This window comes from Sorex araneus, chromosome 10, assembly GCF_027595985.1.
Source record: "Sorex araneus isolate mSorAra2 chromosome 10, mSorAra2.pri, whole genome shotgun sequence".
NCBI lineage: Eukaryota > Metazoa > Chordata > Mammalia > Eulipotyphla > Soricidae > Sorex > Sorex araneus.
This window is the reverse complement of record NC_073311.1, coordinates 49,289,341-49,433,519: the sequence shown is the minus strand read 5'-3', so window position 1 is coordinate 49,433,519 and position 144,179 is coordinate 49,289,341. Positions and strand designations below refer to the sequence as shown.

The 144,179-nt window shown below is 38.1% G+C and overlaps 2 protein-coding genes across 2 annotated transcripts; both read left to right on the top strand.

The window, feature by feature from the left end:
- Positions 1–30,969: 30,969 nt before the first annotated feature.
- On the top strand, positions 30,970–88,345 carry LOC101550374 (pregnancy zone protein-like). The gene is made up of 36 exons (XM_055118438.1): positions 30,970–31,052; positions 34,547–34,730; positions 35,890–36,043; positions 36,200–36,252; positions 36,526–36,546; positions 37,033–37,201; positions 38,141–38,225; positions 41,406–41,532; positions 43,079–43,193; positions 44,711–44,820; positions 45,402–45,563; positions 49,261–49,488; positions 51,110–51,173; positions 54,814–54,956; positions 58,891–59,040; positions 61,969–62,133; positions 65,491–65,692; positions 71,395–71,521; positions 72,106–72,334; positions 72,875–73,001; positions 73,528–73,649; positions 73,865–73,916; positions 76,591–76,674; positions 77,197–77,373; positions 77,649–77,736; positions 79,632–79,788; positions 80,432–80,506; positions 81,691–81,868; positions 82,306–82,529; positions 83,245–83,463; positions 83,632–83,762; positions 84,542–84,632; positions 84,786–84,854; positions 85,226–85,328; positions 87,030–87,071; positions 87,572–88,345. Exons 1-36 carry the CDS (start codon positions 30,970–30,972, stop codon positions 87,592–87,594), a joined length of 4,533 nt encoding a protein of 1,510 aa, XP_054974413.1. The 3' UTR covers positions 87,595–88,345.
- A 6,550-nt stretch (positions 88,346–94,895) lies between these two features.
- LOC101550113 (PZP alpha-2-macroglobulin like) lies at positions 94,896–136,433 on the top strand. The gene is given in 36 exon segments (XM_055118237.1): positions 94,896–95,013; positions 97,592–97,778; positions 100,287–100,446; positions 100,606–100,658; positions 102,017–102,037; positions 102,299–102,467; positions 103,231–103,315; positions 104,958–105,072; positions 105,395–105,509; positions 105,652–105,761; positions 105,987–106,163; positions 108,644–108,853; positions 109,094–109,157; positions 111,409–111,551; positions 112,313–112,462; positions 115,203–115,367; positions 116,061–116,169; positions 117,600–117,747; positions 118,808–119,036; positions 120,064–120,190; positions 120,665–120,786; positions 121,245–121,296; positions 123,063–123,146; positions 123,366–123,542; positions 123,826–123,913; positions 126,396–126,552; positions 126,741–126,815; positions 127,230–127,410; positions 128,799–129,022; positions 130,292–130,510; positions 130,657–130,784; positions 132,291–132,381; positions 133,579–133,647; positions 134,800–134,902; positions 135,768–135,809; positions 136,318–136,433. Coding segments are annotated over 36 exon segments (4,458 nt in total). The 5' UTR covers positions 94,896–94,927; the 3' UTR covers positions 136,341–136,433.
- The last annotated feature ends 7,746 nt before the right edge of the window (positions 136,434–144,179 follow it).

The window sequence follows — 144,179 nt, the reverse complement described above, 5'->3', positions numbered from 1 at the left end:
ATATTAGGAACTGAATAGCTTTATTTATTTAAAAATATATCTAGCTGCCTATAATTTAAAGGTATTTGGCCTCTAAAATATTATTTTATAACTGAGCCTCTTCTTTGTGGTATTAGCTAAAATATTTTTATAAAAATTAACTAGAAGTAAAAAAATTAAATAAAAGTTCAAAATATTCTCAGAAACCCTGAAATATATCCTATATTTCTGACACTGAAAAGTGGAAAAAATGGACTTTTGGGGTTAATTATGCAGATGGAAAAGTTAAGAAGAGATTTTCTTGTGGCTTAAAGGATTTGTAAAAATATAATGTCAAAACAATATTTCAAGGTAATGACTCAGACTCATTTCTGCTGTTTCAGAGAAATGAACTAATATTGCTTCAGACCTGATGAATATTAATAAACTGAAATAGAGTTGATAGGCCCTCAAGAGTCTTTCTATTACCATTGATAGTTTCTTCCTCACTGTCTTAATAATAACACAATCTTAGCAAAATCCATGAGATTAAATACCTCCTACATGGTGTTAAGATTTCCAAAACTATATCCACATCTCCAACTTTTTTCAGAGTGCCGTGTTTATTATTAGATCCTGTGTTGACAGACCCAGGGCAGCAAAGAGAAGGATCCGAGGAGACATCATGTAACAAGGCAAGGATGACTTTACCATGATTTCAGAGAAAAGATGAAATTCTACAGATACATTGATCAATAAACCCACTCCTGAATGTATAAAGAAGACTATATACTTATAGGTCATAAAGGGAAAAGAAGTGATAACTTCTTTGATTATGAAAAGGGCAAAAGAATGAATAAAGGGTGGTAGAAAATGTACACTGCTGGGAGGGGTGGGTGTTTGATCATTATATGACTGAAACTCAAACATTAAAGCGTTGTAACTGTATCTCACAGTGAGTCAATTTTTTAAAAAAAAGAATGAACTTAGGGCAGGGAAAGAGTCACTCCTCCACTTCTCTGGCCATTGCTGCTCTGACTTAAAACAATCTGCATCCCTAAGTCCCAGTCATGATCTTCCTAGGCCTTCATTGACCTTGGTTCCCATATAAAGGTGATACATACTGGAAGAGACCTATATTGGGCATTTTGAGAACCTAATTAAGACTAATCATGTAACATGAATCCAAGACATTTTTCATTGTAAGATATGGGTGTATTCTTTGACCTATAATTTGACTTTTTAATTGTTTTTTATTTTTTGGCTTTTGGACCACACCCAGCGTGATCAAGAGTTACTCCTGGCTCTGCACTCAGGAATTATTCCTGGTGGGCTTTAGGGACCATAGGGGATGCTGGGGATTGAATCCAGGTTGGCCGTATGCAAGGCAAACACCCACCCCATGTAATTAGACTATTAGAATCTGAACACAATGGCCACTCAATACCCCTATTGCAAACCACAACACCCAATTGAAGAGAGAGATCAAAAGGGAATATCCTGCCACAGAGGCAGGGTCGGGGGGGATGGGATTGGGGGGTGGGAGGGATACTGGGTTTATTGGTGGTAGAAAATGGGCACTGGTGGAGGGATGGGTTTGCAAACACTGTAAGAGGGAAAAACAAGCTTGAAAATGTGTAAATCTGTATCTGTACCCTCTGGTGACTCACTAATTAAAGAATTAAAAAAAAAAAGATTCTTCCCAACTATATGCTGCACTGGTGATCTATATGTCAGAAAATAACATATAGTATATCTGAAATGAACAAATATAAAATAAATTAATGGTAGGGGCAATACAGTAGGGAGGGTACTTGCCTTGCATGTAGTCAACCCAGGTTCAATTGCCAGCATTTTATATGGTCCTCAGTCCCCACTTGGAGAAGTGCAGATCCACCTAAGCACCACACAGGTGCATTCCCCAAACAAAACAAAATTTTAAGTTATATTTTTTCTGAAGATTATATGAAGTACTGTTGAAATCAGTACTGAACACACTGCCTGTTTTCAAAGTTTCTCCCTTCCTAAGTCCCCTTCCCACTTTTCCTCGCTTTCTTTTCATTTTCTTCTTCCTCTCTCCGACCTTCCTTTCCTTTGTTCCATTTTTCACTGAAGAAACTTTAGAGAACTGTGTCTTACCCATATTATTTTTAAATCTCTAGAACCTAGAATTATTATAATATATAGCAAATATTTATTCTACATTATTGGACTCTAGCTGGATTTTCTGAAATAAGAATTAAATAAAATGAAGTGATGTAAGTTTAATAAAATTATTAGGGGATATGCTTAATATATAAATCATATGAGAGAAAACAGATTACAAAAACATGCTAGTTTCTATGAAGATTCCAAGAAATGGCGCACATATTTTTGTTAATAATAAATTGCCCTGATTTAAATTAAGATAGAAGAGATTGGTATAAAAATTTTGCACTCACTCTCGTCCCATTGTTCATAGATTTGCTCAAAAAGGCACCAGTAACGTCTCCATTGTGAGACTTATTACTATTTTTGGCATATTGAGTATTCCACGGGTAGCTTGCCAGGCTGTGCCATGGGGGTGGGATACTCCCAGTAGCTTGCCAGGCTCTCCAAGAGGGGTGGAGGAATTGAACCCGGTCGGCCACGTGCAAGGCAAACACCCTCCCCGCTGTGCTATTGTTCCACTCCCCGGTGACAACATGCTCAACATTAAGTTTCTTTATAGACTAGGCAGCTTACTATTAAATTACCCAATTATTCAATCACTTTGTAAAACTAGAATCTGATTCTTATAGAAAAAAAGTTACAGAAGCACAGTTTTCTCTCCACCTTCATTTTAAATTTGCCAGATGGCTTAACAAACCTGGTTCATTCTTTTGCACAAACACAGCAAAATTGGAGACCTCTCATTTGGGGTACCCCATTACTGAGAAGGCCTAGGGATTGGCTAAGACAGGAGACACACCAATAATGGTAGTGATCATATCTGGCACAGCAGAGTTACCCAGGCCTGGTCATAAGGTGTCCCACGATGAACTAGAGGTGCCTCAAGCCTTCAGGTTAAACTGGACGTGACCTTGGGCCTCATTTTCCACAGAAATGACCTGGCAGAAAGTACTCTATAAAATTTTTACATTTGTAAAAACTGAAAATTATTAAGATGCTTGCATTACTTTATAGTTTTCAGACTTAGCAATTAGGAATTGATTGCTTCGATGTATAAACCATGGCCTGTAGTGCTTATGAGTGAAAGCTTTTGTGTGAGAGGTTTTGAGAGCTGGTGATTCGCCTTCTGAATATGGAGAGTGAAAGATAGAGGCGGTTCAAATAAAGGGCCTTCAGGGTTATTAGTGTGGAGCTTTAGTCAAAAACAGAGAGTCACAGTTTGGGATTGCAGTGGCCAGAAATTAAATCTTAAAATTGGCAGGGCAGGTCAAAATTGAGGATTAACTGTGTAATAGATTTTAAGAGAGTTGGCTCCTTGATAGTTTAACAGACCAAAGCCAGTTCCTGTCTCATGACTCAATAAAAACGTTCAAGCCAGATACATTCACTCTACTAAAGCTTAAGATATGAATAATTATGAAAAAAAGAAGACAAAGAGTGTAATGAAGCACTGGAGAAGGGTTCTGTTTGGAGAGTCTTTGACAAAGCTAACTTTCTTTGTGTTTTATCATCAAAATAATGGTATAACTTCTTTTTGTCCTTCCCTAAGAGGCCACACTAGAAGATATATCTATCTATATATATCACAAATATTATAGATATTATATATAAAATCACAAGTATGCTTTTGAGCTTTTTTAATCTCTATTTTATTAAGGATTTAATATATTTCTTATAACTATATTGATATAATCAGCATCCAAAGATACTGATCACTGGAAAGAGAACTTCATGTAGAAAATCTTGGTAAATGTGGAATGCAGGGTTGTGTTAGAGAGCGCAGACTTTTGGGTGTTTTCTGGCAGGTCCTGATCCTGGTTCCCTTACATTGAATCATTGGCAGATTATCACTGGGAGCGGCCCCTGTACTTACACATTACTTTTATAAGAACTCTCAGAAAATAGTTAAAGTAGTCTCCTTCTATCAGTCAAATCTCCAGTGTAGAGTTGTGTGGCTTTCAAACCTTTTTGCTATCTTATACCATATGTATACCAATTCCAGCATGTGCATTTTCTTTTGTTCTTTTTGTTCTTTTAGTAGCTTTTCTTTAAATATATGCATGCCTAGCTTTGTATATAACAGGTATGATTCACTATCACTATCACTATCATCCCGTTGCTCATCAACTTGCTTGAACGGCACCAGTAATGTCACCATTTGTGCCTGTTGCATGCTAGTATAGCCCAGTGAGATCTGCTCTCTCCAGGAACACGAAGAGCATGAAGCTGTTCATTCAGGGTCTTGATGAAGAAGTTTGACCATTTCATAGGTGGACGGTCAGGTGTTCTTTTGACATCCCATGGTCTCATCTCAGTCGGTCCAATGATGTTTTACTTGATCTTCTGAACTTGCATCATCAGGTGCTCAATAGATGCTTCCGATTCCAGTGTACTTATGTTGAAAGTACAGATAGTCATTTTAGTCCTTCTTTGTTTTGGCAGTCTAGCTCAGCTCTGAGATTTTAGCAGCCTCTCCTTAATCATCCTTCCCAACGCTGCCATATTGGAGGCTCTTTCAGGGTCAGGGGAATGAGGCCCGTTACTGTTTTTGGCATATCAAATACTTACGGGTAGCTTGCCAGGCTCTGCCATGTGGAAAGACTGCATTGCTCTCTTCTGGGAGATTTGTTTTACAGTCTCTGGATCTTCGCCATTGATGGGATTACATGGCACTGGGGGCAGTTTGTGGGTGTGACTGCCACACTACCGGAAAACTGAGGATCTGGGTGGAGGAGGCCCAGTCCCAATCTGAGCAGGCTTGGAGATAAATCTGAGCAGGCTTGGAGATCTTAGCCATGAGTCCCACAAACCTGGATTCCTCTACTGGTTCCCTCATGCGTGAGGCTTCCAAGCATGTGGAGAGTGGCCTTGAGCATAGCTGTGGCTGGGTTCTAGAGGTTTTCGGCTTCTGGGGCTCTGCTTGGGGTGGGGAGGGAAACTCAACCTGCCCCCCCCCACCTCCAAGGGGGCCCCGGTGAAGACAACCTGGCATGGGGCGGGGGCAGGATATTCTGGTGTGATTATTAATTAATTAATCTTGAAAATGCACACACAGATCTTTAGGTCCATCTTTAGTGATTATGTGTATACTTAAAATACAAGTGAAGTGTTTTGACTTTTCTATATGAGTGATGAATAGTTCATTTTAAGTAGCATAAATTTCAGGTCAGCAATTTTTATGTTTTCTACATTATTAGTATTGGTAAGTAGAAGCACCACAACTACCTAATTCGCTAGTGTTGTGAGTCATTGAAAGCAACAGGAAGATCCAATAAAATTAACTTGAGGCAGATTTATTATTTAGACAAACCAGTAGGTCTGCATGTTGGCACATCTGAAGACAGCAGCAACATAATGTTGACCACCTGACCCTGATGTGGTTGCTTTCAGACAACTGCTCTGCCATCTTCAATGTGCGATTTCATTTTCAGAGGTCATTGAAGATTATTTACTTTAGAAAAATATTCTCTACCCAGTGACTTCCACATGCCTTGAATTGGTCAACACCCAGTCACATCAGAAATTCTTCTTGATGAGAGGTTTGGAAGATTAATTTAATTTTCTAGACTTTATTATACAGGAAAGCAAATAAAAGAAAGTGAAAAGGAAATAATATTCTTGTTTTTGTGTGAAAATATTTTTATTAGGTTTCTTTACTGCTGGATGATACTAATAAACTCAGGTCTGTGTAAGCTAAAATGTTTTAAAAGTAAAGTAATTCGAAAGGTGGCATGATTAACCCCTTACTGTAGCACTTATATATATATATATAAATACATATATACCCACATATATATATACCTACATAAAATTTGTGTCCAACTAGATACTGAATGAATAAAACCACTGGCATTTTTTTCTGTGTATTGGTTGGGATAAGCATTATCCTGTGCCTCCGTTTGTGGGGTACTTCTGCTTTGGCAAGAGCATCATTCTTGGGTGAGGACATTAAAAATTAAAATTTAGAGATCAAAATCGAGAGCATTAGTTATATATGTTTTTTCTGATTCTCTTTGGTCTTAAGAATCTTATAGTATGTAAGACTGAATTCAATACTTTGAAGAATTTGTGTTGCTTTTGCAACTTGAGTGAGATATTAAAATGGTATTGTTTCACTTCCCATTAGCATCTAAAGTAACCAATACAAGATATAAAGGATAATATTGTTACAGCTCTGTTTTTATTTTTATTTATTTTTCTAAGATACTCAGAACTAAGACTTTTGAATGGCAAAATGTGACCTTTTTTCAAAATATTATTACCTAATTCTCATTTCAACTGATTTTGGAACCAGTGTTTAGAGATTACTTCATTGCCGGGAAAAGAAAATCAGGAAAACCTTGGCACACCAATTTTCTGTCAAAAGATATGGTAACCAGCTGTTACTTATGGTTCTCTTAGATCAATAAATTCAAAAGCTTGAGCAATTTTTTTTCCATAGAGTTAAGCAAAGTGAGTGAAGTTTGATTTGGTTTTTGCCATCCTCTTTAAATGGCCTTTTGGACTCTGGACTATGCCCTTTTCCTGTTTCCCATTCTTTTTTTTTTTTATTGTAGGAATACTGCTTTTTATTCAGCCATTGATTCAGCTGATTGAATTGGGTATGAACTCCACATTAATTTTTTTTATTTGAATCACCATGAGATACAGTTACAAAGCTTTCATGTTCCACATTTATCCATACAATTATCCAACACCCATCCCTCCACCAGTGCACACTTTCTACCACCTGTGTCCCCAGTATAACCTCCTCCCCCATCCCAGTCCTCACTCTGCCTCCATGGCAGGCAATTTCCCCAGTACTCTCTCTCTCAACTTTTGGGCCTTATGTTTTGCTTGAATTTTCCCACCACCATTCAAGCCTGCCTGCCAGGGGCAGATGCTAGATCACTTATCATCCATTGTTCATTTTAAATATCTTGGGTGCTGCAACCACACACTTCTGGAATCCTAGATTGTAAATGGTTCGGTTCCAGAGACATTTCTGTAGGGCTCTAATCCTTACTAGGATTCAATTGGATGTCTCTGTTGGAGCACTAAGATAGTGCCTAGAGGCACATTGTGGGTGTGACATCCAGGCCAAAGAGCAGGCAGAGAGTCAGAGAGGGACATCCCACCGCCTCTGCTGCCATGCGGCATGGAGATTTAATCCTGGAACCCACATACCTGGGCCTTGCTTGTAGAAGCTTTTGTTTGCCAGAATTCCATCTGGAGTAGTGGGGAGACTGCACCTGCTCTATCTAAGGATGCCCCAGTGAAATTGACTTTGTATGGGGCCTGGAGAGATCTTCAGCTCTGTAGTGTCTTCAGGGACTTGTTGTTGTTTCTCTGGCTTTTGACCTCTTTTGAGATTTATTTGTGGGTCTCTGAAGCAAGGCCAGTAATAGAGTTTAAAGGGTGGCACTGGAGTTGGTTAGTAGGGGTGGCTGCCAGTGTTCCCATGAGTATTGGGAAGTGGGGGGAGGTAGCCCACCACAACTCCGTGAAAGTCTGAGAATTTCATTCACAAAACCAGCATACCAGGATTTTCAGCAGATTGTATCTTGGTGATATAATGATATAATTTTCAGCAGATTATATCTTGGTGAGGTCTCTCCTGAGACGGTGGAGTCAGGCTGAGGGTATGGCGGCGATTTTTGGATTGTGGAAGCAAGTGGCTCCTGGGGGCTCTGCTTGGGCAGGCACAGGCCAACCTGTCCCCTCTGATTTACCCAGTCTGTTCAACCATGCGTGGGTCCAAAATTAACTGTGACTTTTGGTCTCTTTTGAGATTTATCTACGGATTCCTGAAATAAGGCCAATAATTGAGTTTGTATAGCTGAGCTGGAGGTGGTTTGTGGGCATGGCTCCCACATACCTAATTTTTAGTCATTTAATTTCTTGGTAAACTTGGTCCCAAGTTGTTGGGACACAGCAGCAGCCAAAGACACAGCAGCAACTTTGGGGTGTCAGGAAGCCTGAAGGCACCATCAGGCTGCTGATGCTCTCGCCCATAGGTACAGGTTGACCTGTTGGCGGCATCGTACCCACCTTTTCCCATTCTTATCCTCTATCTTTTTTCTGACATTTACCTTTATTACTCAGGAAATATTTCATTTTCTGGAATTCAAAGACTTTTCTATGAAGGATCTAAGGAATTACATGAACAAGAAATGAAACTCTGAGAATAGTAAAGATATGAGTGTAATTAATGTTTAATGGTAAACTGCAATGGATTTAGTGTCACACAGAATGTGGGAGCAATTGAAATGGGGTCCTATCTAGATACATATGTAAGAAAACATCTTTCATGGAAACATCTAATTATATAATTGCTATTAGTTTTGCTCACTCATGATGGGAGTGAAGAATTTTTTTTTAGTTTTGCCCAAATTAGAAGCTATGGTCAAGGCACTACAGATAACTCACTTTGAAGATGAATTTCAAGTTGATGCATGTGTTATGTAAATATTTCTTCAAATTTGGTCCTAGATAACAATCCAAGAATTAGAGAATAATAAATAAGATCAATTATGAAACTTGAATTACTATATGCTTATTATAAAATTATTAGACAAGTAATGAATTCTCATTGTATAAGATTTTTAAATACAAGCACACATTAGATAACAGAAAATCAAGTCTTCTAACTACTGTTAACTTGATATACTTTCCTCTAATCTTTTTTGACTATTTTATACAACTGTAATAATAAATTATTATTTTATTCACTATAATCATAACGACATGTTTTATTATTACATTTTAATTAATTAAAATTTTTTGCTGCATAAACATCTCAATGTGGTTATTAAATTTATTCTACTGATATTTTATTATATAATATGTGGATGAACCATTTTTTTCCTGAATGTTAGATAATGATATCATATCTTTGGGTACAAATATATCAGAAGCAGTATTTGGCTTAAAATATTTCCAGGATTAGAATTACCAATAAGGAATGTGTATCATTCTTCTCATCTTTTGATTGCTATATTACTCACTAAACATGTACCAATATGTAGTTGTAGCAGCTAGTTCAAAAAAAGTATCAGCTTCCTTGAGTATTCACCTTTATTACCCAAAAATAAAATTAGCATTTTAAATTATCATAGTGAACAGAAGGCATTTTATCAATTTACATTATGATTTGAGAACGAAATTGGTAAGTAGCTTCTGTTCTTGTTAGTTGGTGCTTTCTCTCTAATTTTCATAATAATAACCAAAGTAACAAATATTTATTTTTGTCAGTGGCTCAGCATTTTGTATGTTAAACCTCCACTAGGAGATAAGCTCCATTTAAAGAATTTTAATCAAAAATTCCATTTTAGAATCCAACAAAGATTCTAAAGCTGATAATTGCAATAACATCACTAACGAAGAGCTCTTGATGTTATAATGGGGATTCAGACATAGGCTGGTGTCATTACTGTCACTGTCATCCGTTGCTCATCGATTTGTTCGAGCGGACACCAGTAACGTCTCTCATTGAGAGACTTATTGTTACTGTTTTTGGCATATCCAATACGCCCGGGTAGCTTGCCAGGCTCTGTCTCTCGGGCTCGGTAGCTTGCCGGGCTCTCCAAGAGGGGCAGAGGAATCGATCGAACACAGGTCAGCTGCGTGAAAGGCGGATGCCCAACCCTGTGCTATCGCCCCAGCTGATATAACAATGATCCCTACTTTGCATTATATAAATTATTTAAAAGATTCATATGTGCCATATGGGCTAAACTTTTTATAATCTGGTGACACATAAACTTCATCTCTTTTAATATTTTTAGCCATAGCTCAACGTTGGATCTGTAAAAGACTATTTGATCAGCTCAGGTTGTAGTTTCCAGGAATATCTCATAGAATCTTAGACATGAATTTTTTTTTTCTGTAAAATAATTTTATTCGTTTATCTTATTTGAGGTACAATGATTTTCAATACTGGTTTTATTGGTGGGGGAGGGGCATACTCAGAGATGCGCAGGGCTTACTCCTGGCTCTGTGTTCAGGAATTACTCCTGAGGATGCCTGGGGTTTGGGAGGGGAATCCTGGTTGGTCAACCTGTGCAGGGCCAGTGAGTGTGCGACCCACTGTACTATCACTCCGGCCCCTACAATACTGTTAATGATCAGGTTTCATGCATACTACTTTCCAGAATCTTCCCCCTTTACCCGTGTCTGCTTCCCTTTTATTGTCTCTGTGTCACCCAGCCTCACTCCTACACCCTTACACATAGCCACTCCCCCTCCCTCACCCACCCCACAGTAGGGTGAGCTCAGTTCTGTAAACCAGTTCTCATGTTCTTTGGCTTTTGCTCATGTGTTTTCCTCTTACTTTGAGAAACTGGGTTTTAGCCCTTTTCTTTGGGAGGGGGAAGTGGAGGAGTTATATTTAAAATCTATCCTGAACTCTGGGAAAATAGTCATAATATTTTTTCTGAATTTCAGTACAGACTATTAAATATTTGCCATAATTTTATGTATGTAATATATGAGAGGTTTTAGATTATCTGTGTTAAAAAGAATGGCATAATTAATACAAATTTGTGAAAATACAGAAACTTAAACTAGCAGAACTCTCTATGAGATTAATTTCAACAATTTGTTGGTCTGCCCAATGATATGCTGAAAAAGTACAACTCACAGATTTAGAGAGCCAACCCTTTATTAAGTAGGGTATTACTAAACTAAGAACTGATGTGGAATTGATTTTTCTCATTATTGGTGGCTTATAATCTATATTTTAACAAACTGAAACTTATTAAAGCTGCATTCACATATATTTGACATGAAATACTAAGTTACTATTAGTAACAACAGCATCCCGAAGCTTGGCTAGTAGTTGAAACCAAAATTCTTGTACAAGGTAGTTTCTGAGAAGGCTGTGAGGACATGATGAATGGGATCTGTATGCCTACAAATTTACACCAGTGAACCATTTTCCCAACGTCAAGCTGTATAATGCAGTGCCTGTGCATTGTTTCTTTAGTATTCCCTGGGATTTAGCTTGGAACAGCTCGAGAAAATAACAAACATCAAATTACACTGTGGAAGCAAACAACCTCGAAGATGAATTAAGCGTTTGAAAAAGAAGAAAATTTGCCTCCAGGCAAAGTTTTTCGCAAACTGCCTCAGTATCCACCAAAAACCTTTTCAAATTACAAAGAGAAAACATTTATTCTGGGTGAAGTGTTTTCCTTTATTTACTTATTTTAACCACACCCCATTCAATGCTCAGGGTCGCTCCCAGAGCAGCAGCTGGGTGGGGAGGAGAAAGTGTGGCCCCTGGAATCCCTAGGGTTGAACCCAGAGCCACGTGTACATCCTAAGCCACTGAGCCTGTGTATGATCTCATACACGCTGACTGTGTATGAGAAATACCGAACCTATTTATTTCTTGGACATGCATGAATCTATGGATCATACTATGGTAAGAATATTATTTTTAAAATAAAGAAAAAGAAAGTGCATTCTGGTGTCACTTTTGTGGCATGATCTTCATTTTGCCCTTGATTTACATGTCATTGGCATTTCAAGCCGACAGGTCCTTCCAGTAATGAATTGGAAGTAAAATTCTCGAAGCATTAAGAAATTTTAGAGAAACAAACAAAAAGAATAAAACCCAAGTTTATGGAGTGGTTAAGAGCATGGGTTGTGAAGTGACGTAGATTTAAGTTCTTATTAATTATGACATGGAGAAGTGAGTTAATTAATTTGATTTACTTTAAGTGGAATAAGATACCTACAAGTATAAACAAGGGCCAGGAGGAAAGGGCCATGGTCAGAAGTTTGCCACAGGTGGTGGTGGGTAGGGGAGGGCGGTTAGGATTAAGACAAATATAGTTGGAAATGGTCACTCTTGACAAGAACTGCATACTGAAAGGAGGTACAGGGGAAAACATGATAGCCTTTCAGTATCTGTATTGCAAACCATTGCCCAAGAGGAAAAAGAGAGTTTGAGAGAGAGACAAACAGACACAGACAGAAGCAGAGAGAAGAAGAAAACTTCCTGCCATAGAAGTAGGCTAGGGAAGCAGGGTGGATGGAAAACTTGGATATTAGTGGTGGGATATGTACACTGGTGAAAAGGTGGATGATGGAAAATTGTAGGACAGAAAACTAGTCATGAACAACTTTGTAACTGTTTAACTCACAGTGATTCAATTAAATATATATATACATATATATATATATATATATATATATATATCAGGGTAACTGAGGAACAGTAAAGGAGATTATATACATAAACTTCATGTGTGTATAATTGCCCAAGATCTAGGAAGAAGACATTATAGGAGCCAGAAAAATAATACAGGAGACCAGATACTTACCTTGTGTGTGTGACTCCGGTTCAAATCTACATCACCTATGGGCATGCAGTACTAGCAAGGGTCACTCTTAAGCACAGAGCCAGGCATTGCTACTGAGCACTGCTACGTGTGGCCCAACCCACCTCCTCAAAAACAGAAAAGGATTATAATGGAATCGCTTCTTTGTATCTAACTTTACTACATACTGGCTTCATATTTATTGTCTATGTTTCTAAATCTTTTATTTATCTTTTGCAATTTTTATATATTTTATTTTCATAACGAAGTTCACAATAGTTCATTACAGATAATATTCAAACACCAATCCCACCACCGAGCACCTTCCCCCCACAATAAGAGGGAAGTGTGTGAAGGTTGTATTTCATTCTGGAGCCATTTAAACCTGTATATAAGAGAATATAAACAAGTATGTTAAAACCAAACAAATGTGTGCTACTTATGGTAAGTAATTGGGCTAGAGAATTAGAGGTTGCGCGGCCGCATTCTGTGTCACTCTCTTTCAGGAACTTTAGTTTAAAGTCTCTGGATCCTGGCTGTTGATGAAATTACATGGCACCGGGGGCAGTTTGTGGGTGTGACTGCCAAGCTATTATAAAACTGAGGAGCCGGGGGGAGGAAGCTTCGTCCCCATCCAAGTGGGCTTGGAGATCTCAATCATGGGTTCCCGCATACCTGGGTTTTTCTGCCAGTTACTCCTTGGGTAAGGCTCGACCAAGCATGTGGAGAGTGGCCTTGAGCATGGAGACAGTTGGGATCTGGAGGTTTTCGGCTGCCAGGGTTCTGTTTGGGGTGGAGTGGGAAACTCAGTCTGCCCGCCTTTGTGGTGCCCCAGTGAAGACAGCCTGGTGCAGCAATGTTTCTAAATATTAAAAGGGAAAAAAAATCCAGGAACAACAAAAAAACTCCTATCAAGTGTATTTACCCATGACTGCATTCTTAAAATAGATGCGCTATAGTTTTTGGTATGTTTTAGGAGAAATGAGTTTTGTTTTGTTTTTTGCTTTTGGGGTCACACCCGGTGATGCACAGGGGTTACTCCTGTATCTGCACTCAAGAATTACTCCTGGCAGTGCTTTGGGGACCATATGGGATGCTGGGAATCGAACCCAGGCCCACTGCGTAGGATAAGGCAAATGCCCTACCTACTGTGCTATCATTCCAGCCCTGAGAATGAGATATTTGACCTCACCCTGTGTTAGATATTTCTGATGAGAACAGGTATTCAGAACTGAGTTACTATGGGGGGAGTTGGGGAGTTAGGGAAAGGGGGAGACTTTGAGATAATTGTGGAGAGAAGCAGAGATGGAGAGTGGAATGATGTTGGAACACTGAATGCATGAAACCCTATCATCAATTTTCTGTTTTATAAAAAGAGAAAGATCTGGTCAAAGTGTATCTAATGTATGTCCTTTCCCATATCTTCAATTTGAGTGGCAAAATGTAAATTGTTTCTAATATTGATTTTTTCAGTTCTTCAAGATTCAGGCTCGACAGATTTTTACTTTTGATGCATACATATTGTTTAGTGAAGAAAGAAAAAGGTGCTACATTCAATTTTTTTTGCATTTCTCTCAGGCTAAAACATAATTGTAAAAGGCCTATTTGGGTTCAATCTCTGGTACCCCAGATGGTCCCTGACGACTACCAGGAGTGATCTCTGAGTTTAGAGCCATGAGTAAGCCCTGAGCACAACCCAAACTATGTGTGTGTGTGTGTGTGTGTGTGTGTGTGTGTGTGTGTGTGTGCGTGTTTGTGTGTGTGTGTCTATGTGTGTGGTGAGATAGCTCAAAGAGCTAATACACATTTCATGGTCCCCTAAGTACTAGAAGGTCTGACCCAGAAGAGTAACAACAAATATATATTTACATATAAATATATGCACAGATGTATATTTATGTTAACGGTTAATTTTAATAGTAAGCCCATTTAGTTTCTTTTCATAGTTTAACAATTTATGATGCAGAGCATTTTTTCTTTACACTAGTATCTAATTTTCTTTAATTTATTCTATATTCTCTTTGACTCTAAATTTCTTTGTAACTGCACTATAATTAGAGCAAGTAAAAATGTTTTGCTGCTGGTATTACATACAAATGAGGTTTCAGAGGAGCATGTATTTCTGGAATCAAAATACCTGGTTAGCTCTTACACTTCCTAGTCATGATTTGGGCTGCTTAGATAACCCACTTGTGTTTCAGTTTATTCATCCAGGAAGTGGAGATCACTGTAGCACTGTCTTCCCGTTGCTCATCTATTTGCTCGAGACAGCACCAGTAACATCTCCATTGTGAGACTTGTTGTTACTGTTTTTGGTGTATTGAATACACCACGGGGAGCTTGCCAGGCTCTGCCGTGTGGGCGAGATACTCTTGGTAGCTTGCTAGGCTCTCCAAGAGGGACAGAGGAATCAGACTCGTGTTGGCCTACCGGCAAACAAGGCCTTGCCCACTGTGCTATCGCTCCAGCCCAGAAATGGAGAAAATAGTCCCTAATTAACTGGTAGTTTTGAGGATCAAATTGCTATGTACCTTAAATAGTTTAAATTTGGAATTATTGGATACTTTTATTTTAAAATACAAGAAGCGTATTTTTCTAATTATTGATGTCACTTATAAAATACAATATGTAGACTTAAGCCCCTATTTTAAGAGATGGGCTATGGTGTGTTTGGAATTGAACACAAGGCAAGAGCCCAGCCCACTCTTCTCTCTGTCCCCACATCAGGATTAAAGATAACTGGTTCTTCTGTCCCAATAACCTTTATTTCTCACTATTCACTGTTATTTTTTTATGCCTTGACTACCTTACTAGATAATCTCCAGGTTAAGATGCATCATTTTGCTATTTTCTATTTCATATACCATGAACATGGTCTGCTCGCCAAGTAGATGTACAATTCTTGTATAGTTTGGCTTGAATTACACAGCGGCTGGTTTGAGTTATCCTTTCTACATGTACATAGTTAGTGTTCACACAAAGGCTCACATCACCACGCTGCATTCACTAGATTCCTTGTACCTCAATATGAACAATGGAGCATAATATTTCACACATTGTAATGTTCTATGTTTGATATTTGTTTTGGTTTGGGGCTGGAGCAATAGCACAGCAGTTGGGCTTTCTCCTTTCATGCGGCCGACCCGTGTTCGATTCCTCCGCCCCTCTCGGAGAGCCCAGCAAGCTACTGAGAGTATGGAGCCCTCACGGCAGAGCCTGGCAAGCTACCCGTGCGTATTGGATAGGCCAAAAACAGTAACAATAAGTCTCCCAATGAGAGACATTACTGGTGCCTACTCGAACAAATCAATGAACAATGGGATGACAGTGACAGTGACAGTTTTGGTTTGGGGCCACACCTGGCAGTGCTCAGGGCCTACTCCTGCACCCACAGATTACTCTTGGCAGTGATCCAGGAACCATATGGGATGCCAGCGATTGAAACTGGGTCAGCTGTGTTCAAGGCCAGTGACCTCTGGAACTCAGACACAGCCATGCTCAAGGCCCCTCTCCACATGTTCAGACGAGCCTCACACATGAAGGAACCGACAGAGGAACCCAGGTGTGTGACACCCGGGGCTGAGATCTCCAAGCCTGGTCCGATAGGGACTGGGACTCTTCTGCCCAGGAGTGATCACAGAGCCCTGAGTGCCACCAGGTATAAGCATATACATATATATATATATATATATATATATATATATATATATATGTACATGTAGTGGGATTGCTTGGAGCACATAGACTAGAGACTAGAGACCAGCGTGGGACAATGAACTTTGTATGACCTGCACTGGGGGCTTGGGAGAGTCCTGTGCAGAGGGCCTCTTGAAAGAGGGGCCTTGAAGGTAAAACCTACCAGCAAGATAAGCAGGACACATCCTGCACGTACATACTTCTCGTGCTCTAAGTAACCTTGGGAATAATTTGACTTGGTATTTTTAATGAGAACATCTTGAGACAAACACAAAATATGTCTAACTCATGAGAACATCTTTTGACTTGGCTACGTGCCTGGGACAAGGTATGTAAATAATATAAAACTGCTTGCTGGAGAATAAACGGGGCCTTCAGCCTCGATAGCTGCTGGTCAATGCATCATCTCTGAGTCGGTGGTCTTCATTCCGGAGCTGGACTCCGGCATGTACATACATATGTATGCATATAGTATGTATGCATATATACACACATATGTATGTATATATGTATGTGTGTGTGGAAGGGGGGCTGGAGCAACAGTGCAGCGGGTAGGGCATTAACCTTTCATTCGGCCAACCAGGGTTCGATTCCTCCGCTCCTCTCGGAGAGCCTGGAAAGCTACCGAGAGTATCGTGCCCGCACAGCAGAGCCTGGCAAGCTCCCCGTGGCATATTCGATATGCCAAAGACAGTAACAACAAGTCTCACAATGGAAACGTTACTGGTTCCCGCTTGAGCAAATCAATGAGCAACGGGATGACAGTGACAGTGTGTGTGTGTGTGTATGTGTGTGTGTGTGCATGCACGCACTTATATTCTTCTCACTTATTACTGAAATGGCAATTTTCTATGTTGTTTCCATGCTTTTTTAAAAACACCACTGTTATTACAATGAATACTAGGAGTATAGAGGTAAAAAAAATTATGAAATTGGGCAGGAAAATTATTTCTCCACTGGCTTTAATAAATGCTTTGAATTCTAAATAAAACATGTCTGTAAATAAACTCTTCAGTTGTGCATTTTTAAAAAGAAAACAGAGTATCCTGGATTCTATCAGTATTCAACCAATTCAACATGTAATATTTCAGGAGAAGATGGTTAGATTTGTTTATTCTTGGAGTCTCCCTGCCAAAGTATACTGTTAGGAATGACTAAATTATAGCTGTGCCTTTAATAACATTTGCTATTGCACCATCAAAGACTGTGGGCACAGGTCCCATCAGTGATTAGAAATGTCTACTTTACTGTGTTAAGATTTCTACTCTACCTTCTTGTTTTTTCTGTTTTCTAATTTGGCACATGGCCTATATAAAAAGACATCTGTATCCATATTTTTAAATGTGCCCAGGCATTAAATATATCAAGGATTCTATTTGATTGACTCTGTTTGTTCATCTTGTAGCAAAATTTTCAGAAAAATGAGGGGAATTCTTTTTTTTGTGTGTGGGGGGGGTAAATCATAAATCATGACTTGTTATTGCAACTTTTTTTTTAAACCCTCAAGCAAATAATCGATCCCAGACCTTGTTTTGTTTGGCAAGTATTCAAGTGTTACTCTGCTTATATAACAGAATTAGTCCTCAAATTATAGCTAGGCAAGGAGGACACGGTGAAGCCAGTTATTAGCTGTACCTCAAGGTACAGAGGACAGCTGGGATTTTTGTGTTTATTTCACAAAAATTCTTGGTGTCACTATGAGTGTAGGAAGGAGCAGAGAATGAGGATCAAAATATCTTTTTAAGGGCAAGAAGTTTCCAGATGAACACTGCAACTCTGTTGCTTGCCCTTTTCATTGAACTCTCTCTGGTTTACTTTGGACACAAAACTGAAGTTTTGACAGCTCTTAATTGTAATGTAAAATGAGGCCTAAGGACATTACAGGTCTTTAGTGTTGATAAAAATCACCACGTTTTAATGTGATTATGTGTGAGCATGTCTGTATGTGTCTATTTAAGAAGTGTGTAGTAAGAATGGATTGGCATTTCTCAAAAAAAGCCCCTATGACCCCTAAGGGTTCCCAGAATATTCCAAGGTGGGAAATAGTGAATATTATGTAAATGAGTCACCAAATGAGTCATGGGGTAAGGGGTAAAACAATAAGACAGGAGGGTCACTGGAAGGTCACAGGTCAAAAAAGGGGTTAGAATTGGGAAAAGGTTGAGAAACACCTTACTGAATCGCCATCTATAGTTAAAAATGGAATGAAACTTGTGTCACCAAAGCATCATGTAGTACTTAGTCCTCTCCGTGTCCCCTGCATACGGTAGGTAGTAGGAATCATCCATTCCATTTATCTGATTCCTGCAGAGTAAACAAAAGTTGTTTCATATTTTTAAATGGATTAGATGTTTATACATGCATTTCCCGCCCCTTTTTCCATTAGTCATTGTGAAATTACAAAGTTTTTCATAATTGGGTTTCAGGCATACGTTGTTTCAACACCAGTCTCTTCATCAGTGCCCACTTTCCTCTACCAATCCCCCCACTTCCACCTCTCCCTTTGCCTTCCACCCACCAGTCTGCCTCCAGAAGGGTATTTTGAAAAGATATCTAAGTTTTTACATTGTGTTTTACTATACTGATGCCAATAAGGTTTCATACATGACCACCTCTCAGCCTCACTTTCTCTTCCGTTAGATCTTCCCTCCACTGTAGACATTGCCCCCTCTCTGTCCCATCTCCCAGCCTCCTCAGGTGGTATGTTTCCTACTGATTACCAGTTCTTATGTCTTTGCTTCTATTGTCTTTGGGCATCCATTACTCCACCATTATGCTTCCTTATTCTCCACATTTGAGAGATTACTCTGTGCAGGTCTCTCTCCTTCTGCCCAACTTCACTCAGCATGATACTTGGCAGGTGTCTCCATGTAGCAACAAACTGCATTACTTTATTTTTTTTCTTGTGGCCAAGTAATATTTCACTGTGGACATGCACCAAGTTTCTTTATCCAGTCATTTGTTCTTGGACACTTCGATTGTTTACAGATTTTGACTATTGTGGTTAATGCTGCAAGAAACATAGGGGTGAAAATGCCTTCTCTATTTTGGTTTTGGGCCCTTGGAGTACATTCCGAGAAGTGGAGTTACTGAGTTAAATCAATTCCTAGATTTATTTAGGAATGCCCATACTGTTTTCCATAAAGACTGGACTAGTCGATGTTTCCACCAGCAGTGAATGAGTAGCTCTTTCTCCCAGCATCCACACCAGCACTGGTTGTTTTTGTTCTTTTTGATGTTTGCCAATCTCTGTGCTGTGAGATGATATCTCATTGTGGTTTTGATTTGCATCTCCCTGATTACTAATGATGCACAGCATTTACTTATGTGCTTTTGGCCATTTGTATTTCTTCTTTGAGGAGCATATATGCATTCTTAGTGCCAGGAAATACATTTCAAATGTACTGTGAAAGGTTTCACAGTAACATCCCTTTGTTTCTCTTCCAATCAACTCATCTTTCTTTGACTGCCTGTTCATTCCACATTTACTTTTCTTCTCTTTTCTTTAGTCACAGATTCTCGTTTTAGGGATTTTTTTCTCTGAAGCAGTGTCCAGGGTCCTCCAAGGACCAGTTTCAGTGACTCTGGTTCACTCAGGCTGGTTGATTCATGCTAAGTCTGTGTGATAGCCTGACAATTCTGGAGCCACTAGTGCAACGCTGGCATTACTTGGGGACCAACAGGACCACGTTTAATGATAATTAGATAGACCAAGGACTGAATTAAGTTGCCTGTGCAAGCAAGGCTTGGGTCACTGACCACTCACCTACCCACTAACCCCTCAGCTTCTTTTTCTTCCATCATCACTTAAATGTTTTGTTTTAGCCCATAATATGGACATTTTTCTTATTACTCTCTGGAGACTTAATATTTTTGAGAACTTCACTTTCTTTATCCTAACATTAAATAATATTGTTCTTCATTATTCTAGCAATACCTCTTACCATTGCACATACTACAACTTGCATGATTCAAATTGTCTTCTATATTTTTATTATTTCTCAACATATTCCTATGTTTAAACAGTAAGCCCATAGGGGCTGGAGTAATAGCACAGCAGGTAGGGCGTTTGCCTTGCACACGGCCGACCCGGGTTCGATTCCCAGCATCCCATATGGTCTCCTGAGTATGGCCAGGGGTAATTTCTAAGTGCAGAACCAGGAGTGACCCTGAGCATCACTGGGTGTGATCCAAAAAGCAAAAAAAAAAAAAAAAAAAAAAAAAACCAGTAAGCTCATAAATCCTACTGTATCATATACTTCTTTAAATATCCTACAGATATTTCATTAAGATATATCACCTATAAGCCTTCTTTTCTAACTGGGATACCTGCTTCAGTGAATAATAAGACCATTACCAGTAAACTCTCAATCTCACTCTGCCTTTTAAATTCTATTCATTATTATTGATCATTGCTTTCCTACCTCTTGAACAATGCATCAATCTACTTGCTTTACCTGCCATTGCCATTCCGCTTTAGTTCAAGCCACAAGTCTTGAGTGCCAAGTACTTCTAGATGCTGGGTGTATATCAATAAATGAAACCAATATTTAAATATTGCTGCCAGGTGGTTTTTCATAACAGACAATACAAAATATATTATTTTGGTTGTGCTTTGGGACAGGGCTTGGGGCTTGGAATGGAAAAACATCCCAAATTTGGTGGTGGGAAGGTGTAACAATGGTGGGAGTGGTGTTTGAATATTAAATGTAATCAAATATTTTGAACTACCTTTTAAGATAAAAAAATTAAAAATAAGTAAATAAAAATTGGCTGCCAGTTTGGAGTTTATATTCTAATTCAGGGACTAATAATAAATATAATGCAATCAATAAATATTTAAGAAAATAAAATCAACATAAAAGATAAGAAAGATGCAGATGACATTGTATAGACTATAAAAGTCTCTTATATGTGGGACTTAAAGATAAAAAGAGAGAGAGCAACATAGACCAAAAGGCAACATAATGGGGGAACTGGCCCACACAATTGAGCTGATGTGGGGGAGAATGAGAGAAAGGGATTAAAGCCCTTGTGGGGAGGAATATGGATATATTTGTGACAGGTGTGGTGTTGGAATTATGTCTAAAAGAAACCCACTATTAATAATATCAAATTTTATTTTAAAAGAAAAGAAAAAAGCTACTCTATAAAGGTAAGCTATTTTTAAAAAATGTATAAGACTTAAAAAGCAAAACTATGAAAACCACATCTCTAAGATAAAAATGTAGCAATATGAGTGAGAGGATCTGGAATGCAGAGAGAGATATAAAGAAGAGAGAGTGAAAGACCAAATAGAAGGCCCGTGGTGAGCCACATTGAAGCTTAGGTATTTGAGAAGGTTTGAAGGAGGTGAGAAGTTCAGTCATACACTGAGGCAATACACAGAATTCAGGAGAATTTGACAAGACAGTGGGAGCAGCTATGGAGTTTGTGGAAGAGACATAGGTAGAAGGTGTCCTGTATTCATAGGGAACAGCAATGTCAGTGAGACCAAAACAGAGCAAAGAGGAACATGTAAGTAAGGAGATGGAAATCACAAAAGAGAGCCACAGTAGGTAGAGAATTGGTGGCTATAATGAATGGTGATTAGCTATAAACATCATTAATTATAACCATTAATTTCACTTTCATGCCGAGTAAAGCTGGAAAGCAATATAAGGTTTGGGGGAGTCATCTGATCTGGCTGCTTCTAAAATGACCATTTATGGCTGCTGTTTTGAGAACAGATGGGAGGAAATGCAAAAGTATAGCAAGGAAACCTGGAACAAGCAGTGATAGCAATAGAAGTTTTAAAAAATGATGGGGATTTTAGAAATAGTACGGAGTTAAGGAGCTTGCTTTGCATGAGGCCAAGCTGATTAGATTCTGGAATTGTATATGGTTCCCTAAGCCTGCCAAGAAAAGCCGCTGAGTACCACCGTATATGACCAACATGCTCAGCACCCCTACCACAACCACTCCCCTCCCCAAAAGGAAAACAGAAAGAAAAAAACAATGGTGGCTTGCACTGGGGTTGTAACAGAGAAGAGAGTAAGAAGAGATCAGATTCCAGGTATTTTTTAAATATAAAACTATAGGATTTCCTATAGAATGTAAGAAATTTTAAGTATAGACTCTAAGAATTTTTTTAATTCTATTTTTTATTTTCATTTTATTTTTTTAATTGCACTATAAGAAATTTTAAGAGGTATCAGAGATTATTCCATGCTTTGAGTCTGAGCTCCAGAGGAGAAGGCTACTATCCCTTGATGTGGTTATGGTTGAGCTAAGTTTGGTGTAGGCAAAAAGGGATTATCTTTGAACATAATTAGAGTGTGTGATTTTATATATGCCAATGGAAATACCAAGTTAGAAATTGAAAAATCAATTGAGAAGTTTGTGAAAGTTACCATGGAATAGGAAGAAATCACGCAGGCAGTGAGTTAGGAAAGAGACTCAGGAGTTTGCTGGGCCACACTCAACCATTAGAGATAGGATAGGCTCAGGTAAAAGAGAAATAGACATCAGTAAACAAATTAGTACAGTAAATACCACAAGCAGTGGGGGATGGAGGCCATGTGCATAAACTTATCAAAGGAAAAAGAAGCACCAGTAGTGCCAAGAATTGACCGACAGCAGCTCAATGTCACTCTAAATGAAAATCAATTCAGATTGATCATATAGTTACGTGAAAAAAAGTTATCCACAAAGGGAAATAATATACCAATATAAATTAAATTAATTTATAATTAACCTTTCAGACAAGTGTATCAGAAGATCCATGTTTTCTTGAGTTGAGTACCAGTCAATAGAGTTCAAAAATACTTTGTTCTGCCTTATTGAATTGCTTTATTTGAATATGCATCAAAATAATAGTCATTAATGCTAGAACTGGAATGTCCCAAACTCCACCTCATGATGAAAATTCCCAGTGTTCAACAAACTTTCACATGATAGCATTTTACTCTGCTATATCAGGAACTCTCAGGAGTAGCAGAGAGGGAGACAATCTGTCACTGAATACTCAGAAATAGCTTGGCATTCTCCCTGAGAAAAATAACCTCCAATGGCCTGGAAGGAACAAGTGCTACTAGATAGAGTAGAGAAACTAACACCTTAGGAATTCATAAATAGTTTTGAAGTCGACACCAAATGACTCTCTTATAGAAGCATAATGCAAGATTTTTTTCTCAAGTCTAAATTCTCAAGTGACAAAATATATGATGTAGACTAACTGCTCCATATCTATCTATCTATCTATCTATCTATCTATCTATCTATCTATCTATCTATCTATCTATCTACAATGCATAAGATCTGCAAACCCTACCTGATTGCAAGCTTCTAATGACAAGTTACAAAAGGATAAAAGGCTAAAATAATGTCTGGAAAAATATAAATGGTCAAAACATATTAACTAAATCTCTATCTTTACCAACAATTTTCCAAATTAGCATGTAATTCCTAGGCACTCCCCAGTATTCACTCTTTCACTGGCTGAAATAGATAAAGTTATTTTGCAATGTTGGTGTCCTGGGGTGACATTAAATACTATGAGGGGGATCCAAGTACCAAGAAAAACTTAAATGCAGGAATTTATGAACCCATTCAAGTCCCTTTGCCTCCTTAATTTGGTCAGACATTTGGCATAAAAATGAGGTTGACTCAATCAACAAAGTGCTGGGTCTGTAATTTAAAAAATATTAATATTTCCTTTAAAATGATTCTGAATTTTTTTTCTACCTATTCAGTCAAAATACATATTAATAAGGTAAAAATTTGTGAAGTTGGAAAAACTGCACAGGATTTAAGTTCCTTGTCTTACATGCAGCTTATCCTGGTTAGACACCTAGCATAGTATATGTTCCTCTGAGCACTACCAGGAGTGAATTTTGATCACTGAGCAATAGTAAGACCTAAGCACCATTAGTTATGGTCCAAAATAAAAGATTACTGGTAAAGATGAGAAATCATAACAAGCATAGTCTCTAAGGCAATTTTTAAGAATGGTTTAGGAAGTCTTACTTTAGATGTATTTCTTTCTATTTTAATCTCCTTAGAACTTATTGTAACTGGTGTTTCAAATTGCATTTATTACTTTGTTTTTATTATGGTTTTATCCGGAAGAGCCTGCAAGCATATTCGATATGCCAAATATAGTAACAATAACAGGTCTCACTACCCTGGCCCTGAAAAGAGCCTGCAATCATTGGGAAAAAATGAGTAAGGAGAGGCTGCTAAAACCTGAGGGCTGGGATGAATGGATTCGTTACTGGTGCCTGCTTGAGTAAATGGATGAACAACGGGATGACAGTGACAGTAACAGTAATGATTTTATCAACACAATCAAAATATAGCAATTTGATATGTCTATTTTTGGACTTATATCTTCATGCAAGTTTATAAAAAGACAACACAGGATTTTCATGAGGATGAAAGTAATCTATACTTTATAGTACTCATGTCAGTATCCTGGTTGTGATATAATACTGTAATTTGCAAGACTTTGCAGTTGGAGGAATCTGAGTCAAGAGTAAATAAGATACCTCCATATTATTTTGTAAAAATATGAATGACTTTACATCTCAAAATAGTTTAATTTGAAGAAATAAACTAAGAAATTTCTGTATAATTTACTTATTAAATCTTTTTTTATAAAAACATCTTTCTCTCAAGTCTTAAATTTATGGTCACTTTTTTGTTGTTCAGGATTTTAAAAATAGTTCTATTTCTTAAATATTTCTATTCAGCTGCAAATGAACAGTAGTCTTGCCAGAGATACTTGCAAAGCAAATATAGATTTCCATGGCTTTGTTCACTTGATAACTAAAAAGTAACTAACATAACATTATCTTAGGAATTTTTGGTTGGTTGGTTGATTTGGTGGGCCACACCTTGTAGTACTCAGGGGCTACTCCTGACTCTTCTCAGAAGTGATCCTTGTTGGAGTACTATACATAGTGTGGGGATTTGAACTGGAGTCAACCACATGCAAGGTAAGTGGTTTATATAGAGTGGTTAATTTTTATTCTATTTCTCTAATCCCATCTTACGTAAATCTTAACTCATTTTATTAGACACGTTATTGTTCTACAATAAATCACTGTCACTGTCACTGTCACTGTCATCCCGTTGCTCATCCATTTGCTGGAGCGGGCACCAGTAACATCTTCATCTTGAGACTTATTGTTACTCTTTTTGGCATATTGAATACGCCATGGGTAGCTTGCCAGGCTCTGCCGTGCGGGCGAGATACTCTCGGTAGTTTGCCGGGCTCTCCGAGAGGGGTGGAGGAATTGAACCTGGGTCGGCCACATGCAAGGCAAACATCCTACCACTGTGCTATTGCTCCAGCCCGTACAATAAATATAAGCATATAATTTAATTACTTATTATAAATATAATTCATAAGAACATTACAAGTGTTTTGTCTGATGGGCACATGATTGTACATTTATTCAAGAAATAATCATGAATGATTACTATGATTGGATATTCTCACTAACAAAAGAATAATAATCAATGCTGTCTTACCTGTGAAAGAAGATAGGCAATAGAAAGTCAAGTAATACGTAAGAATATTACCAAATATGCCAGAAAAGTCACAAGTGCTATATTTTAAAAGGCAGAAAAAATAGAAGTAGACTTAGTCAATATTTAAAGACTGTGGGTAGTACAGCACTTGTCATTTTTTGACATAGTATGGAATGCACTAACTTATTTTACTTATTGCCAAGTTTCTGTCACTGGAAAGTAAGACAGAGATTTGGCCGCTGTCTCTTGTAATCCAAAACTATATTTAGTAATTGAAATATTCTATCATTATTTTTTGAGTAAATGAAGAATCATGTGCCCATAAGGCATGACTCTTGCTTCTTATTAAGAAGATGATGGATGTGGGGTCAGGAGTTGGAACAAAGGACCAAACACATGTTTTAAATGGATTTAATCACCAGCATCACATGGTTCCCCTAAGCACTACCAGGAGTCATCTCCCAAGTAATACCAGATTTGCCTCCTCCAATGAAGTTTATATATGAAAACACAGTTTAAAGTGAAAATAGTAGGTGCATGAATATCTGGAAGAGTTACAGAGAAGTGATTGAAGAGTAAAATCTTTAAGAATGGAAAGTTTGAAGGTAATAGAGAAAATCAAGAAGTTCAGAAAGACTGAAATGAATAAGTAGAAGAATGAGGGGGCTAAGGATACCGGGACTGGGGTCTCACAGGCTGAGGGTGTGTGTGTGTGTGTGTGTGTGGAAAACAGCATTCTCTTAGACCATCTTCTGTTGATGACTTAGGTAGAGGAAAAAGATTAAAGTGAGTAAAACAGGATTTGGGCCATGAAGGTGATTTTAAATGATGTATATGAACATAATATTATAATGACAGACTCTAGTAAAGCAAAAGGAACAGTTGACAGTTTATCTGATGAGTCTACTGGGCTGAGTTCTAAATCAATATGATAGGAATAAATGTGAGGTTTTCTATTAAATCAAAAATAGTTTATCTTTTATGTCTCCATATCATTTGTATAATCTCTAAGATCTGTGCTGAGAAATCCTAGAAGCATGTAAATATATCCTTAAGCTCACAGCATGTTTCGTCTGTTCTTTACCAAGACAAATATACACAGAGAAAAAATATTCAAAAATCGGCAAGTTGCCATGGAGGACAATGGATTACAACAAGGATTCTACTTCTTTTCTTTATTGAAAATGCTGCTTGGACATGCGTCATATGTCTTAATAAGAGTTTCAGTTTCATTCTACATTTGCCAAAGAATCTTACTCTATCTTCTCCAATGTCAATTCCAATGACAAATATTTTTATTTTCACTCACTCACAGTTGCTCAATGCTCTGTAAACATAATTTTTTGGGGAAAATGTTGATTTTGAATTATGTCCAAAAGTAATGATGTGGTTCATAGGATTCTTTAATAATAACTTTATTTTGAGAATCTAAAAATTCTAATACAAAGTTAACTCTTTCCACATTTACTTAGTCTTCGTTAATTCTTGTTTATGCAAAAACTTAATGCTATTTTATTATTACATGCATAGAAACTTTTGTTCTTTATTTTTCATTATTTCATTTATAAATAATATAGGTCTTTTTTCTCCCCATGGCGTATTCATATCCCAAATACAGTAAAATATATATACATACCTCTCGGTGAGCCCAGCAAGCTACCGAGAGTAATCCGCCCGCATAGCAGAGCCTGGCAAGCTACCCGTGGCGTATTGGATATGCCAAAAACAGTAATGATAGGTCTCATTCCCCTGACCCTGAAAGAGCCTCCAATCGTTGAGAAAGACGAGTAAGGAGAGGCTGCTAAAATCTCAGGGCTGAGTGTAATAGAGACGTTACTGGTGCCTGCTTGAGTAAATTGACAAACAACGGGATGACAGTGATACAGTGATAGGTCTTTTAGGTGTGATCAAGTCTTCACATTTATCATGTTTAGTAGATGTGTACTTTTATGCCAAGGCAGTATATAGCATGTTTCTTCATTACTGTTAAAGATTTCAATTTATTGAATGTTGGGTTAATATTAATGCTTGCTTGAGTGTATTGCACATTTTTATTCCTAGTGCAGCAATGTTCTTAATTAAATAATTCACACTTAATACTCAAATTTTACATATCTAGTATGCATAGCAATTGAAAAGTTGCTAAAGTAAGTGCTATATTTGGCTATACTGTATCACTGTCATCCCATTGATCATCAATTTGCTCAAACAGGCACCAGTAACGTCTTCATTCATCCTAGCCCTGATATTTTAGCAGCTTCTATTTACTCATTCTTCCCAGAGATGCCACATTAGAGACTCGTTCAGGGTCAGGGGAATGAGGTTCATCATTGTTACTGTATTTGGCATATTGAATACGCCACAGAGAGCTTGCCAGGCTCTGCCGTGCAGGCAGGATACCTTGCCAGGTTCTCTGAGATGGAGATCTAGGCTATAAGAGGTTGCACGGCTGCATTTTGCGCTTCTGGGAGTGCTGTTTTATAGTCTCTGGATCTTGGCCATTGATGGGATTACACGGCAGACGGGCAGGGAGGGATTTGTGGGTGTGGCTCCCAAGCTACTGGAAAATGGGGGATCTGGGTAGAGGAGACCCAGTCCCAATCTGAGGAGGCTTGGGGATCTCAGCCCCGGGTCCCGCTCACCTGGATTCCTCTGCCAGTTCCTTCATGCGTGAGGCTCGTCTCAATGTATGAAAAGGGGCCTTGAGCATGGATGTGGCTGGGTTCAGGAGGACTTCGGCTGCAAGGGCTCTGCTTGGGGCTGGGAGGGAAACTCAACCTGCCTTGTTCTGAGGGGCCCTGGTGAAGATAGCCCGGCCTGGGGGTAAGAAACCCTTCCGGGAGCTTTGTTTTGTAGTCTCTGGATCTTGGCCGTTGATGGGATTACACAGTGCTGGGGACAGTTTCTGGGTGTGGCTGCCAAGGTACTGGAAAATGGGGGATCTGGGCGGTAGACAAACTATAAATTTAGAAATCAAAATCTCAACTACTATAGACCAAACATGATGGTCACTCAATACCTCTATTGAAAACTACAACATCCAACAGGAGAGAGAACAAAGGGGAATGCCCTGCCACAGAGGCAGGGTGGGGTGGTGGGGGTTGGGGTTGGGGTGGTGGGAGGGATACTGGGAACATTAGTGAAGGAGAATGGGCACTGGTGGAGGGATGTAAACCAAATACACACATGAAATTTCATAAGTTTGTAAAAATAAATAAATAAAAATAAATAAAGACAAATGACCCTAAAAAAATAAAGATAAAAAAAGCAAAAAAAAAAAAAACTCAACTACTTAGAATAATACATTAAAGGAATGAATTAAAATGGCTTCATAAATAAAATAGCTACAGAAATAAAATAAAATGTAAAATGTATATAAAATGGCCTCTCTTAAAATTTGCTGGGACAGAAGAGATCATGTTTCTCTTTCAAAACATATAGTCCCTTCTGTACCCATTAGCAGGATACAAACACACTCACAAATGTGTTACAAATGTGTATAGCTAAATGTGTTAGCTATACATATTGACTATATTTGGAAAATAACTGGAGAAAATGGTGGCTTTTAAGAGAGCATAGTTCCCAGAGCAGAAGGAACCCAAAATGCAGTAGAAGAGTTTTCTATCTATTCAGCAAGCTTCATTGACCTCTAACGTCTAGTAGAGCATGGTTTTAGTTCATCTCATTTAACTTGGTGCTATATAACCAGTGATTTACTAACTGGAATTGTATTGCATTACGTATGTGTAGCTTGTAGTTCATCAAGAGTTGTCATTGTCATACACTTTCTTTGATTTTCACATTCAGATCATTTGCCAAAAAATGTATGTGAGGAAAAAAAATACTTTATTCACCCGTGTTTGATTCCTCTGCCCCTCTCGAGAGCCCAGCAAGCTACCAAGAGTTTAACACCCGCCCGGCAGAGCCTAGCAAGCTACCCCTGGCATATTGGCTATGCCAAAAACACTAACAATAAGTCTCTTAATAAGAGACGTTACTGGTGCCCGCTCAAACAAATCGATGAGCAGCGGGATGACAGTGACAGTGACAGTGACTCACCTTATGAAATGTTTATTTTTCCTCCTATATTATTATCATACCAGTTTTCTACACAAAACATACACACGTCTCTTTTTGTGGGTACCAGTTACATTATGGAGAATTGAAAATGTTTCTTTTTGTTTTGCTTTTGTTTGGGGGCCACACCAATGGTGCTCTTTTTGTGGTGATTGTTTTGCTTATTTGTTTGGGGGGTCACACCTGGTGGTGCTCAGGATTACTCCTGGCTCTACACTCAGGGACCACTTTTGGCAGTGTCAGGGGTTCAAGAACGGAACCTGGGTTTGCCACATGCAAGACAAGTGCTCTATTCAATTAATTATGTCTATGGCCCCATTGTGGACTTTTTTCTTATTTTCAGAATTCCATAAAATAGATCCCAACATCCCAGTCTCTCTTGAAAAACATATGGGATGACAAACCACTATTGAAAAAAATATTTTTGTATTTACCAAGGTAAACTTGAATAAAAATACTCATTGAATAAATATGACTGCTTTTAAAATTAAATGCCTTTATGTCCTAGATTTTAAATGAACAAAAAAAACAGTTAATTAGGATAAATATGCATTACATTATCTAAATGATACCATTTTCTGTATAAGTGGACAAACATTAAAAAAACTATCCAAAAAAACTAAGTTATGCCAATATAGATATTGTCTTTAAACTCATTTTGCTTCTAGATTTTTGACGTTTTATTTTTTCTTTCACCTATGAAAGGTATGAAATCATGCTTCAGGGATTTCTACTGAGATATTTAGGATATCACTTCCACAAGTTCTTCTTTGATAAAAATTATTGATTTTTATTGTCATGAATTTTTTTTCTTCCACTGTAGATTAATAGCTAGTTAACAAGCTTCAAAGTACTATTTACCAATTAGAAAATAGGGCCAGAATGATGTCACAGTGGATAAGACACTTGCCTTGCACATGGCCTACTGGGATTTGATCCCTAACATCACGTATAGTTTCCCCTGCCCCACCAGAAATTTTCCCTGAATACAGAGCCAAAGCGAGGAGTAAACCATGAGCACCACAGAGTGTGATACAAAAGAAACAAACAAAAACAATAGATGTAAGAAGATGGATGTTCATGGAAACTAAATCTGGTATTGATGTTTTGGAATGGGAAGTAGTTAATATGTTACAAAAATAAATGGTTACAGCTTACTGGAACTGCCAGCCAGATAAAATAAACAACAGTGACTCTGTAATAAAAGCAGGAGTTCAAAGAATGAAAGGCTCAGATGATCATTAATTCCAATTCCTTTCTAGCCATGAGGGAGAGCCAGGGGCAGAAGCCCCTCCTGGTTCTACTCTTTCTGCTCCTTTCCAGAGATGCTTCAGCTGCTCCAGAACCGTAAGTAACAGATGCAGGAAAGTTTATTGTTTTCCTTACCCACATCCTGTTAGCTGCTTTAAAATATGTCTCCTTTACAATTTCTTTTCCTTCACGATTCTCTATGAAATGATCTGTTGTCAACAGTGTTTGGAAAAATTAGTTGTTATTATGTGGAAGAGGCGGACTCCAATTCTAGAGAATTCAGAGACATAGGACATAGAAACACTGCTCAATATAAGGAAACAGAATTCCACAACATTGACCCAGGACAAATATAGGGCTGGAGGAGTAGTTCAGTGGTAGAAAGTATGTTTTACCTTTGAAAGACCCTAGGCTTGATCTCCAGCACCACAAAATAAAAATGACTTTTAAAAAATAGTGTCTTGACCACTGAAATAACTGTCTGTTTTCTCTAACTCAGGGAGAGTCAAAATAGGTGCACCATTTACAGAGAAGCCAGGGTTGGTTTGTTCACTCACACAATCTGTTGGTAAGCTTCTAAAAAGTGTCCCCTTAGGTCTTGGGAACATACAGATGAACAAATTGTAGAAACTACCCTCAATGCCTTACAGAATAGAGAAAGAATGAAATGATGTGCAGTGAATGAATTATGGTAACAAATGCCAGGAAGCAAAACTTTGCAGGATTCTGGGAGAATACTCACAAGGAGAACCCAAGTGCTTATGGGATCTAAGAAAAGGACATTCTCTAAGCATGTATCAGGTTGCTTTTGAGAAAAGCTTAATGAAACTAATGAAAGATTTCCAGCTTGACAAATGACCTGACATAAAGAAAGAAGCCAGGAGACAGCTCCAAAGGTTGGAGCGTTCTGTTCCTACCACTGCTGGGTCTCCGGGGAAGAAAGAGCGAAGGGCACACGTAAACAGAGCATCACACAGTACAGGGTAGTTCAGTGCCTGTACATGATGTGACAGTGACGGAGAGAGGTACTTTCTTCTGGTGCATTCCTATTGTTTGGTCACTAGCCTAGCTTGACTCAGCAGATAGTGAAAGCAATAACGGAGCTGAAATTGCTTTAGCAAGAATACTGCAGAGCAGTTCAGATCCTTTCTATGTATTAAGTGCTTTCTCTTCAGAATTTCAAGGAACAAATATGTTCCTGATAGCATCCACAAGAAATTCAAGACCATATGCAAACAAATTCTTACTGTTTTCATCAGTGATTAATTCATTCATCACAGTTTGTTGTTGTTGATTTAAATGCATTTTTCATGACCAGAGCAATAATGAAATGGAGAGCCTACTTCGCATGTTGACTGTCCAGGTTCTATTTCCAATAGCACATGATTCCCCAAAAGCTGAGACAGGAGTAAGTCCTGAACACCGCTAGGTATGGCCTTTCAAAAAATGTACTTTTTAAAATAAACTCTTGACATACTACTGGCAACTAAATTTATAAAACTTTTAAGGTATAAGGGGCCAGAGAACAGTATAACAGGCAAGGCACTTGACTTACATATGACCAACCCAGGTTATTTTTAAATTTTATTTTATTTTTATAATGTTATTCACAATAGCTCATTACATTTAATATCTAAACATCAATCCCACCATCGTGCACCTTCCCATCACAATAAGAGGAAAGTGTGTGATGATTGCTGTATTTTGTCCTGGAGCCATTTAGGCCCTTGTATAAGAGATTGCAAGCATGCTTGTGCTACTTTTGGTACATCAGTGGGCTAGAGTAAAAGAGGTCATGTGGCCACAAATGTGGCCACATGCTCCAGGACATTCTGTGTCTCTCTCTTCCGGGAGCTTTATTTCAGAGTTTCTGGATCTTGGCTGTTGATGAGATTATATGGTAATTTGTGGATGTGACTGCCAAGCTTCTGGAAAACTGGGGAGCTGGCGGGTGAAGGCCCAGTCTCGTTCTGCACAAACTTGGAGTTCTCAGTCATGGGTCCCTCATACATGGGTTTTTCTTCAGTTTCCTTTATAGGTGAGGCTCATCTGAGCCTGTGGAGAATGGCTGTGCTATTGGGTTCTGGTGGTTTTCAGCTGCAACCAACCCAAGATTGATTAGCCAGGAGTGATCCCTGAGTGCAGAAATAGAATAAGCTCTGAGCACTGCTGAGTGTGACCCCCAGACAAACAAAAATAGATATTTATAGTATGTAAGGCAATGATTTGATACATTGTGAAGGAATTCATGTTTTGTGTGTGAGCCTTTAATTCTCCCTTAGCAAATTTCAGTTATGCATGACTTTATACAAAACATAACTAATTTTTTTTGACTTTTTATTTTAAACTCTTCCTAATTCTCTTGGTCAGTTCTCAGCAATCAATTTTCTACTTTATTTCTATGAGCTCGACTTTTAGTTTTTTTTAATTTTATTTTTAGGTGGAATCATGCTATAGCAAATTTTTTCTCTGACATTTCACCTGGCTTAATGCTTTCATGATCCACACATGTTACAGATTCCAAATGTTTTTTTAAAAAAACAGTATAATGTTTTATTAAAGATGATCACATATTCTTCAACATTTTTAAATTAGAAAATTATTTCCGTCTAAAAAGTTATGAAGTCTTTGCTTATCTCTAGTTTATGAACAGATTAAAATATTCTGAGGGGCTTAAGCTACGGTCCAGCAGCTAAGGCACAGGTCATGCACAAATTAAGCCAGATTGCCTTCCTGGCTGGAATGATAGCACAGCAGGCAGGGCATTTACCTTGCATGCGGCCAACTCGGGTTCAATTCCTCCAACCCTCTTGGAGAGTCTGGCAAGCTACCAAGAGTACCCCGCCCGCACGCAGAGCCTGGCAAGCTACCCATGGCATATCTGATATGCCAAAAACAGTAACAACAAGTCTCACAATGGAGACATTACTGGTACCCACTCGAGCAAATCAATGAACAATGGGATGACAGTGCTACAATGCCTTCCTGGCACCACAAGTCCCCTAAGCACCACCAGCTTGATCCTGATAGTCCCCAGCATCACAGGACCAAAGGAATCACTGCACGCTAGAACACGAGCATTTAACTATAGACCAAATTTGCCAGGAATAACTGGGATTGGCCCTTGGCATCCTCAGAACACTGCGTGGGATGCTCCCCTAGAAAAAAATAAAGAGGGAGAGAGAGGATGAAAATTTCCATAGCACAAGACAAGTATATAATGCTCTCTTGTTGGTACTTTCTGACTTTCTCAGCTGTTTTGGCTTGCTTTGTTTTGGGCCACACCAGGTGAGACTCAAGGTCTACTCTCAGCTCAGGGCTGAGGGCTCACCACCTGGGGTGCTCAGGAGACCATTTTATGCTGGGCAAAGAGCCCAGGTATCCCACATGCAATACATGCCCTGGGATTTACTGATTCTCTCAGACCCTCTAAGGCCTCTGGGATTGACCTTTGTGGGATGTATTCCTCAGTCCTGCTGAAATATAGGATTCAGTCCTATGACTGAGACATCCTGAAGACTATCCAACAGATGGCCGCCATGAATGTCTTTTGAACCTCCACAGTTGACCCAGACCTCTCTTCTCCACAGGCAGTACCTGGTGCTGGTTCCTTCACAACTTTATACTGGAGTTGCCGAGAAGGCCTGTGTCATGCTCAGTCACATGAATGAGACAGTGACACTGAATGTGGTTCTGGAGTATGGATTACAGAGTGGAAACCTTCTCACAGACCTGGTGACAAAGAAGAACTCTTTCTACTGCACCCCTTTCATTGTCAGTATCTCCCTTGGACTTAGAGAAAAAACATATTCATTGGTGCTATTGTTCTGATGTCTCAACAATGGTAAAGCCAAATGAATAGGACAGATTTCAAATTAGAGTCTAAAATAATACAAATGAATACAAATAAATAATACAAATGGATATTCTGCAACTGGTCAAAGGTTATAATAGTAATAAGAAGTATTCCATTTGTTCTTAAACTTCTGAGGCAAGTAAAGTTTGACAGATATAAACACTGGGATTCATATATTGAAATAATGTCTAAGATACAGCTAATAGTTGATGGTTAATATGTTGTCCTTACACTGTGTATTATCAAAGATATTAAATAGGGGCAGACTACTGAGAGTTTCCTTCCCGCATGGGAAAGCCTGGCAAGCTCCTCGTAGTGTATGCATATGCCCAAACCACTAACAATGCTGGGTCTCATTCCCCTGACCCTGAAAGAGCCTCCAATGCAACATTGTTGTGAAGCACGAGTAATGAGAGGCTTCTAAAAATCTCAGGGCTAGGACGAATAGAGACGTTACTGAGACCTCTCGAGAAATTCGACGACCAACAGGATGATAATAATTAAATATTTAGTATGTGGCTTACTACAAATAATAACAGAACATGATGATGTTGGACATTGGAAAATATTATCTAGTAATTATTTTAATAATATTAGCATTATGAATATATAATTATGAATAAGTTAATAGTAATGCTACCACCACCACATTGTGTGATACTGTGGACCTGTTACTTCCTTCACTGATGTGATTGAAGTAAATCATTTATTGCAATGGCATTTTCTCTGTCATTAAATCAAGAAATTATTATCCTCTTATACAGTGTAAAAATGTATACCATAAGGATCCTGCTTCCTTCTTTATTCTCAGAGACTTCAGCACAGAAATGGGGCCTGGAGAGACAGTGCAGCGGGAAGGGCACTCATTGGCCTTGCACATGCCCGAGCGCTTGATCCCTGGCAGCCCATGTGGTTTCCCGAGTGCCAGGAGTAATTCCTGAGCACAGAGCCAGTAGTAAGCCCTGAGCACTGACAGCTGTGCTCTTGCCCACTTCCAAAAAGTAAAGAAATTATCACATTTTAAAAGGACTCAGAAGTGAATCTGGGCAGATTCTGCAGCTTGGTTCCATTTTACAGATTCCAGACATGGCAATTTCCTCGGCAATAATTTCTGTGCATGTGAGAGGTGCAACCCAGAACTTTGTTGAAAAGAACCCAATGAAGATAACAAAAGCAGAGAGCCTAGACTTTGTCCAGACAGACAAACCCATTTATAAACCAGGACAAACAGGTAATGAGTAACCAAATAAACAATATCAACCTTAGAGGTGGAAACATGACCCTTTATTAATTCATTCATTCAGTTCCAGAAATTCTGGCTTGTCATCTGCATCATAGTCCTGAACTTTCAATGGAAGATTTCATGAGTAAATCTCTTCTATTTCAGTGAAATTTCGCATTGTTTCTGTGGATTTCAATTTTCGACCTCTGATGGAAACGGTGAGTCACATTAATGTGAGTAAGCAGGAGAAACAGGAAAAATTAATATTCATCCTCTCAAGAGCCAGGTGCAAGACATTATAGGTTTAGACCTGAACACCAGGTCCCAGTTCAATGCCTGGTACCACATATAAAATCCACAGATGAAATTTAAACTAAAAATATTTGTGTCCTGGAGATATAGAAAGTGTTACAGAGATAAATATAGTCAACAAGATGTCTTATTTTTTCTTTATAAGTTCTTTTGCATTAATACTATTTATTTCTTTTCAGTTTCTGGTGGTTTACATTGAGGTAGGTAATATATATTTCAATAAATTCAGTTGGCATAAGGATTTACCACAAGGTGCATGAAATTGCTTCTCTCACCTATTCCCTCCTTACAACTACACCAATACTAACCAAATACTGTTTTCCTGTCTATCTTAAGTGATTTGAAGAGTTAATAAGATGTAAATGAACAATTGTATATGTGTCCAAATGACAAATTTCCTTGAGATGATGCTATTTAGTTGCTCTGTTATTATTCTTGTCAAAAATGAAAATGCATAGTCTGAAAAAGAGGTGCTGTAATTGCCAATATCCCAAGGTGATAAAACCACTGCCCCTTTGAATAAAAACTCTTATTTAAAAAAAAAGAAGAAGAAAGAAAAGTTACTAACATTTTTGGTACCAATTTATCAAACATCTGTTGTCCAATCCCCAATGTTATCCTCTCCTAAAATCTGTGGCATTACTGAAAAACATTTATTTCCGTTTTTTTTATGTCCTTACCTCTAGGATCCCAAGAAAAACCGAATTTTCCAAAGGCAAAACCTTACATTGCAACGTGGCCTCATGCAGCTCTCTTTTCCCCTCTCAGAGGAGCCCATTTTGGGTTCCTACAAGGTCATTCTGCAAAAGGCATCAGGGAAGAAAACTGAGCACTCTTTTGAGGTGGATGAATATGGTATGAATTTTGCATGTGTGAGAGACACTTATATATGGAGTATTTAAGACTGGATTGTTTTAAATACTACCCAGTTAAACAAAAATCTGACATATCATAGCTGAAAATTAGCATAATTTAAAAAATTTACTTTACTAAGTACTTTTTATGCACTATCTCATTTAATTCTCACACTAAACCTCTGAGACATATACTACCTACTATCCCTTTGTCATAAGTAAGTATATTAGTGCTATAAAAAAATAGCAACTTACCAGATTTGTAGAAACAATAAATGGAGAGCCCATTGCATAATCCCATTTGAGCCTATAAAGCATAATTGCTAACCAAAACATTACGATATCTAAACATGAAAAGGAAAACTACACAGGGGTTGATCTATCTGTTGATCTCTACCTTGAAACTGGACATATTTCCTAGGTTATCTCCTCACTACCTACCACCTATAATATACTACTTTAATCAGAGTAATCAAACCTGACATTAAAGTCCTCACAGAGACTGTGGATTTTCCTATATAATTAAATGTTATACCTAAAAGGAAGATCGCTCTCACAAAAATGATTTTGGAAACTCACCAGAATGTCCATGAGAATTATAGAACACATATTTATTATAAGAATAACACCCCATGAAACTATAGGAGGCACAGGGAAATGGTCAAAGAGTAGGAGCCGGTGAATAAGAGAAAATCACTAACCAGTTCTAAAGTATTGGTGGGATGGATAGAGAATATGCGAGGATCTCGTACCAGCTTAGCTATGAACAGGATACACCTTTCCATGGTAACAACAGCATCTTCATTGTCAGTAACAACTCTGCCATGGTGTAATAATCCCACACAACGCTATCTGAGATTGTTATTTTTAATACAATGATTACTAAAACTTAGAATATTTCCTGCCAATCTCACCTCTTTTTCTATTTTCTTGTTAACAGTTCTACCCAAATTTGAGGTCCAAGTGAAAATGCCCAAGATTATTGGCTTTCTAGATGAGGAATTTAACATTACAGTCTGTGGTCTGTGAGTTATATTTTTCACTTTGATTTTCTTTTCTTGCTCTATTTATATTTCAAATGTTATTGTTACTGGATATGTGTATTTTAATTAGATGAAGAATAAACCTCTTTTCAAGAGACCTAAGCCATGAGTAGAGAGTAGGAACAGTAACAGATGATATTTTTACAACTAGAATCATTTACTTAATGCCTAAAATAAGCCAAGAAATGTATTGAGTCTTGTGTTTAATAGCATTTTTATTCTTACCCTGATTCAATAAAATAGGAATAATTATCTTCAATTAATGAATAAGGAATCTATAACACAGAGGGGATTGAATAAACTTGTTCAAGGTCCTGCAGATACAGACTGAAATCTAAATCCATTAGTCTAACTCTAGAGTCTGAATTATTCAGCTCAATGCTCTAGTGCCTTTGCTTTTGCAATTAAAAAAAAATCTAGTTTATAAGCATTTCTATATCCCAGCTACTGTGTTAAACCGAACCAACTATCCAATTCTGGAATCATGATTTCTATATTATTTTCTGTCCTATTATCCCCATTTTAAAAATTTCTCTCAGCTTTTCAAACTCTGAAAAGTTAGTATCAAGCTAATAGATAGTTAATCTGGCTTAAATATCAGTTCTGGAATGGAGCAATAGCATAGCGGGTAGGGCGTTTGCCTTGCATGCGGCCAACCCAGGTTTGATTCCTCCATCCCTCTTGGAGAGCCCCGGCAAGCTACTGAGAGTATCCCACCCGCATGACAGAGCCCGGCAAGCTACCCGTGTTGTATCCGATATGCCAAAACAGTAACAAAAGTCTCACAATGGAGACGTTAATGGTGCCCAGGCGAACAAATAGATGAACAACAGGATCACAGTGACAGTGACAGTGATCATGAAGAATTCAAAATTCCTTAACTATTAACTTTTTGCCTGATTGATTTTTAGTGTAGGAGTACATTATTCACATGTACCAAGGAAATTCTACTCCTTTTGTTTTTGCAAAAATTATGAGAAATGTGTTTTTAATCTTCTTAACCAGTTTTGGTGCTTTACGTTTTTCTATCAGCAGTTAAGATTTCTGATTCAGAATGGAAGATAGAAATTAAAAAGTGGTTGAGTTTTAGTAAATAACTTACTACTTTGGCACTCATGAAAATTGTGAAGATAACTATAAAAAGAGGAAGCTGAAAATCACTGAAGCCAAACTTCACAGTTTGGCTAATACAACATGTTGAAAACTTGAATATGTAGCACAATCTATGGAGTTGCTTAATTAGAATATAAATTCCTGGGGCCAGATGATAGTACAGAGGTTGATGTGATTGCCTTGTGTATAGTTGACCCCAGGTCAATACATAGTACTATATAGTTCCCAGCACTACCAGAGTGGCCCAGACTATCCCTAGCACTGCATCTAGAGCATCACTGGGCCCTTGCACTGAATTACAGGCTGATATTGGTCAAGAATCCCTGGGCCTTCCCACAGTTTCCTGCTTAGAAGACCTCAACTAAAAATAGACAAATCAATTCATCGATACTGCTTAAATTTTCAAGATTCTGAATCTCTCTCTTTCTCTCTCTCTTTTCAATTACTCAATTGGAATTGAGTAATTCCAATCAATGTGTATAGTTCATAATGCATATTTTAAGAAAATAAGAATTGGCGATGAGAGATACAGTGGATAAGGTACTTACTTGCCTTGCATGATGTTGTTCCAGATTCCATCCCCATAATTCCATATGGTCCCCTGAGCAGCGATAGAAGGGAGTTCTGAGTGCAGAGCCAAGAAAGAGAGAAAGAAAGGAAGGGAGAAAGAAAGAGAGAAAGAAGGAAAGAGAGAGAGAAAGAAGGAAAGAAAAAGAAAGAAAGAAAGAAAGAAAGAAAGAAAGAAAGAAAGAAAGAAAGAAAGAAAGAAAGAAAGAAAGAAAGAAAGAAAGAAAGAAAGAAAGAAAGAAAGAAAGAAAGAAAGAAAGAAAGGAAGGAAGGAAGGAAGAAAGAAAGGAAGGAAGAAAGAAAGAGAGAGAAAGAGAGAGAGAAAGAGAGAGAAAGAGAGAGAAAGGGAGGGAGGGAGGGAGGAAGGAAGGAAGGAAGGAAGGAAGGAAGGAAGGAAGGAAGGAAGGAAGGAAGGAAGGAAGGAAGGAAGGAAGGAAGGAAGGAAGGAAGGAAGGAAGGAAGGAAGGAAGAGAAAGAGAGAGGGGGGAGGAGGGAGGGAGGGAGGAAGGGGTGGAGGAATATGTAGAAAACTATAGAGTCAGTTTGACATTATGTTTTAGACCATTCAGGTTTGTCATAAAAATACCACAGACTGAGTCTATTATAAATAACAGAAATAATTTGTTGATTACAACTATGGAGTCTGGGAAATCAAAAAATAAGGTGCCATCCTGACCTAATTTTGGTGGTGGTTCTCTTTCCGGTCCATAGCTTGTTTTATTGTGTCTTTAAATGGTGCTTCTTACTGGTCCTCACATGATGAAATGGCAAAGGAGCTCTTTGGAACCTCTTGTACAGTGATTTAAATCCCATTCATAATTCCAGAGCTGAAAGATTTAGCCAACTCCCAATGGTTGTCCTTCTTATTACTATCATCTTTGTATTTTAAGACCTCAACATAAGAATTTAAAGGGGTTGCAAGTATTCCGTAGATTACATATTACATTCTTCCATCCTTTGCAGCAGAATCATATTGTCATTATGGTACTGTTCATACATAACTGCTTTCTATAATACAGTTATATGATAGCATATTTCCATTTATCTTCCTATTTATTACCTTAAAATACACATGAATGAGGGGACACTCATCAACACATTCTCTAGATAGCCTTAATTTCCCCCCTAAAATATCATAGGAGGTGTTGTCAGAGTTAGAATCATAATCTAGATAAACTGACAGAAGCGACAATAAATAAGACAATCTTAGATTAATGAACACTTCAGTCTTAAAGAAGCGAGCTGAGGAAATCTGCATTGTCAGTTTTCCATATGGAGGTATTTTATACAGATCCGGTGAGTATTTTTCTTAAAATTGAAGATATATTTTCATTTAGATCATTAAGATGTAAGTTCATAAAATGTGCTTCTAAAGTACAAAAGAAATATAATTTCTTTAGATGAATAGGAAGTTCAAACAGAACAAAATTGAAATATAATCATTTATAGTAAATATCTCTGTATGATGCATCATTTTTATAGATACACATATGGAAAACCTGTCTCTGGTCTGGTCACAATTAAGGCATGCCGAAAATATCAACGATTTTATTATTCCCCTTGCCAGAATAAACATCCAACAGCTATCTGTGAAGAATTCACTGAACAGGTATATGGAAACTAGTTTTCTCAGAACACAAATGGTAGAGATCTTGCTGTATTGTAGGTTATAGTAACAGCTAAAACACAACAAATAATGGTGTTTGAAATCATCATCTTAGAAAGGAAGGAAAAATGTCAAGATTGCCTGGAAATTTTATGTCCACTTAGGACTGATGTAACAGATTTTATAGTGGTGTTTCTTTTTCCAATTTGGCAGTATCCTTCTAACAAAAATTCATGCCCAATTTAAGGACATAAAGAGATATGGCAGTATTTTACTTTGACTTTTATCAAACATGATAGAAAAATGTGGTCGATGTTAAGAATTTGGTTAATAGGGAATCAAATACAAGGTGGTGAAGTCTATCTAAACTAAAGGTGAAGAATTTAATACTAGATCAGGTGGGGAGAGAAGAGGGAGACCGAAAAATCAAAGGGCTGTCAGCCTTTATTATAGCAAAGTATATACATTATAATGGGAAAATAGTAGAAAGCAGAAAACAAGTTGTATTAAAAATTAAATGCAGATATTTCTGGTTTGAGAAGAAATAAACAAATTTGTAGGGTGTGGAAGAGTGAGCAAGCACTGTAAGGATTTAGAAAATAGTGATCAAAACTACAGAAAGCAAATAAATGAGAAACTAGGGCATGAGTATGACCAGGAATGTCAAGATAAACATGACAAGCAAGTAAACATGCAAAGAATCTGGAGCTAAAACATGTAATATACCCAAGAGGCTAGGATACATTTTTAATTTCAAATTGAAGTATGGTATCTATTGTAAGTAAATAATATAAATAAAACTTTATCATGTAATAATATTTTCACGTATATAAGTTCAAAATTAAAATAGATCTTCATTAAAACATGCACTCCGATATTTAGTTTGGGGATCCAATGTTTTTATAGTAGCTATTCAATGAACTTTCCACATTTCTATAAATGTCCTCATTGTAGAGAAAATACTGTTAAATTCAATCATGGGACCAGGAATATATCTCAACTGTGTTACATGAGGGAGTTCTAGATTTAATACCTAATACCCCTGGTCATCCAAGCCCCATGCTTAGAGCAGTACTTGAGTACTTCTTGGTGTGGCAAAAAACAAAAAATAAATAAATAAATCATTAAAAATAGAATTCTTGGCTCCTGTGTACACGGAGATCATTCAGAGATTTCTTCGAAGATGCTAAATATGGGTTAAGTTTTGGAGAGTAGTAAATGCTAAGTTAAATGAGGAAGAAAGAATGGTATGATTTGAACAACATCATGTACAAATAATATTATAAGTAGTGTGGCATATTTAAAGTGTCTAGGAAATTTAATATGGTACAAATGGGAAAAGTTTTAGAAGAGGGGAAATGACGAAGGTTAGGTAGGAGAAAAAAATTGCTATTTTTGTACTTAAATGGAAATAAGCACCTAAAAGATGATTAAGATAGTCATAATGCACCTTTATACGGGCAATAAAAATTGGCATTGTTTCATTAATGACTTTTTTTAATAGCAAAGAAAATCATGTGACCTAGGAATTATCTTTCTTTCTCTTCAGGCAGACAATAAAGGCTGCTTCACACAACTCATAAGGTCTCAACAACTTCAGCTGGGACATAAAGGTTATGAAATGGCAATAGAAGTGGAGGGCAGGGTCAGAGAGGAGGGAACAGGTGTGTATTGTTTTTAATATTTATTGATTCATTCATTTCTTAGTGCTGTCACAAAAAAGCACAGGGACAACTGGACGGAATGAGAAGTTTTGTTGACAGGATAACTATTGGGAAAGATGTTCCCCAGTATGGCTAGAGCATGGCTTCTGGAGAGGAAGTTGGGGAGGAGGGTCTGCTTTGATTCCCAGCAGAGATATCCTTGACCTACCAGCTTCCAAATATTTCAGTCATTTTTCAGGAAACTTAGATATATTTATGAGGAAGAATGATGAGTATGCATAATCAAGGAACATATAATGAACTCTTATGTGCTGAAAGTGGTCCATGTTTTAGTTTTTTCAGGAAACATGCATATTTATAAGGAGAATACCGAGTATAGAGAAAGAATCATGAGTATACACCACTGAGGAACATACAAAGAACATATCTCATATGTGTATAAAATGGTGGAGAAACATCAAAAGATATGTTTTTAGGATGCTAAGGAATTGGGAGTGAGTAGAGGTTGTCTGCTCTGTGTGGTCTCCATGGATCAGTATCTTCTGTCCAGCAGCCTGGCGGCCTTATTAGTACAAAAGTGTTTTTAAGGTGTCTGTCTTAGTTCAATCAGAGCCAAACGGATGAGTAATGAGGTGACTTCTACCAAGGAGAGGTTGCCAGACCCTCCAAATTGCAGAACTCAGGCCAATATGTACGTTTTAGCTTTCCTGAGCCCAGAATTATAAGTTTTCAGGGGGAAAAGAGAAGGACCAAAGTTGCAAAGAGCTTTGACATTAGACTCTTCAATCTTCCCATCCATGTTAAATACTTGATACTTTGTCAGGACTTTGAAAGTAATATGATCCCAGAGCCAAAGAAGTTAGAAATGACAACAACAAAAATATATGTGTGTATACATACATACGTACTTAATAAAATTCTACAATAAATGCAATAAATAAGGGATAAATTACTGTGAAGGGATGCCATTAACTAAAGCTCTAGACAAAGGTTTATAAAGTAATCTTTGAACTAATGAGTATAGAATAGTTGGTATTTTGAAAGATAGTGAGGGACTGAAGATACATCATCAGAATAGGGAAAAAAAGTGTCCATTCTCAGAAAAGTTAAAATAGAGGAAATATAAAAATGCAAAGTCACATACAAAGATATTAGACTGTAAAAGCAGTTGTGATAGAAATTTAAACACATTTTAGGACAATATAAAAACCAAATTGTACACCAAAAGTTGTGGTATGACAGAGATGTGAGGAAAAAATAAATAAATAAAAGATAGAGCAAGTTCACAAAGGTAAGAGAAAAATAAAGCAAGAACATAGTGGTTACACAGAATATTTGTGAACCCAGAACAATAGGACACCAAGCATTTTTAAATGAAGTAAAAACAATGTGAGTTGCATTTTCCAAGTCTGAGAAATACTGGAAATAAGAAAACGGGATATAGATAGTATTGTTATGATGGGGCGAAGTTGAAGTTAAGGTTGAAGTAAGTTGAACCTTATTTTTTCCATTTTCAGAATTGGAACTAACTGGGTTTGGATCCTCTGAAGTCACAAATACCTTAAGCAAATTGAAATTTACTAAAGTTGACTCACATTATAGACGTGGGCTTCCTTTCTTTGGGCAGGTAAAATATCTTTTAAATATATAATTATATATACTTGGGAATAAACTTGAGAAAATGAAATTTAATATCACAAAATCAAGATTTGTTTTAAGAATGCATATGTTTAGAGTAAGAAATTATAGAAAATTGCAAATTTTAAAAAGTTAATGCAATTACTAAAATTTAGAAAAGCCAAAGCTTTTGTTAACTTTGTAGCAAATCTCTATACTGCTTTCTCATGTGTGACTTGGTTTAACCAACTGGCAAAATATAGGCAATGGAATAGATTTTTGAAAAATGAAAACAGGTCTTCAGAGTCCTGCAGAAGTTACTGAATAGTCACCCTAACCTGAGAGATAGAGATAACTTTGTATTATCAAAAATTGAGAAGTCATGATTCAACTTTTGTAGTTCTTCAATTGAATTCTTGTGAGATCATTAGAAGGAATGTCGAAAAAGAATTCTAGATTAGAACCTAACAAATCTCTTATTTTCATATTCTCAAATCTTCAGTAGTCAAGAGATTAAATGCAAACAGGAGGGGCAAATGTTGTTGCTACATGACATTTACTTACACCCAGCAATCACTTTCCTACTTTTAGGTTCTTCTGGTTGATGAGAAGGACCAGCCAATCCCCAATAAAACTGTGCAGGTAACTGTGGATTATAGACCAAGTCCCCACCACTATACTACCAATGAGCACGGCCTGGTGGACATTCACATGGATACCACCAACTTCACATCTTCTTCAGTACTTATCACAGTAAGTTATAACAGTACCTGGGGAAAAAAGACTATATCATTGAAGGACATATGGAAAGCTGATGAATTCTAAGGATAAAAGAGGCAGAGTAAACTGTAAATTAAGTAAATATGGCAACCTAAATGGATTCTCTACCAGAAAGCTTCCACTTATATAGGTACTTGATATAGGTACATGAAAAAGTTCCAGGAGGCTGAGTAAATCATCTTAAAAATTTTATTTAAAAAGTAGATTTGGATCCTTACACACTCAAATATATGATCAATTAGTCTTTGATAAGGGAGCAGGAAATATGAAGTGGAATAAGGAAAGTCTCTTTAACAAGTAGTGCTGGCAAACTGGACAGCTACATGCAAAAAAAGGGGGGGAGGGGACTCAGACCTCTACCGAACACCATGCATAAAAGACAGATCAAAATGCATTTAAGATTTAAACATCAGACCAGAATCCACATGTACATTGAAGAAAAGGTGGGCAAAACACTCCAAGATATTGAAGCTAACGGTGTCTTCAAAGATGAAATGCCACTGACCAAGCAAGTGGAAGCAAAAATAAACAAATGGGACCATCTTAAACTAAGAAGCTTCTGCACCTCAAAAAATATTTTAAAAATGAACAGGATAAAAAGACAGCCTATGGAATTGGAAAGGATATTCACCCAATACCCTTTTGATAATGAGACCTAAAGAGCCTCCATGAGTAAGGATGAGTAAGGAGAGGCTGCTAAAATCTCAGGGCTGGAAGGAATAGAGATGTTATTGGTGCCCACTCGAGTAAATCAATGAACAGTGGGATGACAGTGATACAGTGATACCCTTTTGATAAGGGATTAACGTCAAAGATCTATAAGGCACTGGTTGAATTCTATAATAAAAAAACAAAATGTCCAATCTCATAAGAAAATGGGGCAATGAAATGAAGAAACATTCTCAAAGAAGAAATTCAAATAGTCAAAAGTTACATGAAAAAATGCTCTACATTGCTAATCATCAGGAAGATGCAGACAAAACAATAGTGAGACATCATCTCACACCTCAGAGACTTGCAAACGTCCAAAGAACAAAAGCAAACAGTGTTGGCATGGATGTGGGGAGAAAGAGACTCTCCTTTATTGTTAGTGGAAATACTGACTGGTCCAGCCATTTTGGAAAACAATATGGACATTTCTCAAAAAACTAGAAATTGAGCTCCCCTTTGACCCAGAAATACACTTCTGAGAATATACTCTGGGGCCCAAATACACACAACAGAAATATCACCTATACTCCTATGTTCATTGCAGCACTATTCACCATAGCCAGAATCTGGAAACAACCTGAGTGCCCAAGAACAGACGAATGGATAAAGAAACTATGGCATATCTACACAATGGAATACTATGCAGCTGTTAGGAAAAATGAAGTCATGAAATTTGCCTATACAGGGATGGACATGGAGAGTATTTTGCTGAGTGAAATGAGTCAGAAGGAGAAGGACAAATATAGAATGACTGCATTCATTTGTGGTATATAGATATATATATATATTATATCATATATATTATATTTTAGAAGACTAATATCCATGGCCAGGAAAAACAGGGATTAGGAGGACTGGTTAATCATTAATGGTTGGATCTAACCACACGTGTGTGTGGAGTGGCGGGTAGGTAAGATAGAGAAGAGACCAGTATGACAATAATAGCTGGGAATGATCATGCTGAACAAGAACTGAGTGTTAAAAGTAGGTAAAGGGATATTCTTGATAATCTTTCAGAATCAATATTGCAAACCATAATGCCCAAAAGGAGAGAGAGCAAGAGACAAATAGAGAGAAAGAGAGAGAGAGCACAAAAATGCCTGCCATAGAGGCAGGCAGGGAGCGGGAGGTGATAGGAGGGAGCCTGGAAACACTGGTACTAGGAAATGTACACTGGTGGAGGGATGGGTGTTGGAACACTGCAGGACTGAAATCCAATCATGAATAGCTTTAAAAGGGTCTATCTCACAGTGATTCAATAAAATAGTTAAAAAATAATTTTTTTAAATTTTTAAAATTTTATTGAATCACCGTAAGATAGTTACAAGCTTTCATGTTTGGGTTACAATCTCACAATGATTTAACACCCATCCCTCCACCAGTGCACATTCCCCACCACCAATATCCCGGGTATACCCCCCTTTCCCCACCCTCCCCCTACCTCTAAGGCAGACAATATTCCCCATGCTCTCTCTCTCTACTTTTGGGCATTATAGCTTGCAACACAGACACTGAGAGATCATCATGTTTGGTCCATTATCTACTTTCAGCATGCATCTCCCCATCACAACTGGTTCTTCTAGCCATCATTTTCTTAGTGATCCCTTCTCTATTCCATCTGCTTTCTCCCATATGCTCATCAAGCAGTCTTCCAGCTATGGGGCAGTCCCCCTGGCCCTTGTATCTACAGTCCTTGGGTGTCAGTCTCATGTGATGCTACCCTACATTCCACAGATGAGTGAAGTCCCTCTATGTCTGTCCCTCTCTTTCCGACTCATTTCACTTAGCATGATATTCTCCATGTTTATAAGCAAATTTCATGACTTCATCTCTCCTAACAGCTTCATAGTAATCCATTGTGTAGATGTACCAAAGTTTCTTTAACAAGTCATCTGTTTTAGGGCACTCGGGTTGTTTCCATATTTTGGCTATTGTGAACAGTGCTGCAATGAATATATATGTACAGATATCAATTCTACTGTGCTCTTTTGCATCCTCGGCGGGATATATTCCCAGAAGTGGTATTACGGGGTCATATGGAAGCTCAATTTCTAGGTTTTGATGGACTGTCCATATTGTTTTCCAGAAAGGCTGGACCAGTCGGCATTCCCACCAACAGTGAAGGAGCGTCCCTTTTTCCCCACATCCACGCCAGCACTGGTTGCTTTTGTTCTTTTGAATGTGTGCCAGTCTCTGTGGTGTGAGATGATATCTCATTGTTGTTTTGATTTGCATCTCCCTGATGACTAGTGAGGTGGAGCATTTTTTCATGTGCCTTTGGGCCATTTGTATTTCTTTTTTGAGGAAACTTCTGTTCATTTCTTCTCCCCAATTTTTGATGGGGTTGGAGGTATTTTTCTTATACAATTCTACAAGTATCTTGTATATCCTGTATATTAATCCCTTATCAGATGGGTATTGGGTAAATATTCCTTCCCATTCTGTGGGCTCTTTCTGTATTTTGGTCACTGTTTCTTTTGAAGTGCAGAAGCTTCTTAGTTTGATGTAGTCCCATTTGTTTATGTTTGCTTCCACTTGCATGGTCAGTGCTGTTTTGTCCTTAAAGATGCAAAAAATATTTTTTTTAAAAAAGGAGATTTGGCTTTGTTACTTTAGCATGCCATTATTTTTCATTTTGTGTTGAATATGTTGCTCTTTTACAATTTGTAGCCATAAGGGCATTAGAAAAATTTTGATCTTTTAATATATTCAGTATAAGATTATGAATAAAGTATGGACAAAATAAGCTTATTATAAATTTGTATAAAAATATGGGAAGCCATTTTTAGATTTCAGTTTCAATTCATTTGAGAAAGCAGACCAAATAAGAATAACATTATTATTATTAATAACATAGTAATTTATGCTAACCAAATAACTCATATAAAATCTTTAGTAAATGGTAGGTCTATAGATGAATACCAAGTAGCCTACTAAAGGCCTTTGTTCCTTCCATCAGGTCACTTACAAGCCTTTAGACAACTGTATGGAGATGCTGTGGCTTGAGGAGAATCATATACCAGCCCAGCACACGGCAAGGCGTGTTTTCTCCCCAAGCAATAGTTTTGTTCACCTTGAAACTATTGCTGATCCTCTCACCTGTGGACAAGCCCAGGAAATCCGGACACACTACATCCTAAATGAACAGACTCTGAAGGATGAAAAAGAGTTAACCTTCTACTATTTGGTAAAAATAAAAGTCACCATAGTTCTTTGTAATTGTATGGATTCCCAAAAGAATGAGTTGCTAAGTAATGATTTTTATAAGATAATGATACAAATCCTGTTGTTCATAGAATTGCTTGAGCAGGCATCAGTAACATCTCCATTGTAAGACTCATACACACACACACACACACACACACATATATACATACATATGCATGTATAATTTTAATGCCTGAAGTTGCTCCTTAACAAATCATTACTGCTTTAATTTTTCACTTATTCTATGGTCTCCTCTGAAATTTTTATGCTTCTTCTGAGGACCAAGGGAAAACCGTGAGAAAAGAAAAAAGGCTTAACAATGCTTTTTTGAGAGTGCTTTTCATGTAACTGACTAGTTATATAAGGATAAGACTGGAACTCTAAGAACAATGAACTGAGGCTGTAAAGAAACTGGAATGTTGTTGATAGTGGTGGTAGTGGTTCCAAACAATATTATGGAAACTACTGTAAACCACATTATCTGAATGAAAATTGAGGGTGGGAGAATCAGAAACTTATTCAATAGGATATAAAGTTATACATAGTCTTCTAGAACAATTCCATTTTGATAATTAGAAAAGAAAAAATTGCAATAAAGAAGTAATATTTTGTACCAAGTAATTTACAAAGCTCATGGTTGCTATTATTTTAGAGGAAAATACATTTACAAGTATATTTTAAACTGGTATATTTTTGAGGTCTATATATATATACTATTATGCAATAAAATTTAAAATAGTCAAAGTTGGTTACTTACTCAAGCAAACCATTTGAAGAAAAAAATTGTATTTGTAAGATATTCTGTAAAGAATTAGTTGCAAGTAGTATTTTTATATTCTATAAAAATTAACAGTAGGATTATTGCCTTCTAGTTATATCTAGTTGTTGATTTCTACATAATGTAACTCTTATTTTATCTGTTAAAAAACTATCATATAACCTGAATATTGGAGATATTATTTATACCTACTTCACAGAATTATCAAGTTGATTAAATAAAATCTCAAAGCTAAATTATTTATTTTGGGCCTGGTAATAGAAAACAGAAATAAATTAGATGAAATATTTAAACTAGAAGCAATAAGAGAGAATACTCACATATAGTTTATATTTTCACCTTGGTTATACAATACTTTGCCTAAGATAGAAGCTTAAAGTAATTTGTTGAAATAAATGCAAAAATCAATTCTTTTTATTCAAGATAAGTAGCAAATATTGGAGTAGTAAAGCACCACAAAATTATGTGATTGCTATTTAAACTATGTAAAAAGCCAGCCATACAGGAAAATTTTAGAAGAGATATTTAATGATCGAAAGCACTGCAGAGTTATAGTGGTAAGAATACTTACATATTTTAAAAATAAGTTAATATTGGGCTGGAGCAATAGCACAGCGGGTAGGGCGTTTGCCTTGCACGCGGCCGACCCAGGTTCGATTCCCAGCATCCCATATGGTCCCCTGAGCACCGCCAGGAGTAATTCCTGAGTGCATAAGCCAGGAGTAACCCCTGTGCATCGCTGGGTGTGACCAAAAAGCAAAAAAAAAAATAAATAAGTTAATACCTGACATTGTAAACGGTGATGCATGTGTCTTCTTTTCAGATCAAAGCTAAAGGAATCATCTCCCAATCCGGAACACACGTGCTGCCCATCACACAAGGAAACAGTAAGTGCTCTCGGTACTTTCTATTTGTTCTCTCATAGTATCAAATCCTGAACGTTTTAACAATTTGAGTTATTCTTACAATAGAGGCAACGGTCACCAACCTTCTGTCAACCAAAGATGACAAAGCTGGTAATGACACACTAGGTTATAATCAAGTGGATTTTTTTCCTTTTTACCAGCTCTATATTTGTTTTATTCTAAAATAAGATGTGCTTATTTCATATTAAGCATTTTTAAAAGCAGGTGAAAAATTGAATAGCACAGAAAATCACCATAGAAAGAATTTCTGATTCTTATGTATTAGCTACATATAATTTCCTACTGGATGATTAGCAAATGTTTTCTGACTTTAAGTTACATAGATTTATTATACATGTATGTAGGTTACAAGTCTCACTGAGTTAATATCAAAGTGTCAGTGGGACTCCATTCTTTATGGAGCTCTGTGTCTTTGCTTTTCCACTTCCCAGGGACATTCTGCATTCTTTGGTTCTCGAACTCCTCCAAATCTCTCTCTCTTATAGCCCTGAACCTAGGGCTTCACACATGCAAGGCAAGTGCTCTACCGACCTGACCTACATCCCTAGTCCAAAGCCCTCATCTTTTAAAGATAATTGTGGAGGCTGGGAAGATAACAAAGAATAGTACCTGACCTGGTCCATCCTCAGCGCTCCATGGCACCCTGAGAATATCTGGGCGTAGCCTTGGAGACCCTAGAGCATCACTGAGTGATGCTACAGACCCCGGGCACTGCAGGGTCTTCCTGGTGGTCCCTGGCACTGCAGAGTCTTAATAACTTCCTGATCTTAGGCCACCCCAATGAACTGCAGGTTAGGTTAACCAGATATCACAGGGAGGGGGCCATGGACCCTAGGCACGACTTGGGAGGCCCAAGCAACAAACAAAATTAAAGATAATTGGGATTTTATTGGACCCACTTTGAAAACCCAAAATTTACGTCTCAAAATTATTAATTAGACCCCTTTTGCTTTATGGAGCTATAAATTCACAAGATTTTGAGATTCATATAAATATCTTTGTGGCATCATGATCCTTCCTATTATAGACTGCTCAAAGATTCATATTCATTCCACATACAAAATGCGTTCACACTATTCAACAATCTGGAAATTCTCAATAGAAATTTATCTCAATAGAAATTTATCTGAGCAATTTATCTCATTGCTCATCAATTTGCTCAAGTGGGCACCAGTAACGTATCCATTGTGAGACTTGTTACTGTTTTTGGCATATCGAATATGCCAGGGGGAGCTTGCCAGACTCTGCCATGTGGAAGAGATACTCTTAGTAGCTTGCCGGGCTCTCTGAGAGGGGTGGAGGAATCAAACCCTGGCTGACCGTGTGCAAGGCAAACACCCTACCTGCTCCAACCCAGAACTATAGCTTTGACTCAAATCCAAATTTTGATGTTTCATCAGTTAAAAATTCCAAATATCGTCAGTGAATTCATTTAAAGTGGGTGTTTGTGAGGCCTAAAGTACAATTAAGTCTAAGACCAAAATAGTCATCAGTCATGAGAAATATTAAAATTCAAATGAGCAGACATTAGATTTCAATGAATTGATGAACTGATTAGTTACTTTCCTTATAATCCCCCCTCCCCAAATTCTATAATAGTACCTGTTGCTCTCTCAACTCTAGTCTCCACTAGGAGAATCATTCTTTCTTTTTTTCATTAAGAAAGTATGTGTTTGCAGTTGACTTGTTTTATCATTATGTTTCCTGCCTGTAGAACTTGGCAAACCAACATTTTTCTTCATTTTATGTTATCTCTTTCCTTTTAGCCAATACAGTTTCTTCTCATGTAAATTCCTTAGAAACTATTTGGATCTGCTGTGTGTTACAGTGATTTACTCCATTCAATAAGAATCTTATCCATAGATTCTCCTGAATAATTAGTTCTGTGTTTAGAACTGTTGTTGGTATAATTTAGGGTCACATATAAGCTCTTCAAATCCTCAATTGTGATTGAATACTCTGATATTTTAATGTTCTCAAAATATTAGCAAATGGTTGTTCATTTATACTGGCTTTTCACAAACACAATTTTCTAAGAATCAAAGTCAACATTTTTGTCCTTTGTAATATGAATAAATTTAAAATTTTTACAAATGACCAAGTATTAGTTCCTTTTAGGTTAGCAATTCTAGTTTCTCTCTTATTTCTAACATTTTACATAGTAATAAAAAAAGCTAAGCTTTAATACATTTCTTAACACTGTGACACCAGCATATACTATTGAGTGGCTCATGCTTGGAAGAGATGAATACAAATTAAGTGCCAGTAACAACATACTAAATAATCTCTTGGCTAATATCCAAGTTCTTTGTTAATATTATCTGCCCACCAAATTGCTGCAAGATACAATTCAGCTAAGCTTTCAGTCACTCTATAACATGGAGTGACAGAATATTTTTTTATCCATTTTCCATAAATATCTTCCTAATTTCTAATTGGCAGAGTCCTTAATGCCCATATTTCTAGCCTCAGAAATGCATCTTTGCATTTTTTCAGTATTATCATTTCAATTTGTGTGTGTGTATTTCACCACAAATTGATTCAGAGCTTCCAAAATAGAGGAAGGCTATATTTTTTGTTTACAAATCATGCTACAAAGATCAAACTTGGTCCTTAGATCTAAGATCAAATGTTTGTGAAAAAATATGCTAGAAACATTATATAAGTACTATGTAATTCATGTATAAAGCATCCACTAAAGTAAATACATAAAGTTCTTCTTTTATAGAAATCAAAGGTACACGTTATTTTTACATATCATTATTTTCACCTATAGCTCTTCTCTGAGGGCAAAGATTAGATTGCATTCTTTGAATTATCCTCATGTATAAAATACAAATTGTGCTGACTTGGATCACAGAGATAACTAAAGATGTCTAGAGATTTTCTCCTTGATTTTTTAATTAAATAACTTTTAAGTTTAAAAATTGAGATGCACTTGGGGCTGGAGTGATAGCACAGCGGGTAGGGCGTTTGCCTTGCACGAGGCCGACCCGGGTTCAAATCCCAGCATCCCATATGGTCCCCTCAGCACCGCCAGGGGTGATTCCTGAGTGCATGAGCCAGGAGTGACCCCTGTGCATTGCTGGGTGTGACCCAAAAAGCAAAAAAAAAAAAAAAAAATTGAGATGCACTTAAATTCTTTCCTAGTTAAGCACAGGAAATGAAGGATCTAACCTGCATCATTAGGGAAAATTTATTAGTCCATCATATATTACTGCTACATGCACAATCGTTCAAATGCAATTCATTTCTTTCTTCAGTATAATACAGATATCAGTAAATTAAGCCCTTCAATACATTTGATGACTGAGATTCATCATGCACTTATTTCGCCTAAGTGGAGGTTAGGAGTCTAACTCACTTAAGTTGGGAAAATATTTAACATGTGTATTGGTTTTTAGAGTAACTGGTATCAGTTGTAATAAAATATACTGCTTTTGTTTAATATTTTATTCCCCAAAATATTAAATCTGTTACATAAACAATTTTTAACCAAATCTATACCCAAGGGGTTAAATAAACCAAAAACTGTTCTTTATAAAATTGAGAACTTTACCTTTGTAATAATCTTTATTCTTGAACTCTCTTCATTTTTCAGTGAAAGGGGTATTTTCTTTCTCCATCCAAGTGGGATTAGACATTGCTCCTAAAGCAACTTTGCTTATTTATACTGTTCTACCTGATGGAGAAATGATCGCAGATACTCTGAAACTTGATATTGAAAAGTGTTTTGCCAATAAGGTGAGTTTTCAGTGTAGGTCCAATATTTTTATTTATCTCCATTTGGAAGTATGAAAAGAAATGAAATGTATATCAAAAACCTTTTGACATACAAAGACTGCCATTGATTGCTCCCAAAACTTTCCTTCAAAGTACCTCCACAAAGGAAGAGTGGTGGAATTCCTCCGGATTCTAGTGGTACAGTCTAAAGTGGTAAAGTTTAAAGACCAAACACATCTTTTAAGTGTCTTGGGTTTTTTCTTCAAATTCACATGTAACTCAAGTTTTATTCCATCATAAATTATTAACTCTTAACTTTGGATTTTTTGTTCCTTGATCTTCAACTAAAAATGACGCTTCACAAAATACTCCATGAGTTTCATCTCAGCATATTCCTAACACGCATACAAATACTTTATATATATATATATATATATATATATATATACAAGCTATTTTCCAGTGGAATTTTTTAACATTGATTTTTACTGCCCCAGTGCATAATGTCATCACCATTCACCAAAACTTCTCCTGTTACCATCCACGGTCAATCTATTGATCTCCTCTACATGTTCTGAAATCCTATTGCCCACTGGAAACCATCATTCTGTTACCAGAATCTAAAGATTTGTTTGTATGTTTGGACTTTTTGTTTTCCTTGTTTTATCATACTACACAAATGTGTGAAATCAGAATTATTTGTCTTCTCCTGAGACAATTTAATTACTGTAGTCCCCTCAAGGCATATCTGTATTGTCATACTGGCAAAATTTCATGTTTATTAATGACTGAGTGGCATCCCATTGTGTACACATATACATATATGTGATAAATACATATATCTGATTAGATAAAGATATGTATAATGACACCGCTTGATAAACCTATGTTCTTTATCTAATCACAGGCCTTGAGAACAATACTCAAGATATGGAAACAGCCCAACGTTTTCTTTATCTTGAGTATTGTGAGTAGTGCTGCAATGAACATAGGAGTGCATATATCTTATTTACTATTTCTAGCAGTAGTCTGGTATAAACATGAGAAGTCCATAGACACCATAAAACTACTGGAAACAAAAGCCCAATAAACTTAAGGAAAATACCGTTGATATCTCATGACTTGGATGCAGAGATAAGCTATGAAAAAAATAATGCCAGTGAATATTTCCTAACTTAGGAAAAAACTGATTTTCAAAATTTTCATAAGAACTTAGAAGAGATTTACTGAAGTTAAAAAACTCAGAACCCTGTAGTTAGACACTAGTATAGGACAATGAAAAGAATAGAGCGGATGTGTCTCTTCAAGTTCCCTCAAATCAAATCAATATACTTTTGATATTTTTTCCAATATTTGTTGGAAAAACTGAGAAAACTTTTCTATTTATAATGCATTCATGTATTTCTTAAATATATACTTTGTATACACAAAATATTTTAAAATTTAGTTGTTGGTTAGCACTGTCGTTTCGTTGTTCATTGATTTGCTAGAGCGGGCACCAGTAACGTCTCCATTATGAGATTTCTTACTGTTTTTGCATACATATTGAACATGCCAGGGTAGCTTGCCAGGCTCTGCCGTGCAGGCGGGATACTCTCGGTAGCTTGCTGGGCTCTCCGAGAGGGGCAGAGGAATTGAACCTGGGTTGGCTGGCTGCATGCAAGGCAAACGCCCTACCCACTGTGCTATCACTCCAGTCCCATAGTTGTTAGTTAGACAGAATTATTCACTAAATACTACTGATCACTAAACATAGTAAAAACTCCCAACATAGTCCTTAATAGACTCTTTGTTTGGTTGCCAAATACATAAAACATCTAATGTCCTCTAACATATTCACTTTTCTGTTAATAATATATTCAATTTATTAGAATATCAATTTAAAATAATTTCAATTCCAGATAATTTACTGGTTCATAGAAATAATGTGTTTTATTAAACTTAAAATTTCTAAAAATTAAAAAATATATCTTAAATAGAATTATGTGTCATATTCACAACATATTGAATGCTACTATATCTCTAGTATAACTAGCTATTTTCATATATATCTTATGATGCATGAATCCAACTTGTTCAGTAAGACCATATTCCAGGATTATCACAGTTAAATTCAACTACCTAATGTCAATTTTTTAATTTAATCTACACTAGTTTATGCTAATCCAAGTCAGTGAGGTTAAGAACATAGAAAGTAACCCAACAAAACTGCAATAACTGAATTCTAAAATGTCATATTTTATTTATAAAATGAAGTTTAGCTTATTCAGGAAATGTTCACATGAATATAGGGACTCAATAGATTTACTTGTCAATTATTTTTTTAAAAAATAAAAATCAAATTTCAAAGAGCATTCACAATTTTTCATTATTTTGTAGTTTTTATCTTCTTTCACAGTTCTTTGAATCTTTGAATTTTATCACTTTCAGGATGTGATGCTTAATGGATATCTAATTCTTTTAAGTGTTCAGTAAATCCCTAGTCCTGATAAGCAGGACTACTCCACTTTAAGTACATTGCTTTAAGTGACTGCAAACTGGGGGAAATGTCAGTTGGTTGTCTCAGTTGTCTCAGAATATGATATTTCACAATCTTATGCAAACCATTTATATTAATCAGAAAAGGAGAGTATGATGAAGAATAGCTGTGTCAAGGCATATGTTTTTTGTTAGCATGTGTTTTTATTTCCATTCAGAATTCTATTTCAATCTGATTGATACTGATGGAACAAATAAGAGGTCTCCATGATTTATACATCAGATATGAGATGAAATGGGTAAATATTTAAGAATTACAAAATAAAATGGAGTTACAAAATAAAATTTACTTCTACATAGGTTAGGAAGTTTCCAAGAGAGCTTAAGAAATTCTCTGATGCTTATAAAAGAAAGAGGAAGGCATATATACAGAGAGCTTTATCTATTAGTTCTCACAGAACAAAGAAATATCTTTAAAATATTTTTAAAAATTCAGGGTTCTTTTGTCCTAGAAAGACTTTTTCAGGTGACTGTCATGAAGCTGAAGCAAAAATGTTGCTAGGTCTGTGAAGTCATTTGAAGCTTAGAGTGATGAATGAGTTATCTATAAAGACAGGTTCGAAAATGTATTGTTGACAAGTATCTGTGCAAGAGACCTTGGGAATCCAGCTCAGAAAGCCTCTGCTTAAATGAATTTTCATCCTTCTGTCTCCATCTTGCGTATCCTAATCAAATATATATGTGAGTTTTTTATATACATAAATTTTAATTTACATATATTTTCACATATTTAAATATTCACATGTATTGTAAGCATTTTAAACATACATATATTTGCATATATTTTTAATATTGCAAAATCTGAATTTGCTGGAATCACACTCCTAGTTTATTCCATAAGTGATTAACTGATACTTCCTAGGCATATTCACCTTTTAACCCTGGACAAAAATGATGAACAGAGAAAAATTAGAGAAGAGACTAGTTCTACTCGACTACCAAAAAAAAGCAAAACAAATCATGGAGTCATGCCATTGGCAATAATATAAGAGGACTTTGATGATATTGGGTTGAGTGTGGAACAAGTCAGAAAGAGAAAGACAAATGCCCTATTTTTTCACTCATATGAAATTTTAAAAATTCAAGACAATAAGCAAGCACTAAAAGCTCTTAGACATAGAGAAAATTTTGGTGATTACTAGAAGAAAAAGGTGTCGGGGTGGGTTAAACAGGTTAGAGGTCAATTATATGGTGGTGAATGCAAATAAGACTTTTGATGATAATCATTGCTGAATCATGTCTTATAACTGCGTTATATGTTTTACATAAAACTTACATGATATGGCTTTTAACAAAACAATGTTACCTCAATAAAATATTAAAAAGCAAAAATAAATTTGATAAATTTTATTTTATTTATTTGACTTTAAATTTTGGAAATTAGAGCATTAGCAATATGATCATATCATCATTACAGGTGGATGTGAGTTTCTCCTCAGCCCAGGGCCTGCCAACCTCAGACACCAAACTTAAGGTCACTGGCTCCCCTAATTCCCTCTGTGCCCTTCGTGCAGTAGACCAGAGTGTCCTTCTGATGAAGCCTGAAGCCGAGCTCTCACCTCAATCAGTAAGTCACACTTCAATCTTCGTTATTGAAAGATGCTTAGATAGGACTATTTTTAGAAATGGAAAGTTATAACTGCTAAATTCAAGTTCTTTTGAGTGTCAGACATCCTGTAATAGATTGAGTTGGAATTCAGTTGTTATGACAGTAGTGCATAAAGTGACTTACGTACATCATTTTATTTTATTTCTGATATAATAATTTCTTTTTTTTTTTGCTTTTTTGGGTCACACCCAGTGATGCACAGGGGTCATTCCTGGCTCATGCACTCAGGAATCACCCCTGGTGGTAATCAGGGGACCATATGGGATGCTGGGATTCGAACTCGGGTCAGCCACGTGCAAGGCAAACGCCCTATCCGCTGTGCTATCACTCCAGCCCCTGATATAAAATTTCTTGGAGAAGCAAAATCTTGTTCACCATTACCATCATGTGCCTAGAGTAGTACCTTTTCTATAAAAGATATTCAACATATTTTAATGAATGAGTACATTCTTTAAGGCGGTATTATTACCCTTGCTTAAGAAAGAAACAGTTATGCTAAGCTGCTATAGAAAGTGAATGGCAAACATATGGAAAAGGCAGAATTTCAGCCAAATTTCATTCATGCTCACTTCCTAATGCATCACGTTTCAAGGTGTTTAGTGAAATGTCATTTTTCTGCAGTCCCTAAAATCCAGGGAGGGAAAGAGTGAAATATTCACTAGTTTTATGTGAATGTGCATGAAGAGAGTTTCCAGTCAAACTTGTCTTTGAAAGATGTCTGTTCTCATGAAATACTTTCACAATGAGTATCTTATTTACAGGCTTTCTGTCCTATTATTTATTAGACAAATAGCCACCGTGTCCTGACTGCAGAATTCTACTGCTCTGGAAACTTCCAGTGGTGAGCGGTATGGAGGAAGTAGACTTAGAGTCTAGTGCGGTCTTAAAATGAGCAATAAATGCATATAAGCATATAGTAATTTTAAATTTTCGTAAGTATAAGAGGAATAAACAGGAAGTTGAGGTTAAAAAATAATTTCACAGATTTTTATTTATTTATTCGGGGTATCTTAGATTGTCACTTAATAGAGGGGTAGTATAAAGAATGGAAGCAACGTGTTGAAGTCAAAATAAATCTGGAGTGTTATAAAGATGAAAAGACTGAACATAATAGTAGAAACAATCACTCTGGACAAAAACTGAGTGTTGAAAGTAGATAAAGATTCAGTATCTGTATTTTAAACCATAATGCCCAAAAGGAAAGAGAGAGAGATAAAGAGAGAGAGAAGAGAGGAGAGAGAGGAGAAAGAGGAGAGAGGAGAGAGAGAGAGAGAGAGAGAGAGAGAGAGAGAGAGAGAGAGAAAGGCAGAGGGTGGGGCAGGATGGAAACTGGGGACAAGGTGGTAGAAATGTACACTGGTGAAGGAATGGGCGTTGGAACCTTATATTACTGACACCCAAAAATATGAACACATTTGTATGATGAACATATGAACAGTGTGTATCTCACTGTGATTCAATTAAAAAGAAAAGAGAAGAAAAGTCCATGAAGTAACATGAAGTGGTAGTAGAGGAGGTAGGGAGATGCTGGGGGTGGAACAGAAATAATAATTTACTTATATCTGTAAAGATGGTAAAAATGACCCTCTTGATTTTGAGGGCATTAGAGCTAGGATGAAAGCATAGCAGTAAGTAGTCATAGCAGCTTATCTAACAGATGAAAACAGCCAGATTGCTAGGAGATACTTAAGGAGGCCTGAAGGTAGTTAACTACCTAAACTCTATATGAATAGGTGGATGGCTTTACACTGAGTAAAAATAAACCGGGATTAATTTGTTTCTAGGTTCCCAGTAAACCTTTTTTCTTTAATCTAAATGTGAACCTAAAATAGTATATTTAAAGCCAAGTATATGACTTCGTGATAAAGAACGTTTATTACATAGTAAGAGTTCAAGTATATGAAATGGGAAAAGAAAAATGATTCAACTATTTGAAAGGGTTATTCTTTCTAGCTAATGAGACTATGATTGATACGCATTTTTCTCTCCTCACACTTCCCTGCTGCTTACGTTTCCTGCTCCCTTTTTAAAGTAGATCTTTGGAACTGTTAAGTGACAAATTGTCACTAAGGGTATCATAGACTGCAGAATCACGAGAGAATACGTTAAATTTCAGTTTATCATTAATATTTTAAATATAGTATTTAAATTTCCCTTTATCTGTTTTAGTACTAGAGAGCAAAACTACATAAATATAGTAGCGCTGTCCTCCCGTTGTTCATCGATTTGCTCGAGTGGGCACCAGTAACGTCTCCATTGAGAGACTTGCTGTTACTGTTTTTGGCATATCAAATAAGCCACAGGGAACTTGCCAGGCTCTGCTGTGTGGGCAGGATACTCTCGGTAGCTTGCCAGGCTCTCCAAGAGGGACGGAGGAATTGAACCCTGGTCGGCCGTGTGCAAGGCAAACACCCTACCCACTATGCTATCGCTCCAGCATAAATTTAGTAAAGTGACAAAAATGTAAGTAGACTTTTGGGTTTGGAAACAGAGAACACTTGCCCTTGTCTTATACAACCCAAATGAACTCTGAGATTTGGGTGGTTAATTAATTTCATTTTCCTATAGGAATCATTTTTTTGGTGCAACAAATGAATTAGGATCCAAACCCTTTAATATCTCCTTTATGATTATCTTAGTCTTTTCATAATGTTGGCATAGGGATGGATATGAAGTAAATAAACCCCTTAACTTTTTTAGCTACATGGTGAATAGCGTCACACTTAAAAATCATTCCGTTGATCATCGAATTTCTCGAGCAGTCTTAGTAACGTCTCCATTTGTCCAAGCCCTGAGATTCTAGAAGTCTCTCTCTACTCGTCCTAACACACTTAAAAATACAATAAAAAAAACAAGAGTGCTCCTTTTGTTCTCTCCATTTTTCAGGTCTATAATTTGTTACCTGTGGAAGATATCCCTTACCCTGTACCCAGGGATCCTGCAATTCTCAATAATGAAAACTGCATCGTTGCAGAGGACATAAATCACAATGGAATCATTTACATGCCGAAGCAGATCCTGGATGAAGACGATGTTCACACCCTCATTGAGGTAATTCTTTAAAAAAAAAAATAAAAACAAAAAGTTGATGTGTAACTCTTGGTTAAGGTGAACAAAGGGACTTCAGAAGCTGCAGAGTGCAATCCTGTCTGCCTCCCACCACTCCCCAGCAAAGCTACAAGAGATACAGGAATGCTTAGAAGCTGAGCTGCATGAAGAACTATGCATACATCTAATTCTCAGGCTTGTATTCTCCCGCATTATTAGGAGCAGTCTAAATATTTAGGGCTACAACCTTAGCTGAGTTGATCCCAAAACTAGCTAGTGCTGTCACCATCTCCTCGGAATGATTATAAGAAATTCCATGTGCAAAAGACAAAGCAAAATGGTTTTGTGTTTCTAACATCTTTGGAAAGGTAAGAACAGGACAGTAGCCATTATGTGAGTCATTCACATTCTGAGCACTTTTCTCTTTCTTTTTGGGTCACACCATGCAATGCTCAGGGGTTACTCCTGGCTCTGCACTCAGGAATTATTCCTGGCGGTGCTCAGGGGGCCATATGGGATTATGGGAATCTAACCCAGGTTGGCCTCGTGCAAGGCAAATGCCCTACCCTCGGTGCTATCGCTCCAGCCCCTCTGAGCACTTCTTGACTGAGTAAGTAATAATACATGAATTTGGAGAAGCAGCCTTTTAGAAGAACCATAAGAAGCTTTTCCTTAAGAAAACACAAACAAAACATGGGTTTATAATGCTCGTGTGCTTTAAAAATGTCTCTTTTAGCATAGACTATGGCTGTCACTATCATCCCATTGCTCATTGATTTGCTCAAGCGGGCACCAATAACGCCTCTATTGTGAGACTTGTTGTTACTGTTTTTGGCATATCAAATACGCCAAGGGGAGCTTGCCAGGCTCTGCCGTGCGGGCGAGGTATCTTGGTATCTTACCGGGTTCTCCGAGAGGCGCGGAGGAATTGAACCCGGGTCAGCCATATGCAAGGCAAACGCCCTACCCTCTGTGTTATTGCTCCAGCCCAATACTTTAATGGTGGCGTATGAAAATCACGTATGGCTAGAATGGTTAGTAACAAAGAAACTGACCAAACTTGTGATTGTAAACTCTGCAAAAAGGGACCTGAGTGAAAATTCTCCTTGTAGGCTTTTCCTTCCAAGTTTGTGTTCTCTCTTAAGTGTGTATTTCTCTCTTTCCCCTCACATCTCTAGGAATTTCTTTCAATAAAAGCTATTTTGATGCACTAAAAAATAAATAAACAAAAATTATCCTTATGCCTTCAAGAACATCATGTTTCTGAGGGAAGTCAATAATATAATTGAGAGCAATTTCCCCTTTCTGGAATGTCCAAAATCCAAAATCATCTATGGGAAGGGAGGGATTGGACACTATTTTATTAGCCGTTTAATCTTTATTTATTATTTTTTTAAAAGTTTATTGTTTTACTTGAAGCACCATGATTTAAAACACTTCTAATGATAATATGGTATGCATACAATGTTTCAACACCACACCTAAACAATTGTCCCCAGCTTCTTTTTTCCTACCCTGAATCCTAACACTTCTGACCACTGTGCATAGGTGAGTCCGTAGTTCTCCTCTGCTAACAGCTCACTGAGCCTAAAATCAACAATAAAATGATGAATCAGACTAACATGGGCATCAGTGTATGTATTTTAGATGCAGAGATACGCTAGTTAAAAGAAATTAATAAAGAGGCCAGGATTATAGCTTGGTGGTAGAGCACTTACCTTGAAAGTGTGAGGTCTTAAATTCAATCCCTAAAAAAGAGAAAATGAGGAAAGGAAGGGAGGGAAGGAAGGAGGGAGGGAAGGAGAGTTCTTTTCTGCCCACATCCGTGCCAACACCGGTCACTTTTCTTCTTTTGGATGTGGGCCAGTCCCTGTGGTGTGAGATGGTATCTCATTGTTGTTTTGATCTGCATCCCCCTGATGATTAGTGATGAGGAGCATTTTCTCATGTGCCTTTTAGCCATTCTGATTTTTTCCTTGAGAAAGTTTCTGTTCATTTCATTGCCCCATTTTCTGATGGGGTTGGATGTTTTCTTCTCGTGGAGTTTAACCAGTGCCTTATAAATCCTTGATATCAACCCCTTATCCGATGGGTATTGGGTGAATATCCTTTCCCATTCTGTAGACTGTCTTTGTATTCTGGTCGCTGTATCTTTTGAGGTACAGAAGCTTCTTAGTTTAAGATAGTCCCATTTGTTTATCTCGATTTCCACTTGCCTGGTCAGTGGCGAGTCCTCTTTGAAGATACCTGTAGCTTCAATGTCTGTGGAGGGTTTTGCCGACCTTGTCTTCAATATACCTTATTGATTGTGGTCTGATGTTGAGATCTTTAATCCATTTTGAGCTGACTTTTGTGCATGGTGTTAGGTATAAGTCTGAGCCCATTTTTTTGCATGTAGCTGTCCAGTGTTGCCAACACCGTTTGTTAAGAGGCTTTCCTTGCTCTACTTTACATTTCTTGCTCCCTTATCAAAGATTAGATGATCATATATTTGAGGTTGTGTGTAAAGGTATTCTACCCTGTTCCATTGGTCTACTGCTCTGCCTTCGTTCCAGTACCATGCCATTTTAATTATTATTGCATTGTAGTAGAACTTGATATTGGGGAAGGTGATGCCTTCCATCTTCTTTTTCACAAAAATTGCTTTAGCTATTCGTGGGGGTTTGTTGTTCCATATGAATTTTAGGAGTGTTTAGTCCACTTCCTTGAAGAACGTCATGGGTATCTTTATAGGGATCGCATTGTGATAGAGAAGGGATCACCAAGCAAAGGGTGCTAGGCGGGCCCACTAGGGATGGGAGATACGGGCTGAAAATAGACTATAGACTGAACATGATGCCTACTTAATACCTCTGTAGCAAACCACAACACCCAAAAGGAGAGAGAGAGAGCAAAAGAGAATGCCCTGCCACAGAGGCAGGGTGGGGTGAAGGAGATAGGGTGGGGGTGGTGAAAGGGATGCTGGGAACATTGGTGGTAGAAAAAAATTGGTGGTAGAAAATGGGCACTGGTGGATGGATGGGTACTCGATCATTGCATGACTGAAACGTAAGCACGAAAACCTGTAAGTCTGTAACTTTGTCTCACAGTGATTCATTCACTAATAAAAAAAAAAAACAGTAACAAACTATTCTCACAATGGAGATGTTACTGGTGCCCACTCGAGCAACGGGATGGCAATGACAGTTTTTTTCTCATATTTATGAAGCAGCTTTATGCTCTCTATTGTGTGGAATTTTTATGATGATCATAGGAACTATGTATGTATACAATAGTACTGAAAATATAATACAAATGCAAGAAAACAGTCCAGTCTGAAGACTGCGCTCCTAACATATTTGATAATCATCTTTCTTTCAGTTTTCTGGATTCAATATTTTTACCAACTCAAAAATATACAAGCCGCGTTTTTGTCAGTCACCTCAAGGAGGATTCTTTGATCCACGACCCATACCGATGATGGGTCGATTGCCTGTCCCAGGACCTCCTGGGCCACCCATAGCTTCCGGGGCGTCACCAGGAGCACCGATGCTACCAGGAGCAATGGGATTTGGTGCTGCAGGTAAGGAAGAATAGAGTCTTTATTGAATTGGGTTGGTATAAAAGTTAATTTTTCTAAGTATCGGGTCTTGTGTTCTTGGTAATTTTTTTTTTGCTAAATTTTCTTCACATGATAATTGCCCTGAAAAAGTAAAATTTTTGACTTCTAGGTTTTAGACTTCTCTCCTTCCCTATACCCTTTTGACCTCCTTGCCAAATAGGCAGAGATACCTTGAAATCTAAGGTTCTTCTTAAAGTTGATGATCCTGGCAATTGCTATAGTTTTCGGTACAAAGGCAGTGTATCACTTTTGTCCTAGTTGCGAAGGAGAGTGGGAAATGTTAAGGAATGTGTGAATATTGTATCTGCCATCTACTTTTATGATAACCAGAGAAATGTTAATATATTGGACAAAATAGAAAGCAAATACAAGACTTGGCAGATACATTGCTTGTTTTCTATTTCAATTACAACCAAATATGAGGTAAAATTAAAAATATTCGGAGTCTTTTCCAATTTTTTATCGCACCCAGCAATGCTCAAGGGTACTTCTGGCTCTGTACTCAGGAATTACTTCTGGTGGTGTTTAGGGGACCATATGGGATGCTGGGGACCGAACCCACGCCAGGCACATCCAAGACAAGTGCCTTACTCGCTGTACTATTGCTTTACCCCCCCAAAAAAAATATTGTAAGTTTTATTTTTTCCTACTACTTACATCCCTAGAAAAATTTTCCTTGGCATGCTTAAAACGCTACTAATTCTATTTTATAATTGAAAATAGGGAACAGAATGATAGTACAGTGGGAAGGGCATTTGCGTTTGTATACAGCTGACCCAGGTTCAATCCCTGGCAACTCATATAGTCCCCTGAGCACTGCCAAGAATAATTATTGAGCATTTCGGATGTGTCCCAAAAAACAAAAGATAAAAAAATTAAATAAGGTGAGGATATGAAATGGTTTTGTTCTTCCTCGTGGGCTACTCATATGCAGGGGCACAGTGCTCACTCCTTGTGGTGATTCCAGCTCTCCTATAAACTAGTTTTCAAAGATAAAAATGGCACCTTTTAAAATAATAGAAATGGTTTACCTGGAAAGATGAGGAGAATAAAGTTCTAGTTGAACAAAAGGAGTGAAATTCACTCAGCAGGAAGGAAAATAATATCACTGCATTCAGATAAGGAAATGCTCTCAGCACAACCCTTTCCTGGTATCGCTCATGTGAGTAGAAATATGTGACAAAGAAAATCGGGGGCTCAGTTTTTTCATAGTCAAATTAGCAATAGCCACGTCTCCGAGGTGCTTTGAGCACAGGATAAAACTCCTGTTTTTATTATTTATGATTTATAATAAAATCATATTTTATTATTTATGATTCATAAAATGATTTTTTGAGTTTTTTTCCTTTGGTTTGTGAGCCACACACACACCGGGCTATGTGTGGTGCCAAATCAAACGTAGGTCAGCTGTGTGCAAGATTTATGTTTTATCATAAAATTAAATCTATTATTATAAAACTTACCCACTATACTACCTCTCTGGCCAATGTAATAACAAGGTTTTTTAAAAATGCTTATTAAAACAGTGTGATTTACAGTTATTCATAGTTGGATTGTAAACATACAGTGTTGCAGTGCTAATCTCACCACTGGTGTCATTTCCATCAACTAGTGTTCCCAAATTCCCTTTCCTACGCCTCTACCCCCCACCCCACCCCACCCCACCTACACCCACACCCTGCTATCTTGACAAGCACCTTTTTAAGTTTGGTAGTTAAACTTTGGGTCTCTTGATTTCAATGTAGTTGACTCTGTGGTTTCGATATTTAATCTGGCATTCCTTAACACCACAAGTATACCTGAATACTTTTGACCCTTGACCCCTGTTGCTTCTTGTCTATCTCTTCTCCTCTCCCCCCTACTTGATTTTTTTCCTTCCCCTCTCTATAGTTGGGCCAAGGGTGATCTAGATATTCCCCCTTTAAACCATTGCATTTCCTCATCAGGCTATTCTAAACACCACAGACAAATTATATAGTCCTTACAGCTATCCTTCTTCTGGCTTACTTCATTTAACATAATATATTTCCATTTCATCCATGTTGCAATGAATTGTATGATTTCTTAAAATAATGAAAATACTACTTTTTTTCTTTCCGTATGCCTTTTAATACCAAATACACATTTCCTGTTCAATTCTACAAGAAAACCTACTGGTGGAATTAATTTGAAAAGCCTGAAAAATGACAGCCAGAGAGATCTTGAGTTAGGTATTGGTCTATCCATTCTTTTCTTTAACTTTTCACTTATTCTTAGTCATGGGCCATATTATTTTATAGTAACAATACCTAAATATCTATCACCCTAATTTACCTTGTGTACTTCTGTGTGTATGTATTATGTATGTATGTTAGCTTTTGTTTGGAGACTACACCCATCAGTACTCATGCTTACTATGGCTTTGTGCTCAGGGGTTACTCCTGACAGGGTTTGGGGGACCATCTAGGGTGCCAGGGATCGAACCAGGGATGACTATGTTCAAAGCAAGTGCACTGCCCACTATCCTATCTCTCAGCCCTGTTAGGACTTTTTAGGTTACAATTTTATAGCACTTCAAAGCATGTGACCACATCACAACTACCACCAAAGTATCAAGATCTGTCCACCATAGTCCATCAGATCCTTTAACCCAAACTCTCCACTGATAATCTCAGTTCTGTGGTCAGAGTTTAAGGATTTGTTTTCTCATATTGGACATTGCCTATTCCCTTGCTTGGTTTTTGTTTTTGTTTTTATTTTTTATATCCTATTTGCAAGTGACATTCTCCAGTCTTTGTCTCTCTTCTAACATATTTCAGTCTCCATCTTCATTCATGAAGCAAAAGGCAGTATTTTTTTCTTTCTCATTGCTGAATATATTCCATTGTTTATATTAACCACATCTTTATCCTTTCACTAGTCATGGAACCCTTGTGCTGTTTCAAATTTTTTGTCTGAAGTCAACATAGATTTGCATATGCCTTTTATAATTAGCATGTCTATTTTTGAACCTTAGACTTGGGTTGGGGATCATATTGGGAGTCTATCTATCCTACATGACATGGAAGTTGTATTCTCTAAAACGAACTTTATAACATCTCTTGTTTCCCAAAGTCTCGACTTCTGGAGCTCATAGAAATATCGAAATTTAGGTTTTAAAAGGCACATCCAACTGTCATTTTACATATCATTATATATGACTATGTGTTATTTTTTTTATCACTTCTGATATCTGTAGTACCACTATTTCTTTTCTTTTTGGGTCATACCCGGCAATGCACAGGGGTTACTCCTGGCTCTGCACTCAGAAATTACCCCTGGCTCTGCTCAGGGGACCATATGGGATGCTGGGGATTGAACCCGGGTTGGCTGCATGCAAGGCAAATGCCCTACCCGCTGTGCTATCGTTCCAGTCCCCAGTACCACTATTTTTTAAATCAAGCTACATCCTGCCTTAAAGATCTAATTTATTTTCTCAATACTTATAGTGTTTTCTTGCAAAATTAAATCTATTCTTACAAAACTATGTTAAACATATCTCCAGAATAGATTACCTACTCCAGAGGGTTACATTTGGAGCATCCCTTCAGCCATACTTGTCCTTACTTGTGTAGTGATTCTCTTGGAATGCCTTTTCCATTCTCTCCTGTGTCTAATCTTTCAGTGACCATCCTGAATTCTTATTAGGTCACCTTTTTCTTTCCTTTTTACTATCTACAATGCTTTTATTTATTTTTTTAATGTCTGAATATTTTTTTTTAGATTTTATTTTAGTTTTATAAAGTTGGTTGCAATAGTTCATTACATTTAATATTTAAACACCAATGGCACCACCATTGCACCTTCCCATCACCATATTTCAAATGTTTCCACCCCAAATCCCAAACCATGCCCCCAAAGCAGAACCAAAACAATTAATTTTGTATTGCTTGTTGTGAATAATCCACTAAAAATGATCCAATGAAGTTTCCTTAGAGGAAAGTGTGTGAAGATTGCTGTATTTTATTCTGGAGCCATTAAGCCTTTGTATGTGCTGCTCTTGGTACATCAGTGGTATAGAGTACGAGAGGTCATGCAGCTGCAAATACAGCTAGATGCTCCAGGAAATCTAAAATTTAGAATGGTTATATGGCAGATTCTTTATTTAAACATCGTGCTTTATAGAGTTGTCCAAAATACAGTTGTGTTGTGTATTTAATATTCCGAAAACAACCCAACCACCAGTGCTACCTTTCCTCCACCAATGTCCCAAATCTCTCATCCACCCCCCTAAGTCTGCCCCCCTAGCAGTCACAAAATAATTTACTTTATATTACTTGTTATAATATATGTCTCACAACAGTGTCACTAAGGTCATTGAGAATTTTCTGAGCTGTTAGGTGCTAGTTGAGTCTTCTGTGTCACTGTTATCACTCATAGAGCTTAGTGGGTTTCTACACAATTTTCCCATCTAGATTTCTGTGCTCCTACTGAGGTGTCAGTACTGTGCACCTTGGAGATGTCCCTGCCAAATGTTCTGGACACTGTGGAACTAGGATGATTCAGCATCTTGGCACCCCTTCGAGACTAGTTGTGGAGCTGGGCCATTTATTTGCCAGAGGGAGTTGGGTGTAGGTGAAGTGTTGACCTTCCAACAGGTCAGAGATTCAACCTGGTCCATTAGGAGAAGGCTCAGAGATCTCAGCGTGGAGATCTGGTCTACCTGGGATGACTCAAATGGAGTATCTGTCCACTTATTTTGTAGTCTAAAGCTCCTTTCTATTTTTTTTGTTTCTGCTATCTATAATCCATCCTCTACCATATTCTATTGCTTACGTATCCATTTCAGTTTTAAAAATTCATTCCTGGGCATAGTCATGCAAAGTATGTTTAACATTCTTATAAATCCAAGCACCTCGATGAAAGATAAATTATTTTAAAAAGTAAAAAAAATAATAATAAAATAAAATTCACTCCTAAAGTTGGCGAGCTAGTACAGCTGTAGGGCACTTGCCTGGTATTTGACAGACCTGAATTTGATCCCCACCCCAGATGGTTCCTGAGCCCTGACAGGGAATCTTGAGGGAATTCCCTCAAGGGAATCTTGAGCACAAATCCAGGAACAAGCCCTCAAATCCCCCGAGTGTGGGCACCCTTCAAAAACAAACAATGCTGTAATCCTCTTGATGTAGGATTTTGTTTATTGTTTGTCTTTCATTTTTATTGGTTGGATTCTGATTTACAATACTATTATTGTTGTTTTCCCACGCACACAGTTTCAACACTACATACACCACCATGCAATCCACTACTTTTGAATCTCAATGCAGATAGAGAACATTTGCTCACTATTTCAAAAAAAAGCAGTATTAAGATATTAAATTATCATTTCTTCATCTTGTTATCCATTGACTAGTTTTGGGAGATCTACTTTTTATTTATAGAGAAAACATGAATTTAACAGTAGACTATTTGATGGAGCAATACGAGTAAACTTCAAATAGAAAAACAGATAAATAAAAAAGAACAAGTTCGTAACTTCATTAATGAATATTCCTGGGTAAATGTTATGGAATTTGAGAAGTATGATATCTATACAGAACTAATGATTTTAAAAAGAGGCTTACATTGTACTTGCCTGCTTGCCTCTTATTTTTACTGATTGGATTATAAAATTTCTTTTTCCTTAAAATTTTTTTTCTGAGGTATGGCAGCACCTGCTCCAGTGATGAGTACAGGAAGAATCCCTCCACCCACCTTAGAAATGAAAAAGAAAGAGACAATCCGGAAGTATTTCCCTGAGACCTGGATCTGGGACTTGGTGGTACTTGAGTAAGTTGTATGTTGTTGGCAATTTAGCTTAGGAAAAACTTTGTCTTCCTCCATGATTTTGGTAATAATCTTGGTTCCTGATCGTTTCAGTTCTGTTACACTCTTTTCTGATAAATATTTAGAGTCATACATCATCTGTCTGATGACTAATAATATAAAGTTTGTCTCATAAGGTCCTAAGACTCCTAAACTAAGAAAAAGCAGGAAACTACCATTTTGCTTATAGATAAAAATAAAACTTTCAGAGGCTTTGATAAGAGCACAAGTTTAGAACAAATTTAGCAATTATTTAAGTTGTTAAGAGTTGTTAAGCTGGAGCGATAGTACAGCAGGTAGGGCTTTGCCTTGCACGCGGCCAACCCGGGTTCAATTCCCAGCATCCCATATGGTCCCCCAAGCACCGCCAGGAGTGATTCCTGAGTGCAGAGCCAGGAGTCAGCCCTGAGCATCGCCGGGTGTGACCCACAAAGCCAAAGAAAAACAGTTGTTAAGCTCTCATGCTCTAGGGTGTGATGGAGTATACTTACCAAAAGGGAGGATTCATTTACCAGGATTCATTCACTCTCCTTTTTTTCCTTCACTAGTGTATCAGGCAGCAGTGAGCTGAAAATGAAAATCCCTGACACCATCACAGAGTGGAAGGCCAGTGCACTCTGCTTGTCGGGAACGGCAGGGCTGGGCCTCTCCCCCATCGCCTCTCTCCAAGCCTTCCAGCCCTTCTTCCTAGACCTCACTCTGCCCTACTCTGTGGTTCGAGGAGAAGCCTTCATACTCAAAGCCACTGTGTTCAATTATTTGTCCCAATGCATCCGGGTAAGGAGTGTGTGAGTGTGTGTGTGTGTGTGTGTGTGTGTGGTGTGTGTGTGTTTTGTCATGGGGGGGGTGGAGGAGCACGATCATTCATTCCCTTAGTCTCCTATGTAAACTCCCAGCAAAACAGAGTTGAATGTGATGGGGCCTCCGGTGGAGGGTAGGAAGGTACTGACAGCAGAGTGACCTGACAAGCCCAAGGTGGCATGGTGATTTCCACTCTACTATCTCTGTATTTCTAAATTCAGAACTTATTTATGTAAAAATTTTGGGTTTGTCTTCAGTTATCACTCTGATGAAAGAAGCTATCTCTTTTTTCATGTGTTGGTGCGATTCTAAATCCTGGACATTTTCCCTAATTCTTGTCAATTGTTTATTGGAAGTATCTGAACAATGAAGCATTTGGCAAGATTTTCCCTTGTCTGAACAATAATTCAAAAAGCTTCTTAATTCCTATGCATTGCTCCTGTAAATTTCTTTTTCCTGTGACTGATAGTTCTGCCATGTTCTTTTTTCACACGTGGGGGTATGAATGGGAGACAGATTAGCATGCAGCTGGAGGACTCTCCTGCCTTCTCGGCTGTCCCAACAGAGAAGAATGAAACCTCTCACTGTGTCTGTGGAAATGGGCAGAAAACGGTGTCCTGGGCTGTGACCCCAAAGTCACTGGGTGAGTGGTGGTGTTGACAAATCCTACTTATGTTGAAATAATCTGTTGCCCACTCTGACCCAAAAAAACACATTTTCCCCCCCTTTTATTTATTTTTGTTATTTTATTATTTTTTTAATTTATTCTTTTATTGAATCACCATGTGGAAAGTTACAAAGCTTTCAGGTTTAAGTCTCAGTTATACAATGCTCGAACACCCATCCCTTCACCAGTGCACATATTCCACCACCAAGAATCACAGTAAACCTCCCCCCCTCCCCCCCCACCTCCCCAACCCCCCACCCCGCATGTGTAACTGGTAAATTTCACTTTACTTTCACTTTGATTACATTCAATATTTCAACAAAAAAACTCACTATTATTGATTTGGAGTTTCTCCCCCCTAAAGTCCACCTGTTCCCCCTCCTGTTAATAATGAGTAATGCAAAAGAAAAACATGTCAGTACTGGGGAAAACTTAAAAAAAAAAAAACAAGCCATTCGTGTAGTGTAGACACTCTTTGTGCTTTGACAATCTTCCTCCCCAGGAAAGGTGAACTTCACAGCCAGTGCAGAAGCCTTGCAGTCTCAGGAGCTGTGTGACGGTGAGGCGCCCCAGGTTCTAGAAGTTGGATGGAAGGACACTGTGGTCAAGCCCTTATTAGTTGAGGTAGGCTGGGAGACGCCCTCTGAGCTGTGCGGACTTACTGTATAACACAACATTATCTACTAAGTATGCTACAGTGATATTTTATTCCCAACAACATGGGTATTATCAGAACTTAATTTTTCACTAAGATTTTTCTCCTCCAAAATGATTGCTTTTTTTCTGTATGCATTCAACATCATTTTATTTTTCCTTTTTTTTTCTCTTCCAATACAAAGCCTGAAGGAATAGAAAGGGAAGAATCTTTCAACACCATGCTCTGTGCTGCACGTAAGTGTCAAAAATAGATATAGTTCTCTCTGGTGTGGTTACTTACAAAGTATAGAGTAATTCCCTTTAGGGAATGCTTTCCTTTGGGAAAAAAAAAAGGCGAAACAAAACTACACACTCTTCAATATGCAAATATAAGGACATCTGATGGAGGTATAAGTTAAAAGACTTAATCTAAAAACTCTCAGCTAATATGAAAATTAAAACTTACAGCAATAATATAGAATTTTTTTCAATAAATTTGTATCTCACAAACTTCTTTTCTGAACATTTCAAATATTGAGGTATCTATATGGCATGCTCAGTATTTATCATTCTATAAGTAATTCTTTTCTGAACATTTCAAATATTGAGATATCAGTATTTATCATTCCATGAGTAATTTAAGTGTACATGTGTGTCTATTCAGACAAGTTACTTTAAGAAGTTTAGTCTAATATTATATAGAGCACCAATATTTTACTAACACTACTAACACATTCATATAAAATTACCATGAAAATATTCAGCTCTTCATCAGCTAGAATTATCTTAAACACAAGCTTTTCACGCATATCATTTCCTTTCTCTCTCTGGAAACACTCCCTAATGGTTTCATTTAATCACTCACTTTGCAACAGAGATCATAATTTGCATTTTGTTACCCATTTCTTTCTGCATTCAGACACATGTATTTAACTGCTGTATTACCATCTACACTTATAATTCTGTAGATTTAATAGGCATATCAAAGCTATCATGTTTAAAACTGAACCTTGGCTGATCCCCATAACATCTGCTTCTTCTACAATTTTCAATCTCTTCAGCCTTCCAGAGATAAAAAGCTTGCAGTCATTCTTTGTTATGTTAATTTTCTCAAGAACTTCACACAATTTGTTTTAAAAGCCAGTCGTTCACACCTTCAAAGATACTCAATCTTCTCATTTCCCTTTATGTTCATTTCATCTTAAGTTCTTTTTCCTTTGCTTAAGTCAGTAACTTCTAACTGACCTCCTGATCACTTCCCTTATTTCCCAACAGCAAGAGAGATTATTTGATCCATATGCCAGATCGTGTTTCTCTTCTGCTCGAGTCCTCTAATGCTTTCACAGATTCTCCAAAGTGAAAGGGTATCTGAAATGTCACCAACAAACCTTTGATTCCTCCATGACTTCACCTATTACTCTTTGCCATACTGGCTTCTGAATCACTTCTTATGGGAGTCTCTTATATTTTATAAAGTATACTCCAATATCTGGAAGTCTTCTCCCATTTTTCCCCTGAACATCTCTCTCCACAGACATCTATAAATCTCCCAGCCTTAGTCTTCATTCACCTGTGATCTTTTCTTTTTCTTTTTTTGTTTTGGTTTTGCTCTTTGGGTCACACCTGGCAATGCACAGGGGTTACTCCTGGCTCTGCACTCAGGAATCACCCCTGGCGGTGCTCAGAGGACCATATGGGGTGCTGGGAATCGAACCTGGGTCGGCCGCATGCAAGGCAAACACCTTTTCCGCTGTACTATTACTCCAGCCCCTCACCTGTGATCTTAATAGGGACTCCCCCAGCAGACCCTGCTCTCCCTGCTTCCCATGTTTTACTGTCTTTTTTAATTCCCTCTATTGAATTCACTAACATCTATCATAATTCATATTTATTTGTCATCTTATTGCTTCCATTCAAATGAAAATTCTAAGATGTCAAGAAATGTGGTTTGATGTTTTTGAGCCACACCTTTAATGCTTAATGCTTATTCCTGGCTCTGCACTCAAGATTCACTCCTGGCAAGCTCAGGGGACCACATTGGATGCTGGGTATTAAACGCGGGTTGGGCACATGCAAGGAAAATACCATATCCACTGTACTGTTGCTCTGGTCCCAATATCAAGAAGTTTATTTTGTTTTGTTTTGGTTTTGGTTTTTGCTTTTTGGGTCACACCCGGTGATGCACAGGGTTCACTCCTGGCTCTGCACTCAGGAAATCACTTCTGGCGATGCTTGGGGATCATATGGGATGCTGGGCATTGAACCCAGGTCGGCCACGTGCAAGGCAAACTCCCTACCTGCTGTGCTATTGCTCCAGCCCCGCAAGAAGTTTATTTTGAAAATTGCCATATCATTACATGTAAAGCAGAACCTGGTGCACAGAATGTACTTAATGCATGTCTACGGATTTTGTGTGATTAAAATAAAACATTAATTATAAAATAAATAAGCAACCGAAATGAGTACATAATACTAACATACAATTACTTTTAAAGAACACTATAGAAATTTTGCACAAATATATACATTTCATAATTGTTGTCATGTGGTATGAATCATTGCTTTAAGAGAATCTTGGATTGCAATGAGGAGATGCCACAGAGGTGGGGTTGGGTGGAGGGGACAGGGTGGGGGTGGTGGAAGGGATGCTGGGACCATTGGTGGTGGAAAATGGGCACTGGTGGAGGGATGGGTACTCGATCATTGTATGACTGAAACGTAAGCATGAAAACCTGTAAGTCTGTAACTTTGTCTCACGGTGATTCACTAATAAAAAAAAAATAAATAAAATTTTTTTAAAAAGAGGAGATATATAATGACTTAAAGAAATGAGAAGCAGAATCTTGATCCTATAGAAGGGAAAAATTCAGAAAAAAATAAATGTTGTTCTTATTTTCTTCCCTAATATATATTTGTTTTATTTCACTAGAAAACACAGTGACTGATACGTTGTCATTAAAAGTTCCTTCAAATGTGGTTGAAGGATCCGCCAGGGCGACATACTCAGTTTTGGGTGAGTCTCGAAGACAAAAGGAAGCAACTATTTGTCTCCATAATTCCACTTCATTATCATTTATAGTTACAGAAGCTCCTGGCTCTAGATATTGAACCGAGAGAAAGAGCACTGAGCTAAAGATTATGATGTGCTCTAGATATAAAGGGAGTTGATGAGAGGTTGTGCTATATTTTATAACTTGAAATACTATTAAAAAGTAAGAAAAATCACTTATCTTTGCCTTCATCTCAAAGTAAATTGACTAGATATAAACTACCAAAGTAATCTGAAGAGTTGGATCAGGAAAAATGTCAGAAAATAATATTCTGCCATTCCTTTTCTTCCCTATTTTTTCTATTCTTAAGATATCTACCTTATTTTTTTCTATTTTTCTCTTTGATTTATTAATTTTCTCCACTTCATTATTTCATGTCCTTTTATGTGGTTTTACTTTCTGTCATCGATCAATAGATTTTCCTATCCCAACTCAAGTCAATTCTAAGATCCTCTTATTTCCTTTTTGTTTCTTTCATTCATTAGGGGATATGCTCGGATCTGCAGTGACAAATCTTCAGAACCTTCTCCAGATGCCCTTTGGTTGTGGAGAGCAGAATATGGTTCTTTTTGTCCCTAACATTTATGTCCTAAACTATCTGACTCAGACAGGACAATTGACAGAGAAGATCAAGGCCAAAGCCACAAGTCACCTTGTCAGTGGTAAGAGATAACCCACACAAAGAGGAACTTTGATTTACTAAACAGATTCTTCACTGTAATCCAAATCAGCATACTTTTGATAAAAATTTAATAATAATGTTGCCATAATAAGCAATAAGTCTTATTATAAACCATAAAAATCAATGAAACCTTGAAGTCCTACTGTCATCTCAATAAAATTGTGATTGACTATGAATACATGACTCAATTTGAGAAAAAAAAACTTGTTAACTCTTGTCTCTCTACTTCTAAATCTCTGAAAACTATCTGTTCAGGATACCAAAGGCAACTGAATTACAAGCACAGTGATGGTTCATACAGTGCCTTTGGAGAGGAGAATGGCAGAAGTCAGGGAAATACCTGGTAAGATAATTATTTCCATCTTTTATGTAACTATAAAAATATTCCAATTTGCTTGAATTTCATTAATATACATTATAATTTAAAGTTCGCTATGTTTTTCATAACTACTAGTCATATCTACATTTTATCTAAGAAAGTTCACCTGCTCTGATGATACAATATGTAACAGTGAAGTAAGGGATCCCCTGAAAATGGAAATATAAGACAAGAGTGTCATCAAGTGAAATGACAGGAAGAAAGTAGTTCTGTACCATGTAAGGGTAGGAGAAGAATGAAATATTTCTAAATTACGAAAAAAATAATTCATAAAATGCCAGTTTTGGTGTGGGAGATCTTGGAGGCTCCAATAAACATTTCACAAGGGAAAAAAAAGGAGCAATTATGGAAAAACTAATAAGGTCAAAGATTTTTTTCTTTTTTTTTTTAATAAGAATTTTATTTTATTGAATCACCATGTGGAAAATTACAATGCTTTCAGGCTTAAGTCTTAGTCATACAATGCTGAAACAGCCATCCCTTCACCAATGCCCATATCCCATCACCAAAAAAAAGCCACAGTACACCTCCCATCCCTCCCACCCCCGCACCCCCCCACCCCGCCTTGTAACTGATAAATTTCACTTTACTTTCTATTTACTTTGGTTACATTCAATATTTCAACACAAACCTCACCATTATTGTTAGGAGCACCCCACTAGAGTCAGACCTGTTGTGAAGAGAAATGAGGTCGCATCCGTGCGGTTTTGGATTTCTGTACTTTAACAACTAAGTCCAGGGAGATTTCTTCCGGATATTGGATCATTGCAAGCTTGTAAACCCCATTTGTGGTCATCATAATATGGCGGTCCCCATGCCCTTCATGCCTGGAAAGGGAGAGGCGAGAGAGAGAAATACCTTTCCCCTCCTGGGCGGGCATGGGGTCGCGGCTTAGTTCTCAGTCTGGAGACATTCTGCAAGTAGCTGCCCATGTCGAAAGTGGTTTAGCTGGGTCTAGATTCACGCTCGTGCAGCTGCGGAGGGGCCGCACATGCGTGCGACCACCGGGATCACATCTCGGCAGTGGCAGGAGGGGCCGGTGCCTCCCACCTTCCCAAGAGCACCCTCGAGTCCTTTTGCTGCAGTTTTTGTCGTAAAATCCCATCTGTGGTCGTCATAGTATGGCGGCCACCGCGCCCTTCATCCCCGGGAGGGGACAGGTGAGAGAGAGAAATACCTTTCCCCTCCTGGGCAGGCATGGGATCGTGGCTTAGTTCTCAGGCTGGAGACATTCTGCAAGTAGGTGCCCATGTCAAAAGTGGTTTAGCTGGGTCTGGATTCATGCTCGTGCAGCTGTGGAGGGGCCGCACATGCGTGTGACCACCGGGATCACATCTCGGCAGCCAAGGTCGAAGATTTTTAAAAGAGGAAGCTGCAGATGCTTACTGGGTAAACAAGAAAGTATTCAACTTTTTTGTTTTAAAGTGTTTTTTTTTCATTGATAATCAACATGAGATACATCATTACAAAACTGCTCATGATGGGTTTCAGTCTCTTTTTCTTTGGTGGTTTTTTTTTTTTTTGCTTTTTTTTGGGGTCACACCCAGCGATGCACAGGGGTTACTCCTGGCTCTGCACTCAGGAGTCACTCCTGGCGATGCTCAGGGATCATATGGGATGCTGGGAATCAAACCCAAGTTGGCCGCGTGCAAGGCAAACACCCTCCCCGCTGTGCTATCGCTCCAGCCCGTGATGTGTTTCAGTCTTACAACGCTCCTCTTAAGCTTCATTTTGCCATCAATTTAAACTCACCCTCCTTGCAAAAATTTTCTCCACTAAATTGTAAAGACTAATATCTGGATGCAATGTATAAAGTGAGCTTCCTAGGAAAATCGCCTTCAACTCTCTTTGCTGGACAGGCTCACCGCCTTTGTGCTCAAGTCCTTCGTCCAAGCCCAGGCCTACATCTTTGTGGAGAGTTCACACATCACCAGCGCCTTTACATGGCTCTCACAAAAGCAAAAGGCCAATGGTTGCTTCCAACGCTCTGGATCACTGTTACATAATGCCATGAAGGTGAGCCCATTTGCTCTGTGTTAGTCCCTGAAGTTACTAATAGATAGCGACCATGAAGCTGCTTCTGAATTCTAAGGTCTTGGTGACAACTTTAAGGAAAGATGTTAGACTTTAAATCTAATGACAAATCAGTAGCTTTTATTGAATTTTTTTTAAAGTGTCTAAAAAATAATGTTACTAAAAATGAGAAAATGTGAATTATGGAATTTGCACATTCAAGTATTCAAACACTCAAGTCACCTATTCAAATATTTTAGGGTGGGAAGAGACAGAGGGAGGTTGGGGCAGGGTGGTCAATCGTTTCTCATAAGAAAAGGCACCAAAAAAAAAAAAAGGAAGGGCTGGAGTGGTAGCATAGCGGGTAGGGCGTTTGCCTTGCACGCGGCCAACCCCGGGTTCTAATCCCAGCATCCCATATGGTCCCCTGAGCACTGCCAGGGGTAATTCCTGAGTGAAGAGCCAGGAGTAACCCCTGTGCATCGCCGGGTGTGATCCAAAAACCAAAAAAAAAAAAAAAAGAAAAAAGAAAAGAAAAGGAGTAAAGGCATTTTTTAGTGAGGATGCTCGAAGCTAATGGCACAATTAGCTTACCCTGGAAGTGACTGCTGGAATGTTTGAGTATCTCCGTCTTGGATCCTTACAGGGTGGTGTGGATGATGAGGTCACGCTCTCTGCCTACATCACCATTGCTCTGCTGGAGATGCCACTGCCTGTCACTGTACGTACGTGGGAAATAAAAACCATAGTGTTATGAATCTCTAAGGAAAATGGCTTATAGCTCTTAAGTTATTTATTTATTTATTTTTTTGCAAGTGAATTGTGGTCTTTTTTTTTCTTTTTTACATACAGAATTTTTTATTGCTATCTCTTTTACTTGTTTTTTTTTCTAAATTTTATTTTATTGAATCACTGTGACAAAAGTTACAAAGCTTTCAGGTTTAAGTCTCAGTCATACAATGATCAAATCCCCATTCCTTCACCAGTGCACCTGTTTCCCCAGCAAGAACCCCAATGTACCCCCCTCCCACCTGAGTGGCTAATGATCTTCACTTTATTCTCTCTATACTTTGAATACATTCAATATTTCAACAGAGAACTCACTATTATTAGGAATTTTTCCCCAACAATCAATCCTGCTGAAAAGGCATCATTTAATAGTTTGTTTTCCATTTCTGAGAATGAAGATTATAGGAGCTTGCATGGCCACAATAGCAGCCGCGCGGTTTTAGATTTGTTGTTTTTGCTCAGTTTACAGTCTAGATGCATTTTTATAAGAAGTCTGGGTGCCAAAATGGGTTAGTAGACCTCCCGGATCATAGTCTTTAAGGAGCACAAGGGCCATGTCGTGTGCGGCTGCTCCAGGTCTCATCTGGGTGGAGAGCGTGCTGGTAACACCCCCATCCCATGATCTCTTGCGCACCACATCACTACAAGCTCGTACCTCTGGGTTGTGAGTTCTAGAAGATGGCGGACACCACATGGGTGCTTCTTCTGTTGCCGCTGCTATCTTCCCTGTAGAAAGAAAGCGCTGGGAGAGAAAATCCTTCCCCCTCCCCGGGCAGCATAGAGTTGTAGCTCAGCTCACGGTCTAGATGCATTTCTATAAGTCTCTGGGTGCCAAAATGGGTTAGTAGACCTCCCAGATCACACTCTTTAAGGAGCAGAGGGGCCGTGTTGTGTGTGGCTGCTCCGGATCTTGCTCTTAAGTTATTTAATGTTGGTATATTTCACTGGAACTTACAGAACCCAATCCTTTTCAAAGCCACAGAAGGAATTAGTCTCTGGTCCAAACTGTGATGCGTCTCAGGCATGTTGGGACTATAAATCTAGGATTAGTCTGGGGGCCATTCATTAATGTCCTATTGTTTTCTTAAGCCATTCATTCTTTCCTCTTTTTCATAGCACCCAGTTGTCCGCAATGCTCTTTTCTGCTTGGAAACAACCTGGAGGTCAATCTCAAATAACCGAGGGAATCATATCTATACCAAGGCATTATTGGCCTATGCCTTTGCACTAGCAGGAAACCAGATGAGGCGAAATGAGCTCCTTCAGTCCTTAGAGAGACAGGCTGTGACAGATGGTAAGATGTACAAGAATAAAATTTATTTCCTCAAATTGCACATACTCAAAAGAGAGAAGATCTCCTGAGATCATACCTATGGTGATAATATTGCATTATTTTATGGGCTATTATAATGGTTATAAGAATAATTAGCAGTGATCTACCACTTCAATATTCCTAATATCATGGGCCATTTTATCAACTTATGGTTTATAGATTCTTTATAGCCTAACTTCAAAATATCACACAAGTGTTTGAACAGAACAAAGATACATTGTGATTTGATAGAAACTTTATTTACTGTGTTGCCAAACGTGCTTGACTGGAGGTTATACAACACATTCATGTAATACTTCATTTGCATCAGCTCACTAGGTGAGCTCTCATATCATGTTATAAATTAAAATTTGAAACCAATCTCTTAAGCTTAGTATGTTATCTTTTTGCATTTCAAGAAGACTCAATCCACTGGGAACGTCCTGGCAAGCCTCAAGAATCAAGACCGCTCTATTATGAACCCCGGGCTCCGTCTGTTGACGTAGAGATGACCTCTTACTTGCTGCTTGCCTACCTTACCGTCCAGCCTGCCCCATCAATGAGAGACCTGACCGTAGCTTTACGTATTGTGAAATGGATCATCAAGCAACAAAATCCCCATGGGGGCTTCTCCTCCACTCAGGTCTGTATGACCTCAGAAAGACAAACAGATCAATATATATACGTGGGCACACAACCGTATTCTAGAAGTGGCTGTTTCTAGTTTATATATTCTCCATTTCTCCATCACATGATCTCATTTATTGTCATCTGTAGACTCTTAAAATTTCTCTAGTAGTAATCCTTCAACTGTTAAGTAAATCTATTTTCCTCAAGCACTATTTTCATCAGATTATGTTCCAGAAAAGTAATTTTTCACAGACTAAAATGTTCTATTATTTTACCCAAAGTTCTTTCTCTTCCAAGTAAACAAGAGCACTCCCCTTGAATTAGATGTCGGGGGTGATGTGCACACCAGGCGGTGTTCAGGGTTTACTTCTGGCTTTGCGCTCAGGAATCACTCCTGGCTGTCCTCAGGGAACTATATTCTCAGGGATGCCAGGTATCAAACCTTGGGTCGGCTGAACCCAAGGCAAATGCCCTACCCACTGTTACTATCACTGCATCCCTTACTCAGAAATTCACCGACAAATGCTGAAACAAAATTACTGAGACAACCTCTACTCTGAGTTTAATTTCCCTAGATACACTGCAAATAATAAAAAGGGAACTGAAATCCAGTTCATGAACCATGGCGAAGTGACAGAGACAGAATTGAATTGACACAGCTTACAACCATGAAGAGTTTGCTACTTTGCTCTCCTGTTAACTCTGTTTCTGTATTTTTTTTTTTTCAGGATACTGTGGTAGCTCTTCAAGCCCTTTCCAAATATGGGGCAGCAGTTTATGCTACCGGGGAGAAAGATGTCACCGTGACGGTCAAGAATTCCAGGTCCTTCTCTAAAAAACTCCAAGTAAACAAAGCCAACCGCCTTTTGCTGCAGCAGGTTCAGTTGCCAGAGATTCCGGGGGAATACAGAACAGCGGTGTCGGGAACAGGATGTGTGTACCTCCAGGTGAGACTGCCAGGGCTTAGCAATGCTGCGAATGGGAGAGAATGCCTCAAAATTTTTAATTGGAATGCAATTGAAAAAAGAAAGGTTTGTACCAAGGGAAAGTATGAATCATCTTGAAAGGACCGACTGTTTGGGTGAAAGATAAATTACTATTTCTGTTTGTTTTAGAGATCACTGAGATATAACATCTTACCTAAGAAAGAAGGAAATGGTCCCTTCACGCTCATGGTTGATACAGTCCCTAAGAATTGTGATGGACTAGAGGCCCACAAGAAAATTCAGATTCATATCAACATTAGGTAAATCCCAATGACTATATGATCTTTTATATATTATGGTAAATTGATTTTTGTGCAGGGAACTTCATTGTCCAGGGCTATATAACTGACTATGAGATTCTTGAGGTATTTGACAAGAAATGTTCGTTCATTCTTAGTAAAAGGCATTGACATTGAGAATGTGCTACTACGATACCTACAGCGTGTGACTCATAATAATGAATTATACAAATGGCCATTCCAGAGCAGTAGTACAGCGGGTAGGGCGTTTGCCTTGCACACAGCTGACCTGGGTTTGATTCCTTCATCCCTCTCGGAGAGCCCAGCAAGCTACTGAGAGTATCCCACCCACACGGCAAAGTCTGGCAAGTTACCTGTGGCGTATTCAATATGTCAAAAACAATAACAACAAATCTCACAATGGAAACTTTACTGGTGCCCACATGAGCAAATCAATGAATAATGGGACGACAGTGCTACAGTGTTAGAAATGGTCATGGCAGAAGCAAGAGTAGATGGAGAAGCTGAGTGAGAGTTAGAAATATGGAGCACTAAAAATGAAAGAGATGTCTTGGAGCAGGAGAGAGAATAAAATGGGTAAGGACACTTGCCTTGCACATGTTCTAGCCAAATTCAATCCCCAGTACCCCATATGAATCCCCTAAGCACTGACAGAAGTGAGCCATGAGTATCACTGGATGTTCCCTCCCACGCTCCTCAAAAGAAAGAGATGATTCCTATATTAAAGGAACTCTAAGTGGTTTTGTTTGAATGTATTGTCTTATGCATTGACTTCATAGCTACACTGGGAAACAGCCCAGCTCCAACATGGTTATTGTTGATGTGAAGATGGTATCAGGATTCATACCTGTGAAAGCATCTGTGAAAAAGGTAAATCACAGGGGCCAGGATGCTACTACAATGGGGAGGGGGCTTGGTTAGATAATAAGTATATAACAGAGGCTACATTACCCCTATTTACAAAGAGATAGTAGGAATATTATAATAATATATAAATAATGTTAATAAAACCTTGGTCAACAGCTGCAAGAAATGCCTCAAATTCAAAGGACTGAAGTGAACACCAACCACGTCCTGATTTATTTTGAAAAGGTAAGATTGTCCTCAGCGACTAGGACAGTGCTACGAGAACTCCTAGAGTTTTCCTAAAGTTTAAAAACAATTTGGTTTACAAAAATAAAGCCTGTTGTTTCACATATAAAGAAGAGGGTGGAGAAAAACAGCCACAAAAGAAAATGAAGCTGGAACTACTAACAGGACTCACTTGACTCTGTGGCTGTCCATGAAACCTCTCTTTTGCCTTTCCTTTATCTGTCATTGAGCACATTATGTAGTTCCAACATGCCCCATTCTTTTCATAGGTTTTGGCAAACCAAAGGACTGAATAATGCCTCGCGAAGATAGGTGGATAGCTAATAACTAAGCTAACCTTTGATTCCAATTTAATTCCCCCCTCTCTCCAGTTAACCAGTGAAGTCTTGAGTTTCTCCTTCTCAGTGGAACAAGATATTCAAGTAGAGAACTTGAAGCCAGCTACTGTAAAAGCCTATGATTACTATGAGACAGGTGAGTCGGAGTCACACATGTCAAGGTTTAGAAAGAAATAAAATTAACTTAATAGTCACCTAGCTAAAACAAACTCCACAATCTCAGATAAGAAACATGACATATGTACACATTATGCTCAATTGTATATAACAACAACAACAACAAAAAAAAAAAAAAAGACAAACTCCAACCGTCTGCGACACACATGTATATCCAGAGGATAATCTTTAGTGAAATAAGTCAGATAAAGACAAACATCATATGATTTCACTGATATTTGGTACAACAAAGAAACAAAGCAAATGAAGCCAAGAGATAGTACAGCAGGTAGGACACTTTCTTGCATGTGGTAGACATGGGTTTGATCCCTAGCACCATATGTGGCCCCCAAAGAATGCCAGGAGTGATCCCTAAGCTTAAAGTCTGACAGAGCTCTGAGCTCACAGCGATAGACCAAAAGACAGAAAGAAAAAGGAAGGAAGGAAGGAAGGAAGGAAGGAAGGAAGGAAGGAAGGAAGGAAGGAAGGAAGGAAGGAAGGAAGGAAGGAAGGAAGGAAGGAAGGAAGGAAGGAAGGGAGGAAGGGAGGGAGGGAGGGAGGGAGGGAGTGCAGGGAGAGGGTGCAGGGAGAGGGTGCAGGAGAGGGGAAAAGTGAGGAAAAGAGGCGGGGGAGAGAGGGAGAAAGAGAAAGGAAGGGAGAAAGGGATGGAGGGAAAGAAAATTAACCAAATAAAAAAAAATAAATGTTTAAGACTACAAGACCATTATCACAGTGGAAAGGGAATTGAAGTGGGTAAAATGGGTCAAAATCATTCAAAATAATCCTGAGCAATAGTATAGTGGGTAGGGCGCTTGCCATGCACACAGCTGCCCCCAGCTCTGTCATTGGCAGCCCATATGATCCCCTGAGCCCTGCCAGGAGTAATTCTGAATGCAGAGCCAGGATTAAGCCCTGAACACTTCTAGGTATAGCACAGCCCATTTTTTACATGGTAAAAAGGAGCTTAAGTTGTGTTCTTGTTAAACTATATACAGATGCTGATATATAATAACAATTGAAACCTCCAGAATATTATAAACCAATATTACCTCAATAAAAAAATTTTACACCTATATTCTCTTACTGCAAGAAAAAGTGAGTTTATGGTTGTATATTAACCTCTCACATGCCCCTAAATAAGTTTAAGAAGATATTTTATAAATTCATTATGAAGCATTAAGTAAGGTGACCACCTTATTCTAAATTCACCAGAGAATGCTTGTTCAAGACTGAATGATTCCGTAAATATAGGAATAAACACATCTGCATATTGCAAATGTCTCACATCTGATTTCTGTCTTGAATAGTGTCACAAAAATCTAAAGTGTGTTCTAATGTATCAAGAAATTCTTCCACTTTGAAATAAAAACACAGCATGTTAGTAGTGTTAAAGCTTAAGTCTTTGGATCCAAAGAAGTTTATATGGAAAGGTAAAAATCAAATGATAAAATATAATTATGAAAGAAAAGTTGTACTGTGTCACAAAATATTCCATCAGTTCTGAATCTAGGTACAATTTTCTCTGATTTCCCTACATCAAAGATGAAGGGTTAATAAAGTAATTTTTTACAGGCTCCATAAATGTGATTTATACATTCTTAATTAATATAGATTATTTACAAGTAACTATGCATGACCCACTACAGACTTTCTTACTCTTTGTCTCCCATTTGTGTTTCAGATGAAATCACCATTAAGGAGTACACTGTTCCTTGTACTTCCGGTAAAGTATAAACAGTACAATCTTAATGTTAGCATAAAGAAAACAACATTTGCTGTCTTCATAAGGTTGTTTGTTGAGCATGTTCTTACCTTAATTAAAACCACCCTTGTGTCTTATTTATAATTTTAACATCTTAAAAAGTATAGTTTTAGCAATGTTTTATAGATTATCTTTGTAGAGAAAATATTATACTTTGCAGGTAAAGTATAATTGGTACCTGAAGTGGACAACTTAAATATGAATCTAGGAATTTGTCATGTGTAAAAAGCTGATCATTCAATTTTTACTTTACATTATATACCCAGTGGCCATATTTTACCACAATATTTCTAAACTATTTTTAAACTTATTTTAAGGTTGTAAAATTTTTCAATGTTGTTAATGAAAACAACCTTGTCATTAGAATTCATGCTATTCAAATAGTTGAAATTAAAATATTAATACTTTTTAGTAGATTACAGAGATTTCCTAATATTTCTTTGTTTTCTTTTGCTATCTAGGAACTAAAGAAATAAGTGCTTGAAAATGCAAACTTTCACCAGATGACTGTCTCTAACAATGAAGATTAAGGGCTTACTGAGAGGAAAAAATACTGCATGAAAGAAGGGATAGGAATTTGGAATAAACTTGTGTGTGCAATATTTGCAATAATCTCTTCTATTAGTTATTAGTGCCATGTACAATCTGAAATATGTTTATTATGTATATATTCTCCATTAACTTTTTTAAAAAATACTTAGAAATACATATTCAGAAACATTATAGGTGAAATTTTAATTTTAAAGAACCATCATCATACTCAATTAAAATACTATTTCGCCCATTCATTGACCAAGTTTACTCACTCATTCTCCTTTTGTTTTCAAATTAAAACTAGTAAATGAACAGGTTCTAAATGACTAGGCCAAGGAAAAGGTGATACTTTTATGATTATTCTGAGTATTTCTGTATTTCTAGTTTATTAATAAAGCTGTCTTCTTCCATAACTTAAAGCAATCCAAAAAGCTTAAAATGGTATAAGTCTAGTTTTTCACTTTAAGTGCTCTGTCACAACTCCCTATAATAGAGAGTGGTTGGGGGAGGAAGGGTGGCGAGAAGGTAGAGAAACCGGGGACACTGGTGGTAGAAAATGTATGTTGGTGAAGGAACGGATGTTGGAACATTGTATGAGTGAAACCCAGTCATAAACAACTTTGTAACAGTGGTTCAATAAATTTTTAAAATTTTTTTTAAATCTTTCTACCATCAAAATTCTCCAGCAATATTTATCTTGTATATGTCTATGGTGATCATGAGGAAAATAAAGAGAATAAGATGACTTTAGATTTTATGTCATGATTTTCTGTTATTCGATATATATTTGGTTGAAAAATTGATTTATGTATTTTAACATGTCCCAATATTCTCCCTCCCTGAATGTTTGATTTGTATTAAATACAAAGTAGAAATTTTAAGATATTTCTTTATAACAATTTTAATAATATAAAAAACACAGTTATTAAAATGACAATAATGAGAAAATCTTTACAATTTTTACAATTTTTTGCAAGTCTTTTTTTTTCTACAAAAGTTAAGAATCAGACATAATGGAAAACATTAAAATAAGAAAAATTCAAGGTGAAAAAGGCAAAGGTTCTATTTGAATCTAATCATTATCAAGCAAAGTTTTACTGAAAAAATCTGAGCCAACATGTAATATGTACTCATTTAACAAAACTAAACTTGTCACTTTCAGTAAATGATACTGGATTACTCAAAGTCTGTTAATATATAAGCCACACAAAAGACTTTCATCATCAATGCCCATAAATAACACTTGGTCCAAATTTTCTCATTAGGCAATTAGTGGTTGAATATTATAAAATTAAGTTATATTTTAATCAAGCATCTAAAATAGGAGGAAATGTATTTATTAGAGTTCATAAAGTAAAATAGCACTTTTTCTATGAAACAATTTATTTTTTGTATTGGTCTAATAGGTGGATTTTAGTAATGGTAATTTCTTATCTTGACAAATTATTTGTGAAATGTAGCCAACTTTTGAAAGGAATATATATATATTTATGTTATATAAAATTATATTTTCAAGCAAGTAATAAAACACATTTTTTTAATTTTTTTTTTTTATTGAATCACCATGTGGAAAGTTACAAAGCTTTCAAGTTTAAGTCTCAGTTATACAATGTTCAAACATCCATCCCTTCACCAGTGCACATATTCCACCACCAAGAACCACAGTAAACCTCCCCCACACACCCTCACTCCTCCAGCCCCCCACCCTGCCTGTGTAGCTGATAAATTTCACTTTACTTTCTCTTTACTTTGATTACATTCAATATTTCAACAAAAAATTAACTATTATTGTTTGGAGTTTCCCTCCCCAAAGTCGGACCTGCTGAAAAGGAAGCATTTAATAATTTGTTTTCCATTGCTGAGAATGAAGAGATGAGGTTGTGCGGCTGCAATAGCAGCTGCGCGGTTTTGGATTTCTGTATTAATAAAACACAATTTTAAATAATAAAGTGACTGATGCTATTACATAGTCAAGTATTTTAAATAATCCAATAATCAGTATTATGCAATAAATAGCTCAAAGAACATCTAGGTGGCTAGACAATTTAACAAGAAGCTTTTCAGATAAAAGTGGTGGTGGATTAGGTATAAAGCTGAATAATGTAAATTATGCCATAAAATATTTTGGATTATTTGTTCCACTTGGAAGATATATTTACACATGTACATGATAATCTATAAATCACCACTAAATTTTCAGCTTTTAATGAGTATACAGTGAGATTAATTTTATATATTCCCTTAGATAATCCTTAAGGGAACTTGTCCCCCATATTTTGTTGAAAGCAAACACTACTCATTTGCCTCTGTTATTTTTTTTAAATTTTGGTAGTTTTTGTGACATTCATTCCTCTCCATTAATTTTTCTAGCTTTTTCAGATAGATTAATAATAATTATTTGATTAAGACTAATTTGATGTAGACTAATTTTTTCCATGACCACAAGACAGCTCAATGACCATGTAGTCTTCTTCCAATTTGTCTGCAAATTCTTCAGTATTAAGTATCTTCTAAAGTTTCCCAATTAACTTCTGTTTAGAAATTTTCATACAGAATTTTGGTTTAGACATTTAAAATTTCCAATAGCTATTTATTCTAGCTTTAGTAAAGTTGGTATGAGTTTGAAATAAGATATTATAATATGTTTAAGTTTCACTTAACCATAAAGAAAAAAAACCTACAGTAATTACACAAAAGAAAATGGTAAAGATGTCAAAGCATACCAAAACACACAAAATGAGAAAATAGGATAGAAGCAAAAATCTTCAAAAAAAATTTATAGATATGTAATCAGAAAACAATGAACTGAATTGCAATAGTTAGCCCTTACCATACCAATAACTATCTTATACATAAATAGATTAAATACTTCAGATTAAATACTTCAATTAAAAGACATAGAATGACTGAATACATATAAACAAAATTCAATGAGTGATGCTTAAGAGATCCATGTTATCCTTAAAGGTATGTACAGTCTGATTACAAAAGGATACAACAAGATATTTCAATCAAATATTAATTTATAATTTATAACTTACTTGCAATACATAAAATCTACTTTAAACTAAATATGGTAAGAGATTGCTATATAATGGTAAGGAGATTATGTCCTTAAGAAGATACAGAACTTGTGTGAGTATTCATGCTTCTAATATGAAAACACTTCAATATGAAAAGCAAAAACTAAGAGACAAAAGGGAAAAGATTATGTAAAAATAAAGAGCAGTACAAAAGTTGAGAACACTAATATTTCAGTCTCAACAGGGGATAATTATAATCTCATAATCCTATAGAGAATTCACAAGAGTGGATGATTTGAAAAACATTTCAGACCAATTTGTTTAAAAGACTTGTAGACAACGTCAATGTTCTTCAATGTAGAATGTGAATGCCATATTTCACTGCATAATTTTCACTACTGTGCATATTTTTACCCTTTTATAGTGTCAGAGGCACAGTGTTTTTAAATGTTTCACATAATGGTCACACTTTTTTTTTTTTTAAAAAAAAAGAGGGTATAAAATCTGCCATAAACTGGATGAAATACGGTTCTTTTCAAGCACACATGGACATTTCCTAGAATAAACCATATGCTAGACATCAAGTTAGCAAATTCAAGAAGATTGAAATTATATGAAGCATATTCTCTGATTAAGTGTATTCTCACAAAATTAATGGTAAAAATCAAAATGCAGAAAATAATTAACAAAGATTTAGCATTGAAAATTAACAAAATAGGTACAAACAGCATATATTCAACATAATAAAGGCCATTTATGTTGATCCACAGCTAATACCATGCTCAGTGGTGAAACCTATAATCACTTCCTCTACATTCAACACTAAAAAAGGATCCCCATTTCATCACTCTTATTTAGCATTGTACTGAAAATCTTAGCCAGACCAACCCAGGCAAGGGAAAAGAAAGCATAAGAATTCGAAACCAAAAGAAGAATTCTATCTATCTTTAGATTATGCTATTTTATATCCAGAAAGCCCTAAAAATTTCACCAAATACTAGTATATGTAATCAAAAAATTTACTTCAACAAGTAAAAATTATTCTTTTCATATACACAAAAATTAATTTTAAGAATTAAATAAAATGATAGTAATTAGAGTAGGCCTGTAGCACTGTGGTCCTGTTGTTCCTCAATTCGCTCAAGTGGGCACCAGTAACGTCTCTATTGTGAGACTTGTTACTGTTTTTGGCATATTGAATACGCCATGGTTAGCATGCCAGGCTCTGCTGTGCGGGTGGGATACTCTCTGTAGCTTGCCAGGCTCTCTGAGAGGGACGGAGGAATCGAACCCCGGTTGGCCATGTGCAAGGCAAACACCCTATCCGTTGTGCTATCACTCCAGTGCTCATCAGAATGTACACAAGTCTTACTATATGGTGCTTGCACACATGTGGTTGATGTGTGCTGGAGGTCACACACTTTATTGTGGTGCCAGGGATACAAACAATAGTGAAGAGCTAAGCTAGCATCTGACTGGTCACAGGGTGTGTTATGCAGTTAAATTTACGGCCTGGTGCCTTCAAAGCTGAAACTCTACCACCGGGCTATCTCCAGGCCTCTTCTCATTTTATAGCTGAAAATATTATCTAGTTTATAGCCCAACATCCATACAAGTTTTAGTAAAGTTTCCTCGTATCTATAAAGAATGTCATCAGAATCTTGATGGGATTGCATAGAATCTGTATAATACTTTAGATAGGATATCATTCTGACAGTGCTAATTCTTCCAATTTATGAACTTGGGATGTTTTTCTATTTCTTTTCTTCTCCTTCTCCTCCTCCTCCTCCTCCTTCTCCTCCTCCTCCTTCTTCCTCCTCCATTTTCTCCTCCTCCTCAATCTCCTCCTTCCTTTTTTTAATTTTATTTTTATTTATTTATTTATTTATTTATTTGGTTTTAGGGTCACACCCGGCGATGCACAGGGGTTACTCCTGGCTCATGCACTCAGGAATTACTCCTGGCGGTACTCGAGGGACCATATGGGATGCTGGGAATCAAACCTGGGTTGGCCACATACAAGGCAAATACCCTACCCGCTGTGCTACTGCTCCAGCCCCATCCTTCCTTTGGAAAAAAAAAAAAATCAATCACCATGGGATTATAATCCGAAGAGCCTAGCAAGCTCCCCCTGGCATATTTGATATACCAAATACAGTAACAATAACAGATCTCATTCCCCAGCCCTGAAAAGAGCCTCCAATCATTGGGAAAAATGAGTAAGGAGAGGCTGCTAACATCTCAGGGCTGGGACGAATGGAGACATTACTGGAACCCACTCAAGTAAATCCATGAACAACGGGGATGACAGTGACAGTTACACCATGTCATACACAGTTGCAAAGTTGTTCATGATTGGGTTTCAGTCATACAATGACCCAACACCCCTCCCTTCACTAGTCTACATCTCTCACTACCAATGTCCCCCATTTCCCTCCTGCCAAACCCACACCCCCATCTCCTGGCTCTGGCCTGCCTCGTAAACATTTTGAGGTTTGTCTGTAGAGATATTTCACATATTGGTTAATTGTAATTAGTTAATAATTTTTGTGTTTGAGTACCACAGACAAGTATGCAATCCCATTTCATCTCAACAATAAAAACAACAAAAGAAAGGAGCAGGATCAAAAGTGAGGAAATGTCATTATTTTTTTAAAAAAACCGGACCTTCGAGGACATTCTGTTAAGTGAAATCAGACAGAGAAAGACTATGTGGGCTCACTTATTATAAATGGGATCTACAATTAAGATTTTTCTTTTTTGACATACATTCAGTGGTGCTCAGTGCTTGCTCCTGGTTTCGTGCTCAGCAAACTGTCCCGGTGCTGCTCTGGTGACTTTCTGCAACGTTGGGGATCAAACTCAACACTGGTCAGCAAGGAAAGCTCCTGATACTCTCTCTATACTACCTTTCCGGCCCTCCTAGAATTAAAAACCAACACCCTAAAAGAAAAATAGGATTTGTGGGTAGGAGGGGTGGGGGCTTCTAAAATCTCAGGGCTAGGATGAATGGAGACGTTACTGAGACCGCTCAAGAAAAATCGAAGCTCAATGGGATGGTGATGATGATGAGGGGTGGGGTTGGCTGAGGGTGATAAAAAGCTATGAACTTCCAGTTCTAGCACCCTATGAAAAATTTTAGATTTCAGGAGCACACGGCTGTAGCACACAACATCTCATACAATTATGCCACTGATATACCAAGAATAACCCCCACATTTGATGGATTATAAGATCGAAAACACCCAAGCTTGATTATATATATGTGTGTGTATACATATGTATATACATATATATATATATGTATATATATATATATATAAAAGCACACAAGAATTGAACTCTAACAACATGTTAATGAGATTAAATAGCTCCAAGATGAGACACAACAATTTTCACACACTTTTCTCTAAGGAAATCTTTTTGGATCATTTCTAGCTAATTATTCATAACAAGCAACACCAAATTATTTAGCACTTTCCCTTGGGGCAGGCTTGGGTAGTGGTAAGGAAAGTCAAAATAATGGTGGTGGAGAGGTATAATGGTGGTGGGATTGGTATTGAAATATTAAATGTAGTGGATTACTGTGAACAACTCTTTGAAAAAAATTTTTTATTTTAAAAACTAAAAAAATAAAAAAAAGAAAGAAGCCCCAACATGTCATACAACACAGGGTAGTTATAGTCTACACGGCTGTTTATTATGTACAAGTATTAAAAGATTACAATTGCAAGAGTTCTCATCACAGAAGAAATAAAATCTTGTATATGGTTCTTAGTTCACACCAAGTGTTCCTCAGAGGCTGTTGCATTGATCTGGAGTCATTCCCAGGGGTGTTCAGGGGACCATGCAGTCTTAGGAATCGAACCCGAGCCTCCTGCATGCCCTATTAGCCATACCCTCAGTCCAGAAGTTTAAAAAAATCTCATTTTTCTCTATTGCTCTTATGTGATATAATAGTACTGACAACCTTTGGCAGTGATTACTGTACAGCAAGTGTCTTTTATGCTATTAAACTGACAGTAGGATGTAAGCCAACTCTATCTCAGCAAAGCTGGCAGTGGGAAGAGGTCAGCCGGAACAGAAATGAGGCAATCACAGGGAGTAATGACCCTTCCACAGAATCTGTGCCATGTGAGCTCGAATTGGAGGTTTCCGGGATTGAACTGGTTTGCAAATAGCAGCCCACATGAAGTCTGGTGAATTTAAAGAGCTCAGGGACCAGGCCAGACACAGTAGTCTCCGCGATCCTGCCTCACTATGGGGAAAGACAGGCTTCCTCATTCAATTCTTAGTCTACTCCTCCTCGCCTTGTGTTCCACCAATGCCTCAGACTCTGCAGAACCGTAAGTCTTCAAGTTACTTTCCCCAGGGCCAGGGCAAATTCTTCCAGTTTCTTCCTTATCTTTTTTTTTAGCTTTGTCTTTTCTACCAAATGCCACTCCTATGTTTCTTAAATCAACATATAAACTTAGGAGAGCAACCACAAATAGCTGTCTTTTACCATACACTTAAAATGAATTTTTTTCTCCACTGCATCTGCATCAGAATCTGTTACAGATTGTCACTGTCATTTCCTTGCTCATCGATTTGTTCGAGTGGGCACCAGTAACGTCTCTCGATTGTGAGACTTACTTGTTACTGGGTTTTTTTTCTTTTTTTGGCACATCCAATACTGGGTAGCTTGCCAGGCTCTGCCGTGTGGGTGCGATACTCTCGGTAGCTTGCCGGGCTCTCCTAGAGGGGCGGAGGAATCAAACACAGGTCAGCCTCATAAAAGGCGAACGCCCTACCGCTGTGCTATCATTCCAGCCCGCGTCAGAATTATAAAAACGAAAAGTTGAACAAGGAAGCATGGTTTTAGAAGACAGTCACCTCAGACTTCAAAAATTCATTCTTTCAAATAATCAAATTTCTCTCTCATGATTCTCCTTTTGCCTCACTCACAGTTAGAGAAGTAACCTCATCCCCTTGCATTCTACCCAGAGGCATACAACAGACAACTATTCCATCCACTGAACACTATTATTTTATATCATATCATTTTTAAAAAATAACTACGTGGTACAAACAGGAGCTGTTTTCTCCTCCTTACACAGACAACCTTAGCTTATTCCCCTATCTTTAGTGCTTGCTGTACTCAATGGTAGCTATTATCTAAAATATCCAGTAATTGTTCTCTCCCACCTGTGGCAGTAAGCTTCGGAGAGACACAGTAAAACATGATGAGAAAGCACTGCACTTAGCACTGTCATCCCTTTGTTCATTGATTTACTCGAGTGGGCACCAGTAACGTCTCCATTGTGAGACTTGTTGTTACTGTTTTTGGCATATTGAATACATCACAGGTAGCTTGCCAGGCTCTGCTGTAAGGGCAGGATGTTCTCGGTAGCTTGCTGGGCTCTCCGAGAGGGATGGAGGAATCCAACCTGGGTGGGCCGTGTGCAAGGCTAACGCCCTACCCACTGTGCTCCAGTGATGAGAAAGAGAACTTTAAAATTTACCAGTTTAATACTTACTTAATTCAATCACTCATCAAAGCCAAATTTTTAAATGCAAATATTTAAGATTAAGCAATGCATTAATGCTAGAGTCTCGTGGGGGCTGGAGAGATAGCACAGCGGGTAAGGCGTTTGCCTTGCACGCGGCCGACCCGGGTTCAAATCCCAGCATCCCATATGGTCCCCTGAGCACGGCCAGGGGTAATTCCTGAGTGCAGAGCCAGGAGTAACCCCTGTGCATCGCCAGGTGTGACCCAAAACGCAAAAAAAAAAAAAAAAGAGTCTCTTGCCCCCGCACCTGGCTGTCTTCACCGGGCCCCTCAGAGCAGGGCGGGTTGAGTTTCCCTCCCCATCCCGAGCAGAGCCCCTGCAACCAAGGACCTCCAGAACTCAGCCACAGCCATGCTCAAGGCCACTGTCCACACGCTGGACAAGCCTCACGCATGAAGGAACCAGGTGTGCGGGACCTGGGGCTGAGATCTCCAAGCCTGCTCGGATAGGGACTGGGTCTCCATCCACACTCCCTATTTTCCAGTAGCTTGGCAGCCACCCCAACAAACTGCTCCTGGCACCGTGTAATCACATCAATTGCCAAGATCCAGAGACTATTAAACAATGCTCCCGGAAGCAAGGCCACATTCAAGGCCTCGAGACCTCGTGTAGCCTAGTTATCCCTCTCAGAGAACCTGGCAAAGCTCTGAGAGCATCCTGCCCACACGGCAGAGCCTGGCAAACTACCCGTGGCCTATTCAGTATGCCAAAAACAGTAACAACAAGACTCAAAATGGAGATGTTACTGGTGCCTGCTTGAGCAAATCGATGAGCAATGGCATGACAGTGACAGTGATATAAAATTGAAATATCGTTAGTTCTAACTTCCAATAGACTGATTATCTCTAGGGCACTACTGATGAGTAATGGACATATTTTTTCACATATTTATTTTTAATTCATTGAGGTAATGTTAATTTACATGATTGTATGTTTTAGGGTACAATATCATGTATGCCTCTTCAAAAAATATATTATTGGGGCCAAAGAGATACTAGAGGGCTTAAGACACTTGCCTTATACACAGAAAATCTTCATTGGATCCCTGCCTTCATATATGGCCTGAGCAATCCCAGCAATAATTAATTCCTGAGCACAAAGCCAGGAGTAAGCCTTGTTATGTCCCATAAGATTCACACACACAGTCACACATACATACAAATGATAAATAACATTATACAACATAGCACTGCAGAGCCAAAGCAACTATAATGCTAACTCTTTATTAATTAGTGATAGAACTTCCATTTTGCTCTTCTCAGTCCAGTGGTTCCTGGTATAAAACTGATTATTGCAATATATACTCTGATAGAAAACATATTTATGATTGAAAATGCTGATTGTTCCCCATGTTTCCTTTTTCTCTTTCCAGCCAGTATATGGTGCTGGTCCCCTCGCTGCTCCACACCGGGTCGGGACCTGGGAAAGGCTGCCTCCTGCTGAAGTTCTTGAATGAGTCAGTGACTGTTAGTGCTTCACTGGAGTCTGCCACAGGAAACCACAGTCTCTTCACTGACCTGGTGGCTGACAAGGATTTATTCCAATGTGTCTCCTTCCCAGTGAGTACTAATCGTCTCTCCCAGTCTGCTACCTCCTATCAAGCAATGACAGAGATGTGGTGCTGAACCCCAAAACTACTTTAGCTAGTGCTTCAGAAAGGACTAATGAGAGTTTACTGAAGAACAAAGCATGGATTTATGCCTGATGAGAAGAGAAATAATTATTTATAGATGCCAAAGTTGAATTTAAGTTCTTTTTTTTTAATTTTTGTGTCACACCCAGTAATGCTCAGGGGTCACTCCTGTCTCTGCACTCAGAAATTACTTCTGGAGGTGCTCGGGGGACCATATGGGATGCCAGGAATTGAACCTGAGTTGACCGCATGCAAGGCAAATGTTATTCCCACTGTATTATCTCTCTGGCGCCATATTTAAGTTCTCAAATCAATTAACAAATAAAATAGTATGATCTGGAGGAGGAGTCTTCTGGCTTCGATATATAAACTCTTTAACCAGGATTGAAAAATGCCTTAAAACAAATACAAAAATTATGATGGATAACATGTAGCATAAGTCATTTCTTATACTGGGTTTTAGGTGTCTTTTTCCTTTAAATGTATAAATGATGTAAGATACCACAAATTAGCATGCCTTGCCTCTTTGAGGTTCCCCTGCTTGAGAAACTTAACTCTTATATTATCCCATCAGAATATATAATTAGAAATGTTTCTATTCACTCCTTAAGAACAAAATTTAAAGTTTGTACAATACTGTATGTATATAGTATGCTGTAAAAAACTAAAGCACGCCGAGGGGCGCGTGCACTCGCGGGCTCTCCGGGCGGCTCTGTCTCACCACCCGCGTTTGGTGCTCTGGAACCGCAGTGTGTGGACTGGATCGGGACGGCCGGTGGTCAAGGACAGGCGAAGGAAGAACGAGGACCAAGCTGGTTGCTGATTAGTTACCGTTTATTCAATCTTCAATCTTTCTCATCTCCCGCACTCCCAGCTCCGGCCTCTCTCTGGATCTACTGCTCAACTGCTGCCTCTCTCTGGCTTCTCTCTCTCCTCCCCCTTGTCTCTCCCACCTTGCCCTTGAGGCTACAACCAGCCAGGTAGCCAAATTAACATAAGAAAGCCCTTCCTGAGGGCAGGGCACTCCAAAGCCCTTCCTCACTCTTAAGGTTTTTTTTCTTTTCCTTAGTCCAGGAACTCATTAACATCTTAATACTAGTTATTTTTGTATGGACATAGCAAGGGATACATTGAGGCTTGCAAGGCAGCTCTCCTGGCAACATCTTGCCACAGGCTCAGACCACAGCACTCCGGCCAGATTAATCATTCCTCACCCTAGCAGGGTCCAAATGTAGTATCACTGTTTGGATCATGACAGCATTTGTCCATGATCAAGCTCTTAACTTATAGTTAAGCATTAGGCACTTTGGCCAGGCCCATCTCAATGTCAGGGTAGCACACAACTCACCGCTTGCCCTGGGTCCTTCTTGTCCCACGTCGGGACCGTGCTTTGGGGGTGCTAAGAAGTAAGGGCAGCTGAGGCTTAGGTCAAGAGAACAGATGCCCTGGAGGAAAATATCATGTAGAGTCAAATGACTCCCAGGTTACAAAAGCATAACATTTGTTAAGTCTTCCTGTGTCCATACAAAAAGGACTTGCTCTGAATAAACTATGCAAAGGACTCAAGGAGAAGAGAAAAACATTATTTACAAGTCAACAGAACACTAAGAAAGAAGCTACAAATAAACAAAGAGGAATGGGAGCACTGTAATGGGAGTAACCCAATAAACCTAAACTACTGAGGCTATGTTATCCTACAGTATACTATACTATATTATGTATATAGCATACTATACTATATGTATATATAGTGTACTATACTACATTATATGTATATATGCATACTATATACATATTGTATATAGTATACCATAGTGTATATATGGGCTGGAACGATAGCGCAGCAGGCAGGGCGTTCGCCTTGCACGCAGTCGACCTGGTTTCGATTCCTCTGCCCCTCTTGGAGAGCCGGGCAATTTATCGAGAGTATCTTGCCAGCACAGCAGAGCCTGGCAAACTACCCGTGGCATATTCTATATGCCAAAAACAGTAACAACAAGTCTCACAATGGAGATGTTACTGGTGCCCGCTGGAGCAAATCGATGAGCAACGGGGTGACAGTGACAGTATGTGTGTGTGTGTGTATATATATATATATATGTATATATACCATACGTATATAGTATAGTAAAGTTTTTACTATACTAAACTCAACTTCACTATAAAGTTACAAAGATTTTCTTGCAAAAAAAGGAACAAAATTTAAAGAAGTATGATTGAGGAATGAGTTTCTGGGAAGCTATGGTGATATTTGGGTTTCCTGGATGACTGTTTTTATAGGCACATTTCCCCTATATCTAATATCATCGCCTCCATACTTACCTCTGAGAACTCGTCACACTTACCTAGTCCTCGTGAGGCTGGGAGACCATGCCACAGGGTGAGGATTCAAGGGGGCGAGACTGATCCCTCCGCATTGTGCTTCACTCCCTAGGTCCCCAGGATCTCATCCTCTTCAGAGGTGGTATTTCTCACTGTTCAGATAAAGGGACCAACGCAACACTTCTGGAAGAAAAAAGCAATATTGGTAAAAGAGGTTGAAAGTCTGGTCTTTGTTCAGACAGACAAAGCCATCTACAAGCCAGGGCAGACAGGTATGCGGAGAAATCCCACCGGTTGGGGCAGGACTAAGAAAGGCGTCGCCTCCTGAGTCAAAGTCACCTTCCCTTCTCCCCTGTCTCTTAACCTATGGTCCTGGGAACTAAATTACTTTTTTTTTCATGCCCGAGTCTTATCAGAGAATTTTCTTTCAGTAAAATTTCGCATTGTCTCTGTGGATGATACTTTTCGACCCCTAAATGAACTGGTAAGTACCTCAGTAAGTGTGGCTTGGATAGAGGGCAGAGTGGAAGAACTCACCCAAGGTGAAGTGGGAAGGGCCAGGAAAATCTAGTTAAAGACAGTTCATTTAGGAGCTGGTTCCCTGACACCTCCATCGTGCCAGCCTTCTACTAGGCATAATTTCAAGGAAGGGGACAATGGAGCATTTTCTTTGATAACAGCAATTAGTTTTGTCGAAAACACACTAAATTAAGCAGAACACAAAGCTGCAATACAGCAGGTCTTGGGCAAGGGAAGTAGCTCAGTGGTAGAGCATATGTATGCTATGTGTAAAGTCTTGGGGTTCTATCCCTGGCACTGTGGGGGGAATAAAAAACCAAGGTGCTATCCATATCCACATTTTTCACTATTTATGATTTACACAACACCAAAATCTTTCATTAAGCTCAATACATATACATATAATAGCCAATAATAAAAAATCATAATATTTGCACTTCTATTTTATAAATGTACTAATAGAATATATTTATACAATGTTTACATTATATTTATACAAACATATTTGTATATTTTATAGACTATAGGTATAAAACATGCTATGTATAAAAATTTATTTTATGTAAATTGGGTGTTTTTTACTTTGACTAGTTTACAGTACTAATGCAAAGAAACAAAGTTTCTCTTAAAAGGCAATTTTGAAATTAGAATAGTCATGGTTAACTTTAAACCAGAGGATTCTGGGAAATCTGTCTATTAGATCTAAATCACAATAGACATAATTATTGATATTCATTTTCTAATATTTAAGTAAACATCATATTCATGCTCTTTGCTAGAAGGATTTAAGAAGCTAATATTATTGGGGCTGGAGCAATAGCACAGCGGGTAGGGCATTTGCCTTGCACGTGGCCGACCCAGGTTCAATTCCCAGCATCCCATATGGTCCCCTGAGCACCGCCAGGGATAATTCCTGAGTGCAAAGTCAGGAGTAACCCCTGTGCATCACCGGGTGTGACCCAAAAAGCAAATAAAAAAGAAAAGAGGAGAAGCTAATATTATTGGTGAATAACATTAATAACTTATTGTTCATATAGAATATTCATCATGTAAAAAACCTTAATATTCGTATGGAATACTCATCAACAATATTTTTAGAAAAATGGCAACACATTAGTAGTTGTAGAATTATGTGTTTTATTCTTAAAAGTACTTACAGTTTTCCCTAAGAAATTCCATTTCTTTGAAGTGTCAAATGAAATTTTGCTGCATCTTACGATAGACATTATTTTCTCTCAGTAAACTATTTGATCAGAAGTCTTAAATCATCTCATCAGAATCAGTGAAGTTCTAATATCTCTTTTTTTCCCTTTTTTTAAATAGATTCCACTAGTATTCCTTGAGGTAAGCATCATACAGATTCTATTGTAAGTAAATCACTATATCAAAAGAGTAGAAAAATTTGATATTATCCAACACAGATAAACTACTTAAGTTTTAAAAATCTTAAGGTCTAAATTTTTCTACTCCCCAACGTCAAATTGCTAGGGTTTCTCTTTATTCTTTCTGAAAGCAATGCCAGCTCACTCCCTCCTAGAGTTATTTACTATGTTCTAATAGTATCACAGACAATTAGTTATTCCTGTGCTCCTTGTTTACTTCCAGAACCCAAAGAGAAATAGAATCGGACAATGGCAGAGTGTCACTCTGAAGCATGGCCTCCAAGAACTAGCCTTTCCTCTCTCCTCAGAGCCCATTCAGGGCTCCTACAAATTGGTGGTGCAGAAGGAATCTGGCCAAAAGATAGAGCATCCCTTCACAGTGGAGGAATTTGGTATGAATTAAGAAAGATGGAAAGAATATAACTCTGGGGACAATATTTTAGGCTCATTTAGGCTCTTTGAATTCTCAATCAGTATGTTGAACTTGGATTAGACACAGCAATATAGATTTGAGTCATCATTTGTTTGTAAACACAAAAACTCTTAAGAGCTCGGATATAGTTTTTCTTTTTTTGGACCACACCTGAGAGTGCTCAGGGGTTACTCCTGGCTCTGCACTCAGAAATGACACCTGGCGGTTCTCAGGGGACCATATGGGATGCCAGGAACTGAACCAAGGTAGGATGCATGCAAGGCAAGCATCTTATCAACTGTACTATCGATCTGGCCCAAGTATGTTATGCTTTGGCTAGAATCAAAATTATATCAGTAAACTCATCATCACATATTAGTGGCATTTAAAATACTGTGGTCATAAAGTTAACAGGCCAGAGAGATGGGACAGTAGATAAGGTGCTTGCCTTGTACACAATCAGCCCAGGGCTCAATTCCCAGCACGGTATATGGTCTCCCATTCCTGCTGTGATTTCTGAGTCTATGTAGAGCCAGAAGTAAGCTCTGAGCACTGTTGGGTAAGACCCTCCAAAAAAATCTTAGTTAAATTTTGCATGAATATTAAGCCTGACAAAATTGGTACACTGAAAATTGTACCAGTTGTTTAAGGCACGGTCTTTAGAAAAAAAAAATAAATAGAAATCTTTGTATTTCCCATAAAGTATTTTCCAACCTTCCTATTCCCATTATTTCTATCAACAGTGCTTCCCAAGTTTGAGGTCAAAGTCCTAGTACCAAAGAAAATCAGTATTATGGATAAAGAAGTGAACATATCAGTGTGTGGAATGTGAGTTATATTACTTTTATCTGAGTTTTTATTTTGCCTCAATTTTGAATGATTATTTTACTAGGTACAGAGTTAGACATCATTTTACTCAAAATTTATAAAGTATTCCAATTATTTACTTATAATTTTTTTCAAAATCACTCGATAGTAGGAAAATACATAAAAGTAATCAACTTCTACATTGAAAAAAATAGGAATCTTCTAATGCTACATTTTCTAACAAGCAACATCTTCCATATTTTAATATTCTTTACCTTAAAACTCCAGAGTTAAATATATAAATCATTGTCCCCTAAATAAAGTATTACATTCTATTTTACCGTCAAACCATTACAAACTACTAAAAATTTCTGACATTTGAGGCCAAGAGAGAGTACGACCAGTAATGTACTTGAGTTGCCTATGGATAATCCACATTTAATCTTCAGTACCACAATATCCTCCAACGCTAGAAATAAAACCTGAGTACAGCTGGATGTGTACCTAACCCTAACCCTAACCCTAACCCTAACCCTAACCCTAACCTTAACCCTAACCCTAACCCTAACCCTAACCCTAACCCCTCAAAAATGTGGCATTTTATACATAATTATGCTGCCTATCACAGTTAACAAAATTAAAAGTTATCTCCAAATTTTGAGATTATATTCGAGTCCTTTCAACACTCCTAAAAAATGTACATACAATTGGGTATTTATATCTGCTTTTAATTATTAGAACTCATGTGTATTATTCCTAATATTATAACTCATGTGTATCCATTTTTCCCAACTTACACAATGGAACTTTTCCAACTGAATGCAAAAGCTGACAATATTAAAAATTCAACTTCAGTACTCATAAACCATTACAAACTTTATAAAATTTTGCCACTTTTGCATCTTATTTTAGTTTTTCTTTCATAATCTAAAAGTAGACTATAGAAATATCTTAAGGCATAGAATGCCCTAATTCTGGAAGCATCTAAATATTTGTCTTTATTTTGCATTGGAGTGATGGCATGTAAATATTTAACATGTATTTAGGTAACGCCATCCTAATATGGCACATAATATCTATATTTTGGAGAGGGATTTTAGAATATGTTGCTTTGGGCATTTGCAAACAAGAAAATAATTATTGCCCAAAGCAAAATTATCATGAGCTATTTTACTTTTCATAAATATAGTGCATATACAAAAAGCAAAATTTTTGTATACTCTGTGACTGGTTTTTTAGGCTCTCTCTCTGTCTCTTTCTCTCTCTCTCTCACCTTGCCCTCTCTGTGTGTATGTGTTATTATCGTGTTGATTTTAATTATTTACTATCTACTTAATTATATTTGTCACCTAAATTTTCTCATTTGATAAACAGACCAAGTTTTTATTGCAAAATGACAGAATAAAATAAATTATAAAATAATTAAGAGAGAAAGAGGAAAAATTAAAACTCCCTATATAGCACTTGGTTGTATATTTCAGCAGTTTCAATGATCTTAATGAATATTACTCCCCAACAGAGACATTTCTCAGACATTAGTTCTATTTGATCTAAGCCCCTAATGATAAAGAGGCATATCATAAACAATACAGTTGGCTTTGTAGAGATTTGGTAATGGGAAATGTAGCTATCTTCACTTACTGATTCATTTCTTATGTAACAGATACACCTATGGAAAACCTGTTCCAGGACAGGCAAGTGTAAGAATTTGTAGAAAAGTATCTCATATTCCTGCTATTTGTGAAACTGCAAAGATATGTGAAGAATTTAGTCAACAGGTTAGTGCTGTCTCTAGAGATATCATTGTTGACAATCACTGAACTACTATTTTGATAACTACAAAGAGGATACCAGAGTAATCTTATTCCAAAACACTCCCTGAAAGAAAATAAGAAAGAAAATAAATTCCTCTTCTTAATCAACATAATTCTAATTTTGGTAAAAATCATATTAGGAATTACAAATGCAGATGTGAATATTCAGTTCTTGAATCTTGATTAATATTTCTAAGTATTGTCTTGGCATCAGAAAGCAAATAGTAGATGAAGTAACTATTAGTTATTAATCAGTATGATAATAAATTTATTTTCTGTTTCTCAGCTTAATAGCAATGGCTGCATCACTCTTCAAGTAAGAACGAACCTTTTCCAGATTAAAAATACAGGGTATGCAAAAACTCTTGAAGTGGAAGCCAAGATTAAAGAAGAGGGAACAGGTACTAAATGAGTTTAAGATTTAAAAAATGAATCTTTGTTTTATTTCCAAAGTAAAATAGAACTCATAATGGATGTGGTAAGGAAAGAATTTCAGAATGACAGTAACTTCAATTGAATGTATCCTTTGATATATATTTTTAGACCTAGAATTTACTGGAAGTGGGACCAGTGAAATCACAGATACTGTAACAAGGCTCAAGTTCGTGAAAGTGGATTCACACTTTAGACGAGGAATTCCTTTTTCTGGACAGGTAGAGTATATCATAGTTCCCAAGTCAATGAAGTGTCTGGCGATACCTAAGTCAAGGGCACAGTGATGGAACGCCCTAGGGTTGTTTGAAGTAGTGGACTTTTGTCTCTTTTTGTTTTGTATTGTTTGTTTTTATTTTAGTTATGGTATAAATGAAGTTTGTTCTAGTCATTTTGCCTTCCTTGAATATTAGCCACATAACTTCCCAAGAAGTTATCATCTTTAGGTGCTTCTGGTGGATGGAAAAAATGTACCCATACCGAATAAACCTATCTCCATCTCTGCAAGTGAAGTCAAATATAACTTCGATGCAACTACCAATGAGAAGGGTCTCGTAGAGTTTTCAATAAACACAACCAATATCTTGGATGACACACTTTCTCTCACGGTAAGCAATAAATAAGTATATAAATAAAACCTGAGGACAAAGAGAAACCTTAGTAATAATTGTGGACTCAGAAGTGAGGAAGTATAGATAGCATACTATATAAGACAGAAATATAAAACTGTCCAATTTAAAGATAAGTCTGAAGTTATAAATACTTTTTAAAAAATGAAAAGATATTAAAAGAGATAGGTGGCAACATCTGTGATAGAGGGAAGTATTCAACAGGAAGGTGGAGGTGGTGTTGAAAGGTGATAAAGTGTTGTCTATGAAACCCTAGCTAACAGCAACACTACTGCAAACCACAGTGCACAAACATTTTAGGAAAAGGGTCTCCCATAGAAGTTGACTAGTAAATGGGAGGCATAAAGGGCATTTGGGGGCACTGGTGGAAAGAAGTGGACACTGGTGAAGAGATTGGTGTTGAAACCTGAATGACTGAAACCCAATCACAAATAACTTTGCAATTTCATGGTGAAATTACACCAATTTATTTTTAAAAGTCAAGAGTAATTTTTTTAAAAAAAGAGATACTATAAAAAAAGAGATACTATAAAAGTATTTAAAATTTAGTTAGCACTATCTTTTTACTTATCATATAAAAGTATATAATTGGATTTATTCCTCAACACTATTAGTTCTTCATTATGAAAGTAATCCAAATAATTTTTATGTTGCTTTCCTAAGTTCAGATAGCCATTTCGTCTTTTGTTTGTTCAAGCTGGGACCCTATGCAGTGGTGCTCAGGGCTTACTGATGACTCTGCGCTCAGGGATCAGTCCTGGCTGGGCTCTGGGGACTGAATCTCAGTGGGCTGTGTGCAAGGCAAGTGTTATACCCATTATGTTATCTCGCCAGTCACTCGGATATTTTTAAGTGACCAGAATAGCACAAACACACACAGGTCACTTGTTAGAGAGAGAGAGAGAGAGACAGACAGAGACAGAGACAGAGACAGAGACAGAGACAGAGACAGAGAGACAGAGAGAGAGAGGGAGAGGGGGAGGGAGAGAGAGAGAGGTAGACTGTGGGGGCATGATGGAAGGGGAATTAGGGACACTGGTGTGAAGAAACTGGTGAGGGATGGGTGTTGGAACACTGTATGACAGAAAACTAATCATGAAAGCTTTGTAAGGGTCTTTTATTTTTCAATTAAAAAAACTTAAAAAATGTCTGCAACTAAAAAGTTTTTATAGTTGCATTCTTAAGCAAGTGTGACATATTGCCCCTGCTCAGAGAAGTGGTATATAAATCATTTCTATTTCCCAGTATTCATATGTTAATTCAATTTCAAAGTATGTAAGAACCAGAATAATTGCAAAAAGAGCTAGAGATCATGATTGCTTACAGAAGTCTTGAATTTGTTCCTGCAAACCATACAATGGTCCTATGAGCACCAACAAGTATAACCCCCACTCCCCCAAAATGGTAAAAATTTAGAAACATATATAGCAACACATATTTGCTATATATTATCTATGTTATCTATGTTATAGATCATTGTACTTCCCTAGGATTGCAAAGTCAAGTAAAATTTGTTACTATAGTTGAAAGTTTCCTGTACTCATAGAGATAGTAAAAACATTATTTTTTCCATAACAACAATAATTAAAATAAAATAAATAATAAAATATGGAAATTTATCATATTCACAAATATACCTGATAAAGTCATAGAAAATAATAAGTGCACCCAAAAATAACTAATAGGAAATAAAATATAATTATGTGTTTATAGGTATCTGCAGTATCTGAAGGCCCAGAAACCATAAGGTCTTAAAAATCAGAATTCCAGAGTCATAGAAATAGTTCGACAGAACTGGGTGCATGCTTTGTATTTGGGAGCCTGGGTTAAATCCCCAGTATTGCATGGTTACCCCAAATACCACTGACTGTGGCCCCAAACCAATTTTTAAAAAATCAGAAGTTTCAATAATGATGAGGTAAAGGTACTAATTTGCTGAGTTATTTTAAAACACTGTTGTAACCAATACAGTAATAAAATCTTATCATATACAATGATTGCATATAAAACAACTAAAAAGGAATCTCTACCATCCTTTTCTGTTTGTTCGGATCATTTATGAGTCTCGATGGAATGAGCTGCAAAAGAAAAGTCAACTCTGCAGCAACCTAGCAGAATCAAGACAGGAGATAAATTTACAAATGGTTTCTTTGCATCTCTACCATTTGAGAAGCTGACAAATGGGTAATCTGGTTGTCTGAAGTTATGAAGGTGATGCTTAGGGCATGTTAGCATTAGTCATCGTACATCAGGTAGGGGGTTTGCCTTGCATGGGGTCAAGCCGGGGTTCAATCCTCAGCATTACACAGAGCCTCCAGCCCTGAGCACCACAGGGTATGGCCCAGAAACAAAATTGAAGTGTCACAAAATTTTAACTTGGACTGTTTGGTAGAAAGTTAAAGTGAAGAAGTTTAAGGTAATCTAGGTTCTCTATTTCCCCCTTTTTTCAGGCCATCCTAAAGGAAGAACAACAGCCTAGGTGTTTTAACTATGTATGGTATCAAGAACAACACTACTCAGTTCAACATACTGCCACACATGTTTTTTCCCTCAGTGAGAGTTACCTTCAGTTAGAATCTACGGCGGATACCCTTCCCTGTGGCCAAGTACAAAGTATCACGGCTTACTACATACTCAATGGGAAGGTCATCGGAGAATTGTCAGAACTTGTGTTCTATTACCTGGTAAGAGGAAGGCTGTGAAATAAATGCAATGTTCATAGCAGTAGATCTAGTGCTCAATGACCCCAAAATGGCATGTGCATCAATATTTTGCGTTCCCCTTGGTCCTCTGATTTCTATAAGGTTCATTCTCTTCAGAAAAGACTACCTAACCAAAACTGTTCCTCTGGGAACTGGAAGATGTTGAAAATTATATCATGATCAAACTTAAGTTCTTTTTTTCCCATCAATTTGTCATTTCAGATCATGGCTAGAGGAGGTATCATTAGATCAGGATCATATACTCTGCCTCTACAGGCAGGAGAAAGTGAGTATCCTCAAATAATCCCTCCATTTATTTCCCAACATACCTACTCTTAGATGTCAATGACAGTCCAGAAATAAGGAAATTATTTCCAATATCCCTTTGTAATCACTGTATCACTGTCACTGTCATCCCATTGCTCATTGATTTGTTCTAGTGGGCACCAGTAATGTCTCCATTGTGAGACTTCTTATTTCTGTTTTTGGCATATGGAATATGCCACGGGGAGTTTGTCAGGCTCTGCTGTGTGGGTGAGATACTCTCAGTAGCTTGCCAGGCTCTCTGAGAGGGGCAGAGGAATCAAACCTGGGTCGGCCGCATGCAAGGCAAATGCCCTACCCGCTGTGCTATCAGTATGAAAAGATAGTTGGAAATGATCACTCTGGACAGGAACTGTGTGCTGAGGATAGGTAAAGGGACATGCGCGATAACCTTTCAGTACCTGTACTGCAAGGTCTAGTGCCCCAAAGGAAGCAGAGAGACACAGATCGAGAGAAAGAGAGAGAAGAAAAGTGCCTGCCATAGAGGCAGGCTAGGGTGGGCGGGTGGCAGAAGGGAAACTGGGGACATTGGTGCTGGGAAATATACACTGGTGAAGGGGCGGGTGATGGAACACCGTATGACTGAACCCCTATCATAAACAACTTGGGTAACTGTGTATCTCCCAGTGATTCAATTAAAAGAAAAAAATTAACAACAAAAGAGAAAGCTGGGCCCCTCCTCCCCGGGACCCCACAGCCAGTAGGGAGGGGAGAGATGGGTGATGTAGGGTCTTCAGAGCAGAAAGAAGTGCCCGGGACCCCTGCCGCCTCTACCCACTTCCTGACTAATCCAGCATGTTCTTGTCTGGATCCTGGTCCCCTGGGCAGAAAACCCAAAGACCCAGGGGTGCAGCTTCAGTTGATTAGACTCGAAAGAACATGAGCTGGGGTGTGTGCTCTGTATGAAGGAAGCCATGTTCTCTTCAGCCTCCTTTGTTCTCCTGGGGCTGCTTTCAGTGTGTAAAAGCCAACTAATTTTAATCAATTTTAATTTCCTGTTTCCTAATTAAAAGTTATCCCCTTGTAATAAGATCACAAAAGATAATAAAGCATCTTTAGAACTAGGGTGTTTTTCAATTCAACAAAAGCAAGTGAGCAAATCTGACTCCTTACTCTGCATCAGACATTCTACAAAGGTACATGTTTTTTTCACTTTAATTGGACTTCTCTGTCTAAAATTTAAAACTTGTAAAAATTTTAGATCTTTCTCTATACTTTAACTAAAATGTTTGAGAGTTAAGAAGCCAAGAAAGAGGAGAATAGGTGACAGATGTCATTCTATGCCATACTCCGAGCTAGACTCACTAGAAACCCTGCATTAGGATGCCTGCTGTGTTATAGGAATGATGTCAGTTCATTCACATGTGAGCTGGAGTGTAAGTCATGAATGATTGTGGGGAAACATGGAACAGTTTCTTTCTTTTTAAAATTGATGCCAATGCTTAAATCACTGAAAAGAGGCATAAACATTCTTTTAACTTAAATGAAGGCTTATATTTCAGTAAGCCTTCTACTGGAGCTTAGAACTCATTCCTTATTTCTGAAGTTTTCTTGATATGTATGGTTCCTTTCCCTACAATTCTGGAAAAATAAAACATCAATTACATTCACTGAAGGCTTAATTTTTTAATCGGTACTCTCAACAACTAATAATTCAACACTACGGAAATGCACATTCAAAACTAGTTAGGGTGGCATATTTCATGTTATACCTTTAATCAGAATCAAAAGGGAATACATTCAAAATTAATTAGTGATTATATCTTACAAATTCCAGTTCTATGTTTTAAACAATGATTATATCTTATAAATTCCAGTTATGTGTCAAATAAAATTCACCCCTGGAGTGAACTCTAGGTAAAATAGCTACTTTCTATCTTGTATGAAAGATAAAAATAATACATGTCCCGTTCCTTAATTTTTAACTGAGTCAAGAGGGTTTCATAAAATATTTTAATAAATGATAAAAACATTTTGAGCTATTCAAATTTAAGTCAGTACAGTTAGATGGAAAAGCAGATAAGAAAGACATAAGTAGAAAGGACTTTAATTTATTCCAGAACTGAAGTTGTAAAGAAAGATACCAGCCTCCTAATTCCACCGATTAGAATAGCATTGAAGAGACTATGCCATCAAGTGAATATGCACAATTCTGAGTGTGCTAAGATCTAGCACTGTCTTGACCCAGAATCTTTCTGTCTTATTCTCTCTAGTGAAAGGCAGTTTTTCCTTATCCTTCCCCGTGGAGTCAGACATTGCTCCCATTGCACGATTGTTCATCTTTACCATTTTACCAAATGGAGAAGTTGTTGGAGATTCAAAGAAATTTGAGATTGAAAATTGTCTAGCCAACAAGGTAATTGCCGTTAGTATAGAACTGCGAGAACACAAGTACTGATCCTATGGGTAACATCTAATTTACTCCAGAGAAAACTGAGTTTAGAACATTAAGGATTTTCTCATAAATTCTCAATAATCTGACACAGTCAGATATCCTGGTACCTAGCGCAAACGCTTCCATTGCACAAGATGCTATTACATAGAACATAATATAATCTGTCCTTCTGTGCACAATGTTGATTTGAGTGAGGTATATACGATGCTAAGTTAAGATTGAAAAATTCTAAGACCTCACTGAAAAACACAAGCACCCAAAATGATCTCAGAACGCGTCAGAGAGAAAGAGAAGTCTCTAAATATCAAACAAGCTGGGTCAGAGACTTCATAGAGAGGTTAAGCTGCTAGTCTTCGTGTAACCCACTTGGTTTGATCACCTCAGCACCTCAGCTCCCTGAGCACCCTTAAATATGATCCCTGAGCACAGAACCAGGAGTATGCCCTGAACATCACCAAGTATGACACAAAAGCAAAGCAAAAATAAAATAGAGCAATTTTATCCCATGTGCCTTTGTGATATATCAGAGGTACTTTCCTCAGAACATAGCCAAACTTTTTCAACAGTAAAGGCAGGATGATCAAAAGTAAAATAAAAGTCCTGACTTGGTCCTTCTAAATATCCAATAGTCTGACTATGAGGATGACCTAGGAACGCTGGTGAAGTCAGCATTGCACAAGTAGAGAAAGCACTGGATGATTTTTTTCCTCCAATTCTCACAGGTGAATTTGAAGTTCCTCCCAGCACAGGGTCTTCCTGCCTCCCAGGCCCGCTTACAGGTCACGGCTTCTCCTGAGTCCCTCTGCGCCCTTCGAGCTGTTGACCAGAGCGTGTTGGTCATGAAGCCTGAGGCAGAGCTTTCTGCAGCCACGGTGAGTCCCACCAGCCTCTGAGGTCAGCAGGGCCCAGTAAAGGGTCCCAAAGCAGAGACAGGGCCCTGTTGAGCATAAACCATAATGAGGACCCTTACTGCTTGTCTTTCTTCTAAACCATCTCTTAATATTTATCACGTATCTCTCCAAGTTTGATCTTCTCAACAGCCCAGAGAGTAACAGTCACCATTTAAGTTGTAAAAACAAGATTGAAAATATTTGAGCACTCTGTGTAAAACTGCACTGAAATGATTACTCTGTACAAAAACTGAGTGCTGAAAGGAGATAAAGGGATATGCATAGTACCCTTTCAGAAACAGTACCGCGAACCACGGTGCCTAAAAGGAAAATAAGAAAAATAGAGAGAGAGACAAAGAGAGAGAGAGAGAGAGAGAGAGAGGAGAGAGGGGGGAAAGAGAGAGAGAGAGAGAGAGAGAGAGAGAGAGAGAGAGAGAGAGAAAGTGCCATAGAGGCAGCCAACAGGGAGGGGCAGGAGGAAGTAGCCAAGAGGGAAACTGGGGACATTGGTGGCGGGAAATGTGCCCTGGTAAAGGGGCAGTTGTTGGGACATAGTACGGCTGAAACTCAATCATGAACAACATTCTATCTCACAGTGATTCAATAAAAAGAGAAAAAGGAAAAAAAGGCTATACTGAAGTAAACAACAGAACTGACATTCTTACAATTATGCCAACAAGATTTAGTTTTGTTTTGCTAAATCCTCATTGAAGCATGGTGATTTACAAAGTTATTCATAGTTGAGTTTGAGGCATATAATGTTCCCATACCAATCCCATCAGCAGTGTCAATTTCCCTCTACCAGTATCCCAGTTTCCCTCCCAAATCCCAGTCTGCCTCCTTGATGGAGGCATTTTGGTGGTTGTAGTTGGGAATCACATAATTTCAGTTCTGTTGATTCTGTGGTTCAGATATGTAGATATACCACACCCCTATGCCACCAATGTGTCTGAGGCCCCATCTTCTGGCCCTGGTACTTCCTGTCCTCCTCCTCTTACTCTCCCCACTCAGTTTCTCTCTTTTTCTATCCTTCTCAGCTCTATATTCCTTTTTTTTTTTTTTTTTTGCTTTTTGGGTCACACCCAGCGATGCACAGGGGTTACTTCTGGCTCATGCACTCAGGAATTACTCCTGGCAGTGCTCGGGGGACCATATAGGATGCTGGGAATCAAACCCGGGTCAGCCTCATGCAAGGCAAACGCCCTACCCGCTGTGCTATCCCGCTGTGCTATCGCTCCAGCCCCTCAGCTCTACATTCTACAGACCAGGGTAATCTAGGTATTACCTCCTTTAATACCTTGCATTCCCTTATTCTGTTATTCTCTATACCACAGATAAGTGAAAACATATGGTATTTGTCTTTCTTCTGCTGACTTCTTCGCTTAATATGATATCCTCTGGTTCCATCAAAGCTGCAGTAACTTTTATAATTTCATCCTTCCTTGCAACTGTATAGAACATATATTGACCTGTGTACAAGAAGGGGAACATAAGAAGCAGTAGGACTTCTGGCCCACAGAAATTTAGAGATCTACTTAGGCAAATATTGAAAATTCTTTGACAGAACTAAGATGTATTCCAATTCAAGGATAAATATTCAAGCTGCTTGGCTCCATTCTATAAAATCTTGATTCTACCATTTAAATATTCCTTTTGCACCAAAGAAAAAGTGATGTGTGTTTGTAACTGTATTTTCTTAAGTATTCAATTACCTATATTCAATTATGTGCCTATGTGGCTTTTGAGTTCAAAAATAAAGTTAAATAGAAATAGAAGTTAATAGATGGCAATAATTCCTACCTAAATCACTCAAGGCATTAACTATTGATCAGACACAGAGGAAATTTGCATTTTCTGCCTCTGTCTGGTCAACTTTTACATATAAATTCTATGTTGAAACTTCATTAGCCTCTCATAATTTAAGATGTTATTATTCCTTGGGAACCTATATCACAAATAAGGTTTCTATCTTTAGAACAACAACAAAATTACAACACTTAAAAATAGTCAAATAAAACCTTTGACTTCTCTCTTTGGTACCAAGTACATGTGCTCAAGAAGACTGATGATTTTGTGTTTTCTTAGAGTTACATAGTGTTCTATTGTGTGTATACACCACAATTTCTTGATCCATTCATCTTTATTTGGGCACTTGGGTTGTTTTCAGATCTTGGCTATTGTAATATATGTGTCGATGAATGTATGTATATCACCTTTTGAACTAATGTTTTTGTGTTGAGAGGATAGATGGCAGGAAGTGATATTGTTGGACAGGATACTATGAAGTTCAAATAAAGAAAAAAATCATTAAATTTGCAGCCACATAGATGAAAATAGAGGATATCAGTCAGGAAGTCGGAAGGAAATGCATAGATACAGAATGATCTCTCTCACATGTTGCTTAAAGATACACAGCAAGGTAGCAGCAAAAGGTCAAAGGCCATATAATGGGAAAGCTGTTTCACACAATTGAGTCAAGGGTTTGGAGGGAGGGGTATTGGGGACCTTGGGAGAGGTAGGGGTTACATTGGTGATAGGTATAGTGTTGGAGTTCTGTGCACGAGAAACCATTATTAATAGCATTATAAACCACAGAATCTCACTTTTTTAAATTAATTAATTTTTAAAAAGAACAAGCTGAGGATTGTCATTTCTCTATTCACTGTTTATTTCAAGAGATAAGCAGGTAAGAATTCTATCTCTTATCTCTCCACTATTTCAGGTATATAGTCGACTAACTATGAAGGATCTTACTGATTTCCCTACAAATTTGGACCAGCAAGAAGAACAAACTGTTTGTATCAACCATCCTAATATCCTTCATAATGGAGCCATCTATGTTCCCTTGAAAAATTTTAATGAAGATGATATGTATAGCTTCCTAAAGGTAAAATCCTCTCAATTTATTAATGTGCTGACTTATTTATTAATGTTAATAAAATGTATATATGTAAAATTTAGACACACATTTTAGCAAGTCAGAGACAGGTTAGACCAAACTCCTGCCATTTAATTGAGTTACTTTTAATTACTTTTAGTTTGCTTACAAAAGATTGTAAATTTTTTTACAAGGGTACAAGACTGTAGCTTCGAGATAAAATCTGTGCTGTGATGTATCAGACATAGATTTTTGGTCTCTGGCACTACTGTCACTGTCACTGTCATCCCGTTGCTCATCAATTTGCTTGAGCGGGCATCAGTAACATCTCCATTTTGAGACTTGTTTTGAGATATGTTTTTGGCATATTGAATACACCATGGGAAGCTTGCCCAGGCTCTGCTGTGCGGGCAAGAAACTCTCAGTAGCTTGCCGGGCTCTCTGAGAGGGGCGGAGAAATTGAATTAGGGTCGGCCGCATGCAAGGCAAATGCCCTACTACCTTACTATCGCTCAAGCCTTTGGCACTAAAAAAAAATTAAAAATAATAAGTCATAAATGAAATAATTGTATCACTCTTTTTTGAGTTTGTGTATAATATAGATTTTGTATCAATGGTGTTTGGATTATAATCAGAAATTTAAAATAAATTTAATCCTAATCCAATCAATTTAAAAATATTATTGAGTTGTCATTTTTATAGGGTATGGGATTAAAGGTGTTCACCAACTCTAAAATCCGAAAATCTCAGCCATGTTCAATGAACCGTCTTCAATCACATCAACCATCAATGTCAATGGTGCGAGGAGGAGGTAAAATGACAAATCTTTTAAATCTATGTCATATTCAACAATATTATTTTGCAAAGAATACATAAAAAGATAAACTGGGACAAGGGAGAGAGACAAAAAGACTGGAGTACTTTGCAGGCACAAATTCTAAATTTGATTCCCAGCATGAGACGTGATGACCTGGTGACCCCCAGCACTGAACCATCAGGCCAGCATTCCTGCCAGCAGAGTAGGTCTAGAGATAACCCTGGCCCCTGCCCCCAGCATCACTTGAGCTTTCCCCCATCAAAAAACATATTAAAGAAAACAGAATGATAAGGTGGCCATATTTCCACTTTACACTTCGAGAAACCAAAATTCAAGCAAGGGTTTCCTTCTGAAGTCATTTAACTTTTAATAAATGGTATAGTCAAAACTGACCTGAGGCTTTATTCATTACCCAGATAAGTCAAATACTTATGAGCACAAACTCAAATGAAACATAAGATTCTGATGAGAGATAGAGAGAAAGTTCACAGTAGTGAAGAATAAATTAATTATAGAATCAGGATAGACACTCAGACACTGTAAAAAAAGAAAAAAGAATAAAGAGCCTCTGGTGAAGGGAAATATGTAATCCTGGTTGAAATACTTTAAGATACAGAGCCAAGTAATATCAAAAGAAAATACCAATGTAAAACATCAAATAAAGCAGTGGCTGAATCTCTACAGCTTTTCATGGAAGTCTCTGACCCAACCCCCAGATCTTATGCTTACAGTCCAGTGTCTAAATCTCTCTCCCATGACTGTGTCTACTCTCCGTTCCAAAATATTCTTAATGTCACTGGAAGTGAAGATAAACATCTTGAGGCTAGAGAGATAGTACAGCCGGCAAAGCACTTCCTTGCAAGCAGACGGCTCAGTTCAATCCCTGGCACCCCATATGGTCTCCAGATCACCACCAAGAGTGATCCCTGAGCAGAGAGGCAGAAGGAAGCTCTGAGAATAGCTTTTATCCAGATGAGTCTGTGCCCCAAACACACACACACACACACACACACACACACACACACACACACAATCTCCATGTAAGGTTAATATCCACCTATACGTCAGTTCAATAATAAGTTAGTTCAATAACTAAGACAGCTTTCTTTCTTTATGTATTATTCTACAATAGTGTCCATTCCAAATAAGGATAACAAATATAATTTTTTTAAGGAATTAACATTATACAAATGATGGAAAAACAAGAAAAATAACTACTGTGGAAATTATAGGAAAGATATATTGGTTTAAACCATGAAATTTTAAGGGGGAAATTAATTTTGTGGAACTTGATAAAGATAGGATTTCAGGTATATGATATAATTAGTGCAAAACAACTTGTAAAATATATAGTGAGTGCACAAAAGAAATGAATTAACGCTTTTATTTTAACTAGTCATTCCCCTCACCATTTTTTTAATCAGCTGCAGTACTAGATCGTTCATACAGCCCTCAATATGACGCATATGACGACATAGATTCTAATAAAAACACAGAGAGTCCAGAAAAATTTATTGAAACAGTGAGGAGTTATTTCCCTGAGACCTGGATCTGGGATTTGGTGGCATTGGAGTAAGTAACTTAAATGTCTGCTATTTGTTGTGGGTGAGGAAATATGGTTTTTGAGCTTTTCATAGCTTTGAATCTTTGTTAAGTCCTTAATACTTTTGCTAGCCCTTTACCAGAATAGATTTAATGAAATTACTATTATTGTATAGGTTTATTAGTATAATCATCTTAGAAATAATAATATAACTCTATAATATAATATTATATTATATAATATAAAAATATAATAATTATACAATAACCTCTATAATAACTACTTTAAAAGCTACCAAAAAACAGACATAGGAATCAAAATGATCCAAATACTATATTGAGTAAGGCTATTCAGGGAAGTATCTATTAATGATCTGAATATACACATAAACAAATCAGACTAAAGTCTACTCATTGGATCATGATTCTATTTTGCTGTTGTTTTGGTTATACCCGGCCGGCAGTGCTCAGGGTTTGCTCCTTGCTCTGTGCTCAAGGATCACTCCTGGTAGGCTCGGGAGACTGTGTGCAGTGTTGGGGATTGAATCATCCATGTTGCAAGCAAGGCAAAGCAAGTACCCTCTGTACTATTGCCCTGGCCCCAGATCATGATTTTTTTTTTTTGCTTTTTGGGTCACACCCGGCGATGCACAGGGGTTACTCCTGGCTCTGCACTCAGGAATTACCCCTGGCGGTGCTCAGGGGACCATATGGGATGCTGGGAATTGAACCCAGGTCGACCGCATGCAAGGCAAACGCCGCCCTACCCGCTGTGCTATCGCTCCAGCCCCCAGATCATGATTCTTCGACCTATTTATTTAAGGAGTTGTACAACAGAAAGGAAGATTTAAGGACAAACTGAATAACTGAATCAAGTTCAATGTGTTGTGTTTCCATGAAATGAAAATAGAAATGAGGCACCCTTTAGTGTCTTTCAGTTTTACAGGTTGGTCCCCAATTATAATCAAGTGAGCTTGTGGTTGGACCTTCGCGTGGGATCTGTCCTTGACGACAGCTGTACAGATATTGATTCTTACATGAGAAAATATGTCTTACTTATTGTCTACTTTTCACACTGCTCCCTCTCCAGCTCGTCTGGTGTGACTGAATTGGAAGTAACAGTGCCTGACACCATCACCGAGTGGAAGGCAGGGGCCCTCTGCCTGTCCCAGGACACCGGGCTGGGTCTCTCCCTTCCCGCCTCTCTCCGAGCCTTCCAGCCCTTCTTTGTGGAGCTGACGATGCCCTACTCTGTGATCCGGGGAGAGGCCTTCACCCTCAAGGCCACTGTCCTGAACTACCTTCCCAAATGCATTCGGGTAAGGAAAAGGGTGGTATAAAGAAAGATAACTGATGCTGTTCCACAGAGTAGAAATCTGGAAATAGGTGATTATACTGCAAAAAAAAAAAAAAAAACAGTGCTCAGCATGGTAGGTTATGATCAAAATGACATGACGTATGATTAATAATATGTGACATATGAGTAACAGGCGCTAAAACTCTGGGTCTCCAAACTACATGCTTTTGTGGTTTTTTCTTATCATTTTTAGGATATTTCCATTTTCTTGGCCACATGACAGGTATTTGTCAGAGAAGTTACTGATCCTTATATAATATTCAGTTTTCTTAATTCCATGCGTGTCACAGAAACACACATAAAATATACTTTTACCTTTCCTTAATAGTGTTTATTTCTTTGTAAACTATGTCATAGTGTTGTGGATATCATTCCCTTTGTAACACAATGTTCTCGTGGTCAGGAATCTTTTTTGTTGTTGTTGTTGTTGAATCACTGAGTTTTAAAACTATAAAGTGATTTATGCTTCAATTTCAGTCGTACAATGTTCCAACACCAGTGACTACTTTCCTCCACCTATGTCCCCAATTTTCCCCCATTCCCCAGCCTGCCTCTATTACAGATATTTATGTACTGTCAACTTTCTGTCTAGTGAGGAAACTTCTTTTATATTATTCATTCTTCATGATCTCCTTGCCTTGTAGAAAGCACACATGTACTTTATGTCGGAGGAAATAGGGAAGTGTTTAAAGGAAATTGGGAAGAAAAATTTTACAGGTAGAAGCCAATATGTGCTCTCAGGGATAATATACCATTTCTTTGCCCTCCCCTTCACCTGTTGCTATAATTGCAGATGTCTCCAGTAAACTCCCATGCAAATTGCATGTTTTCTGTGCAGATAATCAGTCTCAGTTTGTGTCATTGCCATGTTTATGCCCAGCCTAATCTCAGTTCAGGCTATCATCCTACATTTGGGCCCAGTTGCACGCATTCATTGTCTCTCCACCATCTGATCATGTCTGTCTCTGTGCCTCCGTTGTGGATGACAGGTCAGTGTGCAACTGCATCCGTCTCCAGCCTTCCTAGCATCCCAAAGTGAGAAGAACGAAGAATCCTATTGCATCTGTGTAAATGAGCGGCAAACCTGGTCCTGGACAGTAACTCCTAAAACTCTAGGTAAATAACAGTTCCCAAAGTGATTAGCAAGAGTGGCAAATACCCAAAACTTCTTATATCGTCTTCTCTATTTTGCTCCCAGCTAATTTTATTCTATCAAATTAATTTTGTTCTTCTTTCTGTTTTTAGCCACACTGACCACCCCCTCACTAATTTATCAAGAGTGGCAAAGAGTGAGCTCTTCTTATATCGTGTTCTCTATTTTGTTCCCCACAAACTTTATTCTATTGACTTAACTTTGTTTCTTCTTTCTATTTTTGGTCACAGTGAGCCCCCACTCACTCCTCTCACTGTGTTGGGCATTGCTTACCCAGTGCACATTGGGTTTCCTGAATTTCTTATTCAGTCAGTTGTAAGGTTCAAGTGTATCCGCCATGATTGGTTGAAGATCACTGACTTGTTTTAGAAGGCTAGGGGGTTGCTTGAACTGCCATCAAGCAGTGTGACATTCTTTTGCTCCCTTCTTGGCCTTAGGTAACACAAACTTCTCCGTGAGCGCAGAGGCGATACAGTCCTCAGAACTGTGTGGGAATGAGGTTGCTGAGGTCCCGGAGATGGGTAGGAAGGACACAGTCATCAAAACCCTGTTAGTGGAGGTAAGTAGGTCTGGGTCACTTAAATATGTTTCTGAATGCCTAGAAATGGTGATAATATAAAACAGTGTTTACCAAAGAGCAATCAATTTCATGCTCACATCAACTACTTGTAAAACTAATGTAACTTCCTATCCTACAATGTAATAGAGAAAACCTTGCTACTGCAAAACCTACTTAGTATATTGACAATAATTTTTTTCAAAAAAGTTTTAAAGAAATGTTTTCTTCCCCGATCTGCACCTCTATCCTATTAATATATTTCTCACACCTATTAGATTGGGTTCTCGGCCTAAATTATCACTAATTTGCATTGAATTACTCTCTCTTTGCTTCTTCAATGCTTTATGAATCTAGAATAATTTGACAATAAGATGCTAAAGACCATTCAGTGTAACTTGACAACGGAAGATGTCCTATGGCCGAGATATTTATTCCTTTTATCTTTCCTTTTCACTAAGCCCGAAGGAATTGAGCAAGAAAAGACTTTCAACTCCATGATTTGTGCTTCAGGTAAGTTTACCTTCACAATCATGGTGAGAACAATAGCTCCTGTGGGAACATACTCCAGGTCATCCATGCATATGACCTCCCATCATAATCAGAATGCTATATGATACTTCATTCTACATGTTTTGTGGATGAGGATCCTGAATTCAAGTGAGTGGGTTTGAGCTAATACCAAACTTGTTTCCTTTTAGTCCTCTTCTCTCCATTGGTTGTGGTTATTTAGTAGCCAGACAGGATACAGTTACTTATAGTGCCTAGAACGAGTTAGAAAGAGCAGCCATGATAAATTGGAGTGCCAAGATATTCTGTCAAATAGTTGACAACAAAATAAATGGCACCTAATAATCATATTACTTTAAAAATTGTTTTTTCTTAGATGGTGAATTTTAAGTTGCTTACTTTTTACCAAAAAAAAAATAAAAACCGTAAACCAAAGAAAGATTTTTCAAAGCAAAATAATAACTATAAAAGGACTTTATCATATTATCAAGAAACACTTGTGAATATATTTGTAATTACATTGCCATACACATATTAGTTCTGTATCCATAATATACAGGACCCTGTACCAGTCGTTTGAGAAGAACCAATTCAAGACAAATTTATGTTATCTATTTATAAATAGGACTCCATTGATTAGGGGAGAAATGAAAGAAGTTATATTCTTATGAGCATTATAACATCTTTATAACATCATTAAGTCAGAAGACTTTGCTCCCCACTAGTTCCTGGTCTACAGCTATTGTTCATGGCAAACACAAGCCCTGGAAGAGCTGGCACAGGGCTTTAAGAGGTTTCCTTGCATGTGGCTGGCCCTTGTTTAATTCCCAACATCAGGTACCACCTGGTCTCCTAGAACACTGCTGGGAGTGACTCTGAGCACAGAGTCACCCCCAGGCACCACTAAGTGAGGCCCAAAGTCAAAACAGGTGAGTGAGGAAGAACATAGCAATATAAAATAGACATCAAGTGATTGTGGATGTCACCCATTTCTTAGAGAAACTATTGAAAGTGATCTTATCATAGGTAACAAATCTTATTCCTCAAACTAAAGGTTCCTCGGGGACATATAATCCTACTGCAAACTATAATGATGACTGCTCACATGTACAAGATTTAATATGTTCTGATAAATATGCTCTGCATGTATTTTTTTCACTGTCACAGAGTTTACAACGTAGACAATGAAGAGGTTTAGTAATTTGTACAAGTATAAAACTAATTAATGATGTGCATACAACCATACCCAGAAAGAATGGCTTTGAAAGTTCACTCCTACACAATACATTTTATTTCTATGAAAAGTGTCATTCTTCACCCAGGGAGAGTAGGTACAAGGGCCAGAGGGATTTCCCCATAGCTGGAAGACTGTTTCATGAGCGGAGGAGAGAAGGGAAATGGAATAGAGAAGGGATCACTAAGAAAATGATGGCTGGAAGAAACAGTTGGGATGGGAGATGCATGCCAAAAGTAGATAATGGACCAAACATGATGACCTCTCAGTGTCTGTGTTGCAATCAATAATACCCAAAAGTAGAGAGAGAGTATGGGGAATATTGTCTGCCTTAGAGGCAGGGGGAGGGTGGGAAGGGGGGGTATACCGGGGATATTGGTGGTGGTGAATGTGCACTGGTGGAAGGATGGGTGTTTGATCATTGTGAGATTGCAACCCAAACATGAGAGCTTGTAACTATCTCATGGTGATTCAATAAAATTTTTTTAAAAAGGGGAAAGTGTCATTCTTTGATAGAGATTGTTTATTTCCAAAGGTACTGAAATAGCTGAGCAGTTATCCCTAAAACTTCCACCCAACGTGGTCAAAGAATCTGCCAGAGCCTCTTTCTCAGTTTTGGGTGAGTCATCTTTCACTTAAGAAACTAGGGACAAAATTTGTGTTCTAGTATTCTATTTCTGTTATAATCCTGGAGCACCACCTTTTCCAAAGTAAATAATCCCTTGCCTAAAGGACTGATTATATGACTGTAAATTTTAATATCTTTTCTCTTGAATAGTGTTAGCTACTCATAAACTGAAATGGCTCTGATAGCTAATTGCTCTTTCACGTTGCCCAGGTGACATACTTGGTTCTTCTATGCAAAACACACAGAATCTCCTTCAGATGCCTTATGGTTGTGGAGAACAGAACATGGTCCTATTTGCTCCCAACATATATATCTTGAATTATCTGAATGAAACACAACAACTGACTCCAGAAATCAAATCAAAGGCCATTGGTTATCTCATCAATGGTAAGATAAAAAAAAAAGTTTTCTTTGTTATTCTAATAAGAGTTTTCACAATTAGGTTTGAATTATATGGCCACATATTAAGCAAATAGTGATAATTTTTATGGAAACATTCATCTAATAGGATATTGTTCTTTAATACATGCGTAATGTCTATGCAACTATGGCAGATTCTACATACAGGAAACTGTACAATGTTTGTTATTCCTGCATGCATCAATTTCCACATAGGGATGGCCTGTTTACCTTATAATATTTCTTTACCCATTTGAGCCTTCCATTCCAGGATACCAGAGACAGCTAAACTACAAACATGAAGATGGTTCCTATAGCACCTTTGGGCAGCAATATAGCAGGAATCAGGGCAACACTTGGTAAGAACATTTATTCTGAATTTTAATAGGAAGTGCAAAGTTCATATATCAGAATTAACCTATTTTTTTCTTATAACTATCATGTGAGGTACAGAGGAGGAAATAATATGAAGTATAGACAAGTAAATATGTGTGGGATTGGAGAGATAAGTCCAAGTTAAGGGGCTTGCCTTAAGGTGCTTGTAGTGACCCCTGGTCACTACATTAAAACCATTTAATCCTTGACACCTCATGGTCTCACAGCATCACAAAGTTTAGTCCATTAGGCTCTGAGCATCACCTGCATGATCTAGGTAATGTCCAGCACAACAGGGACCAAGAAGCACTATATCCTCATATCCTTGTATTGATTGGCCAGTGTCATTGGCTGAGAATCCCTGGGGGATTCCTGGGCCTCCTGAACACTTCTGAGTTCCCTCCTCCCCACAAAAACTAAATTTGTGGTTACACAACAAATAACTGAGTAAACCAAGAATGCTTTGGATTTAAGTTTTTTGTTTATTTTTTAGTATATTGGGGCTACTCACCTGAAAATGCTCAAATCTACCATAGCCATACCCCATGGTACCAGGGGGTGGGAGTCATTAGGCAGCACCAGGGATTGAACCCAGGACCTCACTCGTGCAAGGTATTTGCTTTACTACTTGAGCCACATTTCCAGACCCAAAGATGATAACTTTTATACCCAATACACAAGACTATTTTATTTTTGCATTTTGCTAAGGGATCATTATAAGTTTGATTTTCATGTATGTTGTTTAGCACTTAGAGATGCTATAGAGGCCAGAAAAATCCCAGTCACTATTCACAGTGTACTTTAGTACCTTCTACTCATTCTGTTTTGTTTTTCCATTTGTCTTGTATCTATCAATGAATCTTTGTGCCTATCCATCCATCACTATTTATTTTTCTATATACCCACTCCAATATGTCATTGTGTCTGTATACCATCTATTTATGTCCATTATCTATCATCCATATATTATCTATTCATCATCTATCCATCTTCCTATTAACTATCAATTATCTGTCTACCCATGTCTAACCACACAGAAAAACAAGAGGAAATCAGTGTCCTACAAAGTGATGGAAGGGTAAAAAAATGTAGAATAAAATATTTTCTGAGAAGGACATTTAAAGGAAGTTAGTCTATTAGAATATTTGCTGTAGAAAAGAAGTCAAGAAATCTAAAAGGAAGGAAGGGAGGGAGGGAGGGAGGGAGGGAAGAAGGAAGGAAGGAAGGAAGGAAGGAAGGAAGGAAGGAAGGAAGGAAGGAAGGAAGGAAGGAAGGAAGGAAGGAAGGAAGGAAGGGAGGGAGGGAGGGAGGGAGGGAGGGAGGGAGGGAAGAAGGGAAGGAAGGAAGGAAGGAGGGAAGGAAGGAAGGAAGGAAGGAAGGAAGGAAGGAAGGAAGGAAGGAAGGAAGGAAGGAAGGAAGGAAGGAAGGAAAAAAGGAAGGAAGGGAAGAAGGGAAGGAAAGAAGGGAAGGAAGAAGGGAAGGAAGGAAGGGAAGGAAGGAAGGAAGGAAGGAAGGAAGGAAGGAAGGAAGGAAGGAAGGAAGGAAGGAAGGAAGGAAGGAAGGAAGGAAGGAAGGAAGGAAGGGAGGGAGGGAGGGAGGGAGGGAGGGAGGGAGGGAGGAAGGAGGGAAGGAAGGAAAGAAGGGAGGGAGGGAGGGAGGGAGGGAGGAAGAAAGGAAGGAAGGAAAGAAGGGAGGAAGGAAGGAAGGAAGGAAGGAAGGAAGGAAGGAAGGAAGGAAGGAAGGAAGGAAGGAAGGAAGGAAGGAAGGAAGGAAGGAAGGAAGGAAGGAAGGAAGGAAGGAAGGAAGGAAGGGAGAAAAAGGAAAAGAAATAGCTACAGGGCCCAGATAGATAGTACAGCAGGTAAGGAGCTTAATTTTTATGAGACCAAACCATGTCTCATCCCTGAGCACAAAGTTGGAAGTACACCCTGAGTAAAGCCAAGAAATAAGTGCAGAAAGTGGGGGGCTGAGCAATAAGACAGCAGGCAGGGCATTTGCCTTGCATATGACTGACCAGGGTTCAAATCCCGGCATTTTATTCAAACTCCTGGGCACCACCAGGAGTAAACCCTGGGCATAGAGCTGGTAGTAACCCCTGAGCATCACTGGGTATGACCAAAAAAGCTAAAAAATAAAAGTACAGAAAGTTCAGAAGGATGAGAGCAAATACTAATCAGCCACCCAAGAAAACTAGAAAAATTTTAGTCCCTAAATGAAGCAGAAATACTTTAGAAAGCAAAGACCAGTTGAAAATGCGTTTAACACATACCAGTAGCAGATAAAAAAAAAAAGTTTTAAGATTTTAGGAACATTCAGGGTATCAGAAAAAGTTTCCAAACTCTTGGCAAGAGCTCCTTGAATCTTATAGTAGTGCCTGAGGGAGAGAATTCATCTACAAGTGCAGGCAGCGCCCCGGGGTGCCGCTAGAGGCAAATGACCCAGCACCCCACTCTTCCTCCCCCTCAGGCTCACAGCCTTTGTGCTGAAGACCTTTGCCCAGGCTCGAGCTTACACCTTCATCGATGAAGCGCACATCAGCCAAGCCCTCGCCTGGCTCTCCCAGAAGCAGAAGGACAACGGCTGTTTCCAGAGCTCGGGGACGCTGCTCAACAATGCCATAAAGGTAAACTTTTTGGCGTCTTTCTCCTCCCCTCATGACCTACCCATGTAATATTCCTCCAGGGCTGAAGGAAGCAACACAGCAAAGCTTGGCAAGCTGAAGTACGAGACAGTGTGGGAGGATTCAGGAGAATAAGTTAAATTCTGGAAGTGGAATGATTCCATCGCTCTCCCTGTCTCTTGCTCTTACAGGGAGGAGTAGAGGACGAAGTGACCCTCTCTGCCTATATCGCAATTGCGCTTCTGGAGATACCTCTTCCAGTCTCTGTAAGATTCCCCTCAGTCCCGAATGTCCCTACCACGGAAGCAATAGACCTGCTGCCCACCATGCTACCCTACCAAAGCCAAGTCTACGCTTCCCTTTTGCTCCATGATGAGCTGTTTCTCAAACAGATAGACCTTTTGGTGAATCAGTTCAGTGGGATTTATATTCATCCATTGGTACTGTTGAGCAGGGTACTAGAGGTAATCCAAAAATTCCTTTTCCCAAGCTTACTCTTTAAGGGGCTTAAGAGATTTTAAATGTTTCTATTTTTAAAAGGATGGAAATCTATCTGACTGGCTGGCTGAAAATTATGAATGACGTCTATGAAGTTCAGGACTTTCTACAGCATCGAGTTCATGACTTGTTCCACTCTCTGCTTATTGTGGCTTAATGTCACCCCCTCTTCATCTTTACAGCATCCTGTTGTCCGCAATGCCTTGTTTTGTTTGGAGTCCGCCTGGCACACAGCTAAGGAGGGGACCCATGGCAGTCACGTCTATACCAAGGCACTGTTGGCCTATGCTTTTGCCCTAGCGGGAAATCAAGAGAAGAGAAGAGAAATACTCAACTCTCTTGACAAGGAAGCTAGGAAAGAAGGTGAGAGAAAGTGGGAAAAAAAATACCTTTTTCTCTAGAGCAATAACACAGAGGGTAGGGCATTTGCTTTGCACGTGGCTGAACCAGGTTCGATTCCTCCATCCCTCTCGGAGAGCCCGGCAAGCTATTGAGAGTATCCCACCCTCACGGCAGAGCCTGGCAAGCTACCTGTAGTGTATCCTATATGCCAAAAAACAGTAACAAGTCTCACAATGGAGATGTTACTGGTGCCCGTTGGACCAAATCAATGAACAAAGGGACAGCAGTGCTACAGTACTACAGTGCATATGTAGCTTCATACATTTTTTAAGATTTTATTTATTTATTTATTTATTGAGTCACAATGAGATATACAATTACAAATTTCATGATTGACTTTCAGTCATACAATGTTCCAACACCCATCCCTACATCAGTGTTGTACATTTCCCTACTAATGTGGGACACTTAATACTCTGGTACTTAATTCTGGGGAAAAAGAATATATTCTTGATGAAAGTGATAAGATTCATGTTAATTACTTAAGTAAACGATATTTATATGACCAGAGCACCTCTTAGAAAAAGATGTTTGCTGAGATTGCAAATGAAATATCTTCCCTGAGGTTGCATATATTATAGACTATATGGCAGAGCCTGGCAGAGCCGGGACATATTCGATATGCCAAAAACTAACAGCAAGTCTCACAATGAAGCAACGGGATGACAGTGACTGTAGAAAATTATATAATTTTATTTCTGTTAAGATTATATATGCATATTATTTATATATCTTTCTGCATTCTCGGATCACTGTCACTGTATCACTGTCATCCCACTGTTCATCGATTTGCTCGAGCAGGCACCAGAAACGTGATTTTAGCAGCCTCTCCTTACTCATCTTTCCCAATGATTGGAGGCTCTTTCAGGGTCAGAGTAATGAGACCTGTTATATAAAAAAAAAAAAAATCCACACTAAAAGAAATTCAGTAGCATCTTAAACTGTTTTTATCCCTATTTTAAAGAAATACTCACATATGTTCTCTGAGATCAAAAAATAGAAATTATATTCCAATTTATACTTCATCTGTATGATAAAGATACAAACTTTAAAAGAATCCTCTCTCACTTTATGCTTCTATTTATACAATAAAAATAACATGAAAAGTAAAATATTGTGAGAGATGGATAAGAATGCTCTCAGCTTCTTCTTCCAAAAACATTCTTCACCTAACCCCCACAAGATGAAATCAAGTTCAACATGGAAATACATACATATAAGTGAGTTTGGGGAATTTATGTGAGAAAGAAGATTGTTTCTTTTCCTAAATTATCTTCAATTTTATACAAATGTATATTTACTTGTTATTTGCCGAGAGTGATAATTCCCTCACTTTTCTCACCCTTAAGACAACTCAGTCCACTGGGAGCGACCTCAGAAACCCAAGGCACCAGTGGATCAATTTTACCAACCCCAGGCTCCCTCGGCTGAGGTGGAGATGACGTCCTACGTGCTCCTGGCTTACCTCACAGCCCAGCCTGCCCCGACCTCAGAGGAGCTGACATCTGCCACCAACATCGTGAAGTGGATCACAAAGCAACAGAATTCACAAGGGGGCTTCTCCTCCACCCAGGTCTGTGACTCCATAATGGCCAATGGAAAGTCTAAAAGGAAAACACAAGGGAAAGAGATAAGAAATTACTATACCATAAAAGATTCTTTTAGGGGTAGTTGAGGATAATGAGGATAGGGAGAAAAATATCTAAGATGGTCCTCAATCACCTTTAACTAAGTCCTATCAATATGGCTCCTTCCATAAGGATCATTCCTTTCTAAAGTTTAATGATATCATTATCACACATTGGTTGCTGGCTGTTTTAGGGTTTCTGTGTAAGCGCTGTTGACATCTTGATCCGGTTAATCATTGCTGTAGGGACTATCCTGGCCATTTTAAGATGTTCTATCAAATTCCTGGCCTTTCCCCACAAGCTGCCAGTATCATCCTATTTTGAGTTAAGACCACGACAATTAGCCCCTGGTTGAGAATCAGTTTTCTAAATCACAGACTCCATCTACTTGAAACACACTCGGGGAAATCAGAAAATTGATTGATTAACAGAAAAGCAAGCAACTAGCCCTGATACTGAATTTCATGGAATGATGGAGGAGTTCTCTCTGGAACTCTCTGGAAGACATTGATCTCTCTATTTCATCCTATCTGCCCTGAGGGTCTCTTCTGTCTCCCCCTATGAAGGTGACTTTTTTAAAATTGAAAGTTTGAAGAATTCTATTTATTCCTTTCACAATTCTATGCTCTTGAGGTCATAAGCGATTGTGCTATCAATATGCAAAGAATCTGGGTTTCCCCTCGTACACACCCATTGTCAATCCTCAAGAGATGTATAATGTGACTTATTTTTCAGAGAACTGGGTGAAGAAATAAAAATCTGCATTTTGAAGAAGAAAGAAATCAGAAAAGGGAATTTGTCTTGAAACACTCTTTGTTTAGATGCTATTTCTCCCCCTTTTCCATCAAAAGTCTTCTTGTGAACAGCAGCTGCTCTTTATTTTTTTTAACTTCTTAATTTTTACTTATTCTTTGGTAGAGATAGTTAAGAGGACTGTTGCCGGGAAAGATCAGACCATAATTTCTGGGTCTAGAAAATAGTCCTCTTGGACAACATCAATGCAGTTGAAATATGTTTCATTAGGAAAAGCTGTTACATGACTTTTATTCTGCCTGAGAGGCAGAATAAAAGGGAAAAAAATAGAAAAGGATGAGAAAAATCCTTGTTCCCATGTTGTAGCTAACACCACATGAGGGAGAAGTTCCAGATTAGGAGGGATGTTCTGGAAACCAAAAACTTATTTTTGGGCGGTGTTTGTCTCTTTTCTCTTCCAGGACACTGTGGTGGCTCTCCAGGCTCTGTCCAAATACGGGGCAGCCACTTATACCAGGACTGAGAAGGCTGCGCAAGTGACCATTCAGAATTCTCAGGACTTTTCCACAAAGTTCCAAGTGGACAACAGCAACCTCCTTCTCCTGCAGCAGGTCCCATTGCCAGAGCTGCCAGGGGAGTACCATGCAACAGTGACTGGGGAGAGATGTGTGTATCTGCAGGTGAGGCCTGTGTCATATTGTAGAATCAACTCCCATGACTTATGCAAAAGAAAATCTCTGTTCTTTCTTTCTGGGGTAATTGAAGGATGCAAAAGTGAGGAGGACCAGGAAAAGAGAGAAACTGATATGTCCTTGGTCTTCCACAGACCTCCATAAAGTACAATATTCTTCCAACGAAGGAGGAATCCCCATTTTCTTTGGAGGTACACACTGTGCCCCAAACTTGTGATGGACCCAAGGCCCAGTCCAGCTTCCAGATATCACTGAACATCAGGTAGGATTTCTGACTGTATCAGCTAATCCCGAGTCTAAAGCTACTGGAACCAATGGTAATTAATATGCTCGGAAGAGCAACTCTTAGATAAATATACTTTGAGATGAAAAGATCTACTAATGAACTATTCATCCTGTAGGAGTAATCCCTCCATCTATTAATTTTCTTCATCTTAAGGTTTCAGTAATGCTTTGAAAGCAAAGTTTGGCCCTAAATCTGTTCAATAAAAAACAAATTGTGGACTACAGGAAATGATGTGACTCAGTGCTAGAGGCTGTTGCCTTGTATGTGTGATGCCCTGGCTTTGACATCCAGCATCTCTCTCTCTCTCTCTCTCTCTCTCACACACACACACACACACACACACACTCACACACACACACTCACACACACACACTAATAAAATATTCTAATCCGGGCATGAGAGATAGTACAGGGATTGAGGCATTTGTTTTGCATTCAGGCAACTGCAACTTGATCACTTGCATCAAATGGTACCCTGAGCACCCTCAGGTACAGTTCTAGAGGCCCTTGAGCACCTCTTGAGTAGTCTGAGTAATCCCCAGCACTACAGCCTTAGGAGTATCAACTCCTTGGGCCTTTGCACTGAGCTACCTGTCCAGTTGGCCAAGCCTAGTCAGAGGGGTCTCTGAACTCCTGAGCACTGCTTGAGAGCCACAGTCAAAATTATGCTCTAATCAATTTCTATCATTCTCTTACATTAAATGTTGTTAAAGTTACTGCAAGAATAAATAATTTTCATTAAATATCTATACTTTAAATTGAAGTAAGTATTCTTTACCTCTTCTGAACAATCAAATTCTGTTTTCTTCTTTTTTCTAACAAAATAGAAAATAGAAATCACTATTAAATAAAAGTATAAATTAAATACAAAATATAGAGCTTACTTTATTGTAACCCATCAAAAACTTTACAGGATCCTAAGAAAATAAATTAAAGATGTTTCTGATATGAATCTTATATTGATTATATTAACACTATAAAGTACATCCTTTTTTAGACAATAAGCTCAATTATCATAAATTCATTAATTCAGAGTATGAAGCATAAGAAGTCTAATATCAAAACTACGTATAGCTTCTTTGGGGAAACATTTACATTTCAAATAACATTTATTATAAAAGTAAGGCATAATAAACAACAAATCATAAAAGGAAGTATCTAAGAATTGAGTAAGTGAATGAGTGTGTGTATGTGTGTGTGTGTGTGTGTTCAAAATACAAATTATAAATTTCTACTATAATTTCTAATTTAGTACTTTGGGACTGAGATTAGAACACCTATGATTTTAGTAAATTGCAGATCTTATGTACATTTAGTTTCCAAATATCAATGCCACAAGTGTTCAGGGAATAGCTACAGGTAACAATGTGAGGGGAAACTTTATAAAGACGTTTTAAAGACAGGCTTATTGCAAGTCTTAATGATAGAAAACCGACTTTCTTTCACCCTGTTGTCCCCAACATTTTTTCTTTGACACTACAGTTACAGAGGAAGTCGTCCTGTCTCTAATATGGTGATTGCTGATATAAAGATGGTGTCTGGGTTTAGTCCCTTGAAACCAACAGTGAAAATGGTAGGTACATTTTATGTCTAATAAGTCTCATTCAAAAATATGCTTTGACTCTTTATTTTTTTAATTTTTATTTTATTGAATTACCATGACAAAAGTTACAAAGCTTTCAGGTTTAAGTCTCAGTCATATAATGATCAAACCCCCATCCCTTCACCAGTGCACCTGTTCCCCCACCAAGAACCCCAATATACCCCCTTTCCACACACACCCCGCACTTGAGTGGCTAATGATCTTCACTTTATTCTCTATATATTTTGGATACATTCAATATTTCAACAGAGAACTGACTATTATTATTTGGCATTTCCCCCAACAATCAATCCTGCTGAAAAGGCATCATTTGATAGTTTGTTTTCCATTGCTGAGAATAAAGATTATAGGAGCTCTCGGCCGCACGGTCTTGGATTTCTGTTGTTTTAGCTCAGTTTACAGTCTAGATGCACTTCTATAAGTCTCTGGGTGCCAAAATGGGTTAGTAGCTCTCCCGGATCATACTCTTTAAGGAACAGAGGGGCCGTGTTGTGAGCGGCTGCTCCGGATGTCCTGCTTTGGCTCTTTAAACTGGACTCACATTAATATCACTTATAATTTCACTTCAATTATATATACTTTTTTCCAAAACCAGAAAATTTAATTCATGGGTTTACATTAATTTTTTTCTAAATTAAGGGACATGCATATGCCAGAGAAATACAGAGGTAGTGCTACCCGCAGGCCACTTAGAGTCTAGTTAGGGATTTAAAATTCTTGGGTGTGAAACAGTTTCATCATAACCTGAGAAAAATCATGATTAAGTACTTAATTAAATAAGTACTGTGCACTAAAAAAATGGCAATGATAAAATCAGTGCTGCTGATTTTATCAAAGGTGCTAGAGGGTCTACATTGTTATTTGAATTTTGAGGCTTGATGTAAATTCTTACCTGAAACACTTGGTGTCCTTCTCATCACAGAAAGACAGATGATTGTGTCAGTCAAGAAATGACAATGTTGAACCCTGTACCCCAAACATGGTCTCATTTCTTCCCCCCCTTTTTTTTATAGCAAATGTATTCTATTTGATCATGATGAGATTTATAGGACTTGCCTTTCCTATTATTTACAGGAAAAAAAGTGTCTCTTAACCTTGATGTGCTCTAGGCTTATTGTTTTTTTCCAATTTGCCTTTTAACTTTGTTAATTCTCTCATTTTCTTAAGCTTGAAACATCTAGTAAGGTGAGCAGGACAGAAGTGAACTCCAACCACGTCCTCATCTATGTGGACCAGGTAAGATCTGTAACAATTCAGCTAAAATTACACATATTGTATTCTAAGTCAGCATCTGCATTAGAAAACAAGTAATAGAAGGAAGGCAATGATTAACAGGACTTTTCTGCTGAGGCAGAATCTTCCTATATTCAAAACATAATAATAGAGAAATACGCTTTTAAATACCTGAAATGGTCAGCTTCCTTTTAAATTATGTTAAAAATTAAATTATGGATATTGCTATAAAATTTCAATGCAAACATCAGTAGAACAAAAGGTCTAACTGCTACTTATTTCTATTTGCTGTTTAAAAGCCTTTCAGAGGGCTAGTACAGGGCATAAGGTGTTTGCATGCAGCTGACCCAGGTTGAGTCCTCAGCACCCTATAAAGTCCCTTGAGCCAGACAGGAGTAATTCCTGAGCACAGAGTCAGAAGTTACCCCTAAACACTTTCAATTATGGCCCCAAAACAAAACCCAAAAACTGCCCTTCAGAAATAACAAATATATCAATGATCAATGCTAGGGCTGGAGCGATAGCACAGCAGGTAGGGTGTTTGCCTTGCACACGGCCGACCTGGGTTCAATTCTTCCATCCCTCTTGGAGAGTACAGCAAGCTATCAAGAGTATCCTGCCCGCATGGCAGAGCCTGGAAAGCTACCCCTGGCATATTCGGTATGCCCAAAACAGTAACAAGTCTCACAATGAAGACGTTACTGGTGCCCGCTCGAGCAAATCGATGAACAATGGGAAAACAGTGCTACAGTGCTACAGATCAATGGTACTATTAGCATCTTAATATATCACTACATAAAATATGAAAAATATGAATCTTATGGATAGCTTCAATTAAATTGAAAACAAAAGGTATGTTTTTCCCAGTCACATAAAAATAATTTTTTGATGTTCCAACAGTACAAAGCCACATACCTACATCTTGGAAAACTATTCACAAGTATTAACCTATACAGAAAACAAGAGAGAATGTATTGTTGCAGTTATTTTGTTCACTGCAGAGCATTAACCAGACTGTATTATAAGGCCCAGCTTGACATCCCCAAATGTTTACTCACCTAAAGGACAGGTGCATACGAATCAGAGGACAATAAACATTATGCTCAGGGAAAGAAGGGATCTTCCTAGTCTTGATTTTCCCACTTCTCCTCTTAGGTGACAAATCAGACAGCAAACTTTTCCTTTATGGTTCAAGAAGACGTCCCAGTACGAGACAGAAAGCCAGCAGTCGTTAAAGTCTACGATTACTATGAAACAGGTAAGTGAGAACACTAAGACAGGAATAATCCCAACCAAAAAGCTAACAAATAGATCTTGTTACAACTGATCCCAGTTTTCAGTTCATTCAGTTAATGTCGTATCTATTTCTTTCCTCTGGGTTAAAAAATTTAAAACTACTTAGAGAACAAATAGGCAAACTAATATTTGTTGAGACAAAAGCGTAAAGAATGTCAGTGAAGGATAATATATGATCACCCATCGCAAATAATTCACAGGACATAAAGTATATAATATACATGAAAGATAACAAGAAAAGACAGTTATAACAACTAAGGATAAGTGAGAGCAGTGAATAAAGAGCTGGGAGCTGGTATAGTGAAACTGTGCGCCTAAAGCATTAAAACTAATTACCATTGTAAGTCATAATGCCACAATAAAAAATTAAACATTAATAAATTAAATAAGAAGTTGGGAGACAAAAATAGCACAGGCTTAGAAGGAGAAATAGAAGAAGAAAAACCTCTGAGTTGGATGCTGAAGGGCAATTATAACTTTTAGATAAGTTGAAGTAGGAACTGTTTCAGCTGAAAAAATTTTCTTCCACACAAAGTTAAAGAAACAAGTTGGACCGAGTGAAGAGAAGCAGAGAATCCGCGGACTAGCAACAATGGGCAGCTTCCTAGTGGTTTAAAATGTGAAGAGTTGTTATCTGAATAGCCTTCAAAATCCTCTTACCTGACCTCTGAGGGAAAATAACATTTAGAAATTTTAATTATGCTGTTCAACTCCTGTTAGTTTATATGGAGATCTGACATTCTTGCTATGAAATGCTTTTCTCCAAGTCAAGTGGCATCTGAATTCACTGATCTTTGTTTCTCCTTCACTCAATGATTTTTTTTCAGACGAGTTTGCTGTTGCTGAATATACCACCCCTCACAGTGCAGGTAAGAGCAAGCACCAACATCATACCCCATCCACAGCTCTCTGAAAGCTCTTCTAAGTTAAAAACACACTGCAGGGTCTTTTCCCAAAAAGTTTGGAGAAGAACACTAAACTCTGTAAAATGGAATCTCCAAGATGAAATATTCTCTATTATCAGAAAAGTCAGCCAGCTTTTCTTGTAAGATAGTCACCACAAATAAATATTTCATATATAGTTTCCATCAGTCAGGGTCAACTAATTATAATTCTCCAACCAAAATTAGTCCAATACCTATCTGTGTTCTTTAGATTTCATGGAAAAAGAAACACATGCATTCTGTTACTATTTTTGGTGACTTCTTCTATTAATTAAAGAATTTTGACATAAATAATATGACTTGGAAAAACCTAAAATATTTACTATATGGCTATTTACAAAAAAAATCGTTTGCTGACTGTTGCTTTGGCCCACATTATTGTCCAGAGTCACTGAGGAAACCCAACAACCTTGCATTTTCCCTCTCTCCACAGATGCAGAATATGGGAATGCTTAAGAACAATTTGAGAGTTACATATTTTTTCTGGATTCCCTATTTCATACTTCTATTTAAAAATAATGGAGTTGTGAACAGAAGGGAATGCCCTGCCACAGTGACAGGGTGGGGTGGGGGGAGATGGGATTGGGGAGGATGGGAGGGATGCTGGGTTTACTGGTGGTGGAGTATGGGCACTGGTGAAGGGATGGGTTCCCGAACTTTGTATGGGGGAAGCATAAGCACAGATGTGTATAAATCCGTAACTGTACCCTCATGGTGATTCATTAATTAAAAATAAATAAATTTATTAAAAAAATAATGGAGTTGTTTGTCCCTACAAAAACAGAGAGCAAAATTTTGAATAAATATCTTTTCTAATCAAACTATCTCTTGTTCTATCATTCACTTATTAAACGTTGAGTACATGAGTAACTGAATGACGAGAGCAGAAACTTACACTTTAGCAGTAACCTACATTTCAGCTTTCTTGTAAGAAATGAGAATATGGGCTGGAGAGATAGTATAGTGGATGGGGTGCTTGCCTTACATGTGGCCAACCCAGGTTCAATCCCTGGCATCCCATATGACTCCCTGAGCACTGCCGTGAGTAATTCCTGACCCTCTAATGTAAAGATGAATTAAGAAAGAACTACTCCACAGGTGCAAAAACTCATCCAGGAAAGATATTTACACCCATATAGTTCAGAGCAACACTATTCACAATAACCAAAACCTGAAAACAACCCACGTATCCAAGAACAGAAAAATCGTTGTTTTTTTTTTTTTTTTAAGAAATATTTTATTGAACCACCGTGAAAACAAAAAATATACAAAGCTTTCAGGTTTAAGTCACAGTCAAATACTGATTAAACCACCATCCCTTCACCAGTGCACCCGTTCCACCACCAAGAACCCCGATACACCCCCCTCCCACCCCTCCCCCATCTAAGTAGCTGATGATATTCCCATTATTCTCTCTATATATTGAGTACATTTCATATTTCCATACAGAACTCACTATTGTTGATTGGAAATTTTCCCCAACAATCAGGCCTGCTGAATAAGCATCATCTAATAATTTCTCTTCCTTGATAAAGGTGAAGACTTTCAGTCCGCTATAGCGGCCGCGCGGTTTTGGGTTTCTAATATTTAGGCTCAGTTCGCAGTCAAAATGCATGGCTGCAAGAATCTGCTCTGGTGCCAAAATGGGTTAGGAGACCTCAGGATCACAGTCAGTAGGCGGGAGGCTCTGCTTCTCGTGCCGCGGCTCTTGGTTCATCTCTGGGCGGAAGGCGCGCCGGGAACACCTCCCCTCCCAGGATCACCTACAGGCTACGTCACTAAAGAAAGTCCTACCTCCTGGTGGAGGGGTCTTAGAGGGTGGCTCTCACCGCGTGGCTGCTGCCGCTGCCGCCATTTTCGCTCAGAAAAATGGGGTGGAGAGGGAAAAAAATCCCTTCCCGGGCTGCACGAGGTTGTAGTTCAGTTCGCAGTCAAAATGCATGGCTGCAAGAATCTGCTCTGGTGCCAAAATGGGTTAGGAGACCTCAGGATCACAGTCAGTAGGCGGGAGGCTCCTGTTTTTTTTTTTTTTTTAAACTCTGGTACATACACACAATGGAATGCTCCTTACCTCTAAGAAAAGGTGAAATCATGCATTCTTCTGCTACATGGATGGATCTGGACACTATCCAACTCAGTAAAGTCAGCCAGGTGAGAGAGACAGGGACAGAATAATCTCTCTCATATGCAGGCTCTAAAGAAACACAGTAAGGAAGTAACAAATGTCCAAAGACAACAGAATCTGAGAACTGGCCTTCAGTAGGGAGCTTGCCATGGTGTAGGGTGGGGGACATTAATAGTGTGGAAGGAAGAAGACAATTAAGTGAATGGTGTGGTACTGGCCTGTCTTGTGTAAAAATCCATACCAATAGCCATTTTTGTAACCACAGTGCCTAAAATAAAATTTGAAAAACAAAAGAATGGGCTGGAGAGGGTAGATTGTGTGTGTTGCATGTGGCCAACCAAGTTCAATCACCCCGCTTGGTCGCCCAAGCTCTGCCAGGAGTGACTGCAGAGACAGAAGTAAACTCTGAGCACCACTGGGTGTGGCACAGAACCTCCCAAAAAAAATCAACAAATAAAAAATTGAAAGAGAATTTTCTCTGATACCAAAAGGGAAAGAAGTTCTTCCCGACCATTTTTCTTACAGCATTTATTTTAGAAAATAAATTGCAGATTTTCTGTCGCTTTGAAATATATGACAATCTTCTTAAAAGCAAAATGAGCTGACTGCATGTTATATAAAGACTTTGAAACCATCTGTGTGATATTAAAGAAGATAATCTCCCTGTGAGAGTGTCTAGCTTCTAAATATCTGCCACTTGATCATAGCAATGCAAGAAGGTATGTTTTCCTTCGGATTAAGGCAATTAGTCAACACTTACATTTGACTAGCAGTTTTAAAAATAGTTTAACAAAATTCTTGTATGTGCTGAGGGTGGGAGGGAGGCCTCCCTCTCAACGCTGAGGGCTACCACGGGGTAGTTACTCTACACTACGGGGTGCTCAGAAGCCCATGCAGTGCCGTTGATTAAATATGGGATTCTGTGCATTCCAGTCATGCCCTCTCGCCCTTTCCACTACCTCCCTGACTGCTGAACAAAATTCCTTCATGAGATTTATAGAGACGCATTTTTTTTTTTTTGGTTTTTGGGTCACACCTGGCGATGCACAGGGTTTAGTCCTGGCTCTGCACTCAGGAATCACTCCTGGTGGTGCTCAGGGGACCATATGGGATGCTGGGATTTGAACCCAGGTCGGCCACGTGCAAGGCAAACGCCCTACCCACTATGCTATCACTCCAGCCCCAGAGACACATTTCTGAGAACAGTTTCCCCTCGTAGACTGGGTTCCTTTTCAATGCTCTGCTGTGGAGCAACACTCGGTGATTCAGGACCCAGAGCCAGAGCAGAGAGCAGCAACCGTCCCTGGGGAGGGAGGATCTGACACAGCATCCGGGCAGGAGGACGATCACAGAGCTGCAGTCGGGTCACCCACAGCAGGGCTAAGCCAGGGTTCAGGACAGAGTAGCTGCAGTTCCCGTCCTGCCGATCCTGTGGTGACGAGTTCCAGTCCGTCTTACCAAAACAATCTTAGGTGAAAAGGCAAAGAGACTTAATGAATCAAATAACGTCTAGACAGACGGCGACTAGGGAAGCACCTGAAATCTCAGCCCAGCCAGAGGGATTGAGTGCTTTAAATAGGAACGTTCCCGGCTACACAGCACAAACTTACGGGACAAAGTGGGAAAGGGCAAAAGCATGGGGTTTCCTTTTTTATATATATATAATTGTATTGAATCACCGTGAGATAGTTACAAGCTTTCATGTTTGGGTTACAATCTCACAAGGATCAAACACCCATCCCTCCACCAGTGCACATTCCCCACCACCAATATCCCTGGTACACCCCCTCTTCCACTCTCCCCCTGCCTCTATGGCAGACAATATTCCAAGCATGGGGTTTCTTGAGTGGCTGTTTCATGACAATACTTTGAGGTACAATGAGACAGGAGGGACAGAACAGGGAGTTAGAGGGGGACCCTTGTGGCCGGGAATCTTTGGGAGGGATACATTCTGTTACTAATAGTACCAATTGTTTCTGTGACCTCTGTCCCACCTTTTTTGGCCACCAGATTGCCTTGACTCTTCTGTTCTGTCTTTTCGTCATACCTTGTGATTTATGACCTATTCATTTTTGACCTGTTCCCAGAAAAACCCACCTTTGATTCCCTTCCTGGTTACCTATGCTCAGTTTACATCACGTTAAACAGTCCTTATCAATTAGCCCCATAGTCACCCTACTCCTTTTTAGCAAAAAAAATGCAATTTAACCCTTATATATCATACATCTAACCCTTACATAGCAATAATAAGGTGCTACAATTGATTCCAAAGACCAAAGCTCTGCAGTCCATAGCCCTAGGAACATGGCTAAACACGGGTCCAGAAGCAGCAGGAACTCCTGAGAAACTCTCAGAACTGAGTCTCACATTGCTGAAGTAGCAAAGGATGCAGATATCCACAGCAGTTTCAGGGATTTCTGGGTTCCTCCTTTCTTCCTTGCCCTATGCAGTAAATTCCCCAAGTCGATCCATCCATGGCAGGCTGTTCACGGGGTAAGATATTGCAAGTACAATTCTTTCCATGTTTTTTATGAAGCCATTCTTGGATTTTGACCTCCGTAAGATCTCTTCAGGAGCAACTTCTGTCATCATCCAATAGTGGCTCCTGTCACCAAGATCCTAAATCTTTTGGAATCTGATGAGTCATGGGTGTTTTGATAAAATGAGGTTTTTGGTATTTCCCAGCATAGCTTGAGGATTGGAGACTGGTCACAGGAAAAGCAATTCATGATAGAAGTTATTACTGACCAGAAATATTGGCTCTCACCTTTGCACCTCCGTGTTCTAGGTTGCTAGGCACCCCCCCACTTTGTTTATCCTTGAATGCATATAAATCATCATCCAATTGTGTTGCTTTACTAACAGTTGAAAAAAATCTCCAGCAACCCAATAAAGTCCTTATTCATTTTTATCTCCTCTGTGCATTTATTCTCATTTCATAATGATGTTTTAAATGGGTCATTTGTAAGACAAGAAAAGAGAAGTTTGTACTACTAATTAAAGAGCCAAATTAGGTTTCATTCGTTGTCCTTTTGATCAGGGAATTCTCAACATACCACATTTTTGTAGAATAATTTCCCCCATTCACTGTTCATTTTAGTTTGGAAGACTTCTTGTTTAAGCAAGAGGGGTCTGGTAAGAAAATCTACTACTGATTTTATACTTGCATGGTATTTTAAACTTCCCAAAGACTAAAAAAATATATAGCTCATTTCATCTAAGCCATTCCAGAGGAAAACGTTAAATGCAATGTGAGAAGTCATTCTCCTTGGCCCTCTTGTAGACCAGAATCAAAGGCACAGTGTTTTACAATGGAAAAAGTTGGAAGAAATCCTTAAAGATTATCTAGAAGGTCTGAATTAGAATGTGAGAAAGAATTTTGTTTTGGTTTTGATTGGGAGGTTTCTCAATCACAGGGATTAGACTGACATAACAGGAAGGAGAATAGAAGGAAAGGTCGGCCAGAAGACTAAGAAATTCCTAATCCAGACTACATTCGATTCCGTCTTCTTATTTCCCAAAGAGAGAATAATTCGTGCATTACTTCCTTCTCTCAAATTATGTATACAGTTCTGCTGACCACTATGAACTCTGATCTCTTTCTTTTAAGGTCAAGTATTGCTCTTCCAATTTCAACTATGGGATGGGAGAAATAGAAAACAGATAAATATATTTTCCAGTCATCTTACTACTTTAAAACAAGTAAAATTTCTTAATGTTTGTGCACTTTATTTGATCCCTGGATTAAAATTCCTAATTGCTAATGGTATATTTTTGCTTACACACAGTAAAAATATATAAATCGGGCAGTGAGGTAGTAATCAGTAAGGACTAAAGAATTGGGAGGAGGGGGTAATTTTATCCACTATAGTATAAAATACTCATATCCTGGGAGCCTACCACCCAAAGGCTGTATGTTTCTATTCACTTATGTGAGGTTATACGATATGTATGTGAAAGTAGGAATTTCCAAAGTTATTATTACCTGTTCTTCTCCCTGGCATTATTCTTTTCCTTTTATGAAAAAAAAAAATGTACATGGAGGGCCTCAACTGAAACTACGATGTTCATATTTTGTTTTCAAAATTGAGCAGAATATTACTTGGTTTTCCCAGCTTTCCTTCCAAATGTGGAAGTGTAATTTATTAAAATATTAACTGGTGTTTTGTTCTCACTGTTGAAAAGGATTTGTAAGGAATGTGATCTTTGCTGATTCTGATCCCCTGGTATTTCTGCCTTCTCTAGTTCAGTGTATACAGGCCTTTGTGTTTGTTTGCCTTAAGAATTTTCAAGATTACAAGAGATGTTGTTCAAATATAACTGTGAAAGCTCTTGCTGGTTGAAAAAATTACTCGAGGGGCTCCAGTAGAGGAGGACAAAGAAGTCCTTTGCAGGCAGGTGAGAACAGAAACCCAGGTGGCAGGAAAAGTGCAAAACCAGACAGTGGGTAGAAATTTGTGGGACCCAAAATAGTGGGTTCCTTCTCTCGCTGTGAAAGATGGGACCTATGAATTAAACGGTTGTGTGAGACTGACCCTGGGTCATGCAGTTCTCAGTCTCAGTAAACATTTTTGTATCCAAATATATTGCAGAAGCAGCTCAGGGCCTAGACTAAAATGGCTAGAAAAGGGCCCTATCACATCAGGAGTAGCCAGTTTCAGAAAAAAACTATTCTTTCCAAATATTTGGCTTGCAAACCCCCATGTGAGGAAAACTAATAAAACTAATACATTCTGATAAGGAAATATAAGAATAGAAGCATAGATAGCTTGATACAATCTAAAGAAAATCAAATAGCATTATATTTCTTGATTGTCAGTGTTTGTGGTTCTAAATTCAATCTACTGGAGAAATTGTCATCTTAGAAGTAGCCAATATTTCTATTTTCTTACCCCTGAAAGTTTAAATTGCTTCATCTAATTCATCATCATTGTGAAACCACTGTGACAAATACAGGATCCAGCATTAAATAGTTCCTTTCTCCCTCATTCTCCTTTTACACCCACAGCCCTCTTCTCCCACTCACCCAGGCATATATGACGTCAGCTCAACATGCCAACATTTTAATCCCAAAAGTAGAAATACAAATAGCACCAACTTTAATGATGCTATTTTGAAAAGCAAAGTATGCAGTTAAGAAACAGAATTCACAGAATCTCAAGGACAAGAGAAAGGCACACTGAAAGAACAGAAAATAGATTGCCACACTTGATAGATTAGATATGTGACTAAGTGGGCCAGTATTAAAGGACAGCATGAAGTGAGTGAGTTATAAAATAATGTTTACATGGAAGGGTACAGGAGCTCATAGGAGACTATCTTCTTCAAAAAGGGAAAATGTATTTAAATACATAGGAAGCTTACAAATTAGCTCCTATAGAATAAAGAAATGTATTAAGAAATCTTTTAAAGTACTTTGTTCCCCTTTTTTGGGGGGGGTGGCTTTGTGAGGACTTTTTTGGGGTGGCTGGCATAAATCACAAGCAGGTAAATCTGCAAAGTCTTAGGAATTGTGACCACTAATGGCTGAGTTATCTATACAGGAAGCTTCACAAGATGCTTTGTTTCTAAATGTTTCTGCTAAAGACCTTGGGATTCTAGCTCATAAGACTTCATCCCAGTGAATTTTTACCCTAAGACTCCAGTATGGGGCTGGAGCAATAGTGCAGGTAGGACGTTTGCCTTGCACGTGGCTGACCTGGGTTCAATCTCAGCATCCCCTATGGTCCCTCATGCACTGCCAGGAGTAGTTCCTGAGTGAAGAGCCAGGAGTAACCCCTGAGCATCACTGAGTGTGACCAAAAAAAGCAAAAAAAAAGACTCCAGCATGGACACCCATCTTAATGTGTACATACTACACTAATTAAAAGAAAGCAGAAATGGCAGGCATAAGATAAAGGAAAAATATCAGGGAGAAAGAGGAGCATTACAGAATACTAAACTGATCAACCATCTCTCCAGAAAGATATAACATTTATGCACTTAATCACTGTATCACTGTATCACTGTCATCCCGTTGCTCGTTGAAATGCTCAAGCGGGCACCAGTAACATCTCCATGTGAGACTTGTTGTTACTGCTTTTGGCATATCAAATAAGCCAGAGGTAGCTTACCAGGCTCTGCTGTGGGGGCGAGATACTCTAGGTAGCTTGCACTTTGAGAGGGGCAGA

Excerpts from the sequence above, each read along its gene's own strand:
- LOC101550374 (XM_055118438.1), top strand. The coding sequence starts at position 30,970 with ATGAGGGAGAGCCAGGGGCAGAAGCCCCTCCTGGTTCTACTCTTTCTG. Across the intron at positions 37,202-38,140 it reads TTTTGAGGTGGATGAATATG|TTCTACCCAAATTTGAGGTC; the intron begins GTATGAATTTTG and ends TCTTGTTAACAG. Across the intron at positions 77,374-77,648 it reads CACAAGTCACCTTGTCAGTG|GATACCAAAGGCAACTGAAT; the intron begins GTAAGAGATAAC and ends CTATCTGTTCAG.